The sequence below is a fragment of the Thermothelomyces thermophilus genome, chromosome 6, assembly GCF_000226095.1.
Source record: "Thermothelomyces thermophilus ATCC 42464 chromosome 6, complete sequence".
In the NCBI taxonomy this organism is placed as follows: Eukaryota; Fungi; Ascomycota; class Sordariomycetes; order Sordariales; family Chaetomiaceae; genus Thermothelomyces; species Thermothelomyces thermophilus.
The window spans coordinates 1,855,795-1,987,044 of record NC_016477.1 but is presented as its reverse complement, the minus strand read 5'-3'; the positions used below and the strand labels follow the sequence as shown (position 1 = coordinate 1,987,044).

Here is a 131,250-nt window from a genome sequence, read left to right as displayed (position 1 = left end):
CAAAGATATAATATTAAAGTTATTATAATATAAAGATTATAACCTAGACATTAGCTAGAAGAATGGTAGCTACCTATAACCCCGAATGGAGTTATATTTGACTAGTAAGATAGGGAGCGTATAAGGATCGCGAGCGGACAATGCTTAGGGGAAGGCATGTCCTACGGATCCACCGTAAGAGACGGATAGTAGTAGACAGACCACTACAGACTCTAGAAGAGGTAGTATAACGACATTAATATCGTAATAGGAAGAACAAGCCGAACCGCCGATAGCTGTTTCCTCCGTTAACGAATGCGGAGTACTATAATTAGAGTAGTAGGTTAAGATAGGATAAATCGTTAGCATCGCTATAGACAGAACCAAGTTTGTATACTATTAGAAAACCGAGAGACGAGATAAGACTAGAGAAGTACCGAAGGAATACGAAGGATACCTAGCATTTAAACCGAAATATCTAGAAGGACTACTAGAATATAGCCTATAGGATTATAAGATCAAGCTTAAGGAAGGAGTATAACTAAAGTTCTTTAAGATCTACTATATAAGCTAGATATAGAACGAAGAACTTAAGCGATATTTAGAGGAGAACCTTCAAAGAGGATATATCTGCCTGTCGACATTGCTAGCAGGCTACCTAATCCTGTTTATGCCTAAGAAAGACAGAAAGCTATAGTTATATATTAACTATTAGTAACTTAACAAACAGACCGTAAAAAACCGATACCTATTACCACTAATCTTATAGCTTCGAGATCAGTTAGCAAGAGCCTAATATTTCACGCGTCTTGACTTGCCATCAGCCTATAACTATATACGGATCAAAGAAGGCAACAAGTAGAAAATAGCCTTTAGGATACCCTATAGCCACTACAAGTACCTTGTCATGCCATTCGGACTTACGAACACGCTAGCAACGTTCCAAGCCCTAATTGATTAAGCTATCCAACCCTTTCTCGACAAATTCGTAGTATATTATCTCGACGATATACTTATCTTCTCTAAGACAATAGATAAACACTAGAAGTATATAAAAGTAGTGCTAGACGCACTATATACGTATAAACTATTAGTTAATAAGGAAAAGAGCGAATTCTACGTTAGGAAGATAGTATTTTTAGGATACGAAGTATCCCTAGGACAAATCCAGATAAAACCCTTAAAGGTTAAAGCTATTAAGGAGTAGTTACAACTAACGTTAGTCACGGAAATACGAAGCTTCATCGGATTTATAAACTTCTATTAGATGTTTATTAGGAATTTCGGAGCGATTATACGACCTTTGTACGAACTTACCAAGAAGAACGCTAAATTCTAATAGGAAGAATAGTATAAGTAAGCATTTATATAGATCCGTGACACTATTACTAAAGATCTAGTACTAGTACTACTAGACCCTAAGAAGCCATTCGAGGTAGAAATAGATGCTTTAGATTATACCATTAGGGGATAATTAGGATAACGAGATAAACAAGGGAAGCTATATCCTATAGCCTTCGTTTTAAAGAAGCTCGATAGATTACATCTTAATTATCCAATCTATAATAAGGAACTACTTATAATTGTTAAAGCTTTTAAGGAATAGTAACTATACCTTAGCAGTATAACCGAACTAGTATAGGTATATATAGATTACAAAAACCTACGATACTTTATAACGATAAAAGAACTTAACGGACGACAAATACGATAGGCAGAATTCCTCGTAGAATTTAACTTTAAGATCTGCTATAAGAAGGGTAAAGAGAACGTACAAGCGGACATCTTAAGCCGACAAACGGATCATATAGAAGGACAAATAGAAATAATACTACCGTTATTTAAGGAACAAACAGACGGAACACTACATCACGAAATGTAGATACCTATAGAAGATGATCTACTTAACTCGTTCCTAGAATGTTATATAATCTTTCGAGAAGAAAGGATTAACGAGATATAGTATTAAGTAGTACCTAGACTAGTAGTACCTAACGGAGTAAAAGAAAGGGATAGGAAACTCTAGTACCGAGGCAAAGCATATATCTACGACGGGAATTAGTAGCTACGAATGATTCGAGAACTTTATAAGTCGAAACTCGGAGGATATAAAGGAGTTATAAAGACTATCGTATAAGTCAAGAAACACTATGACTTTCTATAATTAATGGCACGAGTTAAAGAAGTTATATAAAACTACGACATTTACAATCGAAGCAAAACGGTACGATATAAGCCGTATAGGCTACTTTAGCTACTGCTAATAGCTAATAAACTATAGAGTTTAGTTATAATAGACTTTATTATAAAGCTACTAGAATCTAAGGATATAGCTATAGGAGTAACCTACGATAGTATTCTTACTATAGTAGATTACCTAACTAAATAGGTATACTTCTTTCCCTATAAGGAGTCCTAGATAGCTAAATAGCTAGCAGACATAATTTACTAGCAAGTTATATTAATATATACTTGGCCATAAGAATAGATTACTAATAGAGATACTAAGTTTATATTAAAGTTCTAGCAAGTGTTAATATAATAATTAAGCGTTAATAGCAAGCTATTAACAGTATATTACCTATAGACTAACGGACAAACGGAGCGACTAAACTAAGTTATTAAGTAATACCTCTACTCTTATATTAACTACTAGTAAGACGACTAGGTTATACTATTGCTAATAGTATAACTTGCTTATAATATAACGCTAATGGAAACAACCAAAGTTATACCGTTCTTTATAAACTATAGATATAAAGTAGACCTTAGGCAAGGACTAGAGGTTATAGTGCCAAGAGTAGCGGTTGAAGTAGAACAAATATATACACTATATGAAAAGCTCAAAAAGGAACTCGAGTTTGTCAAGACTAGAATGAAAAATTACTACGATAAACATAGGCTCGAAGGACCTTGCCTAGAGAAGGGAGACAAAGTCTACCTAATCGTACGAAACTTACAAACCAAACGACTAAGTATAAAGCTAGACTTTAAGAAGGTCGGACCCTTCGTTATTAAAGAACGAATTTCGACATCTAACTACTAACTATCGTTACCGTCATCTATATAACTATAGATAGATGTTTTTCATATTTCACTTCTCAAACTAGTACCAAAGAACGCTAAGGTTGCCATGTATATCAAAGCAGAGGACAAAGAAGAAGAATAGAATGTCAAAGAAATTCTAGATTTATATATTATTAATGGAGAACTGTAATACCTAGTCAAATGGCTTGATTTCGGACTAGAAGACAACTTATAGAAACCTGTCAAGAACCTAAATTGCCCTAAGAAACTGGAATAGTTCTATTAGTAGAACCCGGATCGGCTAAAGGCAAACCTAGGACAGAACCAAAAATAGCGCCCTAGTTAATAATGTTAACGCTACTATTAAGTTATATAACGGCCCCCGATTCCTATTGTTCTACTGCCTCTGATTTGTCTAGATTCGACAAACCCTATATAACTATATCTGCCCCCTTCTCCACTAGGAACTCTCGTTATTTATAAACCTAAGTTAGATAGGCTAATACCTTAAAAGCTTTATATTAATATTCTCGTAGCAAGGCTTCGGCCTCTTTCTCTTTAGCCTTTAAACGACGTTGCTCACGTATAATACGATCTACTACGTCACGATTAGAGACATACCCTCGCAAGGAAATGGGAACTTATAAGAAGAAACTAGAACGCTAGAAAACTAAGCTAAACGCTTACGGCAAATAGACGCTAGGGATCTACACGCGTCAGATAGCATAATTGATAGTACGAAGGGTAACAAGGGGCCAAGGAGAAAAATATATACAAGGAACGCAAGGGATGTTAGCGCTATTTAAAACGGCCTAAAAGAGGGCCTTCGGGTCGAAAGCCTTGAAAGGAAGGTATCGTATCATAGAAATATATATATAGATACTACCTAGACTACTAGCATAAACGGGCTAATCAAGCCAAAGGAACAAAAGGACTAATTATAACATAGGAAGCATAGTAATCACTACGCTCACTAGCAATTAGGGTGATTACCACTATGCAATTACTTACGATCACCGTGATCAGGAGTAATCACTAGGATTATATATATATATAGATAGTCACTCGTTAGGTAGACTCTAAGAGTTTACTAGTAATAGCAACCTACAATTATAGTACTTATACCAAGCATTGCTAATTACTATAAGAGACAACTCTAGTGTTGTTATAAACCTTTTGGCTTTACCAAATCCCTTAGACGACCTGCCTACTTGTCCCGCTTAATCTACCTTTGTCTGAACCCTTTTAGAAGAAGTCTAAGTTAGGTTCGTTACAATACTATCGATACCCTAAGCAATAGCCCTTATTATCTTCTTAAACTATATTTACTTCTATTTCTAGAGACAAAGGACCTGCTCCTTAGTAGCTATAAGCTTATCCTTAAGTTTTTAATGCTAAGCTATAATAGATCGAAGCTAAGTAGGAGAAACGCTAAGAACGTTACAATTCGAACGCTTATTACGAACGTACTCTATACATTAAGAGGAATCACTTTTCGAAACCTTATACAAACTAAGGCCTTTAGACTCATATAGCGTATAAGGACGTATCGTTAAAAGATTATCTAAGGAAAGAATTGCGGCTAGGAGATAGTTAGCACGAAGAGTCGACATAGCAAGCTTAGACTTCGACTTCTTTCTTATACGATTAGTCATCTTAATAATACTATAAAAGAAAGAGAAGAGGGAGACTAAGGAACACAACTATATATAAGCAAAGAGGGGAGTATTAGCGTTATTTGAAACAGACCTAAGTCTTTTAAGGACAAAAGACCTAGGGGAGGGGCATCGTATTACAATTTGGCTATATAAGGCGACCTGACAAAGCATATAGAACTAATCAGAAACCGCAAGATCTAAGGACCAGTTAGGAAGTGATCGCAGTGATCGTACTTTGATCAAGGCGAGCACCCGAACAATGATCGAAGGAACGTAGTAGCGATCACACGATCAGAACCTAAGGGGGAACACTCAGGAATGAGGGAACTAGACAAGTATATTAGATAGTTAGTCACTCGTTCTGGTAGACTCTAGGAGTTTACTAGTGATAGTAATCTTATAATTATAGTATTTATACTAAGTATCGTTATTGACTACTGTGAGAGACAACCCTAGTGTTGTTGTGAACCCTTTGGCTTTACCGAATCCTTTAGACGACCTGCCTACTTGTCCCGCTTAATCTACCTTTATCTGAACCCTTTTAGAAGAAGTCTAAGTTGGGTTCGTCATAACTAGCTAGTAAAGGGGATATCTATTAGGAAGTAGGAGGGTTTAAATTAGGGCCTTCCTAGTTACTAGCTAGCTAATTAGACGCTAGGGAGAGTAAGGGAGCCGTTAGATCTAGCGGAGAAATGCCTTCTATAGAAGAGTTAAACGCGTGTAGTATACTAATAGAAGAGCTAGAAGCTAGGGACGGGTTACTAATATATTATACCTTACTATAGAATAGGAGGAATAGAGCGTTAAGCAAAGTCCGGATTAGCTAACGTATTCTTTAGAAGATAGAAGTAAAGGAAAAGCTATTTAGCAACCTCCTATAAAGAGAGGCAGAGGTAGGAAGAAGGCTTACATATCCAAGGACTCTATATAGTCAAGCGAATAGCTATAAAACAAAGAGAAGGTTAATTACCATTACTCCTTTATCTATATAACTAAGGAACTCTAGTAATAGTTCTATAAGACTTACCTACCTGATTAATAGGAAGCTTACCTAGAAGACTAAAGTATAAGAATAATATATATAGTATTCACTGCCATTATATAATAGAAGGATACTATATGCCTTAGAGTAGCCCTCAATAAGCCGTACTAGCATATTAACGATCTTACTCGCGTTCTTACTAACTAGCGAGACCTATATAACTACCTGTTAGGATAACAGTTTAAAGATACGGCTTGTAAGAAGATATATAACTTGGAGAGCAAGAGAATATGGAAGATTATACTATATAAGTAGGCGAAAGTATAACCTATCCTATTAAAATAGGTCTTTATATATAAGTTTGACAAGGACAGTTTCTTAAAGAAGTACAAGATAAGGATCCATATACAAGGAGATCTATAAGATATTAGCTTAGTAGAAAGTATATATATAGTTACTCTAGTAGTATAGTCGTTCTATATAATGATAGACGCTATATACTTTGACTTAGAAGTCAAGTAGTTCGATATGGTATAAGCGTTCCTTAACGCCGAACGACTAGAAGACGATCCTATCGTCTACAAATTGCTAGAAGGATTTAAGTAGCTAGGAAAATATATAAAGTTGCGAAGAGCTCTATACGGCTTAAGAGACTTGCTACTCTTATAATATAAGGAGTTCTATAAAACGCTATTAGATCCAGGTATAGAACTATTAGGTAAAGAGAAGTACCTCTTCCTAAGCTATAATAAACGCGTTATCCTGATCTTCTATATTAACGACTTCTTGGTCTTTTTCTATAAAGGTAACGCTATAGCGGCCGAGCAGGTAATAGAAGGAATTATAGCTCGATATAATATCTATAAGTAAGGTAATATCGGTTGGTTCCTTGGTATTAGGGTGATTCGAGATCGACCTATATATAAGATATAGTTAGTCTACGACTAATATATTAGAAAGGTAGTAAGAAGATATAGGCTAGATATACCTAGTATGTATAAGCTAACTCCCTTAAGCTATAAAAAACTTGAAAAGTTCGAAGGGAGTGCTACTAGTATATAGATTAAAAAGTATTAGGAGCTTATTAGATCAATCCTATATTATATAGTTATACTATATCTAGACGTTATATATACCTATTTAATACTCTCTTAATACCTAACTAACCTAGGACTAGACTACTTATTAGAGGTATAACAAGTAGTAAGATATCTATTTAGGAGCTCTTGCCTATTAATCTAGTATAAAGGTAAGTAAGCGCTGGAAAGTATAACGCTTATAATTACTAGGGACGCTTTATATATAGATAATCTAAATATATAATATTTGTTATAAGGATATATCTTCTTTCCATTTAGAGGCCTTATTATATAGAAGGCGTTATACTAGAATACTATTATAATGTTAAGCATTAAAGTAAAACTTCTAATGCTTTCCTTTATAGTAAGAGAGGCTATAGCACTTAAAAGGCTATTTACAAATATTAATCTTAAGCTTAGGGAACCCTAGAACATCTATTATAATAATTAGTAAACTATTTGACTAATAATAGCTAAGAACGAACGTATTAATACTTACCTATAGTATATAGATATCTATAATATATAGTTATACTAAGAAGTAGTAAAAGGAACATTTAAAGCTATATATCCATTAACTAGTTAGATACTAGTAGATAGGCTTATTAAATGACTTAGCTAATAAGCCTTTAAGCACTAGAAGGCTCTCCTTAATCTTTAAGATATTAGTTATAGACTTATATAACTAGGAGGTAGAAAATAAGTTAAATTTACCAGATAAAATACCGCCTAATACTCCCTATCTACTACTATTAAACATTACTAAGATTAATGGCCTTACCCTTGCCTTTATCCTAGCTAAGTAACAATATAGCACCTAATATATTATTAGATATACTAACACGATGTCATAGATAAGCATATAGATAGCCTAGCAAGCTATAGCCAAGACATAGGACATTCCAATAGCTAATCACTTGACAGACTGATTAGAAGATTATTACTACCAAGACTAAGGTCTTTACTAATGATAATGATATATCACTATCAATAACACGGAATTACAAAGTAAAAGGAGAAATAGTACTAGTAATAACTATTAAAGAAAGATAGACAATTATATATATATAACTAGCTAGTTACTTATTATAGTAGACTCTAAGAGTTTGCTAGTAATAATAACTATAATTATAGTACTTATACTAAGCATTGCTAACTACTATAAGAGATAACTCTAGTGTTATTATAAATCCTTTAGCTTTACCAAATCCCTTAGACGACCTATACGCTTGTCTTACTTAACCTACCCTTATCTAAACCCTTTTAGAAGAAGTCTAAGTTAGGTTTGTTATACGTTGCTATCACTCCCTTTGTTCTATTATAGTTTAGAACGAAGGTAACTTCGACCTCGATATTAATATAGCTACTAACATTATAGCTAAATAGCTGCTTACCTAGCTTAGGTAACTCTAGTAGCAGATCTAGGAGTTAGACTAGAGAGACAAGGTTACTTAAGCTCGAATTAAGGAACTCGAGAATAGCGAAAAGTACTTATAGAAAGTAGTTAACAAGGCCTATACTAAAATCAAGGCACTCGAGACTACTAAAGCGAGCTATATTAAGATCGAACTACCTAGCAAATATAGAGGAACTAAGGAAGATCTCGTAGGATTCCTAACGAACCTCTAATCCTACTTCTGGCTTAATAATGACAAGTTTCTAGACGATAAAGCTAAAGTCCTTTATATAGCTATAAGACTAGAGGGTAAGGCACTTGGATAGTTCGAGCCTATATAGAATACCTATCTTATTCAGGAAGATAAAGATAACTAAGACGCGTTTATATAGGTAGTCTTTCGATCTTACGACCGTTTTAAAGAAGAGCTTCGGAAGGTCTTTAGTAACAAAGATAAGAAGATTTATATATAAGAAAGACTTATTAGTCTCCAATAAACTAAGTTAGTAGCCTCTCATACTATATAGTTTAGATAGGATATACTTAAGTCTTAGCTTAATAATGAGGTATTAATATAACTATTCTATAATAGCTTAAAGGAAAAGGTTGAAGACAAGTTATATAAATACGATCGGCCTAAGACTCTGGATAAATATATCATATAGGCTATTAGAATCGACGATTGGCTCTATATATAGGAGTAGTAAAAACAAGGTCAAATAAATGGAACTATAGTTAAGGCTAATAACAAAAAAAACGGGTATATATTAGTACCTTATATAAGATATATTGTAAAGCTATAGATATAGATATAGTATAGGAATAGGACTAGAAGAAGACGACTAAAGATAAGTCTAATATTACCTATTATAACTACGGAAAGAAAGGACATTATAAACGAGAATGTCAAAGCCCGAAGAAAGAGTAGAAACTAGTCCCTAGAAAGGAAATTACGGTTATTAACAAAACTACTAAGGATGTTATTAAAGTAATAACTATAAGCTATAAAGATAAGAATAGCGATATAGATAGTCTCGGATATGATAGTAATAGTAAAGATAAATAAATACCGTACTCCGAGCTAATTACTATAGATCTAGAAATAGGTATTACTAAATAGGATATAGTAGGAGAGTATATATTACTAATTTCGATTCTAGTAGCCTTAGGGTAATAAGGTTTTATAGTTATATAGAGGTAGGATAGATTATAGATAACTAATATCTAAGGAATTAAAAGACCTAGACCTAATGTTTTATTCCTCTAGAAACAAATCGAATAGTACTATAATGAAGTTTTCCGGCTTAATATGGAACTATATAAACGGGATGGATACTTAACTCGACTTGCTTAGTAAAGTAATAAGATAAGGGGCGAGATAAGGGAACTCCGACGTATTGTAGAAACTATTAAAGGAAAATAGCCTATGATATATAATAGGCCCGATAGCTACACCAAGTATTTTAACGACTAGTAACTTAGCTATAATATATAGAACCTAGAGCACTAATTTATATATATAAACTATGGAAAAGACGAACGTATATAGGACAACTACTAGAAAAAACATTCCTACCTTAGCATTAAGGTACCTATAGTCTATATATAATAGGAAGGATTTAGGAAGGAGTTCTAATACTTTCTAGGCAACATTATATGACTATACCCTCGATATAAGGTATATATATAAGTGCCTTGGTTTTAATATATAGTATATAAATGCCGATACTACTTTTACAACAAATTCGAAAATAATTACTAGCCGACCTAACAAGGAAATAAGGACAGAAGCCTCTGCCCTATGGAATGGGTCTATAATATGGGAAATAGAGTAGCCGAATTACTCTAGAAGATCGAAGCCTATAATCTAGAAGGTATTATGGTAGTTCTAAAACGAGCCTAGCCTAGGTATTATAGAATAGGACAAGATATATAAGACTTGTATTAGAGTAACGATTACCTCTACCATATAGACGAAAAGAAATCGTAGATTTAGGAGCTTTAGATAAAGCTATAGTATATATAACAAAAAGTAGAACGGACCTAATACTAGGAAGCTATAAGCACTTAATGGCTTATAGAAATAAGTATAATTAACAAAGCTACTATTAGCTAAATAATCGAAGAGGTTAGTACTAACCTAGGAAACGGGTCAGGGCCTTTCGAGGGGCTTGAAAACTATTAACGCCTATATAGTAGCAAGTGGTAGTATAGTATAGAAGGAACTAGCGTAGGAGACTATTATATTAAGACCTCCTAGTAGAGATATAGGAAATCGCCGTAGTTTTTAGGTAACGGTAGCGAGATAAGCGACTATGGATAATAGTATAATAGAAATAGCACGAAATACTTATACTAGTAGATAGTAAAATAGAGATAAACCTGATTTTACTAATGCTTATAAATTAGCTATAGATACCTTAGAGAATAAAGTAGAAGTATAGTATAGTCAAGGGGCCATTTCTAATATAATAGGTATATAGAGAGACTAAACCAATCAATATTACTATGGTAAGGAAGATTATAATAGTCGTATTTAGTATTATAGATATAGGTAACGATAAAGATATAATATTAGGGTTACTATAGTATAAAGATTATAACCTAGACATTAGCTAGAAGAATAGTAGCTACCTATAACCCCGAATAGAGTCGTATTTAACTAGCAAGATAGAGAGTATATAAAGATTATAAGAGGATAATACTTAGGGGAAGGCATATCCTATAGATCTACTATAAGAGATAGATAATAGTAGGCAGACTACTATAGACCCTGGAAGAAGTAATATAACAATACTAACGTTATAATAGGAGGAACGAGCTAAACTACTAATAGCTATTCTCTCTATTAACGAATATAGAGCACTATAACTAGAGTAGTGGGTTAAGATAGGAAAAATCGCTAGTATTACTATAGATAGAACTAAGTTCGTATACTATTAGAAAACTATAACAAACCTAACTCAGACTTCTTCTAAAAGGGTTCAGACGAAGGTAGATTAAGCGGGATAAGCGTACAGGTCGTCTAAGGGATTCGGTAAAGCCAAAGGGTTCATAATAACACTAGAGTTATCTCGCACAATATTTAACAATGCTTAGTATAAGTACTGTAGTTATAATTGCTATCACTAGTAAACTCCTAGAGTCTACCGTAACGAGTGACTATCTATATATATATATAATCCTAGGATTACTAATAGTCGTAGTGATTCTCCGTACTAGCTTACCTAGCTTATATCGTAAGCTAGTGATCCTCTACTAGGATCATTTCTTACTAAGTGTAATCCTATCCTAATTAGCCTATTATTCCCATTATCTTATTGGTCTATTAGGGAGGTAGCTTAGGTAGCGTCTTATATATATATTTCTATAATATAATACCCTTCCTTTAAGGCTTTCGATCTAAAAGTCTATCTTAGGCCATTTCAAATAGTACTAATATTCTTTTTATATATACCTTTTTATTTTTTTTCCTTTTTTTTTCTGTACTACTAGTGACTGACAAGATGGCAGATCGTATCTCTAAGCGCTAATCTTCAAAATCCCAATAGTACGTTACGCTTGCTTCTTTTATTAATTCTTCTAGCATAGACATTATACTATGTTCGTGGTATTTTAAGCGGAACTTAGCTTATTATATAGCGTTAGGCTCTTCTTGCTATAGCAAGTATATATATTAAGGTCGTTCTTACAATAGTTCTAATATAACGTCTACTTGTTTATAGCCTTGTTTATCGCCTTAATATTTGTAGCTAATTGTTTATAGTGATAAAGATTATATCTAAGTAAAAGCGTATAGAATAAGAAGAAGCCGATACTAAAGAGGCCCTTTTCGTTCTTTAGACTTAACTTTAGATAACTATTAATCGATTGGCTCGTCTTTATCGTTAGAAACGTTTTTTAAAGGAGTAAGATTCTAAGCTATTTTATTAAGGTATATAGTCTCTAGAGGAAATAGAGGTAGAAGAACAGAGGGTATAGGATTCCGAAGTATATATTATTAATAATATACAGTCCTAGGATGCTAACGTCCCGTTTGATTAGTCCTCCTTAGGCCTAGATTTATCGGAGGCTAATTTGGCTATTTTGTCTAAACTAGTGCCTACGGTCGATCCGGATTCTAGTAGTAGAACTGTTCTAGTTTCTTAGGGCAGTTCAAGTTCTTGACTAGTTCCTATAAGTTATCTTCTAGTCCGAAATTAAGCTATTTCACTAGATATTATAATTCCCCATTAATAATATACGAATCTAGAATTTCTTTAATATCCTATTCTTCCTCCTTATTCTTTGCTTCGATATATATAGTAACCTTAGTGTTTTTTAATACTAGTTCGAGAAGTGAAATATAAAAAACGTCTATTTATAGTTGTATAGATAATGGTAATAATAGTCGATGATTAGATGTCAAGATTCGTTCTTTGATAATAAAGGGTCTGACCTTCTTAAAGTCTAGCTTCGTACTTAGTCGTTTAGTTTATAGGTTTTATACAATTAGATAGACTTTGTCTCCCCTCTCTAGGCAAGGTCCCTTAAGCCTATATTTGTTATAGTAGTTCTTTATTCTAGTTCTAATAAACTCGAGTTCCCTTTTAAGCTTCTTATATAGTATATACATTTGTTCCGCTTTGATTACTGCTCTCGGCACTATGACCTCTAGTCCTTACCTAAGGTCTGCTTTATATCTATAGTTTACAAAGAACGGTATGACTTTAGTCGTTTCCATTAGTATTATATTATAAGCAAGTTATACTATTAGTAATAGTATGACCTAGTTATCTTACTAGTAGTTGATATAAGAATAGAGGTACTGCTTAATAACTTAGTTTAGTCGCTCTATTTGTCTATTAGTCTATAGGTAATATGCTATTAATAGCTTACTATTAACGTCTAATCGTTATATTAATACTTGCTAGAACTTCGATACGAACTTGGTATCTCTATTAGTAATCTATTCTTATAGCTAAGTATATACCAATATAACTTATCAATAGATTATATCTATTAACTATTCTACTATCTAGGACTCTTTATAGGGAAAGAAGTATACCTATTTAGTTAGGCAGTCTATTATAATAAGAATACTATTATAGATTACTCTTATAGCTATATCCTTAGATTCCAGTAGCTTTATAATAAAGTCTATTATAACTAAACTTTATAGTTTATTAGCTATTAGTACTAGCTAAAGTAGCCTATACGGCTTATATTATACCGTTTTGCCTTAATTATAGATATTATAGCTTTATACGACTTCCTTAACTTATACTATTAACTATAGAAAGTCGTAGTGTTTTTTGACTTATATAATAGTCTTTATAACTCCTTTATATCTTCTGAGTTTTGACTTATAAAGTTCTCGAATCATTTATAGCTATTAGTCTTTATTATAAATATACACTTTACCTTGGTACTAGAGTTTCCTATCTTTTTCCTTTACTCTATTAGGTACTACTAGTCCGATTACTACTTGATACTATACCTTGTAGATCCTTTCTTCTTAAAAGATTACGTAATATTCTAGGAACGAGTCAAGTAAATTATCTTTCACAGGTGTCTACGTTTCGTAATATAGCGTTCTATCTATTTGTTCCTTAAATAATAGTGGCGTTATTTCCGTTCGTCCTTTCGTATAATCCGTTCGTTAGCTTAAGGCATCCGCTTGTACGTTCTCTTTACCCTTCTTATAGCAGATCTTAAAATTAAATTCCGTGAGGAATTCTGCCTATTATATTTATCGTCCGTTAAGCTCCTTTGTTATCGTAAAGTATTATAAATTCTTATAATCTATATATACTTATATTAGTTTGATCGTATTATTAAGATATAGTCACTATTCCTTAAACGCTTTAATAATCGTAAGTAGTTCCTTATTATAGATCAGATAATTAAGACGTAGTCTATCGAGCTTTTTTAAAAAGAAGGCTATAGGATATAGCTTCCCTTGTTTATCCTATTACCCTAATTGTCCTCTAATAGCGTAATCCAAAGCGTCCGTTTCTACCTTAAATAGCTTCCTAAGGTCTGGTAGCACTAGTATTAGATCTTTAATAATAGCGTTATGGATCTATATAAATGTTTATTTATATTATTTTTTCCATTAGAATTTAGCGTTCTTTTTAATAAGTTTATATAAAGGTTATATAATTGCTCCGAAATATCTAATAAATATTTGGTAGAAGTTTGCAAATCCGATGAAGCTTTGTACTTCTATAACTAACATTAGTTATAACTAATCCTTGATAGCTTTAATCTTTGAAGGTTCTATCTAGATTTGTCCTAGGGATATTTCGCATTCTAAAAACACCATTTTCCTAATATGGAATTCGCTCTTTTCCTTATTAACTAATAGCTTATATATATATAATACGTCTAGTACTATTCTTACGTACTTCTAGTGTTTGTCTATCGTTTTAGAGAAGATAAGTATATCGTCAGGATAATATACTATAAATTTGTCGAGAAAGGATTAGATAGCTTGATTAATTAGGGCTTAGAACATTACTAGCATGTTTGTAAGTCCGAATGGCATAATAAGGTACTTATAGTAGCTATAAGGCGTCCTAAAGGCCGTTTTCTACTTATCGCCTTCTTTGATCTGTATATAGTTATAGGCCGATGGCAAGTTAAGATATATAAAATATTAGGCTCCCACTAACTAATCTTGGAGCCGTAAGATTAGCGGTAATAGGTATTGGTTTTTCACGGTCTATTCGTTAAGTTACTAATAGTCGATATATAACTGTAGCTTTCTATCTTTCTTAGGTATAAATAGAATTAGATAGCCTACTAGTAATATTAATAGGTAGATATATTCTCTTTGAAGGTTCTCCTCTAAATATCGCTTAAGTTCTCTATTCTAAGTCTGGCTTATATAATAGATCTTAAAGAACTTTAGTCGTACTCCTTCCTTAAGCTTAATCTTATAATCTTATAGGCCGTATTCTAGTAATCCTTCTAGATGTTTCGGTTCAAATGCTAGGTGTCCTTTATATTCCTTTAGTACTTCCCTAGTCTTATCTTGTCTCTCGGTTTTCTAATAGTATACGAACTTGGTCCTATCTATAGTGATACTAGTGATTTCTCCTATCTTAACCTACTATTCTAGTTATAATACTCTACATTCGTTAATAGAGAGAATAGCTATTGGCGGTTTAGCTTGTTCCTCCTATTGTAACGTTAGTATCGTTATATTGCTTCTTCTAGAGTCTATAATGGTCTACCTACTACTATCTGTCTCTTATAGTAGATCTATAGGATATACCTTCTTCTAAGTATTGTCTGCTTATAATCCTTATATACTCCCTATCTTGCTAGTCGAATATAACTCTATTCAGGGTCGTAGGTAGCTACTATTCTTTTAGCTAATATCTAGGTTATAATTCTTATACTATAATAACCTTAATATTATATCTTTGTCGTTACCTATATCTATAATACTAAATATAACTACTATAGTCTTCCTTACTATAGTAATGTCGATTGGTTTGGTTTCCCTATATACCTATTATGTCGGAAATGGCCTTTTGACTATACTATACTTTTACTTTATTTCCTAGGGTATCTATAGCTAATTTACAAGTATCGGCGAAATCAGGTTTATCTCTGCTCTACTATCTACTAGTATAAGTATTTCGTACTATTTCCATTATACTATTATCTATAGTCGCTTGTCTTACTACTATTGTCTAAAGATTATAGTGATTTCCTATATTTCTACTAAGAGGTCTTAATATAGTAGTCTCTTATACTAGTTCCTCCTATACTATACTACCACTTACCGCTATATAAGCGTTAATAGTTTTCAAGCCCCTTAAAGGGCTCTAACCTGTTTCCTAGGTTAGTACTAATCTCTTCGGTTATTCGGCTAATAGCAGCTTCGTTAATCGTGCTTATTTCTATAAGCCATTAAGTGCTTATAGCTTCCTACTATTAAGTTCGTTCTACTTTTCGTCGTATATACTATAGCTTTACCTAAAGCTCCTAGATTCGTAATTTCTTTTCGTCTACGTGGTAGAGGTAATCGTTACTCTAGTACGAGTCCTATATATCTTGTCCTATTCTATAGTACCTAGGCTAGGCTCGTTTTAGAACTACCGTGATGCCTTCTAGATCGTAGGCTTCGATCTTCTAGAGCAGTTCGGCCGCTCTATTTCCTATATTATAGACCTATTCTATAGGATAGAGGCTTCTGTCCTCGTTTCCTTGTCAGGTTAGCTAGTGATTGTTTTCGAATTTGTTACAAAAGTTGTATCGGTATTCGTATAATATATACTAGAACTAGGGCACTTATATATATACCTCATATTAAGGGTATAGTTATATAGCGTTACCTAGAAGGTATTAGAACTCTTTCCTAAATTCTTCTTATTATATATGGACTATAGATACCCTAATACTAAGGTAGGAATGTTTCTTTTAATAGTTTTCCTACGTATGTTTGTCCTTTCTATAGTTCGTATATATAAACTAATACTCTAGGTTCTATACGTCATAGCTAAGTTATTAGTCGTTAAAATACTTAGTATAGCTATTAGGCCTATTATATATTATAGGTTATTCCCCTTTAATAGTTTCTACGATATATTAGAGTTCCCTTATCTTATCCCTTATCTTATTATTCTACTAGGCAAGTCAAGTCAAGCGTCCATTCCGTTCGCGTAGTTCTATATTAAGCTAGAAAACTTCGTTACGGTACTATTTAATTTATTCCTAGAGGAATAAAACATTAGGTCTAGGTCTTTTAATTCCTTAGGTATCGGTTATCTACGATCTATCCTACCTTTATATAACCATAAAACCCTACTACCTTAAGGCTAGGAGAATCGAAATTAATAGTATATACTCTCCTACTATATCCTATTTGGTAAGACCTATCTCTAGGTCTATAGTGACCAGTTTAGAGTATAGTGCTTATTTATCTTTACTATTACTATTATATCTAAGACTATCTACATTACTATCCCTATTTTTATAGCTTATAGCTGCTACTTTGATAATATCTTTAGTAGTTTCGTTAATAACCGTAATTTCCTTTCTAGGGACTGTTTTCCACTCTTTCTTTAGGCTTCGGCATTCTCGTTTATAATGTCCTTTCTTTCTATAGTTATAGTAGATAATATTGGACTTATCTTTAATTATCTTCTTCTAGTCCTGCTTTTATACTATATCTATATTTATAGCTCTAGAATATATTTTATATAAGGTACTAATATATACTTATTTTTTTCCTATTATTAGCCTTAACTATAGTTTTATTTATTTGACCTTATTTCCACTACTCTTATATATAGAGTCGATCATTGATTTTGATAGCCTATATAATATATTCATCCAGGGTCTTAGGCCGGTTATACTTATATAGTTTATCTTTAACCTTTTCCTTTAAGCTATTATAGAATAATTATATTAATACCTTATCGTTAAGCTAAGACTTAAGTATATTCTATCTAAACTATATAACATAAGAGGCTACTAACTTAGTCTATCAGAGATTAGCAAGTCTTTCTTATATATAAATCTTCTTATCTTTATCGCTAAAAACCTTCTAAAGCTTTTCTTTAAAACGGTCGTAGGATTAAAAGACTAACTATATAAATATATCCTAGTTATCTTTATCTTCCTTAGTAAGATAGTCATTCTATATAGGCTTAAACTATCTAAGTGTCTTACCCTCTGGTCTTATAGCTATATAGAAGACTTTAGCCTTATCGTCTAGAAACTTGTCGTCATTAAGCCAGAAGTAGGATCAGAGGTTTATTAGGAATCCTACGAGATCTTCCTTACTTCCTCTATATTTGCTAGGTAGTTTAATCTTGATATGGCTCGCTTTAGTGCCCTTAAGTGCCTTGATTTTAGCGTAGGCCTCGTTAACTAGCTTCTACAAGTGCTTTTCGCCGTTCTTAAGTTCCTTAATCCGAGCTTAAGTAGCCTTATCTCTCTAATCTAGCTCCTAGATCCACTACTAGAGTTAACTAAGCTAGGTAAATAGCTATTCGGCTGTAACGTTAGTAGCTATATCAATATCAAGGTCGAAATCACCTCCGTTCTAAACTATAATAGAACAAAGGGAGTAATAGTAACGTGTGACGAACCTAACTTAGACTTCTTCTAAAAGGGTTTAGACAAAGGTAGATTAAGTAGGATGAGTGTATAGGTTATCTAAGGGATTTGGTAAAGCTAAAGGGTTTATAATAATACTAGAGTCATCTTATATAGTATTTAACGATACTTAAACTAGTAAACTCTTAGAGTCTACTATAATAAGTGACTATCTATATATATATATAATCCTAGGATTACTAATAGTCGTAGTGATCCTCTGTACTAGCTTACCTAGCTTATATCGTAAGCTAGTAATCCTCTGCTAGGATCATTTCTTACTAAGTGTGATCCTGTCCTAATTGGTCTATCATTCCTGCTGTCCTATTGGTCTGTTAGGGAGGCGGCTTAGGCGGTGTCCTATATATATATTTCTATAATAAAAACCAAGAAACGAGACAAGACTAGGGAAGTACTAAAGAAATATAGAAGATACCTAGCATTTAAACTAAAGTATCTAGAAGGATTATTGGAATATAGCCCATAGAATTACGAGATTAGGCTTAAGGAAGGAGTATGACTAAAGTTCTTTAACATTTACTATATAAGCTAGATATAGAATAAAGAACTTAAACGATATTTAGAAGAGAACCTTCGAAAAGGATATATCTACCTATTAATATTACTAGTAGAATACTTAATCCTATTTATACCTAAGAAAGATAGAAAGCTATAGTTATACGTTAACTATTAGTAACTTAACAAATAGACTATAAAAAATCGATACCTATTACTACTAATCTTATAGCTCTAAGATTAGTTAGTAAGAGCCTAATATTTTACATGTCTTAACTTACTATCAGCCTATAATTATATATAGATTAAAGAAGGCAATGAGTGGAAAATAGCTTTTAGGATACCTTATAGCTATTATAAGTACCTTATTATACTATTTAGACTTATAAACGCGCTAGTAACGTTCTAAGCCCTAATTAATCAAGCTATCTAACCCTTTCTTAACAAATTTACAATATATTATCTCGACGATATACTTATCTTCTTAAAGATAATAGACAAACACTAGAAGTATATAAGAGTAGTATTAGACGTATTATATATATATAAGCTATTAGTTAATAAGGAAAAGAGTAAATTCTACATTAGGAAGACGGTATTTTCAGGATACGAGATATCCCTGGGATAAATTTAAATAGAACCCTTAAAGGTTAAAGCTATTAAGAACTAGCTATAACTAATATTAGTTATAGAAGTACAAAGTTTCATTAGGTTTATAAACTTCTACCAAATGTTTATTAGGAATTTCGGAGCGATTGTATAACCTTTATATAAACTTACTAAGAAGAACGCTAAATTCTAATAGGAAGAATAGTATAAGTAAGCATTTATATAAATCTATAACACTATTACTAAAGATCTAGTACTAGTACTATTAGACCTTAAGAAGCTATTTAAGATGGAAACAGACGCTTTAGACTATACCATCGGAGGATAGTTAGGATAACGAGATAAATAAGGGAAGCTATATCCTATAGCCTTTTTTTTAAAGAAGCTCGATAGACTACGTCTTAATTATCTAATCTATAATAAAGAACTACTTACAATTATTAAAGCTTTTAAGGAATGGTAACCATATCTTAGTAGTATAATCAAACTAGTACAAATATATATAGATTATAAGAACTTACGGTACTTTATAATGACAAAGGAGCTTAATAGACGATAAATACGATAGGTAGAATTCCTTATAGAATTTAATTTTAAGATCTACTATAAGAAGGGCAAAGAGAACGTATAAGTAGACGTTTTAAGCCGACGAACGGATCATATAGGAGGACGAACAGGAATAATGCCACCGTTATTTAAGGAACGAATAGATAGAACGCTATATTATAAAACGTGGATACCTATAGAAGATAATCTACTTGACCTGTTCCTAGAATGTTATATAGTCTTTCGAGAAGAAAGGATTAACGAAGTATAGTATTAAGTAGCACCTAGACTAGTAGTACCTAATGGAGTAAAAGAAAGAAATAGGAAACTCCAATATTAAGGTAAAATATATATCTATAATAGGAATCAATAGTTATAAATAATTTAAGAACTTTATAAGTTGAAACTCGGAGGATATAAAGGAATTATAAAGACTATTATATAAGTTAAGAAATACTATAACTTTCTATAGTTAACGATATAAGTTAAGGAAGTTATATAGAGCTATAATATCTATAATTAAAGTAAAACGATATAATATAAGCTATATAGGCTACTTTAGCCATTACTAATAGCTAATAAACTATAGAGTTTAGTTATAATAAACTTTATTATAAAGCTACTAGAATTTAAGGATATAGCTATAAGAGTAATCTACGATAGTATTCTTACTATAATAGATTATCTAACTAAGTAGGTATACTTCTTTCCCTATAAGGAGTCCTAGATAGCTAAATAGCTAGTAGATATAATCTATTAGCAAGTTATATTAATATATATTTAGCTATAGGAATAGATTACTAATAAAGATACCAAGTTTGTATTAAAGTTCTAGTAAGTATTAATATAACGATTAGGCATTAATAGTAAGCTATTAATAGCATATTACCTATAAACCGACAGACAAACAGAGTAACTAAACTAAGTTTTTGAATAGTACCTCCGTTCTTATGTTAACTACTAGTAAGATAACTAGGTTATACTATTACTAATAGTATAACTTGCCTATAATATAATACTAATAGAAATAACTAAAGTTATACCATTCTTTACAAACTATAGATATAAAGCAAACCTTAGGTAAGGACTAGAGGTCATAGTACTAAGAGTAGTAGTTAAAGTAGAATGAATATATATACTATATAAGAAGCTTAAAAAGAAACTCGAGTTTATTAGAACTAGAATAAAGAGCTACTATAACAAATATAGGCTCGAGGGACCTTGCCTAGAGAGGGGAGACAAAGTCTACCTAATTATATAAAACTTATAAACTAAATGACTAAGTATAAAGCTAGACTTTAAGAAGGTTAGACCCTTCGTTATTAAAGAACGAATTTCGACATCTAACTACTAACTATCATTACTATTATCTATACGACTATAGATAGATGTTTTTTATATTTTACTTCTTAAACTAGCACCAAAAAACGCTAAGGTTGCTATATATATCGAAGTAAAAGACAAGGAGGAAGAATAGGACGTTGAAGAAATTCTAGATTTACATATTATTAACAGGGAACTATAGTATCTAATTAAATAGCTTGATTTTAGACTAGAGGATAACTTATAGGAACTAGTTAAGAATTTGAACTGCTCTAAGAAACTAGAACAGTTCTACCGGCAGAACCTGGATTAATTAAAGGAAAACCTAGGATAGAACCAAAGACGGCGCCCTAGTTAATAGCATTAATAGTATTATTAATCTATAACAAGGGTATAGTAGACATCTCTTACCGCTTAACCTCCTCTAACTTATCTAAGGTCGATAGACTATATATTACTATATCAGTACCTTTCTCTACCAAAACCTCTTTCTACTAACGAAGATACTAGAGCTATATAAGCTTTTTAGATAACTTATATTAGGCTTCTTCTGGATAATATTAGAATTTATCTAGCTTAAGTTCGGTATAACATTTAGTATCCTTGATATGACATTACTCCTAGAGAATATAATCTATTAGAACGAACATTAGGAATTATATTTAAAAAAAAAAGGGAGATATGCTTATAAGAAGAAAGTGGTATACTAGAGCTATTATAAGAATGACCTTGACAAATGTAGGCTTTATAACGCTTTATATATATAATTATTTTATAGATAAGGCCTTATAATATATACTAAGAGCAAGGTATAATAATAAAACTATTCTTAGTAATATTCTAAGCAAGGGAAGTATAATAATATATAGAATATAACTTCTATTTCTCTATTAGTATTTTATTAATATAGCGACTATAATATAGTAATAGGAAGAATGTAATACTTATAAGTAAAGGGTTATTAGCACTATTTAAAATAGCCTAAGAGGGCTTTCAGGTCAAAAGCCTTAAAGGAGGGGTATTATATCACAGATAAGTATATAGATAGCCTAGTAGGCTATAACCAAGACATAGGACATTCTAACAGCCAATCACTTAACGGACTAATTAGAAGATTATTACCGCCAAGACTAAGGTCTTCACTAGTGATAATAACATATTACTGTCGATAATACGGAATTACGAAGTAAAAGGAGAAGTGGTACTACTAATAACTATTAAAGAGGGACAGACAATTATATATATATAGCTAGCTAGTCACTTATTATAGTAGACTCTGGGAGTTTGCCAGTAATAGTAACTACAATTATAGTACTTATACTAAGTATTGCTGACTACTATAAGAGACAACTCTAGTATTATTATAAACCCTTTGGCTTTACTAAATCCCTTAGATGACCTATACGCTTGTCCTGCTTAACCTACCTTTGTCTAAACCCTTTTAGAAGAAGTCTAAGTTAGGTTTGTTATACGCGAGTATTATAAGCCTCCTTAATCTTACCTAACTAGTAGAAGATGTTATATATAGAGTAGGCGATCTTTATAAAACGCGTGAGTTTAGCTTTATCGAGCTTGTACTCCTTTATATTGTCTATACTAGCGTGTTTTAGGTTACTCCGAAGAACTATATATAACTTCTTGAGATCCTATATATATCTATTAGCGATTTGCCTATACGTTAGGGGTAGAGGTCAAGGATCTAGGGACTTATAGAAGCCTTAGCTCTATCTAGTAAAGCTTTCGTCAAATCCTTTGCTAACCTAACATGAGAAATAGGACTACTATTATAGTTAGTATAAGCATTATAAGAGCTATTAGACATATAGGCAATTAGTGTATATCTCCTTATACTTATAGGAACTATAAGTATAATGGTAGTAGTAAGAGCTAGCGCCGGAATGATCACGACATTCGCCAAAAGAACGTCCTACTAGAGCCAACTATATATATATTCCATAAGGCATCTTACAAAGCTCGCTAGCTTTAATATTACTATATTTAGTTAGCTCGAATAATCTTAATATAACTAGAACACTTACAATATAGAAGCTTTAACATGCTTACACTTTTAAGGCATTATAGGAGCAAGAGTTAACCTACTAGTAGTTATAATATTTACAGTAAGTATACCTAACAAGTTATCTATTAATTCAAGTATAAAAGGCATTATCCTATTATTACTATAATTAAAACTAGTAATACTATTACTACTATAGTTACAATAGCTATATTTAATCTATAGCTTTAAAGGAATCGCTCTACTATACTCGACTCTTTTAGACTTCCAAATACAGAAGGCAGGCTCCTAAAGGAGCTATCAAGGTAAGAGCAACAAAGGATATAATATCAAGAACAATATTACTACAAAGCGTAGTTAAACGACTATCGCCTTTAACTAAGGGGTGTGTCAGAAGCTATAGAGCTTCTAAGAGTATTAGCTATATATATGCCATAGCTATATAAGGCTGTTTAACGCTTTGGCCAGCTCCTTTGTCTATAAATATGAGTCGTTTTGTCTCCTTTGTAGATAGTTCAACAAGGCACTCTTTCCTTCGTATAGCTACCTACTATAAACACTGCTTTCAACGCTCCCGGAAGCTCACTACTGCGTTCGGCACAAATATTAGGATTGTCCTCTGAAATTGAATCGGTGAACAACAACAGCGCCTTAATTACCTAACCTGACCTTGTCATGCTGCCAAACTAATTATGAGCAACCGTGGACAACTAGTGCCAACCAACGGTGGTATTCTAGATTCCTAATTATAAACTAATTATCGAACAACTACTCTGTTGTCTCTTAGTAATTTTTTTTTCCCACCGACCTTTGTCACTTGAACGGTGCAAGCTGATCCCGAACTGCCTACGAATCGGCCTTCGACGTCCTGTTTATTTAATTAAGCCTGGGAACTGCCCACTCGCCATGAAGCAAAGAGAGCTCTCAACCCTCTCCCTCTTTTCCCCCTTTATCCAACACTACCCTTGTAATCCTGCCTCGAGCTTGCCGGTGCTCGCCGCCCGCACCAGGATAAGGCCGCAGCCATGTCGCCAACAAGCAGCCTAGTCTACAGCCTCCTAGTGCCCAAGCCCCAGCCACCGCCCTACAACAGGCTGGCCAAGCTGACCATGACGGTCGAGGTCGAGACGGTCGCGCTGCAGCCGGACAAGGCAACCCCGGCACCGCCCAGTGTCGGGGCGGGCGAGGGCGGCCGTGTGAAAAGGGGGTGAGCAGCGGGCGAAGAGATGAGATTCCGGGAGGTATGTTGGTTGGTTGGCGAGCAACCTATTAATTAGCAACCTAACCCCCGTCGAGGCTTACTGAGGCACGTAGGGTGGGTATAAAGAGGAGGAAGAAAAAATGAATTTGGGGGGGGGGGGGGTTAGGCTGCGGATGGTAGGGACTTTGTCGAGTACCCTCCCGCTCCCTCTCATGCATTAATTACGGGCCCGCGCCTGGGGCCTCCGTATTACTCCGGTTTTCGGTTGATCAATGCCGAACGTAGTGATGAGCTTCCGGGAGCGTTGAAAGCAGTCTGCAGTGGGTGGCCGTACGAAGGAAAGAGTGCCTTGTTGAACTATCTACAAAGGAGACAAACGACTGATATTTATAGACAAAGGAACTGGCCAATGCGTTGAACAGCCTCATACAGCTGTGGCATGTATGTGGCTAATACTCTTAGAAGCTCCACAGCTTCTGACAATCAATTAGCTCGCCGCTGGATTCGGTTCTCCTTCCCTCTCCTTTTCTTTCTTAGATTAGGATCCTTGGAACAGAGCTAGCGCCAATTGACACAGCATTGCCGCGAAGCCCATTACACTCAGAGTTATGATTCGACACAAGAAAACTAAAGAACTATTAACGCTATAAAGAGTGGCGTATAAAGCGTTTACCTTTTTTGTTGAAGAAGTCACTCCATTGGAATTAAACACCCAAAACTGTTACTAGAGTATTAGTCGCACGTTTCACTCATATTAGTAGCAGCTTTGCTATTTGCAGGCATCTCCCCTAATTTAACATGAGAGCTACCTCTGTGATTATGTGTCGCTCTCATCAGTCCAAGCTCACTCAATGAACAAACCAGCCCATCCTAACCCAAACGGAGTCTGAGATACCTTGGTGACCTTGAGCGCCGCCTTTGCGGTGATATCCTCAAAGGATTCCAGCTTCCTCTCCTTGCCACAGAACCTTGTTAAGCTGGGCATGCTCGACATCAACGAGGACGAAATGCTCGCCATGTTGGAGATAGCCATGATGGGCCCCGGGTCCGAGTCCGAGTCCGAGTCCGATTCATCCGTGTCAGTTCCTAATGGACATCTTGTGACGGGCGTGCACTCGGCCAGGTCGCAGGGTGAGGCCGAGATGAGCGTATTGGATGCGCTGATCGCTGGTGATGCAAACCGAGGACGTTGATGTTAAAAGGCCGACGGGTGCGTACGGAATCGACTCGTTGGTGGCAGTCGAGCTGAGAAACTGGTTCTCGCGCGACGCAAGGGTCGAGGTGCCCGTCTTTGAGATCCTGCAAGCATCGTCGCTGGCGGGAGTGGCCAAGGCTGTCGCCAGAAAGTCGCCGCTCTTGAAAATTTCTTGAAGTACGGAGTTACCCCAAATGTCCCCGAGAATTGGCACATGGGAGTCGTAGTGTAAAAAGTAAAGGTGTCGATTAATATTGGAAAATACTGGAAGATTTGATTGTTGTATGTACATAGTAATTACGTAGATAGGAGTTGCACCTGCTGAAGATGCCGAACTTTCACCCAGTCTCAGTGGGGCTGGCGCCATGTAATAGCCTCAGACATCGAAACTTCGCGGAACGATGTGTAATTACCTATACTATGTATAAACCGAAACACGCGATGCACAGAAAGGCCGCCAGAGTAGTCATATCAAATTACATTGCCGTTGCCAGAGTGAAAAAGGAAAACAACGAATCAGGTTCAAGAGGCAAAAACATACAACACAGGGGCTTCCCCAGTCGTCACCGACCTGAGTACTAATCCTGCGATCAGTAGCTTGACGATGGGAGAGCGGACGGGATCCCGTATTTTCTACTGTCTATGGTCGTATGTGATTGTGCGTAGCATAGGTTCTGCCTTTTAAACGAGCAGACGTCAGCCGAGAGAGGATCTTACTTGGTCCATGTTGATCGAGGTGTCGTCGCCGAACCCATTTATCTGCGAGATCAGCTCGGGTACGACCAAGGCCATGCCTTGCGCATTGTTGGAAATGAAATGATGGAGACGCTGTCTGTGTCGCCCGCCAGCGCGCTAGCTCAAGCTGTAGAGATAACCGTTGCTGTGCAGCCCGGTAAACATCCCCCTAGATGATCATGACCTGCCTAAAACGGCAACCGTTCTTGGTGGTCCGACTTACTCAACCTTTTCCCAGGTCGCTTCTCGTTGCCTGTGATCGGCTCATACCAGGTGGAGTGTTATGAGCCTTCGATGACAGGGCTGACGTGGCCAAGGTGTTGCAAAGTTTCACGTGAGGATATGAAATACTTCTGTTCCAGGCAATCGAGCTTGAACGACGGTTCAATATTCGCAAGCTTATCGAAAAGGAGGCTTCACCGAGCTTTGTCGGGACTCATGGCTGGACGCTGATCGAATTGTCTTGGAAAAACGCCGATGAAGAACTTGTCAAGATGCTAAGGGGGGGAGGGGGGGCATTGATCCATGAACGCTGGTAGTGTCGCGTATCAAAATTGCTTTCCGCTTGTACTATCTGCTGCGAGCTTTCCACCTCAACAGTGAGTTGAAGGTCGATGCGCTGGCAGATCGGTTTCCTGCTATTGAGAGCTCTCATGCAGGCCGTATAAGTTTAGCATTCTCCTCTGACTCCTCTTCGCTCTCATCTTCCTCTTCATCCGAGCTTTCTTCGTCGGATTCCTCTTCCTCGTTCTCATCGTCATCATCATCCTCTTCCTCTTCTTCCTCCTCCTCCTCTCCTTCCACGCTCCCGCTATCTTCTTCGTCGCTTTCCTCCTCAGCCAACCAATCATCCAAACTCTTTTCCCCAATCCCATTGGCCGCCTTCACAGCCTTGGACTCCGCACCAACTGAAGAAGGCGACGCTCTTGAGGCAGCAGCTGCATCCAAAACCTCGGCCGCGGGGACAACCCTTTTCTCGCCGTAGCGGTCTGCTCCCTCTGCATCCCTCAACCTGGGATCCGGCTCTTTGCCTTCTTCCACCCACTCAGGCAGGTCCTCATATCCCCTTAGCCCATGCACCCCGCCGCCGCCTGCCAGCACCAGCGCGGCCGAACCCAGGGTATAACCACGCCTAGTCTCCGATGGGCTGGGTGCTTGCGGAGCTGGCTTCGGCGCAAGGAGCATCAGCGTCGCGAGCTGCGGGACCGAGAGGAGGGATTTATACAGCCGCGTGCGGTCGCGTAGGTCATATGACGTGTCGTATCGCACAAGCAGAAGGAGGTAGCGCCAGAGCTTAGCGATAGGGTGATCGTCCTCTTCTAAAATTTTCGGTCTGTTGCTGCCAGTAGCCGGTGGCGAGGGTTGAAATGGTTCCTGGCCTTGGTCGAATTCCGCCTGGGGTTGCGGGAACTGCGGCCGGCCGGCTTGAGATTCTTCAATCTGCCGGTTGACATAGTGCAAGTAAACCTTTGCGCCGAGAAGCACAATCTGGCGTTTAGCGATTTCGGGCTCGGAAGCGAAGTCTTTGAGGAGGATGCGCAGCACATCGGCGGCGATGTTGTCCGCGCCGCCAAGACCGGAAAACTCGCCTACGAGCCAGATGATGGTTGCGCGAGCTTGCGGATCGGTGGCCGAGTCCAGGTTCTTGGCGAGACGGATCACGGTAGCGACGTGAGCGGTTGGGTCTTGCTGGATAAGGTGACGAATGACGGTCAAGCTTTCCGCAGCCAGTATGCCATCCAAGCTAGTGATTTGGCTCAGCAGCAGGCGCAAACATCGGGGAGCGGTAGCGCTATCTGCTTGCGCGCACCGCCCGATGGCCCTGACGGCTTCGCGGACCAGAAGCTTGTCGGAACCACGGCTGAAGTGCTCCAGCTCATTGAGGATGAGGCTTTTGATGTGCCGCGGGGCGTGAGGAAAGATAAGTGTGAGCACCTCCAACTTGAGCTCCCACACTGGCTGTGTATCGGTTGCGCGGACGAGGAAATGGGTGGCGTATTTAACAAAATCGGCAGGACAGCTCAGACAAATGGAAACAATGTTGTAGAGGGCGACTTGCTGAATGTCTTGAGCGCCACGGAGCAGCGCTACCAGGGGCCCGATGGCCGCTTTAGTGTAGGAGGGAGTTCCAATGGCAGAGTAGCACCTTGCGACGGCAACCACGACACCGGAGTTGCGGGACTGCAAGAGGGGCTTGATGCTCTTCAGAAGCAACTCGAGGTCGGGATCGAGAACCGTCACCTGCTCACGCTCCGGGCCGGCCTCTGATGCTTCGCCATAGAAGTCCTGCAATTCGGCGGGCCGCTCCTTATTCTTGACAGTCCTTGTCCTCCTCGGGAAGCACTTTCTCGCGTAGACCGTCATCAACCGCAGTGTCGATAGTTGGCTCCACTCGTCCATATCGACGAGCATTCTGACCAGGTTCCGGTAATGCTTGTGTATTAGATCTATCCGATCTGGACATACGGTCATGAAAGCCGTCACGGCCGCGCCAGCCACGTAGTATTGCTTGTCGCCGAGTAAGGTCGAGAGGTATTCTAGCAGCTGGGGTAGCTGTGAGGGATCGAGCCGGTAGCACTTGGGAATCGCCAGAGCCGCAGCGCGTCGGACGTACGGGCTCATGTCCCCGGCACCCTTCCTGATGGCAAGGGAGACGATCTGACTGATAACCGGTACCCGAATTCCCGACATGGTTCGCAGCGCCAGCGCCCGCACCTGCGGGTTCGTGTCCGACAGCGACTTCTGAATGGTGTTGATGGATAGAAGGGCAAGGTCAGGCTCTTGTTCGGCATGGTGGATGAGGTAAATGTAGACAAGCTTTTTAATCTCGATATTAGGCGAGGCGACGTTTTTGACAACAGACGAGAACAGGGGCAGCGTCTTTTGGCCGCGGTACATCATCTGGAGGCGGATGTTAGCGCGGAGGAAACGTAGACTGTCGGCGGTCGGCAATGACGGCGTACCGAGATGACACGCCTGAGCCCGTCGAGCACTTCGCGCTCATTGCGGCTGTCCAGTAGCCTCTTGACCTGGGAGCGATCGAGGGGCCGGGACGAGCTCCGCGAACTTCGGGCGGCCGCGGCAGCGTCGAGGGTAAGATCTCGGGCTGCAAGGGACAGTCAGTCCTGTTGGATGTCGTCAAAATATCGGTCAGGAACATACCATTCTCTAGCAATGTCGAGATCCTCGCTATTGACTCCATATTGGGCGACTGCCGTTGCTCCGTCAGGAGCTTCACGCAGTATTGCTCGCAGTCGCTCCCTGGCAGAGCACCGGGCAGTTGGGGATTGACTGTGGCTTGGAGCAGTGACGTGATGTGCAGGGCTCTCGAGCGCTGAGCGGCAGCTCGGCGGGGTGGGTAGGTCATGCACTTACACCACTTAAGCGGCAAAGCGGGGTAGGTTGAAAGAGATTCAGAACTGCAAGTAACTGATGCGCACTTACACGTAACTACTACATTAACCAAAAAAAACCTTATCCAAGGACTTATTCTACCAATTCATGCCTAAGGTAAACTACTGTACATCGTATCTAACCCAACGAACTGGGTTTACCTCAGCTGCCGTACCTTGACGGTTGATGTGGCTCGGCCAGGGCCGACACGCCAGCGCGGTGCGGTCCGCATCCCAAGCCAGATTCGATCGACCTTGATTGCCCAGGTCGAGCCTCGGATGCACGCGATAGACAGGGGCCCCAAACAGCAGCCACTGGTACTTTCCACTCGCTCCTTGCACTACTCTCAGGAAAACATCATTTCGCGTGTTACAAATTTCCCAACGGCCCTCAACTTTTCACAGCATCGGGAACCCGATGGATGACAATTACGTTCACTCACACTCAACCCCTCTATTCCTTTCGCCGGTGCTACCGTCCGACCTTATACAGTTCATTATCAACCGATGCAGATACCCAACGACTCTCATTATTTGCGGAAACAGAGGCGAGTTTCTGTCCGCCCTTACACATAACATCTTCCAGGAGCAGCAGCAGCAGCAGCAGCAGCGACATGGCGGAGGAACTCTGCCCCTAGGCGAACCACATGATGCCACGGCGCAACAAGCAACCACCGCGGGTCCGCCGCCCAACCTCGACCCCGCCCCGACAGGACGACCTCACGCCGTGCCACCACAGCCAGCAGCCGACCGCCCGGCAACCCCTCCGTCACACGCTCACGCCAACCCTACTACTACCGCCCCGAGGAAGCCGCACCCGCTCCTGACCCCGCACCTCGCACAGCTCTCCACCGCTCGCCACATCCGCACCGTCTTCGTCCCGACCGTGTCCCACCTCCGCGCCTTCCTCTCCGTTTTCACCGTGGACTCCTCCCTCACGTCAGGCAAGGCGCCTGTAGCGCCGCCGCCGCCGCCGCCGCAGCCATCGCCAGCAGCCCGCAGGGCCCTGCTCGTGGTCTACAACCTCCTCGGGATCCACCGCAACACGAGCGAGTGGAGCGTCCAGGGTCTGGGGACGAGCTGCGCAGCGCTGGTAGAAGCTGGGGTGAGAGAGGGGCTGGCGGTCGTTGTTGTGGAGGGACCGATAGGCTTTGGAGAAGGCGCAGGGGTAGCCGACGGGAGGGATGGAGATGAGGAAGTCGACCACGGTGATGCAGGCCCACGGAAAGGGGTATCGTTGGGGCTGGACGGTGTGTTGCGGGAGAGCGTGCCCGTGTTAGGCGGACGGGGGAAGAGGGTTGGTGGAGAATTGGAACGTCGAGGCGGGTGGGCTGGTAAGACGGTTGATGTGGCCAGAGTATTGGGGAGGTGGTTTCAGTTTCGGGAGGGCGAGTGGATGGCCAGAGGATAATAGGTTGCCGGCAGATGAATGGGTCACGAACGCCGTGAGGGCGAGACCTGCTCCTGCGGTGACATCCGTGTCAGTTGCCCATGTATGTAGTATGTGCTCTGTACATAATGAAACGTCTTGTAATACAACCCAACGCCAGCGCCGTCAATCTTTCCCAGGGTATCCTATTCCGAGAACGCAACAAAGCCGCCACCATACCCAAACCTCCCTCATAACAGCATTTCCCAGACATGAAAAAGAAACAAGATCCATCAGATGGCTTGCTCCATTTCGGTGATGTACAGCTTGATGTGCGCCTCCAGCTTGAGGTACTCATCATGCGCCGCATGCACCTCGTTCTCAATGTTCTCCTTGAGGTCCAGCATCTGGGACGAGTTAGCAGCCCCTTCATTATCAGACAGCCCAATGTAATAACATACCTTCTTCTCGATCTGCTCGATCCTCACCCTTCGCCGCTCAATATCTTTGCCCTTCTCGGACCGCTCCTCGGTCAAAGTTTTATGCACCGCTCGCAGCTCCTCCATCTTCTCCTTGGCTCGCTGCGCTTTTTCCTGGCTCTGGGCCCGTAGCGTCTCGGTCCGCTCTGTCCATTTGGCAAGCTGCCGTTGGAGCAACGCCTCGGTCCGCTCCACCTCTCGCACGCTTGCCCCGCGTTCCGTAAGCGCGTCGCGCTGCTTCGCATTCTTCGCATTATCCTCTTCCTCCTTGGCAAGTTCTACCGCGATTTCTTCAAGCAACTTGATGCACGAGGCGACGTCACTGGACACTACCGCAAAGGAGTCACTTGATGTTTGTAGAGCCCGTGCCCGGCGGTCGAGTGAGTCGATGTGTGCTTTGTCGTTGTTCAATGTGTTGCTCAGTTCGGTAAGACTCGCCTGCAGCGCCGACGGGCTTTGTAGCGTGTATGGCCGAAGCTTGGCGCTCTCTTGCTTGAGCGCCAACTTGGCAGCCGTCTTTTCCTCCAGCTCCGCGGCGAGCTCTCCCTTCTTTGTCTTGGCCTCCTCAAGTCTCGCTGCCACCTTTTCCTGGGTCCGCCGCAGCTCCAACAACTTCTTCTTGAGCTCCTCGTTGCGCCGCGTCTTCTCGGCCACTAGGGCCTCCATCTGCCTCCTGTTGGCGCGCATCTCGTCTAGCTGTGCCTCCAAATTCTGGTTCTCTGCGTACAGCTGCTCGATGCGCGCCTTTGTGCTCTCAGCGCGGTTGCAGTGCTCGTCGATGACGCTAGTCTGGCTCTCGCGGAAGCGAACAAAGTTGATGACGTAACTGAAGATTTTGACGAGGCGGTGGTGGGTTGGCTTGTAAAGGTCCATGAAGTTGAAGTCGTGTACGCCGCAGTCGAGCATCAGTTGCCGCAGTGAAATGAAGAAACCCATCAAGTTACGCGTGTCCGGCGGCATCAATGAGTCGCCAAAGTCGCCGCAGATGTCCTCCGCCGCAGCACGCATGGCAGGGTCTACCGTCTGCCGTGTTTTGTTCATTAGGAGTTCGCCAAACCACTCGAAAATCATCTGCACTTGTATCGGATTCGGCTTCTGGAGGTCGGCGACCGTAAACGGGATTCCAAGCTCGTTGATGCAGCCGACAATTTCACGGTCGGGCAGCCGCATGTTGGCATACGCCGCTTCCTCTTCCTTTTTGCGCGACCGCGACTGCTGCTGCGCGGCCGGCATTATGGACATTCGCTGATTGTAAGCCATATTTGTTTGCCGTTCTGGGTAGATGTCGCAGCTCGTGTTTGGTGGACGCCGGTCGCGTCGTGGCTTGCCGTCTTCCAAAAATGTTGACAATCGAGGGGTGGGTTGCTCGAGAAACAGCAGATCCGCCTGTTGTGGGAAGAGAAGTGATTGGATAGGTGCATGATGGCCGCGGGATTGAATACGCAGTAAGTGCATAATTCTGTACTCCCTACACTAATTAATCCGTACACTAAGCCAAACTTGATCCGTACACCCGATAACTATGGCCAAGGAAGGATATGCCTTTGCAACTTCGGAATTGAGAATGCCTGGTTAATAATAGGCCTCAACCATCCCTCTTTTCGCTTATTGGTATCGCTCCATCCCCACTCGGTTTTTATTGTCTAGTGATGAGAGAACTTCGACTCGAGCTCACTACCTACACTACCTAGGTCATGGTGTAATTACAAGCACAGCCCCTCCACTCGATGGGTAGGCAGGAGAGAACAATATGCCACCACCGCAAACATGTTACACTCGACTTCAAACGGTCGTGCTTCAAGGTGATGAGGTTTGGTGTAATCGCGTTGGTACGACCTATTTGCGTAACTAGCAGTGACCTAGCGGAGTTGAGATTGAGCTGGTGGTAAGCCATGAATGTCGTACTAGGTTATATTCTATTTATACATGCATGCAATATTATTGTCAGGCTCACCGTGGATTGGCGTCTTTGTTTACTGAGATCCACCGCATAGGCAGTACTCCGTAACCCCTAATTTGCACAGCTCACGTTTCATGCTGTGGACCCGTTGAGAAAACAGTTACAAGCAGACGATGGGAAAATGCAGGGTCTGCTCAAGTGCATCCTCTGGCAATCCTCACTCCCTACCCGTTGTGCGAACGCGGAGCCTGTCTCAGTTCCACTTGGTGGACGTTATCCGGTTGACGGCTGCGCTCGCCCGGTCTGTTGTATATCGGATGATGCCTGCCACTCAAACTCCCTTCCGGCATCTGCTTCGTCGGGATCACCTATGTCAAATCTACGCAGTACCTGGTCTGTCAATGCCAACAATTGACAACAGCACCAGATGTTCCATGAGTTTCCGCGAGCCATGGATTGTTCTCAGTACTCGAATGTTGCGCGAGCCAATCCGTGCGGATATGTCCCATCATCGCTGCTTCGCCCATAAGACAAAAGAGATATTAAGCCAATCGGACATGTCGGAAATAATGGCTATGCTAAGACGCCGAGGAGCCGGAACCACGCTCATCGAGCGTCTGCCCGAGCATTGAAACAGAAATTCGAATCGATGATGATGTGACAATGGCCAGCAATTGGAGCTCTGGCATGTAAACAGGTGTTGCTAGACTCTGATCTCGAAACACCAGGCTGTGGCCACGTCGGGCTGCGTAGTGTGGATATGATTCTGTTGGATGAGGTTGCCTTTTTTTTTTTTTTTTTTTTTTTTAGATTCAGGAGCGGATAGATATCTCTACCGTACCTGTCGAGGTGATTGATGTGTGTACAATACAACAATACAATAAGTACATACTCTCGTACATACATAGGTGCATACGAATCACATGCCCCACCAGTTCTGCAAACTCTGGTTTGCCCTTGCGCGGTGACCTTTCAAAGGACCACCGAGTCGCTTGCGAGAGCGAGACTGGCCTTCACTTGATGCCTGAGGACGGACAACACTGGGAGCAGATGTCTAGCATGCACCCCGCGTGAGAATTGTGTACAGCAGCCCCCACAGACCAGAGGTTCCTTCCCGTGCCGGAGCATAATCGTCCCATGTATCGGTATTCCGTACTCCGTACATTCTGTTGTAATGCGGTGCGGAAACACGTGTCTGTTGAGCAGGCGCTGGAAATGTGGCCTCGGATCCCTTACGCTGCATTTCCGGGCACTTGCAGCCAATGCCTCTTTGCGCAGCAGAAGCCCTGCATAGTTGGAGAGGGCAGTCGGTCCAGCTGCTGCATGTATGCCTTGCGGCATGAGTGATTTCTTGATCAGTGGTGTAGTGTATGTACAAGTACGGAGTAGTTTAGTACAGTACATACAAAATTTGACCAGCACATTCCACTGTGCGGGAATCGAAGGCTTGTGCCAGGCCTGCAAACCTTGCCAGACCCCGGCTCAACCCTGGAGGTCGCGGCCGGGCCCGCCTGCAACCCCCCGTCGGTTCTCTTGCAGCTTGTCGGCCAAGCGAGCATCAGACGGATACGAGCATTGAAAAACCGCCCATGTTGAAGAGTGCTTCTCAAAGCGCAGCTACCAGAAAGAAACCGATATCTCATTCGAGATCAGGTCATCTTCCGCGTGACGCAGCTTGGAACGCCATCAAGAATCGACGAGAATGTTTTAGGTTTTGAAATTAACTGTTCCCATGACTCGCAGCGACCATGGCTAGGCTGAGCGGCAGATCGAAAGCCGTTAGGTGGGGCGACTGCCAAGCCAGCGGGTTGCTGCATTTGACCCACTTGTGGACACCTGTACCGACCGATGGTACACGAGAAAGAAAAACGGTCGGCGAAACGGAGAGCCGGTAGCAGTAGCCACCCACGGAGCGACACCTGGTAGAAACCGGCACGGCCGAATCCAGTGCTAAGTTCTGCGTAGTGTACGGTATACGTAAAAGCCAGCGCAAGGGACAGGTACTCCTCTCGAGTGGGGAGATAGCAATGGTTCTGTTCTTGCAGAATCAGACCTGTTTGTGGTCCTGTTGGGTGTTTCATTGGGTGTTTGAGTGGCCAAAGATTACTCGTTCCGTTATTAAACTTGGCGTTCCGGTCTCGACCAGGTTCAGCCCGGTACCTTGCCCTCATTTGCGAACCGATTCGCAATTTCTCCCCAAGGGTCTGCTCTTCCCCTGCGCAGACCCGACATTTGCTTGAGAGAGACCCTTCTCAGACACTTCCCCACACTACGAATGTCCGCGGGTATCGGGGCTTTTAACAAGTCCAACTAGCGCACTCACAAACCCTCCCCGCCACCTTGACACCGACTTCGATATCCCTCCATTCCAGCGTTGCAAAGTTCGCTCGAGCTTCAACAGTCGACACCTTAACTGGAAGATCCGCTTGGGCCAGGGACGCATGAAACGGAGGGACCCGTCGATACCGCCACCATCCTTCTCCATTCCCGCTCTCCACACAGCACCCGCCAACTTTCACAAAAATCCGGCCAAGCTCAAGCATGCTGTAGAGCCATCAACTCTCCTCAGCCGATTCGCCTGTCGCCATCGCACAATCATCTCTCCAAAACGCGTCGCCTTTCGTGATCACTGTCAGAATGAATCTCCGCCGATATCTGCCGATCAGACAACAGCACCATACGACACCTGATTGCAGGAAATCGCGACTCTGACGTTCGGTTCTTAATCAGTATCTACTCCGACTCTAAACCACAATGCCCTTGTGGCTATTCCGGCGAAAGAGTCACCGGCGGCGCGGTCGTGTCAGCTCGATAGAGGATGATGGATATGGAGGCAAAACCCCTGCGGCTGGTCTTCCCCCTCGGAGCCAAACGGTGCCGGAAATGGCCATGACCTATGACCCTTCGCCACCAGAGCGGCAAGCGAACAAGCGACAACGAACGGAATCAAACAAATTACACCGCAGGGCGCGATCGTACAGTTTCTCTCCGGGTCGTGAAGACGCTGTAGGCCTTGAGAAACAGAAGAGTACGCGGGCCCGACGGGACGGAGATACGCCCATGCGCGATGCCCCTACCGCGATGGATATTATGCCGTGGCGCGCGCCAACACTTCACGGCAAGAGGGACGGCGACCACCTTCCGCGGAAGTTGTCCAGCAAGAAGCGCCGGAAGGAAGACCGTCAGCGTGAAGCTGAGATCAAGGCCATGAGTAGCTTCGCTCCTCACCGACCTGCCGCAGAAGACTGGATGGCAGGTCGGCCGATGAGGAAAGAGAGCAAGAAATTCCGCTCAGGCTTTGGTGTCAGCATCAAGGGTCCGGATGTTGAAAGATACAGCCGATCGTCTGACATTTCGTTGCCTCTGCCCGAGTCTATTGACTCGGCGCTTTCTTCCGACTCAGACTACATCTCTTACGAGGTCTCAGCCTTCGAGTCACTTGCACCTCGACCGACTCTACGATACAGTACGCATGCGCGATCTGGAAATTATACACAAGATGGTGCAGGAGTGGTCCGGCGCCCTTCCCCGCAACGGACAAGGTTGACCGAGTCGATTCCCGAGGAGATGCTCAAAGCACACAAGCGTGTCGATAGCCTCGCCGACGAACTCAGCGCCGGCGATCTACGAGAGCTAATGGAACGGGATCAGCGAAGACGGGCGAGGAAGAGACAGCTGGAGCAAAAGAAGCTGGAGTTGAAGATTGCCAGGCAAGCCGAGAAGCAAAGGGCTGCAGAGGCCGAGGCTGAAAAACATGGACGAGAATCGCCTCCGAATCTCTCGAGAGGCATTCTCGGCCGGGAGGATATTGGACTTGGCATCAACCCCCCTTCGGCCACCATCACGTCATCCAGACTACGGAATTCGGATGGCCTTGCAGACAATCGCAACGAAGCTGGTGATGTGGGCAACATTCTACCTACTCGTGAAAACGACCGACCAGAACCGTTGGCGGCGTTCCACCGAGTGGACAGTCACTCCTTGCAACCCCTGGAGTCTCTCTCCGAGATCAAGGAAGATGCACCAGTATTGGCAAGCACCGTGTCCAAGGCGTCACTCCGCAACACAATTTCGCGATCTAAGTCCCCGCAGGAGTCTGAAGCGAGGACTGAACAATCAGAACAACCATCAAGAGGATCAAGTGGAAACACCGCCAAGGGCCCGCGATCCTGGACTTCCTTTTTCAGGTGGACGAATAGGACCAAAAGGAATTCGGGAGGTCCATCTTCATTTTCCAACACATCTCGGGACTCGATGCCAACACCTCCAGCTCCAGCTCCTCCTATCAATCCACTACCGCGCCGCCTGACTTCTGGAGTGCCGAAGCGGACCACGTCCCGATTCCGCGAAGACCTGCCCGAGCTACCGATGTCGCCTCCGGCGTCCCGATTGCAATCCCCAGAGGCCGCAGCCGTTCCTTCCCCAATCAAAGTCTCGACAAACGTTCCTCCTCCCAATGGGGAATCATGTCCGTCGCCGCCGGCATCCCGGCCGAGACATGACACGCCCGTTTCCACACGGCCATCTGTAGAGGAAATGCGGGAGACGCCATCAACCTTTAGCCGTCCAGATGAGCCAGGAGTCTCCCCAGAACCGCAAAGCATGTCGTTGGCCTCTATCGACTCGGAAGGGTCGTGGTTCGCTGGAGGACTTGCCAAGAAACGAAAATCGTCCGGAATTCCGGAGCATGGGTCAGGACTTCGACGTTCCCGATATGCTCCCCAGGAGTTGAACGGCGAGCAACGGCCAGAGATTGAGAATCCCAACGATGACATGGATATTACTGATGACGATTACCTCTCGCGGCTTACACCTTCACACGGCGATCGATCCGCGTGGAATCGCAAGTCGACTGGCGAAGCACGGCCATCGAGCGATTGGGGCGAAGAGGATGCCCATTGGGGCAGTGTAGAGGGTCACCTGCCCACGGTCGTGCGCTCGCAAGCTGCTTCCCGAGTCAAGAGTCGCGAGGGTTTACTCAGATCATTCGGCGAGGAGGGTGAAGCCACTTCTCAGCAGATGGACGCAGAAGAGCATCGCGATAGCAGCGACGACGTCACCCTCCAGCGAGCAACAAGCATTGGCCACGAAGAGGAGCATGCGTCGCATTAGCGTCCGAACTGCACACTATTCTTTTGGTCTCGCTGCTGTCGTTGGTTGATGCGAAACACAGAGGGCTGCACCCGGCCCAGAACCTTCTTCAGTCTCAATGCTGTGGCATCAAGGGAGAAGCAACACATAATTATCGGGGAACTGGCTGATCCCGACACATCACACATCACGCTCCTTTGCCATTTCCTTATCTCTCATACCGTTCACCGACCATCATTCGCTCATTTTACATTTCCTACTGTCTCACAACTTAAAAGGAACAAAAAACACCAAAACAGAACAAAAAAAATAACATATCAGCAATCAGCAGCATTCCGCATCGGGATCAGCCACCCAACCTCACCAATTCATCCTCACTTCTCCAGCCCGAAGAAGGATTCACCAAGCTCGCACCAACTCGCACCAGCTCACCCATTTCGCCATTCACCCGCTGTATTTTTGAGGTCAAAACCTTCCACCACAGATCATCCCATTAGGAGCGGTCCAGCTCAGGAATTGGGGCGGCAGTTTGTTTTGTTCTGTTTTTTTTTTTTTTCTTTTTTTGTTTTTTTTTTTTTTTTTGTTTTTTTCCCGCACATTGTTATGCGGTGATACCACGGGAGGCACGGAACTTGCAACGGGAAAGGGGGCTTGGTCAGGGATCAGGTCAAATCAGGTCAACCATACAATACATGACTGGCAGGTGGGGTAATCAGACTTTGAGAAGACATGATAGATTAGTTGTCAAATGGTAATGTGCCTTAATGATGCGAAAGCTCTGCTCTCCTGCTGTGTTGGTAATCTGGTCGCTCTTACGTTGGCGCGACCTCTGAGGTGGGCCCGTTGATCCTGTCTGTGTTTGTTGCGCGTTCCCCTTGAATAATTACCTATCATGTGTATCTGAGAGATCAAAACTTCTAGAAAGCCCGAAGACAACCTGCTAATCCCTAATTACAGACAGAGCCAGAGATAACAGCCGTAGCGGCATATCTCTCTCCAGGGACACGATCGGGACAAGGAACAAACCTGGCTGAGGAGTCGTTTGCGCTAGGAGAGGGTTAGTCGACATGCTGTTTGAAACAAAAGGGTCACAGTCCAAGAGGAGTATGTGACCTTGCTGTCCTTCGCAAGGGAGCCACTAGCGTTGCGGAACTGCGGTGCAATCCGTCATGAACAGATCGGGCAGGAGAGCCATTGCGAAGCGGCCAGTCGAAGCAACACAATTCCAGCCCGTAATAACGCTGTGGTCGCCGATGGACTGTGGTTGGCCCAGAAGCTGATGAGGAACGATTGATTGAGGAACGACTTACTGTCTCTACGGAGTACTGCTCTAGGACATGGGCAGCAGGGCCTTGTACTCAGAGGGTGCGTCGCGAATCGTGGTAGCTTGAATGGTTGCTGGCTATCATTGCAACTATATATATGCTCGGGAAAGGACGAATGCGATCCATGAACTATGTATGGTAATCCATTCCTAGGCCGATCACCTGTTCAGGTGTCGAGGAAAGTAACCCGGGCTTGCCGTGTGGCTGCTCGCTGGGTTCGAAATGGCAATTGTCCGAAGAATGACGCAGATTTGAATGCAGTGGGTACCCAGTGCAGGAACCAAACTTGAACTTACTTATCTTCTTGTCATATCAGTCAGCGAAAAACCGGGCAGTAATAGTCAGACAACGAATTGCCAGCACACGACACAGATCAAAAACTCTCGCCCTAGAATGCCTGCTTAATATTCAGCGCAAGAGGTCAAGTTGTTAAAGCCGCCGCCAGTGTCACTTTGACTTTCCAGAAAGGTTCGAGGCAGCCAATCACCAAGTGACTGCCAGCTGGGGACGGTCCCTGCCCCGAATCACTTCACTTGTCTGACCATCCTCATCTGACGAGCGAAGGAAACGATCAATGAAACTTGCCAACAAAAGGGTCCAGCAACCACCAGTCCTTAGTTGATTGTCGAGTTTCACTATTAAAATCAAGATTGTATTTATGACCTGGTTTCTCTGATGGCTGAACGAGCCGAAGACGCAGACGATATCCCTCAACCCGAGTCTGCCCCGCCAACCACGGACCAACAACAACAGCAACAACATGACTCTCCCCCACCCAAAGCGCCCGCCAAGCGCAATGCGTTTGAGGAACTCATGGCGCCAAAACCCAAAGCTCCCATCTCGCAAGCCCCGCAATTCCTCGCCCACAAAGCGTCCCAGGTCATCCGCGGCGTCTGGCGAGGCGCCCTGATCGAGTACATCGAGCACCCGGAGCGCTTCCCGGACAAGGTCCTGCGCGTGACGGCGGACACGGTGCTCATCAAGGACGCCTTCCCCAAGGCCACCGTCCACCTGCTCCTGCTCCCGCGCTCCCCGGCACACTACCTCGTGCACCCGCACGATGCCTTCGCCGACCCGGCCTTCCTCGCCATGATGCGCGGCGAGGCCGCGGTGGCCGCCGAGCTCGCCGCCGCCGAGCTGGCGCGGAGGCTGGGGTCCTTTTCGGCCAGCAACCGCGCCCGCGACGAGGCCATGAGCCGCGGCGTGGGCCCCGACCAGCTGCCGCCCGGCCGGGACTACAGCCGCGACATCCGCGTCGGCACGCACGCGCACCCGTCCATGGCGCACCTGCACGTGCACGTCATCTCGAGGGACATGCGCTCGGAGAAGCTGAAGCACCGGAAGCACTACAACAGCTTCAATACGCCCTTCTTTGTGCCGCTGGAGGACCATCCGCTCGCCCAAGACGACGTGCGGAGGCAGACGGGGTATCAGAACGGGAACCTGGCCAAGGATTTAGTATGCTGGAGGTGCGGGAAGGGGTTTGGTAACCGGTTCGCCGAGTTAAAGAGGCATTTGGAGGACGAGTTTGAAAAGTGGAGGGCAGAGTAGAAATTTGGGAAAAAAAAAGGGAAGGGCGGTTGGTTTGTTTACGGATTACACTAGTTTGATCAAAGGCTGATCTTGATTTCCTGAAACTCGACCAGAGAGTGTTTCAACTTCCATTTTAAGAAGAACATAGGATTCATGGCATATAAGCTAAGTGTTGACCCCCAAGTTCTTCAATTTCAATCATAATTTTTTCATCCATTCCTTGACTTGCCTCAAATGTCAGAACGCTGGGATGCCTTTCTCTGTCCGGAGCCTTGGCATGCCTACAAAAATGCCTAAGATCTATTGGTAATTAATTATACATACAGTTACTGAGCCCGTGTATTGCTGAGCTATCTCTCTAGAAAGAGGCACAGGTTTGTTAACAAGAAACGGGGGATAAACAGCACTAATAGGTAATACGAGACTAAGTCGGTCCTAGTAAAACTGCTAACTAATTAAGTCCAGGGTTGCCGGAGGCAACATCAGCTCTGTTTCATAAATACTAATAGGTAGGTAGCCACCGGCCCAAGGTTGACGAGGCATTATTATTATTCTTCGCATTTGGCGACCACACCGCGTCGGGGCGCACCTCCAAGAATTGCATGCCACGTTCCCTCGACCTTCGCGAATACGAGGGCAATATCTGCGGCTTGCTCGCGAATGCCCGCATAAGCTGCATGCCTGCTACTGCACCGCAATTTCTGGTGCGTCGAAAAGAAGCAGGTGCCGCGTGCTATTAATTCTGCGCTGCCGTTGCTCAGCTTCGAAGCAAGCTGCAAAAAAAGGTGTTTGCAAACCCGCAATCGATGCCCCTGGCGCCGGGCCAGACTGAGTTGGTTTCCGAATCTCGTTAGGCAGGTGGGAGCCAAGGTTTTGGGTTGCATGACTGACGACCATTCAGAGCGTGGATTACCATCGGGCTGCCGCTCTCAGCTGAGCTCTGCGAGGGCCGAGACGCCAGGGCGAGCCACAGCCGGTAGGAAATATTGGAGAGGGCTGCATTGTAGGATGCCGCACCTGCGGCCCTGCAGGGTGCTCTGGGTACCCTGCGAATGATATGTTCTTCTTAGAGGGGGGTGGCGGAGGAGGGCGGTTTAAAAAGAGGTTAATTAGAAGTGTTGCCCGATAACTGGTGCTAGCAGGCTTCACTCTCCAGGGGGGTATTACAGTCTTGTCGACCCTTCTTCAACAGATAATGGCCCCGAGTACGATCGCGGCCCTGCTCGTCGGAGCCGCGGTAAGCTCGGCATGCACAATCCCGACCGAACCGCTCGGGAACAACATCACCTATCCCTTTCGCGCCCAGGTTCAGAACGCGAGCCGGCCTGAAGTACACAACAAGTACATGAACCTGTTCGAGGCGGGCGGCGGTGACCGGCATCTCTTCATTGGCCCCGTTGGTGTGCCCACCTACGACTTGACTCTTGTCGCGGGTGTCATCAACCATGTCCCGAACGGCGTCCGGGCCGTGATCGGGGGCGAAGTAGGTTGTCTTGAGCTCGCCGGCGCACATACAATAATTAATATGGGGAGCCAGTGAAGCTAACGCCTTCACAGTACTCGGAAATCGACCACACTACCAAGATGTTCATGACGGGCCGGGACGACCCCAGAGCCATATTCCAGCCGACCTACGCGTGCAATCCAGTCACGGATGGGCTCCAGATCGAGTTGCGCTTTGTGACATGGCAGGGCCAGCCCGAAGGCGGCCACATCTGCGTCCGCTCGTCCTTTGATGGCAGCCACGAGTTCCGGTACTCGCCTCCAGGCAACAGACGTAAGCCCACCCACCCTGCCGTCTCTCGCGACACAGACTCGGATCATGAAAAAAAAAAAAAAAAAATATAAGGGGACTTTCTAAACATGGAAAACAACCCACCAGTGATCGACGTCAACCGCGAATGCATCAAGGTGACCCTCGTGGTGATGCCCACCACCGACCTGCCACCCCCCGGTACGAGCACGACCTTGTCGACCAGCACCACCTCAGCCAGGCCGACCTCGACCTCCTCCTCGACCGCCACGTCCACGTCCACGCCCACGGGGTTGCCGACGCCGGCGCCCTTCACGGACCTCACGGACCTCGGGTTCCGCTTCGTGGGCTGCGCGCCCGAGGAGCGGTGGACCGACGACGGCGCGTTCCGCACGCTCCCGGACGCGACCGAGTCGTCCGACGACATGACCAACCAGCGGTGCGTCGCCTTCTGCGCCGAGCGCGGGTTCCGGTACGCCGGCACCGAGTGGCGGCGCGAGTGCTGGTGCGGCGACGAGGTGGCGCCCACGCGCCGGCCCGCGACCACGCTCGAGAGCCTGGCCCGCTGCGACGACGGGTACCTGTGCACGGGCGACCCGGCGCAGAACTGCGGGGGCGACGCGTGGCTGAGCCTGTACGAGCGGTGCGAGGAAGGCGAGGCGTGCGAGAATGAGGTTTTTACCTGAGCTGAGGCTGCGCCGAACGGGCTTGTGGATGTTTTGTGAGAGAGAGGGAAAGGGGGGGATTGGCTGCCGAAGGCGCCCCCGCGCCACGAGAGGGCCCAATCTACCTACCTTCGGCGGTAAGGTAGTAGTTTTCTGTTGCGGTATTAGTCAATGAAAGGTAAAAATTACTCAAAAATACAAGAATACAGCCAAGAATCCGCTCCTCCGGGGCAGGAGGCACCTGCCGTTGCAGGCAGCAGTGAGAGGCCAGCACCAGTTCAAATAACTAACCGCCACATCTCATCATTGGCGTACTCTGTACGCAGTATTGAAAAGGTGTAATGTAAGTTGCGGCGGGTACCATGCCACAAAGGAGCATTCAAGCTTGGCTGAAGAGGGTGTGTGATGAGAAATCATTAGCTTTTGGAGAGGTGTGACATGAGAAAAAATGTTTCTGCCCCTCGCGTTAAACGGACCCCGAGTTGGTTAAAGCATGACCAGTCTCGCCAGAACGTGCTGTCAACCTCCCGAAGCCCATAACCTAAGCATGTACATATGTATAGTACGCTAGTCGACACGCGTTTCCCCTGGCCGTATACAGTACTGAAATTGTACCTGCCGGGTAGCGATCTGAACTTTTTACTAATCCTCTTTTCCTCTTGAATAACACGAGCTGGGTCCTGAAGGTGGGTGTGGGGCAGGTTGCCGTCATCCGCGCACTGACAAATCCCGAGGGGCCTGGATTACATCATTCGTCAGATTACTTGCAGTAATCCACACCTCCCGCGATCTCTGCGAAAGCCCATAATAGCCTCAACTTCCGCCAGCTTGCATGTCCCCCACTTCCTTCCCTATGAACTCCAGATTCCTAGTCAACTCCGCCCTCAGGACCCTTCGAGGAACTCCATTGACTGCTACGCCAGTCGCTACGAGACGTTTCACCACCAGCTCGCCCAAAATGACCGTCCACAACATCGAGACGTGAGTTTCACACACTCGTTCCTTTGCCGGGGAGGGGCTTTGTGCCCCGCGGCGATGGCCACCCTCGGCGCAAATTAGCGGGTGGCCGTCTGCTAACACATTCTCGTTCCAGCGTCGACCAGTTCAAGGAGACGATCGCTAAGCACCCGGTCGTCCTCCTCGACGCCTTCGCCACATGGTGCGGTCCTTGCAAGGCGATTGCGCCCCAAATTGCCAAGTGCGTCTACCCTTTTCCCGCCCCAGCTGTTGTCGAACCTTCAAATCTCGTTTCTCTCTGCTTCTTTCCTGGGAACCCTCTTCCGACTAACCGCTGCCACGCTTCTTCTCACCGACAGGTGGTCGGAGGACCCCGAGTTCAGCGACAGCATCTACTTCGCCAAGTTCGACGTCGATCAACTCCCCGACCTCGCCCAGGAGCTCGGCATTCGGGCCATGCCCACCTTTCTCGTCTTCAAGGACGGCGAAAAGGCAGATAGCTTCACGGGCGCCGTTCCCCCGCAATTGCTCAACCTGATCAAGAAGCACAACCCGAAGTCCTCTGAGGCTGCCGACAAGACCGAGCCCCCGAAGGCCGAGTAGGCCATTAGGCAGAAGAAGCTTGAAGGATTGTAGGACACTCGGCGGGCGCTTTTCCGTGAGGTAACAGCTGGGTTGTGTCGCGCGCGGTCTCCAGTCACGGACGCTCTCTCGTGATCACGGTACTCATAAAACGAAGAGGATGGCGTGTCAGTTTTTTTTGTGGGGAATATCGGACCTCGTTGTTGATATACCAGGGACGAAGGTAGCTGTTAATCCCATCCATCTTCAGCCGTACATAGGCATGCTGAGCCACGGCATTGAGAGCGTGCTTTGAGAACTTGTCGCAACGAAACGGAAGTGGTGTGCACTGGCGTGTTCGGAGAGCCAGGTTCCATACGCAGTCCACTTTGAGCAAGAGGGAGGAAAATTGTCTATGCTGCCGAGTCTCTCTCCTAACGCCGTGTCAAAAGAGAGGAGACGATGCGAATTACAAGTTTCCCAAGGGAAATGGGGCAAAAATGGGGGCCACCCGGGGATCGAACCCGGGACCTCTCGCAACATGAGCTGTAGGGTCTTCCCTAAGCGAGAATCATACCACTAGACCAGCGGCCCTTGAAACTGAGACGATGATGGTGGAAGGAATGTCAAACTAAGTCATGATTGCACGGCTCGTTATCGACGGGGCAAGATAAGCTAGGGGCAATGAATGGCACACAGCCGAGGAGCCGCACCATCGTGTGTCGTCTCATGCGCTAGGAACAAAAGTCCAATTATGACAAGGGTTGCGAATGTCATTCGAAGAGCGCTTCAGTTAGTTAAAGGTTAGTAGAACTGGGATAAAAACTGCAAAGATTCGCGCAGTTCGTTCGCGACAAGCCCATGCAAGCCCATTTGAATACCTTAGGTAATTAGGTACCTTAGACAGACGGGCATTGGACATCGTGCGGGGCAGAGTGGTAAGACTTTGTAGACAACCAGGCCGGAAGAAATCGCACGAAGGTATCATGTGACAACAGTACTGATTGGGAGGAACAAGCGGTGATGTTGGCAGGAGGGCGGGACGGTTCATCAACAATCTTGGAGCATCGAGATAAGGCATAACGTCTGAGACGCGGGTGCACTTGAGATTATCCTACTAGTAATACTAGTAAGGTACCTAATTTGTAGGTATTTCTCCATGCTCGATTGCTTAGACTAGGCATGGGAAGGGTTGCCGCCCAGGGCCTAGGTTATCTACTAAACGTAGATCTGGCGGATTCCTGGGAGGAACCGCCACGGTAACTGTAATTAGTGGGAAATAGGTCTACGCTGACGTTCCTGAGTAGACTTACCAGAGTACCAGTAAGGAAGGAATACATCTGAGTACTTAGGTACCGTACACAACAAGGCTTCTATTGGTTCAGACGCACTGAATGCCCACCTTCGCGCCATGGGAAGCGCATGTTGACAAAATTTGCCCCTTCTGCCGCGGAGGCCTCTCCCCTTGCTTCCCCTTTAATTTTGGTCCAGGTGAGCTGTGGTAAACGTCAGGGGATTAGCCGCTGCAGTTGTACGGACTAGTATGAACATACATCATTCTTCGCCTTGGCCATATTAGAAACTGCAACTGTAGTGCTGAAGGATCCATGAACGTGATTACGTTCATGATGCGTCTCCTTCGATTTCAGGCCTTTCTGACGAACCTTGCCACTTGTTGAGCATTGCATATCAGTACTCTATTGATGGAACCAGAGGAGGACCAAGACGCCAAGAGCGTTGGGCAAAGGTGTGACAAAACCAGAGGCACTAATTAGGAATCATAAGATGGGATGACTCAATGTCAACATGAGAAGGAGGGTGCGGTGGCATTGGTTCCATAATAATCTTCGTATTGGTGAAGGGCGCTTGAGTTAACTACCCTGCTGTTGTATGTGGCAGACGGGGCTTTGATATGGCATCACAGAGCCTCCAAACCAAGGAGTCCTGATCTCAGGCGGTCGCATCTTCCTTCGGGCTCAACACCTGGGTCTTTCGGAACGAAGATTTGCCTGCTGATTACTCACCAAAGTTCGTGGCCAGAACCAGATGGGAGGTCCAAGAAACAGGGGTAATTATCAGGTGTCATTTTGGCTTTTGGTCGAACTCTGGGCGTAGTCTTGTTTGTTTTTGTTGACAGAAAATACACAGCTCGGCAAAGTTCCCAGGAGAACCAGGTCCCACAAGGGGACTCGATTTGTGAACCAGCCGATTTTCTTGTCCTTCTTGTCGGGGGTCGACGTGTCTCGACATCCGGTCTAGTGTAGGTCATTCGTCGCCATCTCCACATGTTTCTAGGGCCTGAGAACGTTACTGCTTCTTGGCTGAACAATTCAAGTTAATTCGCCCGGATCAAACACCGCAACACCAACAAGGCTCGCTGCCTTGGACAACTGCCACGGCGAGTCATGATGAGGGAGGCATTCCGGTTTCCAAACATCAGATGCATAGCCGTTGAGTATGGTCGCTTAACGCTTGTTAGCCCATCAAACCCTGCCGCCCTGCGGCTTTGCGGATCTCAGGGGCGGCTATGGTATGCTTGGCACCCCCGAGTTGCCGTTTTGGGCACAATCCTCACGCACAGGCGCCCTCGCGAGGAGACTGATCCCTGACGCGGTACGTTGCGATGAAACTGACAACGTCCCAAATCTCGGAACCCTCCCTAGGCAGGGTTCAGCAATCCGTCGGAACATTCTGCTGAGCCATCGCCCATCCTCCATCATGCCTTGCCGATCAGACCGCCGAAAGATATTCAAGTCTTTTGGACGGTCCCTCGGGGCCTTGACCGTTTCCAGTCTCCTTTCTTCCTCCCCCATAGCAAGGACAAAATGTCTTTCGCTTGACTGCATTTTGCACCTCGCCAACCGTACTTTTTCTTTTCTTTTCTTTTCTTTTATTTTTTTCAATTTCTTTCTTCTATTCTTCTCTGTTTCTTTTAGTCCGCAGCGATGCTGGTCATCCGCTTTTTTTGGCTGCAAGCCGTCCTGGCGACGGCCCAGCTCGTGGATTCGGACGGAGTCCTTGGGGGAGGAGGTGACTCGGCTCCCTCGTCGGTAGAAGAGCAAAGTCCGGTAGGGACGAACTCCCCAGGCGGTATACTGGACGGGGTGGTGGACAAGGTGGGGGGAGCGGCGGACAAACTGCTCTCGCCCATCTTGGACCCCATTGTCGGCCCGACGGGGCTGTTTGGCGACGATGACGATGCTGCAACAAGCACGACTCCCGCCGAGACTCAAGATTTGCCGCCGGTCACCTCTGTCGAGTCGTCCGCCGCCGACCCAGAGCCGACTTCCGAGCTGGCCACCGAACCTACTTCGGAAGCAACTAATGAGACCACAACACAGCCTACGACACGGGAACCCGCTCCGACAAGCCAGCAACAGCCCCCTGCCTCGAGCGAACGTCCGTCTCCCCTTCCGGGGACGGAAGAGCAGCAACAACCCACCGCTGACCCTGCCCCGGTTCCCAAGCCCGACATCTCCACCGTGTCTGAAGCGCCACCTTCGCCAACAACTTCCGCTGCCGAAGCGCCGGCGCCTTCCTCCTCGGTCGCAGGAGTTATCCGGATTTCCCAGCCGGTAGACTCTCCGGCGGGGACCTCCTCCGCGCCGGTGGGACAATCACCGACCCGCGCACCCGCTCCGGGACCGACAAGTTCCAGGGCTGCCTCTCAACCTGCAGCATCATCGCCTCCTCCGGGTGACAGAGAACCAGTTTCCACCCTCGTGACCACCTCCGGCACGACCTTCCTGTCCGTCTTCGTACCCCCGACCCCGACCGGCCGCCTCGCCGTTATCGGCGACACTGGCGAGCCCCTCCCTACCCTCGACCTCTCCGGTCAATCCCCATCATCCCCAGAGGGTGACGGCAGCAGCGACGACAAGAGCCCGGCCACCGCCGAAGACGAGACCGCGGCCGGCTCGGGAGGCTCCCCGACCGAGTCAGGAACGACGGGCGGGACGGGCGGCAAGGGAATCGAGTCGTCGTCGTCGTCGTCGTCGTCGTCGTCCGACGGCTTGCCGCTCAAGACCAAGATCGGCATCGGCGTGGGCGCCGGCGCGGGCAGCATCGCGATCGCGGTGACGGCCACGCTGATCCTGTGGAAGATCCGGATGGGGCGGCGCCCCGCTTCGTCATCGTCGTCCGAGGACAGGGAGCGGGGCGCGAGCCCTACGCCGCAGGAGAAGGCCAAGATGGACTTTGAGAGCGAGCACGACGTGGCCTTCGACTTTGGCTTCCTCCGCGACAGGGCGGCGGCGACCGCCCCCCCGGTCAACGCGACCGGGGGCGGAGTCGCCACGGGCGCGCCTGGGGTCGGGAGGAAACTGACGGTCGTGAACAAGGGCGAGGACGAGTGGCTGTCTACGATCGATACCCCGCGACAGCAGCAGCAGCAACAATTCGTGGCGGAACTCGACGGTGGGGAAGTGCCGGGATATTATAATAGGGGGGCTATTGGTGTTGGGCGGTGAGCGTGTGTCAGGGTCCAAGCCCTATAAGATGAAAAGAGCCAAAGATCCGGGCGACAGTACCCTATTAATTAGGCTGGAGTTAAGGGGGAACGGGGATGTGGTAGATTGAAGGCGGAATAGCGGCGAAAATAGGGAGAGGTAGGTAACGGAAGAACAAAATCTGATGCAAAGGCTCGGGAACCTTCCTCGGTCCAGACGGTGGTGTATCATGTATGATTGTTTCCTTTGTCAAGTCTATCATTCTTCGAACATAATGAAAAGGGATATAAGTTTAGAAGGCCTAGGCCGTTACCTTTAACATGTATTACGCACTAGGTAATCTGTGTCGAAATAGATACTTTCAGAGCTTTGTCGTGGCATTTCGGCGCATTACCCTACCCTGCCTTGAGGAGTGGAATATTACTCGAGCATGCTCATGACTTCTATCAAAAGATTGAAGAGATTAATAGAAGACACCTGCTTACATTATTTACCTTAGCCAGCTTTTAACCTTCCTTGTAATTATTACAAGACAGCACACAGTTTGGTAATTAGCAGATCAACGAAAACAGGAGGGAATTTCCAATTTCTTTGAAAGCAGGATATCCAATCAGAAGGTATCAGAGCCGATTTAATTGCCATGCTGTTGGCCACCTATTCAAGTGGAAGCTCGATTGCTTGGGCACATCCATTTATTAGGGCCGTACTTACAGGTTAGAAGAAGCAAGTCTGGGCACCTCTGTGCCAGGTTCATCCAGCTGTTGGCTTCTAACGACAGCTGGGCTAGCGCTGTTTATCGGCAGCGATAAGTGCCGATAGCAGTACACCACGTGCTTAACGCCTGAAGCGCCGCGTCAAATTATCTAACTTCACTTCATCTCACCATCATCAGTGACACCGATTCACAACAACATTAGACGGGCATTCAGGGGCCCGAGACCAGAGGATCAAGATGGCACAGCAGGGACAGCACCATGTGCAAATGCAGCAGATGCAGTACACCATGCACCAACTGGCTCCTGCTCAGCACCCGGTACCGGGCCATGTGCAGCAACCCCCGATGCAGCAACCACCACAGCAGCAAATTCAGGCCCCGATGACCAGCCAGCCGCCACAGCAACAGCCCCAACAGCCCCAACAGCCTCAACAACCACAACAGCCTCAACAACCACAACAGCTCCAACCCCCCCAGCAGCCGCAGGGGCAACAACAGCAGGGGCAGCAGCAGCAGCAGCAGCAGCAACAACAACAACAACAACAACAGCCACAGCGCCCCAGTTTTCAAATGGCACTTCTGCCGCCACCCCAGGACCGGCTGTATAACACCTGGGAGGACCTGCGCGAGGACGTCAAGGCGTTCGCCAAGTCGCAGGGCTACGCTGTGGTCATTGTGTCGTCGCTCAACCGCGACGCCGACGGCCAGTACCGGCGCTACAACCTGTGCTGCGCCAAGGGCGGCAAGAACTACACCTCGCACAGCAAGGGCCTGCGCAACACGCGCTCGGCCAAGACGGGCTGCCCGATGCGCATGAAGGCCATCCAGGAGAAGGCGTACCCGTACAACGACAAGTGGCACGTCATCGTGCAGTGCGCCGAGCACAACCACGAGCCCTTCACGGGCGGGCCGGGGGCCAACGCGCCCTCGCAGTTCCGCAAGATCGAGGCCGACGGCATGCGCTGGCTCATGATCATGCACCGCGAGGCCCAGTGCAACCTGCGCCAGCTGACCATCGGCATCCGCATCTCCTTTGGCGACAAGTACCAGTACGTCAAGAAGAGCGACGTGCGCAACATGCTCGCCAAGATCAAGCGCGAGGAGGAGAAGAAGGCCGCCGCCGCCGCCGCCGCCCAGGGCTTGCCCACCAACGCGCCCTACACCCTGATCCCCCCCTCACATCTTCCCCCGCCGCCGGCCCCGCCCGCCCAGCCGGTCGAGAGGATGCCCCAGTTGCCGCCGGAAATGCAGGTGCCCGATCCGGATATGGAGTCGGACGACGATGGGGACGAGCTGTGATCGGGTGACAGCCTAGGGCTTGAATTATCGTCTTTTTTGTTTTGTCTGACGTCCATGTCTTGGGGGAGGCACACACACGCCTTGGCAGACACGGGTGTCGCGGATGCCTGTCAAGGGTAATTACTACTAGTAGCTTAGATTTTTTGTAATGACCGGGTTTTAGCTGCCTTTTCGTCAGGTGATAATTAACCAGACATTTCCGTGGGGTGATGGATGGCGTAGAAGAACGCTGGTGCTGGAAATAATTAATTAACCTGCGTCATTATTAAACTCCCCAGGATTGAAATGACCTTTGGGCGTTGCGGTGGGGTGGAATGCACTTCCATGCCACCTGGACTAAACACACAGTGTGGTAACTGATCTAGGAAAGTGTTGTTGTCGGTCATACCAGGATCCAGGAAGAGCGCAGTCAACATCCAGCACCGAGCTAGTTAATTATGGCCTAAGAGCCACAACAAGTTCAAGATGGCCAGGGATTGAATCAATGAGCGCGTTAAGAGAGACAGTGTGCCAAAACTGCGCGAATAGGAGAGCAAGGGACAAAAACTAACAAGGGACGTTAGCAAAAAGACAGAAAGAGACAGAGGGAAGAAAGAAAGAGAGTCCTTTGCCAGAAAGACCCGAACTCGACCAGAACATAGACGCCTCCGTCGCTAATGATAACCGCAAGCTTCAACCAGCCTCGACTTCGCAAACCATGTGTGCTTTCCCATGCAGCCAGACCTCTTCTGAAAACAAGCCTTGATACCTGGGCCCAGGCCGAAAATGAAAATACGTAATAAGAGAGAAAATCAGTAACAGGTCTGTGATGCCACCAACAGCTCTGGCCCGCACCTGGTGCTACTAAGTTTGTTCATACCGCATGCCCTTGCACGTCTTGAGGTGCCTTTTTCGGTTGTCTGCGCGCATCCTCCTACCGCAGCCCTCGCAGAGCACCTCCTCCTTCCATACTTTCGGGTTGGCGCGCACGTCGGCCAGGTCCGAGTGGTGGCTGCGCAGGTGGCGTTCCAGGGCCTTGTGGAAGGCGTTGATTGAATCGTGGCAATAGGGGCAAGTCTGGCGGCCGTGCTTCTTCATGTGTCTCCTATCGTTGTGTGGTGTTGTGGGAATTGCCGGCCGTTGTTAGTTGACGACCATGAACCTGATTACCGGACGGAGGAGAAAAAAGTAGAATCCCCAGCAGGCGGGGTGGAGAGGAAGGACGGGAGGGGGGAGACAGGGGAACGTACCTGAGGTCGCACGGACGGCCAAACACCTTCTCACCCTTACAGTTCTCCTCCGTACACGGATAACTTTTCTTGGTCTGGCTGTTGCGGCTGCTGAGTGTCGAGGCAGAAGAGTCTGTGTCCTGATCGGAGCCAGGGGTCTGTGGCATGGACGATACTCCTGCTATGGGAGTCGTTGGTTCGAAATGAGCGTTGTCTGCTGCTGCCGAATCGGGTCCTGTGGCGCGGGGGCTTGAAACGAATGACGAAGGTGCGGAAGTGTTGCATGCATCAGTGCGCGTTCCCTCAAGGGCTAGGTTCGAAAAATCGGTGCTAAGAGAAAAGCCATGAACAGAAACTGTATCGATATCATTTCCAAGGTCGCCGATCTCCGTTGTTATACTGCGATCCATGATGCCGGTTGTGCTGGGTGGAACCTAAATGTCCAAGGCGTGGCTGACCGTGGGGAGAGCCACTGAAAGCATGTTGGCATCAGGGAGAGAGTTTTCCGCCGGAGACCAAGTGGCGATCTCGGGATTAGTATTCAGGGGAGAGCCCTGAGCTTCGAAACCGAACATGGGGGGTTCGGAGACTCCTTGATAGGAATACTCCTGAACCCCGCCAGAGAAAGGTGTGGGAACCCCTACAGCCAAGTCGTTCGGAGGGAAACTCAGTTCAAGTCCGCTGGATCCGGGGAGCACCAGCAGGTGCTGCGGATCCACCGTTTCCTCTATTACAGGCAGCACGAGACTGGCTAAACACTGTCCATCCTGACGGCTGATCAAGGGCCACGAGGAAAGACTGGTCTCCTGCCCTAACGGGAAGGGAAGGCCAATCTCAGCGCTCCCCCAGTCGCCATCGTCGGGAGGCAGCCGTGGTGAGGCCCAGGAGTCACTGCATTATTCTGGCGTTAGTGCCCCAGTCGGCGCCGGATCCATCAGGTTCCCACACTTAATTACCTCGAAACCTTCTGGGTCATCTCTGGGCTGGCCCGGAGCCCGCAGAGCCAGCCGCGAAGCGAACTACACTAGTCACACACCAGTTGACCAGGGTAACGGCGCAGGGAGCGACGTAAGTGATTATGTCTCCACCCCAGCAAGGAGCGAAATAGTGCTTAGACGGATCCGGATCCGGATCACTGTCGGTATATGACTGTGGTTGTCGTGGGACTCAGCACTGGGGGGATACAAAGAGCACGAGATGGCTCAAAGCGGCGTGTGTCGTCGGTGTGGAGTGTGGCAGGGGTCGGGACGGGAGTTTGGAGGTCCCACGCACTGGCCACAGTGGCAGCACTCGCTCTCAAATATCCTACCGTGTAAGCCCTCCTCTGAGACTTTGTCAGTGTGTTCTCTGGCCGCAAGCGGGAGATCGGGGGCTTACCCGGGCCCTCTCAGAAGCTGCCTTGCCCGGGGCGCGGCCGTCCTCACCAACGAGGCAGGTTTCAAACGCACAGCAAGAAGACCGTGGAAGTCTCGCCAAGAACACGACGCAGTGAGGCCCTCCATTCCCACACCACCTTACCTAACAACCAACGCTATTACTTTCCCCCGAGTGAGGCCCTCCATTTGAGACCTACCACATGAGGGCCGGTGCCGATAATACGCAACCGAGGACAAGGGTTCTCGATTGGTCGATAAAGGGCTTCCCCCCCTCTGCCGCGGCCAACCAAGGGCCCGGACACAGAAGAGCCCAGAGCTGTTGGAACACGTAGGTAATGCAAGAAAACGTTGGGCTGCCTTCTGTCGGTTCTTCGAAGTTGCTCGACGGCAGACTGAGACCTCAGCTCGAATAGCGTAATTGTCCTCAAAACCTTGGCCGCGCTTGTATGTACGCCTCCCGGTCGGGCCACTGTTTCTGTAATTAACCCGTCCTGCCTGGATCGAGTGCCTCATAGCGCAGCAGCTTCGAGGATGGGAAACTTCTTTTTGCTTCCGTGGGAAGTTAGGTTCTGGCGAAAACAGGCGGCACTGGAGTCTCTGGGATGGATTGGCTTTGTATAATTATTTAAAGGAGCGGATCTTGGAAAACTGCGATCAAGTTTCCTGACATTCCAGGCTGCCCAGGTACGTTACATGCCAGACTATCAACTTGGTTAACTTAATTACTTGCCTTGCACTGCTATTACGCCGCTTTCAGTCTTCTGCCCCACTTCCTTCCTGGCGTTCCTCAGCAACATCTGTCTGCCATTTGGTTTTGCGACTCGTTGTTCCCTTTCGCGCTCTCATCTCCTGCCCCGGGATAATAACATTTTCAATTTCAACATGGCTGATTATGTGCCCCTGCCTCCGGGTCTGCGGAAGCGGTTCTACGAGCCTGTCGTCTTGTTGCATGCTCTCCGGGAAGTTTATCGCAAATGCAACAGACTCACGGAGCCGGACCTGGAAGGAACCAGGGACAAGTCCGTAAAAGGGATCTATTTCTGCTTCCTGAACAAACTCAGCCAGATCTGTGACAGTTGTCCAAAGCAGCATCTCGGCAGGACTGTCAGTGCCGTCGCCGTCCTCGACTCAGGCACCATTGAGTACCGTTTGGCGTCCAATCAACGGGACGACGGCGAATTAAGGACGGTTAAGGAGTACCTGACAGATATCCTTCGCATTCTCGGCCGCGTCTCCGACAAGGAGGTCAATGACAAGGCGTTCATGAAAACCGTCTCCTCAGAGATCCTGCGCAAGGTTCTGGCCTTCAATCGCCCCCGGGTTGAGCACTATATCGATGCTTTGATTTCGGAAGACCGGCTCGACTTTTGCATCCAATATGCTGCTGGCGATCAGGCGAATGAGGGTCAGCAATCGTTCTCGGTTTTTCTCGGGCCGCCAGCTTTGCTCGGGCGCTGACAATAGCAATGGGTGCTGAGAAACTAGGAAGGTCTGCTGCCGCAGCATTGCGCAGTCTGCGGCCACACGTCGAGGCGGCAAGCAATGCGCCGCGCCGCAACCACCATGAGTGTGAGTCTTGTAACATTGTAACGACTCGTAACCTCTTCCCCCCCCACCCCCCCCCCCCCCCCTCTTCCCCTGGCGGGTCTCCTCTCTTTCCTTGTTGAATTCTCATGGTCCCCAATCCCTTGGGGCAGTCACTAACGGACCCCAACGACAGTTGCCCTTCACGCTGAAACGCTCCTTCAGAGCATCCACTCGCACTACGAACGCGCACTCGAGGACTACATGAAGCAGAAGACGCCCGACCCGATGACCAACCCAGACAGCCGCTGGGTGGAGGTTCGCCACGCCTTAGGCCGCCTCCTTTCCTACTTTATCGCCATCAAGGTGTTCATCGCGGCCCGCAGACTATGGCCGCGTCTTTTCGTCGATTTTGAGGTGACCTGGATCCCGTCCAGCGAACCGCTGGACGACCCTCCCAACATCCGGCGCAACGCAGAGGGCATCATCAAGCGCATGACGTGCGACAAGTCCCTCTTGGAGGCCTACCATGGCTACGCTGCCCACCTACAATCGCACAAGCTCGACGAACGCATTCGCAAGCACGTCCAATCGGGCAAATTTACCCCGATTGTGCACGCCGAGGTCAACCTGCTCGAGTCAGTCCTGGCTTCGCGAGCGGACGCCGAGCGCAGCGGTGAAGGCCCCCTCCGCTTCTTCCACGAGGCCGAGTTCGGCGCCTACATCGGCACCAGCAAGCCCACCTGCCTGCTGTGCCGCCTCTACTTTGATGCCCACCCGGCCGGCGTGCTCTGCCGCGAGTCCCACGGGAACCTTTACCATAACTGGCGGGCCCCGGACGTGCGCAAGGCCGACGGGAGCGAGCCCGAGCGCCTGCGCCGTGAGATCCTCGAGGCCATGGTTAAGAAGGTTCGTAAGGAGACCGAGCATGCCATCTGTCAGAGGTCCTCTTTCCGCAAAAACCACGACTCGAGGAACACGCCCACAAATCCGCTGTGGGGCACCACGGACATCGAGAGCCAGGGCAGGGCGGAGAACGGCATCGACCGGGCAAGCCGGGCGGGGCAAATCGTCCGGGAATCTGCATCGGTCACTTCGAGGAGAGCTATCAGAGCCTCGGCTTCTGAAAGTTGGTCCACGGCCGTAGGAGTCGAAGAGCTGACATCCACGGTGGGACAGATCAGCCTGGACGGCAGGTCGACGAGGGTTCGGAATAACGATGATTCGCGGGAGACCACCCCTGAGAGACCCGAACTCTCAACTCCGACTGGCCAAGAGAAGGATGACTCGCGAGAGACGACTCCTGTGGCACCCGAACCCTCAACTCGGACCGGGCAAAACAAGGATGACGACGACGACGACGACGACGACGACGACAACGATGGTGGTGCACGGTTGTGAACCTTGTCTTCGCAAAGGGTTCATCCTATCTGATTCATTATTTTCTCTCTCTTTTCTTCTCCATCTGTTTCTACTTCTCTCTGTCTAGCTTTCTGTGTGTTGCTGCATCATCTCAGCGAGAAAAATCAAACAGAGACTTGGGCTCAAAACAGAACGTACGGCAAACCGTCAAAAGAGCCGCCACCAACGCCTGCGTGGTGTCGAACCCCCGCCATGCTACCTGATATCAATCCGTCATCAGCTCCTGACTCTATTTCAGGTCCTGTGCCGACCACCTCTCAAACGCCGTCGGCAACAACAGGCAAACTCCCGTGCCTCGTGGCATCCACCACCTGCCTCAACCACCACACGTGTATCCTCACATCGTCCGTCAGCTCGGGGTGGAAGCTCGTCCCAAAAACATTGCCCTGCCGCACGGCCACGATATCCCCCTCCTCGCCCGCCTCCTCCTGCTTCCCCTGGCCCCGGTAGACGCCCAGGACCTCGACGGGCGCCCCCTTCCCCTGTCCTTTGCCCTGCGATGCTACAGAGCCCGCCTCGCCCTCCTCTTCCTGCTCCTGCTCCTTCTCCTCGGAGGCAATCACCCGTTCGACCACCGGCGCCCTGATGAAGACGGCCTTGAACGGCGCAGCCCCTTCCCCGAGAAAGGCCAGGTCCAGCTCGGCCACGAAGCTCTGCAGCTGCGTGCCGTACCGGTTCCGCAGCACCCTCACGTCCAGACCACCCACCAGCTCCTGCCCGCCCTGCTTCGTGGCCGCCGCCTGCTCGGAGAGCATGATGAGCCCCGCACAGGTGCCCCAGACCGGCTTGTGCTGCACCCTGTAGTGTAGTGTTCCAGTCAGTATGGGCATCGTTCTTTTATTTTTTTTCTCGTTTTCTACAGCAAAAGAAAAGGGACAGATAAGGGTGGGGGATGACGAACTTGACGAACTCCCGCAGGGGATCAAGCAGCCCGAGCCGGCGGGCGACGATGGCCATGGTGGTGGACTCGCCGCCGGGGATGATGAGGGCGTCGCATTGGCTGAGCTCGGCGCTGGTGCGGACCTGAAGGAAGTTGAATTGAAGAGCGTCGGGGGATTGGATGTGGGAGGAAGCCTTGCGGAGCAGGTTGATGTGCTCGACCACGCCGCCTTGGAGGGCAAGGACGCCGACGGTAATGGTCGAGCTTTTGGCCATGATTCGATATGAATGATGAGGTGGTGGCCTTGGGCGGTGATGATTTATTGTTTGACGTTTAGCTCTGGAAAGATAAAATTATGGACAGTAAAAGTCGAGGATGAATTGGCCAAGCGTAAAACTTGTAAAGTGCAAGCAATGTATGGAACGCCCGTTTGAACTTGGTTGACCGTCTTGAGGTGTATCTCTCCCAAGACCGTTTTTTCCTTATTGAGTCACAACTCAGATTCAATCGGGTCTAATCAGAGTCATCAAGTCACAACGTAAGCAAGGAGCTCGGAATGTGCCGGTTAAGAGCGGCAAGATGGCCAATTGAATTAAAATGCCTCGCCACCCTCCAGTCAAAGATTTGGCGACATCGGCACTCCCGGAGGGGCAGGCGATTGAAAAAAAGCACGCGGCTCTCTCCTCCGTTAGAATCACACTGTGCTTAGACTCTGAAGTTGCAGCGGCAGTGGAAATAAAGTTAGCAAAAAGAACTTCCCAGGGGGCTGATTCACAGATCGCCCCACAGCGGACCCCCACTTCACTGTTACTGAATTACTTGGTAGGAGGCTGGTAAATGTTTTTGGGAGGATGTCAGGTTGATTGCACAGTAACAGGAGAGAGTATACTTAAGTATGCAAGTGTGATGCTGCTACTGAGGACTCCATGGATGCTTGAGTTTTCATACACGAGCATATTACATGAGCGGCGCTGATGAGAGAGTTCGATCCTATCACATCGGATTTTGGTCTCAACAGTCCAAAGGGTCCGGCGCAAGAGCAAAACCTGGGAACCCCGCTAGCCCCGCCATGGGCTCCGGGGGGGTAAAGACGTGGAATCGCGGCCTTCTACGGGCACGTTGTGGGAATGTCCGATTCGGAGGCGGGGCACGTGCAAGGGATCCAGGGATCCAGATCTCCACAGTATGTGTCGGTACTGTGTTTTTCGCCCTCATCCCATCGACCCTCATCGAGGGGTAAACCACTGACTCACGCATCAACTTCTTCAAAAGTGCGAATTGCAAGTCCAACTTAAACCTGGAGCGGTCACCCCTTCTTCGTACCTGATACCCCCCTTTTCGTTCTTTCCCTCTCGAACGGTGGATACCTTTTACCATTTCTAGGTCTAAACCTCTGAGAACTCAAAAGTACATCACCTTTCCTAGTTCCCGCACCAAATCACCGCAAAGACTTGACCTCGGTTCCAGTCCAGAATAGGAAAGGGAAAAAAAAATGGCAGTCAACCTCCACCCCGGCACCAATGGCACCAATGGTACCGCCAACGACGATTTCACCGTCAAGGCCGGCCTGGCCCAGATGCTCAAGGGCGGCGTGATCATGGACGTGACGAGCGCTGCCGAGGCTCGCATCGCCGAGGAAGCCGGCGCCGTCGCTGTCATGGCCCTGGAGCGCATCCCGTCCGACATCCGCAAGATGGGCGGCGTGGCGCGCATGTCGAACCCCAAGATGATCCAGGAGATCCAGGCGGCCGTCACGATCCCCGTCATGGCCAAGGCCCGCATCGGGCACGTGGTCGAGTGCCAGATCCTCGAGGAGCTCGGGGTCGATTACATCGACGAGAGCGAGGTGCTCACGCCCGCCGACGACAAGTACCACGTGCAAAAGTCCGAGTTCAAGATCCCCTTCGTCTGCGGCTGCCGCAACCTGGGCGAGGCCCTCCGCCGCATCAAGGAGGGCGCCGCCATGATCCGCACCAAGGGCGAGGCCGGCACCGGCGACATCGTCGAGGCCGTCAAGCACATCCGCACCGTCAACGCCGAGATCGCCCGGGCCAAGGCCGCCCTCGCCGCCGAGGGCGACCTGGGCATCGCGGCGATGGCCCGCGAGATCGGCTGCGACGCGGCGCTGCTGAAGCAGACCGCCGAGCTGGGCCGGCTCCCCGTCGTCAACTTCGCCGCCGGCGGCGTCGCCACCCCGGCCGACGCCGCCCTCATGATGCACCTGGGCTGCGACGGCGTCTTCGTCGGCAGCGGCATCTTCAAGGACGCCGAGACGCCCGAGCACGCCGCCAGGCGCGCCCGCGCCATCGTCAAGGCCACGGCGCAGTACAAGGACAAGAAGGCCCTGATCGAGGCTAGCATCGAGCACGGGGAGGCCATGAAGGGCATTAGCAATGCCGGTCTGAAGCCCGAGGAGAAGATGGCCGGCCGCGGTTGGTAATAAAAACTCTGCGGCGGTCGGAAGTGGGGAGGCCGGGGAATGTGAATTCGACGTCTGAGGACATGGATTCGGACTATTAACGTATTAATGGATAGCCCGTCAAACCATCCGTGGGCTTGGCTCTCTCCAAAACGCGCAGGGATGATGATGTTAGACGGATCTGAGGCAGGTTATATTTGAGGACTTTTTCAAAATAGCATTGTTAGTGAAGCTTTCCGGCTGATTTTTCTCAACAATTATGAGGCACAGAATAAAAAGGGACCAAGCAGCATCTGTAACAGCGGGAAAAAAAAGATGATGGGCCATTGTTAGATCAAGATACGTTACCTCTATGAAACAAAGGCGGTGTGAGCAGGCTCATTAATTTAAAACTCAACTGTGCATTGCAGAAGGCTGAAACAGTCTCGAACACGGCCCAGCCCGGAGTCCCAGTTAAGCAATACAACCGTTCTATGTCAAGGTTAATCATACTTCACGGGTCTAAGTACCTACGTTGTGTACATTCGGGTGTTATCCGCTGAATCGGGAAAGTGTAGCAGCGACATTACCGCAAGAGAACGAGGAACTTCTCTAATAATTCAGGGCTATTAATATTGCGCTGCTTGTTCGAGGAGTTTCGCTAATAATTATGGCACGAGAATTGACGAGCCTCGGCCGCCATCTTCAGGAACAATTTGATTTTTGACGGCACTTCAGACAGACAAGAAAATGAAGCAGACTCTCCACTTTTATCTTTGACTTCTCTTTGAAATGTCTGACAGGCTTAGAATAGTCCAAGGATGCAAGACATTAAGCGAGACTATGGGCGTTGTGATAATGAACCAGCCGGCAACAGTAGACCTGAACCCGTGTGAATACCTAAGTAGATCAGTATAATAATACTCATGAGGCAAAAAGCAAGACTACTGTAAAGCATACGTTTTCAGGTAGGATGACCAACCGGTCAGTCTTAGAATCTCAAACTAGGCTGCTACTCAAGTCGAAACAGGGTACTTCGTGGCGAATCGGGTTTCAAAAGCAGCCCGTCCTATGACTACGAGATAAACACATGAACCACGGGATGGCGCACCCCTCTCACCTCGTTGTTCACAAATGCCTACTCCATCAGTGGCGACTTTGTCTCGCTTCCCCATCAACTGTACCGGCCGAAGAGAGAGTTTGGTGGAAATGCTGAGCGGATCCCCCCCCAAAAAAAAAGGGGGGGAGGGAGAGAAGAGAGAAGAGAGAGAGAGAGAGAGAGAGAGAGATTATATTTACACGTATTATAGCTGTGATTAATGTAAAGTTCAGTTGTACATCAGTCATTGCGCTGCCCAATGCAGACAAATTGCCTTATCTGGCCCGGCGATCTCTCCCGCACTCAGATCCCCTTCCCCTGTAAGTTGTCCCATCAACCTAATGGCCCAACCATGCTTGGGATATCCAAGCCGGAGCCAGTATCAATGCCCGATCCCCTAATTATTCCTTCCAATTCCCAGCTTCCAGTCTAATTCACCATGCTTCCAGGCTTTCCGTTAACACAACGATTTTCCACATCCCAAACGCCAACAGGGAGGCGGGAATTCCAAAGCAGCGAAAAAGGAAAAAAAAAAAAAAAGCCACAGAAGCACAATTCGAAACATCGTCACCGCGGCTTTCAGTTCAGCGACCTGGCCTTCGCCTCCACCCCCATATCCTCGGTCCTCTCCGACGACGCGTCGCTTTTGAGCCACGGGCTGGCGGACGCTTCGTGGGGGGCCAACGTCGTCTCTCCGCCAGGTAGTTGAGCCATGCCGTTTTCGAGATCCCGATCCTCGCTACCACGCTGACCACCACGCTGACCACCACCCTCGGCAGTTCCTTCGTTGCCGCCCGCCGCGTCCTCCAACACCACCACCGCCGCCGCCGCCGCCTCGTCCTCGTGCGCCGTCCCAGTCCACGACCGCAGCGGGTTCCGTCTCGAGGGGCGCGACCCGACCGTCAGGGGCGGCTGCTGGTGCCGGCCGCCGCCGCGCATGCTGACGCCGCCGGCAGTGCTGCTCTGGCCGGAGCCGGCGCCGCCGCCGCCGCCGATACCGCCGGCGGGGGCGAGCAAGCCGGGGAAGAAGCGGTCGACGAGGGGCCGGAGGGTCATGGCGCAGGAGACGACGATGGCGGTGTGCACCTCGAGCGCGGTCAGGTAGCTCAGCGCGGCGGGCGTGTAGGTGAAGTCCGGGTCGGTCGAGCCCTTGGCCTGGATCAGGATGACGAGGCGGACGAGGGAGACGATGCACACGCTGTGTGTGTGTGTGTGTGTGTGAACGAAAGTTAGAAGCCGTTGTTCCCTATTCTTTCTCTTCCCCTCCCCTTTGGTTGGTCAAAGGAAAGAAGAGTAAGGGAGTAAAGGGGGAAAAAAGGGGGGAAGGGGGTTTCCGTACAAAAAGCCAATTGTAAAGACACCGACGACGACGAGTTTCTGGCGGCGGGGGAGATTGAGTGGGGCGACGATTGGAATGGGCAAGATGAAGATGATTAAATCGGTCGCAATCACGATGCTGCACCCACCCGCGGGATTAAGAGGTTTGCAACGTTAGGTTGACTCGGTCATCATCAAGGGACTTTTTAAAAAGGGGAGGGGAGGGAAAGGGGGAGCAAACCCTGTGTTAGCCCACCAGGCGGACTGGGGCTGGCAGAAGGAGGCGACGACGGTGGGATCCCAGGTCGCCTGCAGGGGGATGCAGTACGTGAGGGTGATGGCGACAGCCCAGAGGCTTGTTATGACGACAATAAACAGCACAAGCCAGGAGGCTCGCCTGGCCGACTCAAAGGTGAAGATTTTGAGGTAGAGCAGGCAGATGGATATCTTGGTCAGAGACAAGGTAATAATGTAGAGGAGCAGAGAGAACCACCATGCCTGTGACGGTTGAGGGCTGTAAGTTGTCACTGCCGGTCACAGTAGGTAGGCCCAGGTATGGTATGTACGTACGGGAGTGACAAACTCACCTGCATCATCGGGACGTAATCGGTCCGCAAGTCTACGTCCCAGACATGCTTGCCCAGGGCGAGGTTGACTTCTAGAACTCGGACGTGAGCAAGCTCGGCTCAGAGAATCCCAACCATGTCCGCTCCGGCGAGTGCTTGACTTACGCACTACATAACTGGCGCACAAGCCGGCGGCCACTACCTGTTGCGCGTATGTAGGTCAGAATATCACTAATCGAGCCAGAGGCATCTTCTCGGACATGGAACAGGAGCCGTACTAAGGACGAGGCGATGCACCAGTCGGCCGGGCCGAGGAGGCGCACGATCTTGGTGCGGGTCCAGAAGCGCAGCAGCACGAAGATGAGGGCGATGGTCCACGTCACGAAGCATGCCGCGAGGATGTTGGGGCCGTGGCTATTGTGAGGCAGGTCGGCCGTGGAAGGGCCAGGAGGACCTCCCGGCCCTCCTGAGGTTCCTGAACTCATGGAGACCGGGCTCGCATCGGCCACAATTCTCGAGTTCGAGGCCCGCACTTCCACTCCTCTCAATCGCCTCTCAATCGCCCCTCAATCGCCTCAGAGATTGCCGTGTGAGATGGCGATTCTCCGGCAGCGTAATCGAGGGCCTGAGGTTGTGAGGGTAAGAAACAAAGGGACGGTTTTTGTTCTCGGCGCAGAGCGTGTTGTTTCTTCGTCTGGTTCGTCTGGTGGGCCACGCCGATCCCTCAGGGGAGAGGTAAAAACTTGGCTCCCGTCGATGGTCGTGGAGCTTGCTGTTTCAGGAATGAGACAGCAACATGTGAACTGGGGGTATGTGAACTGGGAGCGCTAGTGTAGGCTCGTCGGGGGGTTTGGACCAGCCAGGGCCTCGCAAAGTTCCATGCGATCACAATGCTTCCCCCCGGACACAGGATGGCGGGAAGAAAGCACAGGAGCACAAGGGGATTAGCTCAGCGGTTGTCCAGCCTGACGATGCTCTGGTCTCTGTTTATGGAAGATTGTGAATGCCCCCCCCCCCCCCCCGGCTCCAAATATACCCAAATCGGCTTCGCTGCTCCCTTGCTCAAGATCGAAACTGCGACGTCCCAAACCCTGCCTTGTCTGGGTCGCACCGATCGATAGAGCGAGTTCATAGCGTACAGTACATATATACATGCATGGTGGTAGTTAATTTAGCGTAGCACTTGCAAACTCGGGTATGCACTGCTACTACATACATACATACATACATACGCAGTATTCGCGTACTGTGGAGGTAGATACAGCACTAGTGGACGTATTGGGGTGGCTGTAAATGGGGAAGCAGTGCCGGATTTTTTGCGCGTGGTGGCCTAGATGGCAGGCATTCTTGACCACTCGTTTTCCCCAGCCAACCAACCAACGTAGTATCTTTGTTCTTGAGGATGGCATGACGTGCACCCTGGAACTGTCAAAGCTCCTGCAGCGCTTTTTTACCAGGCACCCACACCTAAAATCATGCTGGAATCACGAGCACATGTCAGATTAGTTACTGCAAGCCCGAACTTGAACATTGGGCATAAACTGCCTAATCGTGCCTGGTTTGCCGGTGGCCGCAGTTCCGGTGTCTTACCTAATTGAAAGAGTGGAGTTGTCAGGATTGGTGCTTAGTGTACAGGTTTGTTCATGCCGGTCTGCTCCGTCTAAAAGTTCGACGAAAGCTCGACACTGGAATTATTCTTTTCTTCCCTGCTTTCAAACTCGATTGCAGCTTAGAGTTACCCAGAGACACACCTCCCGCCTTATCCAATATGGCGTGCTGCACCCCGGCTCTTCATCCGCGGCTCAATATCCTTGCTGATCTGATTGCGAAGTGGTCCGCAAAAACACATTATCGGTGCTAATGACCAGTGTGTCGGAACCCGTGCCAATCGTACTGTACTGTATGTACATACATACATACGTATATACTATGTAGGGAGGCCAGTACTTCGTATGGAGTACGCAGCAACATTGGCTTCTCTGGCTTGACAGCGCGTTTGGCCCCCAGTGCACCGATTCGGCTTATGGTGGTGGCTGTCTTGGTACGGAGTACAAAAAGTACATCCGTACTCGGTACCTCCTTTGAAATGCGGACGGAAAACGCGCACACAAACTGCCATTGCCCTCTTCAAGCTACTTGAAAACCCGGCGAGTAGGCGCAAATGCCAGGCATTTCAGAATCGAGCTCGATATGTCGCCGCATGCATTCCTGGCCTTCTTAAATGGTGAAAACAACCGGCCCCCTCAACAATAAGGTCCGATGGTGTAGTTGGTTATCACGTCAGTCTAACACACTGAAGGTCTCCAGTTCGAACCTGGATCGGATCAGGTACTAATAAGTTGTCCGTGGGTTCAATTCACACAACGCGATTTTTTTGCCTCTGGGTTCACATTGAGTGGAGATCCCCCAAAGCGACCGTTCCGTTGTGGGACCGGGGGCGCTGAGTGTGCGCTGCCCCACTAAAATTTCCAGATCGCGGGGCATCGCGCACGCTGCCAGCGACTCTCTGCATGGGCAGCGCGTTGGAATCGAAACCACATTTGCTGCTCCTCTCCTCCAGTTTTACTTCTTCTTCTTCTTCTTATTCTCCCCCCCTTAACCTTTACCGGCCTGCTAGACCTGGCGCCCAACAGAATGTCATCGAATCGCCCGCCCCGCGCGGTAGCCTCCGACGACGACGATCCCATCATCGCAAATTACTCCGTCTTCATCAAGCCGCCCCTTCCAGAAAACCGCAACCTCGTCGTCCTTCAATATGTGAACAAGACCGCCCAGGATCCAGCGCAGATCCGCGTCCCACGCATATCCGAGCTACGCGTTAAGCCCAAGACCGGCATGTACGAGGTCGACGTACCCATCGACACCACCGAGGCATACGACAGGAACAAGGGTATCGCGTGGGGTACCGCGCTCCAGAAGTCCATGGAGGCCAAGAAGGGCGGCAGCTTGGGTCTCGCGGGAGGCTTCAACATCGTCGCCACCTCCACCTCGGCGCGCGGGCGGCGGGGCGCCGGCGCCGGCGCCGACGACGAGACCCCGCTGACCTGGGCCGAAGCAGCGCGGCAAGACAAAGTCCTGCGCACCCAGACCTTTGGCGGCGGCCGGAGCGCCGAAGAGGCAAACACCCGCCACATGATTGGTGTCTTTCAAGGAAGTGAGTACTTATAAAGATAAGCTACCTCTACCCTGTCCCCTGTCCCTCCCTCGCTAATGAAGACCACCAACGCGATGCTAATAATGGGTCCTCCAGAAAACCTTCACCTAACCCCCGTCTCTTCCGTCGTCCATCTCCGCCCAGTCCCCCACCACATCGACGCGGCGACCGAACAGGAGCGCCTGGCGCGCGGCGGCGCCAACAGCGCGGGCGGCAGCGGCGGACCCGGCGACAAGTCCGGCACCGGCGCCGGCGCCGCGGGCGCCTCGGCCGGCCGCGCGATCCACATGACCATCAAGTCGGCCATGGACGCCGACGGCGGCGCGGCCACCGAGACCATGGCGGACCGCCTGCGCAACGTCCAGACCGAGACCTGGCAGCGCATGGAATGGGTGCACGACGAGGCCGAGATGGCCTGGGAGGCCTACAACGAGTGCCTGCTCCTCCGGCCGGGGAACGGCGGCGGCGGCGCCGCGGCCGCGGCCGCAGCGGAAGGGGAAGCGGCCGAGGATAAGGGGAAAGGGAAGGAGGTCGCCGGCGCTGCTGAGGCGGCGGCAGCAGCAGCAGCAGCAACCAGTGCCGACGAGAGTGGCGCAGCGGACCTGGTCGACAAGGTGCCCTGGCTGAAGACGGATTGGGAAGAGCAGGAGCTGTTGCGGGCAGTCAGCGGGATAGAGGGCCGACAGGCAGATCCAAATGGCAACAGTGAAAAAAAGCAGGGAAAGGAGACTGCGGTCAAGATGGAGGAGCCGGCGGCGGCGGAAAGCCGAAGGCAGGTCGGGCGGACGGGTGGAAGCGCGAATGCCGCGTCAACCGCGTCAACCGTTGCTGCTGCGTCCGGCGCAAGGAAGACTACAAGAAAGGGAGCGTCGAGGGGAACTGCGATGGAGATAGACTAGCCACACATATCGAGCTGAATAGATTGCAAGGGGTATTGTCAGTAATTCATTCGCATTGATGAAGAGTTCAGACGCCCAGCGTGGTACACCCTGGGACAGATCTGTCAGGGAGGGAACGGGAAAGGGAGATAAAAGGAAAGAAAGAAAGAAGGGAAATTGGTCACAATGGCATGGCTTCAAGCCAATAGCCACGCTCTGCTGTGCGCATATGTCCCCGCAGAAAGAACAGAATGGTTCCCATTCATCTTCGTGTGGGTGACCGTTGGTGGCTCTGCAAACCAGAACCCGTGCTAGATACAGCTGCCCAAAATGTATCTTTCGACGTGCTTCTAGCCGCAACGATGATGCCTCGAATCAGTCGTTTTCTTGGCTATAAAAAGGCACATGCTCCATTCCTCCAACCATGATTGAGCCACTCAAACTTTTATAGATCCAGAGTGCAGCTGCTCATCGCGGGCACTGCTACCCGTGGGCATGCTGCGCGTGCCTTCCCTTCGAAACGCTTACTGAAGCAGCTCAACATCCAGGCCGATTGAGCGCATGAACAAATTAACGTTCTGTAGACGCTGTGCCGCAAGATCCTGAGGAAGAGTCTTGGAGAGCGCAACCGTATCCATGACACGGTCCTTGACAGCCAACACGAGTCTCTGTTGTTGTTCAGGGGAAGCCCCAATTCCGAGGGCGGCTAACAGCTGCCAGACGTAGATGTCGTCGCTGGCTGTGACTGGGCCGGGGAACATGTGGGGGAGCGTGGGCTCGATGAGGTCGAAGAACTGTGTGTGGGTGACATCCCTGCACATTGTCAGCGAACAGTAGGCCACAGAGATGGAAGAGGAAGCATACCATGAGCGCCAGGCCTGCTCGCTACCGCCTCCACCGTGCTTAATGATTTCGGCGCGGCTTAGGATCATGGTGAGCATGGACGCGCCGATTCTGCTCTTGGCGATCACGTCAACATTGCGAGTGCAGACAAGGCCAAGCATGCCGGCAACGAGGTCCAGATCGAGCTCATTCAAGATGTTGAACAAGGTCGACATGACGGCAAGAGAGAAAAGCTCCACGTTTTCGCGCATGGCAGCGTTCAGCTGCATCGACTCCGAGGTCACCTGGGCGTTGCGAACGACCTCGAGGCTGTCGAGGTTCACGAGAATGAGGGTAAGGATCGTCGTGCGTTGCTCATGGGTGAGATGACGGGAGATGCGCTGCATCGCCTTCATGCCTTTGCTATAAGATAAGAGGGCAATAAATGGGTGCACGCGGCCGTTATCGGGATGGTCGTGGATCCGGAGGCTCTCCCAGAGATGCTTGTTGAGGATTTGAGCCTCGCTGTTCCAGGTGACGAACTTCTGGATGGCCTCCGTATCGGCATCATTCGCCGGAGGTGGGGGCATGTTCCTGTCATGATCCTCCATCTGCATGAGCGTAGTGTAGACGCGTTCGATGGTGCGCAACTCGCTCTTCCTGTCACCGGTTGGGGCCGCATGCTTGTGGGCGCTGGCAGGGCGATGAGCATCCCCGGTGCTCTCAGTGCGCTTGATGTTGAGGAGCGGCTTGGGTGTCTTGGCATTGCTGAATGAGATCTTTCCCAAACTCCCTTCGATCACCAGCTGCTTGTTCTTTGGTTTATTCTTGGCGGCTTCAACAGCCCGCTGGACCTGCTGCTCCATGCGCTGCATGTGGTTCTCAGGTCCGCGGTGCTGACGACGCATGCCACCCTGGCGGCTCCCGGTCTGGAAGAGATAGGTCTGCGCGAAGTTGTTAAGCGGCTGGTTGGGATTCTGGCGCTGCCCTCCTTGGATTTGGCTGTGGACCTGGTAGTAAAAATCCTCGGCGAGAGACTCATCAGTGCCGTGCTCATTAGGATTGCCAGTGGCGGCAACAAGTTGTTGGAGTTGGATCCGAGTAACGAAGCTCTTATCCTGCGGTGTCATGATGCCGTTGTCGCGGGACATGAGGAAGATTTTGTGGTTGCGCTTAGCCCGCTTCGCTTCCTGTTCCAAGTAGGCCGCCTTCTCCTCCTCGCTGAGCTGCGCAAGCTGAGAAGGATGGGTGATGAGCTGTGGCTGTCGAGAGAATGAACCTTGATGGCGATGGGCTGGGTGAGACGGGTAGCCCGGTATTGTCGGGGCGGGATGCTGGCGCATTCCCAGTCTCGCCGCATCCCCCGAAAGGCGGTTAGGATTCTGCAAGATCTGTGTTGGCTGCACGGGAGCCGGTGGTTGCTGGCGAAGGTGAGCCGGGGGTTGGGCTGCGGGCTGTGGCGAGGCCCCTTGTTTAGAGCTGGGCCTCTGCAGAATCGTGACAGGATGTCCATGACCGTGAGATAACGTCTGATCACTGCGATTGTGATCAGGTTGTGGCGGCAGCTGAGGTGGCGCGTGGTGGGAGTATTGGTAAGCTTGATCATAGTGCATCGGTGGAGGAGCTTGCGCGTGAGGGCCGGACGGAATGGCGGCCGGCGGAGGCGCCGGAGACGGAGTAGCTTGCTGGGCGGCCTTCTTGGCTTGAGCGCGCATCTGCGCTTCAACTTCCTCCAAACTGAGCACTTTCCGGCCGGGCACTGTTGAGGCGGACGTGGCGGCCGGTGAGGCAGTGGAAGCTGGTTGAGACTGTTTCTTGGGCGCAACACCCCAAAGAGCCGCATCAACCTGTAACTCAGCGACTGGCTCGCTGCTGTACTTTTCGTAGCCGGTACGAGCAGGCTTGCGTGCCGCCGGCTGGGAGTATTGGCTATACGAGGATAGTCCAGAGGAACTCTGTAAAGCAGCATGGGGGGGAGCTTGAGACGCCGGCTGAGAGGATTTTGCGGCAGGTTGCTGACGGCTGAAACGGGCGTGCTCTTCCTCGATGGCATTGGCGACCTTGGCGGTAGAACCGAAGAAGTCGAAATCCTTGCCTGCCGGTCCGCTGCTCAAGTCCGCAGCGTCCCCGAAGGTATCATCATTGAAAGCGTCACCCGTCTCCTCCAGTTGGTCGCCCAACCCATCGTAGGTATCTTCGAATTCCAGAGCATCGCCCTCCTCTTCGCGATTGGAAAGACCGGCAAAGGGGTTATGGGCCTGCGAAAAGCCTGCCGCCGCCGTGTTGTGGCGGCTTGTGTCGAAGCCGGAAAATGACATGGTTACGGCGCGGGTTTAGCAACTACGCCAAATGTTACTGTCAAAAATCGTTAACATACGTAAACTTTGAAGTTGCCCTGGATGATAAGCAGTCATGATCGCGGGGTTAAAATGGGGCGGGGAGGGATCGGACGTCTGCACGGCAGGCAAGGGCGCCGCCGAGGCAAACCTCATGCACAATTCAAGCCAGGGCTAATAAACGTACAGCAGGAAATGTAACAATACTGTGCCGACTGTATCGGTCAACTGACATGTTGATTCGATCAGCGCGATGCGAACCCGGAGGCCGTCGATCGATCCGAGGGCGGGTAACACCCACACGGTAGGCACCGTCGCGCAAGATACTGCCGAAGTGGCGGGGAAGAAATACTCAAAAAAAATTTGAGATAGCGCGCTGTGCGCCGAGAGAAGGAAAGAAAACAGGGAATCACGCAAATTGGTGTCGTAACTTGAGCGAGGGCACCTTGGAGATGATGGATATCGCCCTGTGGATCGAGCTTGCAGATATTCGCCAACTTGGGAGCATCAGCCTAACAGCTCAGGGTTGAGTGGGATATGAGTGGGATACAGGAATTATCCGACAGGCCAATCGGCATAAGCATTTCGGAACGCAACCTGACGTGCCAGGCCCGCCACCTGATCAAACCAGCCCCGAGATATGGGTGCCTCAGCACATAAATATTGGTTAAATAGGTAAGGTAGTTATCTATTGTACACATACCTGACTTTTTGACTCGCGTACTTGCATGCAAATGAGGAGTTGGGATGGAAATTACAAATGGGTGCCAGGCTAGACGTTGTACGGATTACAGATTGCTTTGTACGGAGCACTGCATACCTTAGGTACCAAATATTCGCGTCCCCGTAATGAGAATTTCAAGATCAGTTAAGTGCATGCAAGTGTAGTCCATACTTGGTAAGGACTGCAAAGGTGAGGACGGTGAGGACGGTAAGGGTCACCTTGTGTAGCTGTCACGAAAACAAGTCATGTTACCCAAGATTCAGGCGTGGGCAGGGGGGTTCTGAAGCCCTGTTTACACAACAGGATTCTGACCTCAAAAAGACGAACCCCAGCCTCACTGGTCTTGGCGGCTGTATGTTTCACCTTTGGGCCTTCGTAGCCTCTCGAACCGACACCTGTTCTCATTGCACTCACAGTCAATTAGCTATCTTTCCCTGCACGTTGTTCGGCCGGCATCTTATTTATTTAGTGCCAGCCCGCCGATCTCGCAGTGTACGTTTCTGACACAGCTTGTCGGTCCTGATAGTCCGATGTGGCATATTTGCCGCGCTTTCCTGTCCCGGCGTACTGGGCCAGAGCATTTGACGAGGATCTGCGAGGATAGCTGCACAAGACAACAGGCGCAGCTCGTTGCGTCAACGTCTAGGTACTCGGCTGTGTCACTTGAGACAATGAACAGAAACCACAAGGTTCTTTGCATGACTTGCACTCACATTCAGAGAACGCTAGTGTCGAGAAGTCTTCCATCTGATCTAGATCGTCAGCATTACTTGTGGTACGTATACCCGTGCCTTAGTACTGCGTAAGCAAGCATTAAGGGGTAGACTAAGGACTGCAAGGATACCCAAATACGAGACAGCCCACTACTAGATGACGTAGACAGGGAGGTTGCATCTTAACTTGAAAAGTCCTGTCCTACTGCATTAAATGATAGTAAGGCACCTTATAAACACGCCAAGCCGTCGGAAGGCCAGGTCGCCACACTGTGCCGAGCTGGTTAGCGATCAACTGCGTAGCACGTACTGATTACGGAGTACTCTGGCCTTGAAAGGCATTCATCAGAAAGTGCATCGAGCGCAAATCGTTGCGGATGGCTGTTCAGCTTCCAACGCTCTCCTCCAACAACAGCCGATAAGAACCAGACACTCCGTTTTTCCGCCCGGAAATTTGAGCGTTCGACTGAGGGCGACTTGATTGTTGGAGAACGATCATGACCGAGCACTAAACCTGACGCTCTGTCTCCTGGACTCGACGTCCCCTCCCATCACCTTCGCGCTTCGGCTTCGCCAGCGTGTGGGACTCAATTCGCCCTTTCAGCTGGGACGCCTGAATATCAAAGTACCGGAATACGCACTTTTATCCCTTGAGGTTCCCTTAATTCACAGTTCCCCCGGTTCCCCGATTGAACGATTGACCGTATTTTTTCACCATGGCCGCCGGAGGCGTGCGCTATGTGCGCTACATCATCGTCGCTTTCTTTGTAGGTACCCGCTCATTGGGCCTGGGTTGGTCCACAGAGCGATATGTACTGAGATATACTGACAGCTCCCCAGATTCTAACAGTGATCTACTTCGTCTCGAACTCGGCAGACGTCACGAATTTAAGAACGCACATTCCCGACTCGAAGTCCCCAAGCGAGGGTGGCACCAACTCGGGCACGCAGGATGCCTCACCGAACGATGCCAAGGTTAAGACTACCTACGACCCTGCGCAGTTTCTCATGGCGATGACACCGAACGATCCCGGCTGGGACGATCTCACAAGTATCAATAAGGGGCCGCGAATGAATGCCACGTTCGTGACGCTGGCTCGTAACTCGGACGTCTGGGAGATTGCCAAATCGATCCGACAGGTTGAAGACCGCTTCAACCGGCGGTACAACTACGACTGGGTATTCCTCAACGATCAGCCTTTCGACGACACCTTCAAGAAGGTGACAACTTCACTGGTGTCTGGTAAGACGTACTACGGCCTGATTCCGGAAGAACACTGGTCGTTCCCCGACTGGATCGACCAGGACAAAGCGGCGAGAGTGCGTAAGGAGATGAAGGAGAAGGAGATCATTTACGGAGATAGCATCAGCTACCGCCACATGTGCCGCTTCGAGTCGGGCTTCTTTTTCCGGCAGGAGCTTATGATGAATTACGACTACTACTGGCGCGTTGAGCCGAGCGTTGAACTCTTCTGCGATATCCACTACGATCCTTTCCGTTTCATGCATGAGAACAACAAGAAGTACAGCTTCACCATCAGTCTGTACGAGTACCCCGAGACCATCCCGACCCTGTGGGACAGTGTCAAGAAGTTCATGAAGAACCACCCCGAGCACATTGCTTCTGGCAACTCAATGGGCTTCCTGAGCGACGACGGCGGTGAGACCTACAACAGATGCCATTTCGTAAGTGCCTCTCCAAAGCCCCCTTCCCCCGCCGCCGGTAATGGTCTCAAGACTGACACCCTCGTTTAGTGGTCTAACTTTGAGATCGGCAACCTAAATTGGCTCCGGTCTAAAGCATACCTTGACTACTTTGAAAGCTTGGACAAGGACGGAGGCTTCTTCTATGAGCGATGGGGAGATGCGCCCGTGCACTCAATTGCTGCCGCCCTGATGTTGCCGAAGGAGGAGATACACTTCTTCAATGACATTGCCTATTACCACGTCCCATTCACGCACTGCCCTACGGGCGAAAATCTGCGGACCGCGCTCAAGTGCCACTGCAAACCAAGCGATAACTTTGACTGGAAGGGCTATTCATGTGAGTCGCAACTGTATCCCCAAATCGAGTGGATCTCGCTAATTCCTGACTTCTTTAGGCACTTCCAGATTCTTCGAGATAAACAACATGGAAAAACCTGAGGGCTGGGACAAGGAAGGGAATTGATCAGTTGGCAGATTGGGTTGTTTAGGGGCTCTTTTTTGATATTTCACGAGCTGCTGTGGGCATGTCATCTCATTGCATGTGGTTGATCGTCTTGGGTTATACAATTTGAAGAAGCGGGCCAGAAGCCAACGGTTTGAAGGGTAAAAAGGGCGTCACCGATGAAGCTGACGGCTGTCGGGGGACCAGGTTGTTGCAAATGCGCTCGTGTCCTCGCCTGCTTTCATCGCCCATGCATTGTCATATACTGAAGCAACTGATGGCAAAACGAGCACGCCGTTTTCGAGTAGACTGCGCCCCAATTCGGGATTGGACATGCGCAAGACGTACGAATCTCTATCTTCTCTTGACAGTATCTTGATCAAGGAAAATGCCACTGTGAGTTTTTTGATACAATGATATGGTACAAGATGACATTAAAAAAATGGGATCTATGCATCTCTATCCGTCACCAACGCCATTCACTCTTTGACCATCGGACTCCAGCATGCTGGCAGTCCTTAACCAACCGACGCCTTCTTCGGCTTCTTCGTCCCGTATTTACTCCTGCTACTCATCCTGTTGCCAACACCGCCCTGTGTTTCATCTAGTCAGCCATCATCACCTGGAACATGGCACTCCCCGCCCATCATAGCCCGGGCCCTACACCAAACAGAAAGGATACCACGGTAGGAAAGAAGTAACAACATACCAAATCCAGAGCCCCTCTCACCAAGTGATACCGCACGCCGGGACAATCCTGGCTACGCCCGCCGCGCACGAGCACCACGCTGTGCTGCTGGATGTTGTGGCCCTCTCCCGGAATGTACGCCGTGATGACCTTGCCAGTAGACAGCCGCACACGTGCCGTCTTGCGTTCGCCAGAGTTGGGCTTCTTGGGCTTGGTGATGCCCACCTTGACGCACACGCCCTTGAGCGCGGGCGCGTGGATGGCCGAGAGCGCCGGGGAGACGGCGTGGCGGGCGCGTTGCGGTTTGCGGCAACCCTGAAAGAAACGAAAACAAGGAGTTAGATGGAGCGCGTGAACAGATGGGACAGGGTAAGGCAGATCGGTGCGGTTAGCGTACGCGGAGGACTTGATTGAGGGTCGCGCTTTGGGACGGAGTGCTCGAAAAGGCGCGGGTAATCAGAGGAGAGGCGGGAGCAGCTGTCACTGGCCGCAACGCTGGCCGCAGCACCAGGTTTCGAAGGAAGGTCGCCGCCATGGCGGTAGTTGTGTTGCTGGCGCGACGAAGAGCCGGGTCCAGCACGTCGTCGTCGTCGTCGTCCTCGTCCTCGACCAAGCTTTCGAATCTGTTTAGCAACGGGAAATTGAGTGGAGCTCTGGAATCATTGAAGTCACGAGTGTAGGCACGTGATACAAGCGGCAATTGTCGGTTTAGTGGAGCAGCCGTGGTGCTAGTCACATGGCGCTCTTTGCATCCCTGCACCCCCAGGCGGCGGGGGACAGGCCGCCGCTTTGTGGGGAACCCGGTTGCATTACAGGAAAGTAACCTCGGCTTCCTTACCACTGAGACGGTCGCCGGGGACCTGGAATTGACGGAACCGTTGTCCTTCGGCCGTGTAAAACCGCGGGCATCGCACTGATTCCTTTTCCCTGCTCTCGCTTATTCATTTTCTGGAGACCAGGCGTTTCCCCTGACACATTGGAGGTCCATATACAACACTTCCACACACTAGCCGTGTTCCCCTCTCTATTCCGGACTGTCCTCGTATTGCCGTGCTCTTACACAGCGTTTTACCCCTCTGCATCGGCCAGTTCTCAAGATGAGGTCCTTCGTGCGAGCGTTGCGCCCTGCGGTGCGGAGAAGTCAAGCCGTTTGTGCGCCTAGGATACGGCAGCCGTTCGCTGCTCAATGGTGAGCTCGGTACCGGCTAGTGGGTGATGGTCGCTGGTTGAACGACGTGCTAATTACGACCTTGTGCCCTCGACAGCGCACGCCCACTTTCCACAACCGCCGTCCGTCGCGATGCCAGCCTTGCCGATGTTGCCCCGACACCCATCACCCACTTCTCCGAGGTCGAGACTGCTATGGCCGAGACGGTACAGAAGTTCGCCAACGATGTTATCCTGCCCAAGGTGCGCGAAATGGACGAGGCAGAGCAGATGGACCCCGCCATTGTGGAACAGTTGTTCGAGCAGGGCCTCATGGGCGTTGAGATTCCGGAGGAATACGGCGGCGCGGGTATGAACTTCACAGCTGCCATTGTCGGAATCGAAGAGCTTGCCCGCGTCGACCCCTCGGTATCGGTGATGGTGGATGTGCACAACACCCTCGTCAACACGGCAGTGCTCAAATGGGGCAGCGAGTACCTCAAGAAGAAGTATCTTCCGCGCCTCGCAACCAACACTGTGGGCTCATTCTGTTTGTCGGAGCCCGTGAGCGGGTCTGATGCCTTTGCCTTGGCTACCAAGGCCACCGAGACAGAGAATGGGTTCAAGATCAATGGCAGCAAGATGTGGATCACCAACAGCATGGAAGCTGAGTTCTTCATCGTCTTCGCCAACTTGGACCCCAGCAAGGGCTACCGTGGCATCACCGCCTTTATCGTCGACAAGGGCATGAAGGGCTTCAGCATCGCCAAGAAAGAAAAGAAGCTGGGCATCAAGGCAAGCAGCACCTGCGTGCTCAACTTTGACGACGTCGAGGTGCCCAAGGAAAACCTGCTTGGCGAAAGGGGACAAGGCTACAAATATGCCATCTCGCTGCTGAACGAGGGTCGCATCGGCATTGGCGCGCAGATGACCGGCCTTGCGCTCGGCGCGTGGGAGAATGCGGTCAAGTATGTGTGGAACGACCGCAAACAGTTTGGTCAGCTGGTCGGTGAGTTCCAGGGAATGCAGCACCAGATCGCCCAAGCCTACACAGAGATTTCCGCGGCTCGTGCTCTGGTGTACAACGCCGCCCGGAAGAAGGAGGCCGGGGAGAACTTCGTCATGGACGCGGCGATGGCCAAATTGTATGCGTCACAGGTTGCGGGCCGTGTGAGCAGTCTCGCAGTGGAATGGATGGGCGGCATGGGCTTCGTCCGTGAGGGCCTGGCCGAAAAATTCTTCCGTGATAGCAAGATTGGTGCCATTTATGAGGGCACAAGCAACATCCAGTAAGTCTTTGCCTCGATCTGATGGAGACACACGCTAACAGTTCTAAGGCTCAACACCATCGCCAAGACGCTCCAGAAGCAGTATACTGCTTGATTTACATCAACGTTACAAAATACTTGGACACTATGATTGGACTCTGGCCTAGACGATGAGAGTTAAAGAGAATTGTACAAAACGATTTTGATTGAATCACCAATGCATCATCGCGGTTCCTGACATGCTGCGCCGTGTTGACTGACGGACGCGGTTCAAACGGCAACCATATAGTTGACTGACCCGTGCTCTCATTTGGCTATTATCCAGTATTCCCATTGATACAACGCCCGGTCCTCGAAAAGTTTGGTCCGAGGGACAGACTTTACAAGAATGTTGTATTCATTCCTATCGAGCAGGTTCTGGGATAAAATGCGATCGCCAAACACTGCCGGAACTTCGCCCAGTTTTACGTTAGTCTGGACGGCGGTGTCCAGGTTTCTTGAAACTCTGTGCTGATAGGTCTCGTCACCGGGATGATCCAAAGTCCTACGGGTAGTCCTAGGACAAACACAATTCGTAGAGCGAGCGGGTAGGAACGGAAGTGCCGAATGCTCGAAATCGCGAACTACAAACCAGGAGCTATAAGACGGAATTCAACCTATTTAATGCAGGCGAAATAGCAAAATCGACACCGAAAATTTAAGGAAAGGACATTTGGTTGAATTAGGTTGAATTAGGTACCGAGATATGCAGTAAAACACACAGCTGGTGGGTGGTGCAGCCAAGGTCGCAGCGGATCAGACGCGTTCCCTATCAGTGGTTTCGATCTTGGCTGAAACCCCGCTCTGAGGTAGAATGCACGTCTTTGGGATTGCGTTAGGTAGTACTCCGTACCTTCGTAGTATTCTGTGACTTGCTTGGGAAAAGAAACCTGGCGAGCTTGGATCCAGATGCGTTCTGAGGAATTCTCAATCATGGATGGAAGATGATACTTTGCGCCACCGGGCCTGGAACTCAATCAAAAACCACGGCTTGTCCTCCCCCCCCTTCCTATATCGAGAAGCTCTTGTTTTTTTTTGCCCGAAGGTACCCCGCAGCCCCGTATCTGGAAGTTCAAGTACAGTACGAAACGAGCTGTTCGCCGTAACCACCTGCCGCCGGGCTGAGCCAGCAGCAAAAAGGGGAAAGAGCGGCAGCTCGCAAATACTGCTTCTGGGTTTAGGCGACAAGTTTAGCTCGTTCCCACCAGTCAAGGCCTTCATCGCGCGGGAGAGGTTGCGAGGTTCCATTTTCGGCCTCCTCTCGGATGTTTGTTTCTTTCACTGCAGCTTGTTCCCGGTCCTGCTCCATTTCCCCAAGCAAGGCAACATCCCCACCGACCTTACCCGACCCAAGCAGTTGACCAGCATAACCCGGGCCTGCTGGGCAAAGCGCTCAAGAACGTCCTGGTCGAACCACCCTGGCCAGCTAACTGCGACTCCCAACCGGACCTGCCAACGAAAGCAAGGCAGTGTGCTCCGTACAGAGCACCGCGCCCCCGACTGCATCGACAAGGGCTGTTAGCATTTGCGAAACACAAAACCCCTCCATAATCTTTCGCTGACGACATCCCGCAACCACTCCCAACACCCATCAACGCGCAGCAGTGTTGACGCTTGGCTCTGGCACGCGGGGCAGCTTACTCCTTGTCGTTCCGGGAGGATAAGAAAGGGAAAAGCAGCATCGCACATTTCTCACCTAAACCTTCCAGCATCACGATAACCCCGCCTCTCCCCCTTGCGCGCCCCGCCGCGCAACCCAATCAGGCACAATGAACGACGACGACAAAATCTTGGATATCACCAAGAAGATCGAGCGCGAAAAAGCTCTCATCAATGCCGCGAATCTTATGCGCCAGCAGACCAACAATGAAGCCGTCCGCTCCAAGCTCGACACACAAATGCGCGAGGGGCGCCGTAACCTCGAGTTCTTCGAGGAGAGGCTCCGCGAGCTTCAGATGCGTCGTCTGGGGCAATCGGTTGACAACATGTCAATAGGTGGATCGACCCTTGGGTCTCTCAGGAGTACGGAACAGGGAACGGAAGAAGGCGGACCACCGGCGCCTCCTCCAAAGGACGGCTCGAGTTATGCACAGTACGGCCAGGGCGACCTGATGCCTCCCCGCGGACCGTTTCCTGGTCAGCCTCCGCATTCTGGGATCCCCAAAGCCCGCCCGAACTTTACGAAACTCGGTACGCCAGATTAGTGAACCTATCGAACCTCAAGGATGAGAGACGTCTGACGCTGACCTCGCCCGGAAACCAGATCTCATCAAATTTGACACACCATACTTGGGTCCGCGGATTCAGCTCATGCTTTCCCAGATCCAGTTCAAGCTCAATGTCGAAGATCAGTACCTCAAGGGTATTGAGAAAATGGTGCAGCTCTACCAGATGGAGGGAGACAAGAAGAGCAAGGCAGACGCTGCAGCCCGGCGAATTGAAAGCAGCCAAAAAATCGTACTTCTGAAGCAAGCGTTGAAGAGATATGAGGAGTTACATATCGATATGGACGCAGATTCCGCAGATGGTACGTCATTCCATTCAGCCATCTATTGTCGCTCGAATGCTAAAAGGGGGCTGGGGGATTCAGATGACAGCATCAATGTGCCAAATCTGAGGAAGCCCTTGACTGGCCAGCTTTCTATCCGTATCCTGGCCGTCAAAGATGTCGACCACCTCCCCCTGGGCCGATTTTCGCGCGCCCCTGAGACTTTCATTACTATCAAGGTCGAAGACAACGTCGTGGCGAAAACGAGAGCTTCACGGAACGATAAATGGGAAGCGGAGTTTCACAACATCTTCGTCGACAAAGCAAACGAAGTGGAGCTGACCGTATACGATAAACCCGGCGAGCACGCGCTACCCATTGGCTTGCTATGGGTGAGAATATCAGACATTGTGGAGGAGCTTCGTCGGAAGAGGATCGAGGCCGAGACAAGCTCCACGGGCTGGGTTTCCGCCGACCGTCTCGGCTCTGCTCCTAGGATCCCGCCGCCACAGTTTCCGATGGGCGCCCAGAGCCCGCAGTTTGCCGGGCCACCAACATCCCCCGGGCAGCAACCGCCTTCATTCACGCCGCAGCCGCCCCCGGTTGCTCCCGTTGTGTCGCAGCCCATTGATGCGTGGTTTAATTTGGAGCCGACGGGTCAGATCCAGCTCAGTCTCAACTTCGTCAAGGAGAACAAGGCTCCGCGCCCAATGGATGCTGGACTCAACCGCAAGGGCGCCGTTCGTCAGCGCAAGGAGGAGGTGCACGAGATGTACGGTCACAAGTTTGTCCAGCGCCAGTTCTACAACATCATGCGCTGCGCGCTCTGTGGGGACTTCCTCAAGTACTCGGCCGGCATGCAGTGCGATGACTGCAAGTACACATGCCATACCAAGTGCTACACGAGCGTCGTCACCAAGTGTATCAGCAAGAGCAACGCCGAGACCGATCCCGACGAGGAGAAGATCAACCACCGGATTCCTCATCGTTTCCAGCCGTTCTCGAATATCACCGCCAATTGGTGTTGCCACTGCGGTTACATGCTGCCAATTGGCAAGAAAAACTCCAGAAAATGCATCGGTATGTATAGCTGTTTTGCTAGTTGATGCCCCCCCAGCAACCAAGGAAACTGACCGATACACGCAGAATGCAACCTCACCGCTCACGCGCAGTGCGTGCATCTTGTTCCCGACTTCTGCGGCATGTCAATGGCAGTGGCGAACCAAATCCTAGAGGGCATCAGGTCGACAAAGAAGACCCGCCAGGAGAAGGCATCCTCAATGAGCGAAAGAAATCTGAGGGCAGGGAGCAAGGGCACGACAGGCAGCTCTCAATCTGGGGCCTCCTACGCGCCATCTTCCCTGAGTGGCCAAACTGTATCCCCCGAAGCCACCGAAGCAGCCAAGATCATGTACAATCAGACTTCCTCCCCACAGCGCGCCGGTGCGGAGCGGCCTTCAACCTCCTCGACTACCGCATCCGCGGCAGCCGCCGCGGCCATGTCCCCCAAACAGACCCCAACGCCTCAGCAACAGGCCGGGCAGATTCCTGATTTCGGGCCAGGACATTATGGCGCGCCGGGAGGTTATGGCCGCCCAACGCAACAGGAGGAAAGCCAATACGGCGCTGTTCCACAGCAGCAACAGACGTATGCTCAGCCGCAACAGCGCAAGTACAACCCGGCCGACTATGCGAACATCGGCGTGCACCCGGGCCAGCCGCCCGCGCAAGCCCGTCCGACGCAACAACCAGTGGTTCAGCAACAATATATGCAGCAGCAGATGTACCAGCCGCAACAGCCGCAGCAAACTGCCATGGTGCCCAAGCCGCACCCCGCGCCAGCCCAAGCAGAGCAGCAGGTACCATCTGCCTCTGGAGTTCCCACACCGGCCAGGAAGCCCCTCCCGTCCGCCACGGATCCCGGGACTGGTCAGCGAATTGGTCTGGACCACTTCAACTTCCTTGCTGTGCTTGGTAAGGGTAATTTCGGGAAGGTGATGCTGGCTGAAACGAAGCGCACACGCAAGTTGTACGCCATCAAGGTTCTCAAGAAGGAATTCATTATCGAGAACGACGAAGTGGAGAGCATCAAGTCCGAGAAGCGCGTCTTCTTGATTGCCAACCGCGAGCGGCACCCGTTCCTGACGAATCTCCACGCGTGCTTCCAGACCGAGACGAGAGTATACTTCGTCATGGAGTACATCAGCGGTGGCGATTTGATGTTGCACATCCAGCGCGGCCAATTTGGCACGAAGCGGGCTCAGTTCTACGCTGCCGAGGTGTGCCTGGCGCTCAAGTATTTCCACGAGAACGGCGTCATTTACCGTGATCTGAAGCTGGACAACATTCTCTTGACTCTCGACGGCCATATCAAGATTGCCGATTACGGTCTTTGCAAGGAAGACATGTGGTATGGCTCAACGACCAGCACCTTCTGTGGTACGCCCGAGTTCATGGCCCCTGAGGTAAGTTCACCCCACCGTTGTCTCAGACGGCAGCTTGCTCTAACCGGGATACGCAGATTCTGCTCGACAAGAAGTACGGCCGTGCCGTGGACTGGTGGGCCTTCGGCGTGCTCATCTATCAGATGCTACTGCAACAGTCGCCCTTCCGTGGCGAGGATGAGGACGAGATCTACGACGCCATTCTCGCCGATGAGCCCCTCTACCCGATCCACATGCCGCGTGACAGCGTGTCCATCCTGCAGAAGCTGCTCACGCGTGAACCAGAGCTGCGCCTCGGCAGCGGGCCCACGGATGCGCAGGAGGTCATGTCTCAACCTTTCTTCCGCAACATCAACTGGGACGACATCTTCCATAAGCGGGTCGCGCCGCCTTTCCTGCCGCAAATCAAGAGCGCCACCGACACGAGCAACTTTGACAGCGAATTTACGAGCGTCACGCCGGTGCTGACGCCGGTTCAGTCTGGTACGTTTGCGGTGAATCAGGGCGGTGGGAAGCAAACGCTGATATATGAACTAACCCTCTACAGTGCTCTCGCAAGCCATGCAGGAAGAGTTCCGTGGCTTCTCGTACACGGCAAATTTCGAGTAGGGTGCGTCAAGACGAAAACGCGTCGTGATCGCCGAGTGTGATCGAGAAGAAACGTTCAACTGGCCCTCGTAAAGGTGTCTTCGGTCGTTGGAGGGATAATTCTGATGCACAGGTCGCGCGGCGTCACTACTTTACACCAACCGTCTCTGTTCTACGGCCGGTCGCGATGGCCTCCCGAATGTGACCGTTCATTCACTCCAGATGCTGAAACGCTCTATTATTACCCCCCGCTCGCTCCTGCGCAGTCTGGTGAGCAAAGTACTTAATGGTGGGTAGCTTACCGGTGTCGGATCGAGTCAAGCGCTAGGGATGGATGATCGGAATGGACTTGCCGCGAATTATGTGCTCATGTAGCCGGAGCTTAGCGCGGTGTTTGAGGCTAATAGACACAGGAGGCAACACAACAAGCAGGGGTCCAGTGGCCGTTAAGCGTTAGGGGGAGGATGATGTGAGGTGTGGACTGGGCGGGGGGGATGAAGGTGGTGGCGTCGCTATTCCTTATTCCTTGTCTTGCGGGACGCCGCCGGGAGGCGGTACATACACACAATGCCATCCAGGTCTCATTTGAATCCTTGTTTATCTAACCGTTGACCGAAAACTGCGAGAGGCACACTTTTGACACGAGGAGTGGACGACTTTGGACCGCCCGCTTCTGTCTCTACTTTTAACACACCATGACGGACATGTTGATAATAGACTTGTACCTCATGCGAAATCTATCTATCGTCTTGGATGTTAGCACATTAGAAAGGTTCTATATTTACAGGTCAGTGGTACGAGTACAACATGGTGAGCGGAGGGAGAATCATGTGCTGCGCAGTATGGAAACAGCAAGCACCACTGCTAGCGTCGCCCCAGCTGCCGCTCCCTGCAGCGCGATAAGCGACGCGTCGCGCATCCGCAAGTCTATCCTGCGGTCGCTGGTCAGATCCAGCACAGCCTCCCTGAGCAGTTCAGGGTCCTCCCAAAAGTCCATAAGCACCTCCTTCCACGGTTTCCTCGGGAGACGCCAGTCTTCCCGCTCCACGGGCACGGCCACGTCCGGGCCATCCCGGGCTGCACTTCCAACTCCCTGCGCACCAGATGCGTGGGCAGCAGCAGCACCCTCGCCGGACCCCGCAGCGGGCGCCGTAAGAGCAGCAGCAGCAGCAGCAGCATCCGTCGCCGCCGCGGCGGCGGTTTGGGACGCGGCCTTGAGCTCCACCAACTCCCTCCTGACCTCGTCCATGAAGCCCTTCTCGCGCTCGGCGATGCCGTTGACCAACCTCCTGCGGCGCCAGGGCTCGGCGACGAACTGCAGGACCAAGAACAGGACGACGTTGACGCCCATGAGGCCCCAGGTACCCCAGGTGGACTGGCGGCGGATGCGGTCGCTCCAGATCTGCTCCTCGTGGTAGCGCTTGAGGATGCCGGCGTTGAGCTCGCCGCTGAGGCGGGCCTCGTCGGCCTCGGCCTCGGTCAGCTCGGCGGCGGCGGCGCCGACCTGGGCCTCGAGCTCGTGGTCGGACCGGTACAGGGTCGTGAAGCGCTCGAGGTCGGCCGGGGTCCACGTGTCCTTGCGGGCGAGCAGCGCGGTGACCTCGCGCTGGGTGGCGGCGCGGTGGGTCGTGAGCGACTTGTAGTTGTGCCGCGCGGCGCGCAGGCGCTGCTGCGCGGCCGCGTGCTCCCTCTCGAGCTCGCCGTTGCGCTTCTTGATCGCCTCGATGGCCGAGTAGCCCGTCAGGTCGTTGATCGTCTGGGTCGCGGTCAGGACGCGGCCCTGCAGGTTGTCCATGAAGGTGCTGAAGCGGGCCGAGAGCGGGTGGCGGTGAGTCTCGGTGAAGGAAGGGAGGGACGAGTCCTGAGAGCGGGATTCGGGCTCGGGCTCCGGGGGGGCCGAGTCACCTGGGGGCTCCTTCGATTCGGGTCTGGAGGGCTGCACTGAAGCGGTTGGTTCCGAGGAAGAGGAGGAAGAGGAGGAAGAGGAGGAAGAGGAGGAAGAGGAGGAAGAGGAGGAAGAGGAGGAAGAGGGTGCGGAGTGTTCCGAATCGGGCTGCAGCGGCTGATCTGATGGTTCGGATGGTGGTGATGAGGATGAAGAAGCTGCGGGGGACGCATCTTTGGCGGCGGTCGATTCCGGCTCTGGCTTGCGGCTAACGATACTTTCAAGACTCGGAGGCAGGTTGCGCGGCGGGGGAGGGGCGGTCGAGAAGAAGCGAGTCCGAGCGGGATTGGACTCGGGGCCGACGGCGATGCTGCAACACAGGCATAATAATAGTTGCGAGCGCGGCCGCTGCCGGAGGGGCTTTTGCGCTGCAGTGGTGGCGATTTGATCTAACAGCGTCGCTCGCTTCAATGGGCGCACGGCCAACCGCAGAGCTGTGTGGGCGGACATGGGACTCGCATCGCGCCCCGGCGGGCGTTACAAGACCTCGATGTCGGGAGCGGAATCGGTCGGATTGTCTGCGAGAAGGCTCGGGAAACTGGAACTCAAATGCACGCCCACTTTCATTCTGCCACCGGGTACCTACCCCCTCACCGCCTGCACTGGGTGACGTCGCATCACCCCTAACCCTTGGACTAAGGTTAATTAAATAAGACCGAGTCGAGCTTCTGTGTGCAGTTCTCATCTGCCCCATCAATCTGCCTCGGAATGGCTGTCATTTCTCAGCACACTTGCACCCAATTTGAATCTTTATACACGAGCCATTGCTGTTGGGACCGTGGAATCACAGGGACCGTGGAATCACAGGAAAACCTCTTTTTTACAAAGTAATTAATTATATCCGAGCATAACGGTACAATACTAATTGAGATGGAGAATCTTCAAATCAAACATCCGAAAATGCTCCCATTAATTATTCTTTCTCACGGGGAGAAGCTCATTCTCACCGAAACCCGACCACCTGCTTGATTTCTGTTATTTCTACTATGTACGCTGATCTTACCCAGTGGACAGCATTTGTATTTCGTGACAATAAGATATCAAAGCAGCAATTCCGCTGTCACCGATTGGGATGAGTCAAGACACCCCCAGCGGGTTTCGGTGTCCCCACTGACGGAATTACTTCTTTGGGTAATTAACCGCCCTGTCGCCGACTTTGTGACACTCTCTATACAACCAGACAATAGGACGCAATGAAGGCTGCAATGGACAAGGCGAATACGATAACTAGTCACGCGCAGCCTGATTTTCCTTGGCCTCACGAATACCTCGAGGTCGCGCCTGGATTCTTGATGTCATGTTGTCTACTCAAAGCCCTCAACTTTTCCAACTTTAAAGCTCCGTGGAGCGAAGCGGTAACTTTTGAAAGTGCTCCTCAAGATTCCATCCCTTATACTTCTTGCACAAGTGGTTTGTTTAAACCACCAGCAAGGTTAGAGATAAGCTTAGCCTCGATGGGATTCTCTCCGGTGGCGATCATGGCTGGTCCCAAATCAAAACCGACGTTTCCCGAGAACAAATCTCCGCCTCAAAGGAGGCAAAACCACCAGCAAGAAGCCAAGTTCCGGGAACCCGTTCAGCCCAGCCGTCTTTTCTTACTCTGTCTACTTGGGCTCCTCGCCGGCCTGAACGATATCACCCATCTTTCACTCGCCAAAGCCCAATCCCCGGTGAAGTACTTCCCCCCTCCCCCCCCTTCTCCTGCCGTCACCTCGTGAATATCAGGAGACACACTTCCCCAGAGAACTAACCAGCCATAGCTCCCTCCTGCTCCACGCCTGCACGGCGATCCCGTTCGCCCTAGGTGCCGTCCTCGCGGCCGCCTTCCTCGAGCCGCTCGTCCCCTCCTCCCACCACCACCTCCTCCCGCACCCGTACTCCCTCCTCGCGGCAGTCAGCTTGCTGATCGCCTGCTCGCACGCCTCGGTGGTGGTCGCGTCCGCGTTCCGCCCGCTGCTGCTCCGGAGCCCGCAGCTGCAGGGGCCCCTGACCGCGGTGGCACACCTGTGCCTCGGCATCGGCAGCACCTCGATCCTGTCCCTCGCCACCACCGCCCTTGCCGCAGCACGCAGCGGCGAAACAGTGGGCGGGCTGGGAGCGCTGTACGGGGCGGTCGCGCTGGGTGTCGCACTACGGATGGCTGTGACAAGCGTGCCAGGCGCTTATGGCGGCGGCGGCGGCGGCGGTGATGGCGGGTTTGCCATCGTCGTCGTTGAGGGAAAGGAGCAGCAGCGTCATCTACTCGTGCTAGGCCTGGGACTCGTAACGGCGGCTGTGTGTTTGGTTCTAGCCTCCTCCTCCTCCTCCTCCTCCGCCGACCCACTGGGATACCAGAAGGGCGCGGCAGAAGTCGGTATTAGTGCGACACCGATAGAGGTTCCGGCTCCCTTCCGGCAGGGCAACATGCACCCGCGGATGCCAGGTGCGCTGGACGACACGGGACGTTCCGGCTACCCACCACCAGCAAGCCGCACCACCGTTTTCGGCGCCCTATTCGCGTTGACCTACCACGCTGCTGTGGTAGCCATCCCCCCGGTGTTTGCCTCGCTAACCGCCCGAGGTCAGGAGAACGACAGCACCGGTCAGCAGAGTGCCGCTCCTCGAGTGCTGGTCGCGTTCTGGATGGCCAGCGCGATGGGCCGATTTATGCTGGGCACATGCAGCCGGCATATCCAGCCGCAGCGAGGCATTCCTCTTGCAGTGATGGCGGCTGCTGGTATCGTAGTAGCGTCCAAGCTCTCGCCGGTGGTGGGGTTGGGTAGAGACAGCCCCACGGTAGCGGCCGGTTTGGTCGGTTTCGCGCTTGGCCCTGTGTATCCCTGGGCAAAGAGTGTGCTACTGGATGAAATGGACGAAGAGGAGACGCCGGGAGGGATGGGCATTGTTGTTGCGTTCGCATGCTCTGGGGCGACAGTTTCCCTATCGGCAACCACGTTCGCGGCACAGCTGGAACAGGGATCGCCGGTGTTCTCCTTGATAATTGCCGGACTGCTCGCGAGCATGCTGGTGTCTTGGAGAGCCTTAGCGTGCCCTGAAGAGCGAGGAACTGGGTTTCACTCGCGAGCCTGATGTTTGAAGTTCTTTGCGTTGTTCAGCTGGACCGGTATTTCGTGTTTCTAGAAATCTTCTAAGTCTCATAAATGCGTCTATCGTCTATCGCTCTATCTTGGATGTGAAACTAGTTGTCTTGCCCGTGAGCCCGCACGGGTGATGTAGCTCACTTCCTGCCAACGGCAGCCTCCGCAACGGTCAGCTTCCCTTCGACGATGTCCTTGACGGTCTTGTGGATGTCGGAAAAGTCGTGGAACGTTCTGAAGGGGACCTTCTCGTTCTCACAGTAAGTGACGAGATCTGCTTTGGCGGTCAGCACGACACTAATACACAAACGAAAACAGGAGCAACGCACCACGCCCCGCCTTGGCAAACAGCAGGTCCGTCTCCTTAGCGGCCGACAAGTCGGACACACCGTCGCCGGCGTAGAAGAGGACCGGCCTCTCTTCTGCCGGAAGCCGGGCATAGGGGCGGATCTCGAGGGACTTGTCATGGCCGAACCCGCTGTCAAGAGCTCGTTAGTGCCCCTGGCTCACACGTAATTACCAGACATCAAGTCTTGCGCCAAAAAAAAAAAAAAAAAAAAAAAAAAAACTCACCTGTCGTCATGGAAGACAATCTTCCACCCTCCTTCCTCGTTGATGCTCTTTCCCTCTCTCGGCGCAACGTCGTTGCTCACAATCTGAATGGAATCCACGGCCTCCTCGCCGATCAAGTGCGCGAGCAGCGCGCGGATGATGGGCTTCATGCCGCCGCTCAAGACCACGATGGGCACGTTGTTCTCGCGCGCCCACTCGAAGAAGGACTTGAAGCCCGGGTCGAGGGTGATGTTCTTGCGCAGGATGTCGACGCACTCGTTGAAGGGCGTCTTGACGCTGTCGAGCATTTCCTGGAACGAGTCGCGGAAGTCGCGGCGCCCGTACAGCACGTCCTGGTTGCCCTTCTTGCGCAGCTCGGTGCCGAAGCCGAGGTTGTCCGTCATGTAGTCATTGCTGTCTTGGTTGGTGATGGTACCGTCAAAGTCGGTGAAGAAGATGAACTTGGGGTTCGTCTTGAGCGCGGGGAGCGCGATGGGCAATGTCGACCCCATAGTGACGGCTGTGCGAGACGGTGACGAGGAGTAGAGTATGAGGTTTGACCGGGCGCTAGACGGAGAGTTCGAACTTGCGAGAACTTATCAGGGGAACTGGGGAGAGACGACGGGAGTCGTGCCTCGCTGCAGGGCTTAAATACCGATAGACCAAGTTAGACAACCTCGACCACGGGTTGGGGCAGAGAACAACTTTTGGACCCCTTTGGTTCACAAGAGAAGGAGACGAGGACGAAGGCGACATTCGGCCCCGCTAACTGGTCTTGGCCCGCGCTGTCGATCATCCTCCCTGGCCGCACCCTTCGGCAGCCATTGTGCCGTTTTAAAATGGGCCCTTGCAGAGAGGGGGGTCCGGGAGTGAGGTGCCGGTGTCGGCCCCGAGCTGCCGGAGAGTCGGATAATCTCGCACCGGCGCTGACAACGGGGGTTCGAGCGGCCTTCCGAGGAGCCACCGATGAAGGACCTATCATTCATTGGATCCTGCATGATGCTGCAAGGGAAAGGGGAGTGATGGAAGGAATGTAGGGGGTTATCACATGGCAGGAGGGCCGGTAATGGCACCAACGTGGGGCGTTGCGCGGGCTTTTCGCGTTGAGGGGCAGAAAAGGGGCCCCACCAAAGTCTAAAATTCCATGGCGGGGGTCATTGCGTGCCGTCTGATGACGGAAGCTCTCCGCTCACCCAAAGCGAACCGAAACTCGCGACAAACATGGGAAAACCGAAGCGTGCTGTCCTCGCTGCAGCGCAGGAGTCAGCGACCCCTCCCGACGAGCTTACCGAGACCCAATTCGTTGCGCGCGTCCAAAAGGCCGAAGGCAACAGCCTTTACACATGCGAGCTTCCCAACGGAAAGCCTGTCCTCGTCGAGCTCGAGCCAAAGTTTCGGAACACCATCTTCATCAGGCGCGGCGGGTATGTGCTGGTAGATCTGGCGTCCGCGGCCGAGCGGTCGAAGGCTAGCAAGGTGGTGGGCGAAATCATCAACATCGTGCGCGAAGAGAAGGAGTGGCGAAAGCAGCCTTACTGGCATGTCCTCCATGCTTGTCGTATGCTTCCGAGTCGCCTCTAACATCGCTGCACAGGCCCAAGGAGTTTGTCAAGAACACGTTCGGCGAGGACGAGGACGAGGACTCAACTGTCGGCAAGCTGCCACCCAGTGACTCGGAGGAGGAAGGATCATGATGGCCCCTATTCTGTTCCGATACACAGTCGCCCTATTACCGCTTTGCCGCCTCACCCTTTAGAAGGACCCTCCTCGGTTCCCAATCTTCTCGAGCGCCCAACCAAACCAGCGCCGCCGTCAAGGCTAGGACACCAACAACGACGCCTGAGCTGATGGGCGTGCTAGGGTACACGTTCCATGCCCATTCCTGAGCAGTCCATATGGCGTATTGAAGGATTGGATGGACGCCGCTGCGCCAGAGAAGGTACGGGGTCATCCAGGCAAGGTACGAATAGAACTGGTAGTGAAGGGACCGCGCAAAGAGGAGGCCCACGACATTGGCTGATAGGATAGAGGTCAATATAAACCGCGGCGTGACGTCACGAGAGACCGCGCGTTGTTCCTCTTCCGTGAATGGCGACTTTCCGAGCAGGATTGGGACGATCAGCTGGGACACTGGCTTCCGTGCGGGTTTGAGCCACCGTGTGGTGACGAATATGGCCAGCACGGCGACATGGAGGCCCAACAATGCAAGTGAAAATTCCTTGCTGAGGAACACCTCTTCCCCTACAAACCGCCAGTTGACAGTCCATTTGAAGAAGAACTGTCTCGACAGCTCGAATGCACGGCCTAGGTACCCCCAGGGATTGTTAGAGAGGAAAGGCACGGCGATCAAAACCTGCACAAGCCCAATGACGGCGGCGAGCCGCAGGCTCGTCGCAAAGCCAGCGCCGAGGAGCAACACAACGCCCACGGCTGGCAAGACAAGCAGCAGCGACATCTTGACGCCCAATCCGAGCGTGTACATCAGCGCTCCGGTCCGCCAGGCGCGTCGTTGCAGGGCGAAGATGGCAAGCCACAGGAACAGCGTCGCGAAGCAGTCGTTGAAGCACCGCAGGACGAATATGCTGTGTAGTCGTTTGGAGAGGATCAACAACGGGAACACGTACGGTGGGACCTATTGATTTCCCAAAGTCAGCCGGCCACCAGAGAGGCCTTATTAAACGAACCACCCGCACTCTGTCCGATTGCAAGTATCGGTACCTTTGCTTGCCAATAACACGCCATTACTACCGCTAGCGTGACCATGTACAAGAACCCAAACAGTTTCTGCGCCGTCAGGATATTCCTCCCTTCATCGGTGAGATGGTAAAGGCCGGTGTAGATGTAGACATGGGCCGCGGGGTAGACCAGGGGTCCGGTGTTGCCGCGGATTTTTGTGTAGTCGCGTTCGCCAGAGAGGATCTGGGCGACTTGTTCCATGTAGGCGTTCCAGTCGATCTCGGTATCTTTTTCTGCGCGGTCAACATGCGTTCCGGATCGCCAAGGCTGGTGGTGATAAACGGGGCCCCGACTTACAAGGTACTTTCCAGATGATCAGGGCGCAGAGCAGCGCGTCGGCGAGGAATACGAGTGGGGGAATGAGCTTGGAGAGCACATGGCGGCCGTTGAGGATATCGAAGACGAGCCGGGTCGCGCGGATGTGAATTGGTCGATTTTGGTCCGCCATGGTCGCCGTCGGCGTCTTGGGCGACGAACGCATTCGGGTCATGCCGTTGTGGACGCGTTGCGCTGGAGCTTGACACGAAGCTTAATGCAAGTAATTATGAATTACAGGGACCTGGGCGAGAAAGCGTCGGCTCTTGGCAGGTGGCAGCAGGTGCTGGGTTCTGGCCTTCCACTGTGTTGGTAACATATGCTTTGTCTAACCACTCCTTCCTTGAATCAAGTTGACAACTAAACACAAATTTCGAGGTGGTTTTTTTGGGGTTCGGTTATACCAATATTTTTCTTTATAGTATACCATTGGCATGCCATTTGAGTTCACAACTTTGACTCGCACTTCGTCCTCCCTACGATCTCGTCCACTAGCTCCACCACTCTCTCGGCACAACCATAACTTCCCTGATAGCCCCAACCGGCGTGGCCGTAATTGTGCACAACCCACGTCCCGTCGATCAGTTCCTTCTCGAGCCTGACCCCGCCCTCCCTCCACGGCCTCAACCCGACCCCGTGCCGGATGATGTCCAAGGCCTCGATGCCCTTGCCGCCCGTCAGCTCCGGGTGCGTCTCGACCGCGCGCTTCATGATGCGCACGGCGACGTTGGGGTCCGGGTTGGCCTCCCAGTTGCCCTTCTGGTACGTGCCGCCCAGGATGGTGCCGCCGCCGTGGGCGCGCTGCATCACGTAGACGACCTCGTCGTCCCCGTCGTCGCAGCCGCTCGTCGTGGGCATGACGCCGGCCGCCTCGTTGCGCACCAGCACGATCTGGCCGCGCGCCGGCTGCACCTTGGCGTCCATGACGCCGCCCAGGCGGCACGCCAGCAGGCCGGACGCGTTCACCACCACGTCGGCCCTCCGCCCCGTGTGGCTCATGCGGGCCGCCTCCGAGATGTGCTTGAGCACGGCGCGCCTGAAGACGACGCCGTGGCGGGCGCACTGGCCGACCAGCCAGGGCAGGTAGATGGCCGTGTTGATGCAGACGGACGTGAACTCGGCGCCCGAGTGCATCCCCGGCGGCAGCTCCGACGCCGGCAGCTCGCGGAAGTTGTCCATCACCTCCCTGTACCAGGGCGACAGCTGGAACAGCCCGTCCGCCAGGGCGCTCTTGAGACCCGCTTCCACGTCGACCTTGCGGCGGAGCACGCGGGCGGCTGTTCGGTTTTTTGTGCATTGCAGCATTGCAGAGGTCAGCTTAAGCGCCCGAAGAGAAGACAGGCGTTGAACAATGGGGTTCCATTGGAGCAAACGCACTTTGGAAATGCAGCCCGGCTTCGGGGACCTCGGCCGCCAGACGGCGCATTTCGGGCCAGGTGCGGCGTTCCCAGCGGCTGTCTTTCTCGAGGTTCATTCTATGGCATTGCCCGTTAGTAGAGAGGGTCGGTTGTCCCGCTGGGGGTGGGGGGATGGGGGGGGGTGGTTCGGTAACGTACGGTAGGACATTGGCACCAGCCCATGGCGAGGTGTACTCGATGTCATAGTCGCCGGGCATGTGCTTTGCGACGACCGTCACGGTGTTGCCCTTCTGCTTCGCCAGCAGCAGCGCGCACGTAAGGCCGCTGACGCCGGCGCTGTCGTCTGTCAATTAGTGAGTCTGCGCCCGTTCTCCGGTGTCGGCGACTTACCCGAGGACGACGATGGTGGGCATATTGGTGGCTGGCTATGGAAACCCCTTTCAAAGACACCTGATGAGAAGATGAGTAGAGGCGGCCGTTGGTGGTGTGACACGTTCCAGGAGAACGCGCTTTCTTATAATTCCCCTGTGTACTTCTAGCAGAGTAATCAATATGTACAGCAGTGTACATACATCCACGACATCCGGGGATATCCGTCCGTTTATCGGTGGAGGCCGCCCCGCACCCCGTGGCCCGATGACACCCGCAATAACCAAATTGAGAACAGCGCCGGGTCCGACTCGGCTTGCTCCGTCCGAACCCAGAGCATATCGGCCTCCGTTCAACTGTCAGGCCGAAAAGGACGACGCTCAAGTCGGCAGAAGCCGTCTTTTGGGCAACAGAGTAACTCAAACCTTAACCCAGAATTATTCTTCTTGCTTTGTTTTGTTTTGTCTCCATTGTGGCTGGGGAATCCGTTTAGATGACTGTTCCGACTCGGTAGGATTCGGCGAATAAACTCGTGTCAGTTTCGGTAGCGCTGGTGGCCGCAGGAGTCCAGACCACGATGGGCGTCGTCCGATCTGTCTTGTTCGTCCATCGAATCGAGCCACGCGACCTCTCCTCCCTGCATTTCTGTTTGCGCCCCGCCTGACCGCTCGCAGAGCTGCATATCCGCTCAACTATCTGCTCGGCTCTCATCCCAGCAGCCGCAGCCAGACCAACCGCTTGCGCTCACGTGCTAAGCTAACAGCAGTGTTAAAGAAAGAAAGAGATAACCATCTAGACCAAAGTCTCGAATGAGGGGCATGCCGTCCAACTATTTCGAGTTGAAAGAGATCAAGAAGCGACTTGGACGTTGGAGAAGCCGCCGTTGGATGTAGGTATGTATGCACTGGACATACGTGGCTGCAGACACATTCCAGGTTCATACGGACTCGACAGACGGCTGGGCTGTGATTAGATGGCAGGCAAGGCGTGACATACTTAAGGCTTGGTGTATGGCTTTGATGATTTCCAGCTGAGCTTTCCCATCAGCTCAGCCATCTATGACTTTTGTTCTATATAACGCTCCTCCGCAACCAGCCCCCCCCGAGAAAAACAATCCAGGTGCTACTCATGCTCCGGCCGACTCCTCTTGGTATCCGAACCCAGATAGTCAATCCCGTTCCGACACAACGGGCAAGTATTCCTGCCGCTGTTCTGGAACCACTTATACAGGCACACCTTGTGGAAGAAGTGGTTGCATGTACCGCATTTCTTGTCCGGGATCGTCTTATCCTGGGCGATAATCGAGTAACAAATGGCACACTCCTCCTGGCCCTTGAGCGCGAGCGAGATGTTGCGACGGAAAGCCATCAGGCCGTCAACGAGGCTGCAGTTCTGTAGGGTACGGTTAGCATCATAGGAATGTCCCTCTTGGACGAAAAAGAAGGAAAGAAGAAAAGGAGGGAGAGGAAAAGAAAAAAAAAAAACTTACGCCAAACATGATCACGGCCTTCGTAGCCTTCAGCCATGACTGCCACTTGTCCTCCTTGACGGCAACCCTCTTCACGCTAACCACGTCAACGGGATCTAGCGGGTACGATGTCGGCACGCGTAGGGAGATAGTGGCTGCATCGTCGTCCACCGGGTATCCCGCGGTAATCTCTCGCGATGTCTTGCTGACCTTGACAATGATCTCCTCAGTGTCCCCATCTCCGGCCTCCTGCGAGGATGACCATTCGACCACCTCGTCTAGGGCGTCCGAAATGATGAGGGGCGAGAAGAACCGCTCCATCCACGACTGGATCGCGTTCTTGGTCTGCTTTGAAGCGCAATCCAGATACCACATCTTGAACAACCCGGGGATGTACTTGAGGATCAGGTAAAAGAGGTGGATCAGAAGCCAGTTCATGTCCCGCTCTGCCGGCTCTGAGTCGGCGAGGTCGATGCTGTAAGAGCGGATATGCTCCGCCGTGAACCCTTCCTTGTCAAGATCAAGCGCCCGACCAAGAGCGTGGCCGAGCACATCGGCCAGGAAGCGGAGCAAGGGGTCGAGATGCTTGCCGCTCTTGAGGTTTTCCGTGTAGTCATTGCGGACCCTAAAGGAGGCCTTGCTGTAGGCGTCGAACACGAGGTGCCAGGCGAGGAGGTACGAGCGTATCGCGACAGGGAACTGAGCCAAGTCCTCGTCGGTGTAGTCTTCGGGGTTCGGGGCGTTGAGAAGCAGGGACAGCAACTCATCCGGAAGATTAGCGGCTATAGAGGTCAGAATGGTTCGCTTTTCCTTCGCGAGAATAACGGGACAAAAAAAATACCTTTCTTGTCCAGCACGACTGCAAGATTGATGTCCTCTTGGGCTGCAGGCAGGGCCTTGTGCAGCAACCCAAATGCGGCTCTCTGGATCTCGCGGGATCCGGATGCGACGGCCTCGTACATGTCGCCGAGATCCGCAAGGGGCACATTTGGAATCTTGGCCACGGCCCGTGCGATGAGCGCGTCTACGAGTTGACTTGGCAGGCTCGAGGTCGCTTCCTGTGGGGTGCCCAGGAGAGCAATGAGCGCTGAAGTCTCAGCATCCCGGTGGCTCGCCAGGGCTTCCTCGAGGTCGTCATTCGGCTCATCGACAGCGTGGAGTGCCTGCATCAACTTCAAAGACGCGTGTATATATGACAGCCGCTCCTCATGCTTGTCCTTGGCGGCTTTGTTCCACAGCCAGAGGCAGTACTCGATCGCCTGCTCCCAGTATTGCCCGTACGTATCCTTAGTTCCCGGAAGAAGACGAGAAATGGCCTTGCAGGTTTCGGCGGCCGCCTGGTAACCAAGTTCCTCTGGAGCACCCGTCCACCGTGTCAGCTGCTGGAGGGCGAGAACTTGTTTGCGCGTTTCGATTGGAACCGCCCCGGTCTCGTAGACGTCCATGCAGAGATTGAGCAAAGCCAAGGATGGTAGGGCCCGGGGAAATCGGTCAGAGACGCCATCAAATCCCGGTAGCTCGCTGATGAGACGAGCACAGAAATTTGCGGTGACTTTGGAAGAAGCAAGCGCTTCTCCAAAGCCTGTAAGGAAGGCAGCCGTGGCCAAGCTCGTATTAGGGGCCGCTTTCATGATTCCCAACTTGAGCAACCAGCTCTCGAGATTTGCAGGCGGCCCACCGTGGGTCTGTACCAGGAGCTGGAAGAGGGAACTCAGAGATTTCGCGGCGTAGAACGCAGCAGCGCTCAGGCCGACAGCCTCGTGGAGCATGAAGTTGATCAGACGCTCTACGAGCGAGTTTCCTGACATGTCCCAGTCTTTCCAATCCCCACAAACTTGAAGGACAGCTCGAACAGCTGCAGAGTTCAGATCCAGAAACTCTCGGGCGTCCGGCTCGCTCTCAGAGCCTTGAGCCCACAAGCCTTCAGTCTGAGCTGCGGACAGTTGATCTTCGTAAATGGCTTCCGTGAGACAGAGCAGGAAAACAAGTTCCAGCTGGAACTCGGGCGGTAACGAGGACAAGGCGACGCCAGACGAGAGGAGCTTGGCTGTGAACAGAGCCATCCTGGCGGGAACCGAACGCCCGCTGCTATCCCGGCGCGGTCTCGGAGGTTTTGCGTTTGGATCTCCCTGGACCAGAAAGTATGCACCACCCATGCTGCTTGTCAATGACAATGATGGAGGCGGAGGCCGCCTGAGAAAGGGAGAGAGCTCTTTCATCCAGACAGTCGAGCTGGGAAAGATGTCGTCGGCGGGCACAGAGCCTGAGTTCAGGGCTGACAACGCCTGTTGGACCAAAGTATCAACTTCGAGAGAGGACGGGTTAGCATCGCTAAGGTGCTGCTCCAAGATTCTGGTGACGGGGTTCTGCCCAGATGGTGGCGCTCCGAGGAGTTGTCTTAATGTTTTTGCCTTCTCGGACAATCGGGGCTCGGAGAGCTCAGTAAGAGCGAGAAGAATGGTAACAAGCCGCACGTGGAGATCGTCCTTGGATGACAAGAGCTCCGGCTTCTTCTTCAGGACCAACTCGAGGGCAACAAGAGCGGGACCTGCCGTCTCTGGGGCTTCAAGACTGGATATGACGCCGGCTACCACGGCGTCCAGTGACTCCTCCGCCAGGGTGTCGTAAGATAATGTGGCCTCGCATAGATCCTGCAATCCCGCTTGGCTTCCGCCATCTGCATACTCTTTCCAAGCCGAGACGGAGAAACTCTGAAGGCCAGTAAGGCTCTGGGAATATGTGGCAACAGACGGAATCCCAATCAACACCCTAATAGCTGATATTGTGGATGGGCGATCGGGAAGGCGAAGGGCTGCCTCGACAAGTGAAACCCAAACCTTCTCAAATTGGCCGTGTGACCCCTCTGAAAGCGTGTTCAGGCCCGAGACTAAGTAGGGCAGCGACGGGGACGCAACGACGGTGCCGTAAATTTCGGCTTGGTCGGCTGGGTAGAGAGACGCTAGGAGGTTGCTTTCGGCGCAGAGACGAGGGCAGTGTCTGAATGCCGACTGGATGACAGCGGCAGCCCCGAAGGGCTTGAAGTTTCGCCTGGTCAAGAGGTCCAGAGCCCCACGCAAAACATTAGTCGACGTTTCCGCGATGACACTGAAGAGCGACGTGTGCTCGCCACCCTCCCGAGAAAGTACGTTGGCTGCGAGTGCAAACCACCGCTCTCCCTCCGAAGCAATGGATGTTTGGGAGTTCTGGTACCCCGCGGAAACCTCGGGCAGCGAGTTGGACATGCGAGAGAGGAACGCAGTTCCCAACTTGTGCCACTCCTCCTTCACCGCTCCACACGTTTCGTCATCCGAGTGCCTTGATACAATCATCCAAGCATCGGCGAGAGGCTCGGGTCGTGGCGGTGACGGCAGCGACGATTCGGATGTGGGGTGGAGGTATTGTCGACTGACGCTGGAGAGGTTCTCTTCGAGGAGACTTGTGGTGAGAGGCAAGTCGTGAAGAAAGACCTCGAACACGCGCGCATAAGTCTGAAAGGCCCTGTACCGACTCGTACGGGTTTCGAGCCTCTCCGCAATCCCTTTGCGCATGAAGCCGAGGAAGGTCGATACCACCTCGGGAGAGGGCGTTTTCTTGGGGAGGACCTGGAGGAGCTGATCCAAGGATTGCCAGTACTCTTCTGCTCCGCCCTGAGAACCCTGAGCGACGAACTGCTGCAGTCGCTGCAGCGGGTGCTTCTGAGTGCCCCAGACCTGCGGGAAGCGCTTTGTCAAGGAGATCAGGACCTTCAGGAGGTCGGTTGCTGAACCTGGCTGACCTTTTTTCATGCTGTCTGCAACGAGCGCCTTGCCAACCTGCTGTAGCCGCGGCTCCAAGATGTCAGGCCTGATGGTCAGAAGTGTGTCCAGGAACTGATAAAAAGCTCTCCGCACAAATGCATCGTCGGCTGTTGACATTGTCCACAGTGCGTCCACCTCCAAATAGCCAGCCAATCCGTCTTTGAGTACACCAACATCACCTTTCCGCATCAAGTTCAGGGCCAGGTTTAGGCTGGCACCGACAACGCGGTAGTATTTCGCGTCCGAGTCCTGTTTCGTGGTTGCCCTCTCATCGCTCAGAGTATCTGGAGTTTCTTTGATCGCCTCCGTCGCAAACTCGAGGGCTCGGCCCTGAACCGCCTTCCAGAATGCTTCCTCCTTCTCTTTTGTTTGTAGAAACGCGGCAAGCGCATCGGCAGCGGCTTTCAGCACGCGCTTGTCTCGGTCAAAGGCTCCGGCTAGCCATGGTCCGACAAAGGCGGGCAGCTTCTTCGCCATGCGTTTCTTTGCCAAGTTGAGAAGATGGAAGAGCAGCTGGTGCGAGAGCTCTCGGACGCGGGCGGAGTCGTCGACGGATAGTCGAGGGTATAGCTCGATCTACGCACCGGTTAGGGCGGCGTTCAAGACGGGAATGGCTCGGAAGAAACAACGAACATATACGTCTATCACTGGCTCGTCCGGAACCCGACCCTCAGCGCCAAGGGTTTGTACGTAGCCAAGTATGTCCTGTAATGCCTTCTCTTTTGTTGTACTGTCCTTTTTGGTGAGGTTCTTGTAGGCAACCACGACCTCATGGGGGATCCCAGTGAAATCAGGAGGCGGGGCGAGGTAGGAAAGTGATGTCGACGAGCTGCGGAAGCCGCCAAATCCGCCCCCATGGGCCACCTTGCTTCCCGTGAACATTGTCTTGGATCGAGGTGGGCGCGGTCTAGCCTCGGAAGGGTATGAGATCGGGGGTTTCCGGGGCGAATAAAGAGAAAGAGGACTCCTTGGTAACTGAAGGATACTCGTCAGCTCCTCGCAAGTCATGTTTAGGGGTAATTATATTCCCATACCCTAGAACAAAAGGAGACGGCTCGCCTCCATCAGAAACAACAGTACCCCTCCGATCCGCTCTGCTGCGACTACTGGAAGCTTAGCCCGCCGTCTTTTTTCAGTGTCGCAATTGATGCGCACAGCATACATGAACTCTCGAGGAGGGCTCTTTGTGAGCTATTTGTGAAGACGCCCCCATGGACCTGATAACGACAGCCTACAGCAAGTCCCAATTCAGCGCGGTTGCAGTTCCTGCGACAGCTCCTGTCCTGCTACAGCGTAAGAGTTCGGCGTGACTGATTCGGCGGCAACACGATGGCGGGGCAATGAAAGCGTCCAAGCTCTTTCCAGGATACAAGAGCCACGTGATGCGGGGCACGATTGATGACCCATTTGGCCGAGTGAATGATTACGCAGCTGTAACAATACGCTCCGTAACAATACTTACGCAGTTCAACCAAAGACTGAAGTAATCCGGTACGTGTTTCGCATCATCCTCTCGAGCCACATTATGTAAAAGATACCAAGTAGACCCTGTGTACCAAGTTGTTGGCAAATTTCCCTTCCGTGTGCCTGGATCCCAGTGCTTGCAGCAAAAGCCGCGAGAAAGTCTAGAACTCCAAGGACTTCGCCCTATCAACCTTTACATACAGTTCATTCAACCACTGTTATCTGCTCTCATCCGTTCTTTCCCCTACCGCCAAAAGAGTGCCAAGCCGATACTGTCGGTGTTATTTACACTCCCACGATGCGTCTACGGCCCCAGTTGCCCATTCTCAATAGCCAGTTCCCACGTCGTCACAGCGCAATGACCGACCAACTATTCCCATCGACAACGCCCGCCGCAAGCATCCATATATACAGCACAATGGTTGCCAGGTCTCGAAAGAACTCGACATGACACGCTTGAGGCCAGTCCGCGGAGATCACCCTTTAAAACCTACTCTGTGGAGGTATTGTGATGCCCGGAAAACGCTTACGCGGTCATCGATACGCCAGCTCTCCTCTTTCGACTACCAGGGTGTTGGCGCCGTCACCAGTCAGAGTACAAGGACTGAGCAGCGCTGAATCCTCGTCGGAAACCTCACCAGGGACATAAGACAACAGGAACTTGCCGTTAGGCCTGTAGCGACGATAAACTTGGGTTACTCGCCAGGTGGATTTACAAATGAGCGGCACATGTGGGATCCTTGTCGAACGAAGATCTTTGTGTAAGCATAAGGTAAAGTTAGTTTTGCGAGTGGCTCCTAGTGAAAGCAGTCGGACATGCTTTCCAGCAGCAACCATCCTGATCCGCTACGCACAGATAGATGCACGTTGCCTCCATATGTGTGGTAACGAGGCCACAAGTTGCTTAGTTGATGCTCGGCAGACCATGCTACTCACCCCAGGAGACGAGGATCCTGCAGGTGAAGGTGCGGCCCATTCCTTGAGCGTGACCGCCCGGGTGGAATAGACACGCTCCAAATCCGTAATTGTGAAACGGGAGACTCTCTTGATAATTGGCGGTGTCGGCGGCGATGCTGTGAAACTGGCAGGGAGGCCGTGGGTGAAAATCGCATGATTGCGGATGCCGCAATTGTGAGTCGCCCAAAGCGGTTAGGGTGGCGCCTGCAAGATGACATCATAAAGGTGGGACCTACCTTCAACCCCTGAACAGTCAGCATGACCACGAAGACCACGAGAGACGTTTCGAAACTAGTGTAATGCAACACGCATCCTGGCGGTTTGAAGTATGGATAGTTTCTGTGGGGTTTTAAAAATGGTTACACCGTTGTGAAAGGGGTCCTGTGAGTTGGTGGTGTACTCTGTAATTATGTACGAGGTGGAAGGAGCACGCCTGCCTGTTAAGGAGCTTTAGGGTTCGGGTTGGCTGCTCCGCGTTCTTGTGTCCCGCGGGCGGGAGCAACCGATGACGAGTTTGAACGACAGGAACAAAAGTCAATCAGGTTCAAAAACCCATCATTCTTGAGTGGCACCCGCGACTTCCTCCGTGTTCTTTCCTCGATGGACACGTTGTGGCTGACCCCTCCTCTGAATGGCTATCATCGTGAGCCGCTCGCGTGAGGCCCCGCCGGCAGTGTCAGGCTGCTGCGCTACCCCGCAGACTTCCCGGCAGCCTTCCGCGACGTCAGTGGCTGGTGGCCAAAAAGGGTCCACTAGTTTTCAGGGTCTTCCAAGCCGTGATAACCGCAGCCGTCAAATCAGGGACGGCGACCGGCACAAGCGGCCCTGCTGGTTGGCTCTCTCGGGCGACCCACTGCATTCAGGCGGGGCGATCATCGCCCGGGCAAGGCAAACCAACCTTAGGAAGTCCACGATCCCTCATGTTTGAGGCACCAAAGTCAGCACCAGAAAACGCGCAGTTAATTACTCGAGCATCTCCTTCCCCGTCCTCCTCTCATTTACCACAAGCTCCATTTTCACTTTCTCGTGAACATCCGCGTCACCATCTTCTTTTTTTCTCTTCGAGCGCACGCTCTCCCATGACATCAGTCTTGGCCAATCGTGGCCTTCGTCATGTAAGTCGTTAGCAGGGTTCCACGGTTTCCCACGTGTCGCCGCCATGGCTGATGCCATCATTGCATAACCGCGTTCCGTTGCCCAATGCTCTCCTACCTCGACAGCCTTTCTCGCATTTACTGACGAGTATGTAGAACGCCAGGTAGCCTCAGCTCTCGCCAGTAGCATGTTACTGGTGCTTTGAATGTGCCCCTCACCATGTCTTTGAGTATCGCTTCTACCGTCGCCCGTCGCGGTCGGCAGCCCAAGTCCATCCGGCCCGTCGCTCTCGGCTCGCTTGGGAGCGCCACCGTCTCCCATGGCAATCGGCAGCAAACACGAGGTTATAAGTTCGGCCGCCTGTCGTCCTACCTAGAACCTTACATCCGCCACCATTCCCACAGGTATCGCGAGGATTTCTACCGCCGGCGAGCGTGGGACAACCAATCTCTGGCCGAATATGCCAAGTCGACGATACAACGAGTTGTACACAATTACTGGTCGCCCGAATGCCGGGGTCGCTTCGGCGCAGGGCGTTATCTTAACACGGATGCCGCTCCCAAGAAGACCCCGGATAACCCCACCGGTGTCCGGCCGGGGCAGAATATCGAGGACGCCGAGAGGGGCCCTCTAGAACATTTACTCTTCGGTGATGCGAAGAGCCAGTCGGCCAAGAATACCGGCCGGTCCGGCCAGGAGGACGCGAACTCCGACTATGTCATCGATCCGATCACAAACCGAAAGGTTCCCCGGAAGACAGTGGACACGAGCTACTCCACCGCGGACCGAGGAGCGGAGATTCCTGTCAGGACCACCATGCCGTATCGTTCTCAGTTTGGGTCGCTCAGACCGCCCGAAGTCGACAAGACCCGGACTCCCGTCTTCTCTGACAGCCCCACGTCCGGAACACAGAAGCTTCCTTTTGTCAATCACTACGGCACGCCTCATGGTACCCTCCTGGACACGCTTAACTTGGAGCACAAGGAAGTTCGGTGGCACCGGGACGATACCATTGCGTCGGCCACGTCCATGGCCGCCTCGTGGAGCCGTTCGTCGGATGTTCCCGAGTATCCGGACTTGCATCGCTACACAGCCGTCAGATACCAAGAACCCGACGGCAAGCCGGCGGATAAGCAGTCAGCACAAAAGCCGGCAGATCTGGCCAAGTACGGCCCCGTCAGAGCTCACGAGCCCGACGGAAAGTACAAAGCCGAGTCAGCAGCACCGGCGAAACCAGAAGACTTGGACAAGTATGGCCCCGTCAGAGCTCACGAGCCAGACGGAAAGTACAAGATCGAGTCGAAGGCGGCTGTCGAGCCACAAGAGCTGGACAATCACGGCGTCATCGAGTCCCACCAGGCAGAGGCCGAGGCGAACGACCGGGCCGAGTCCTCCGTGAGTTCCGAGGAACTGGGGAAGTACGGCGCTGTACGCAGCCATGAGCCGGATGGCAAGTACAAGCTCGACTCGGAATCTCCAGTGAATCCGGAAGAGTTGGCCAAGTACAAGGCCGTGCGCAGCCATGAGCCGGACGGCAAATACAAGCTCGAATCAGAGAGTTCCGTGGATCCGGCAGAATTGAAGCAGTACGGGGCTGTGCGCAGCCACGAGCCGGACGGCAAGTACAAACTTCAATCGGAGTCGTCTGTGGATCCCGAGGAGTTGAGGAAGTACGGAGCTGTGCGGAGCCATGAACCTGATGGCAAGTACAAACTCGAAGCTGAGGGTACCTCCTCCGTGGATCCTGAAGAATTGGCAAAGTACGGGGCTGTGCGCAGCCATGAGCCGGACGGCAAGTACAAGGATGCGGCCGAGTATATTGAGACCCCGGACGAGGCGGAGCTGGCAGCGTACCGGAAGCCCGTTCTCGCCCACGAGCCTGACGGTTTGTACGCCGCGAACCACGTTCAGCCTGAGTACGACGCCGAAGAGCTGGCCAAGTACCAACAACCTTTCTTTTCCCACGAGCCCGACGGCAAGTATGCAGCTTCTTACGTTGAGCCGCCTAGGGACGAGGCCGAACTCTTCAAGTACGGTGCCTTCCGCAGCCATGAACCCGATGGCAAGTATGCCGCCAACTACAATGAGGAAAAGCCTGATCCCGGCGAGCTGGCCACGTACGGACCCTATCGAAGCCACGAGCCGGATGGGATGTACGCTCTGAGAAATAATGTTTCAGTCTCTCCAGCCGAAACCCAACGATATCGGGCTTTCCGCAGCCACGAACCTGATGGCAAATATGCTCCCGAGGCACAGGCGGCTAGAGAGGCTCAGGACCTCGCCAACCATGAGGCTTTTACCTACGAGGACGCCGAAACGCGGCCGTTGCCTCGATCTGAACCAAGTAAGAATCCCCCGGACATCGAGGGATACGGGACCCTTCGTCACCACCAAACGAGTGCACCGACCGAGGCTAACTCAGCCTACGAGGACTATGATCCAGAAGAGCTGCGCAAATACCAGGCCGTGCTGTGGAGTGAACCCGACGGGAAGCCTGTCGAGACGGATGGCACTGGCCAGACCCTCGTGGAGGACAGCCCCATCGGCGACACCGCCAAGCAGGAGCAGAAACCTTTCCGCAGAAAGGTACAGGAACTGATGGCCCAGGCCGCAGCCGAATCTGATGCCTTGGAAGCGGACAAGCAAGCCACCCAAGAGGCCAACATCAAGAACAATCGTGACCAGAAGCGGAGACATTTGACGGGAAACTACGTCCGAGACTTTCCAGAGGAGTTCTCCAAGTCCTGGGCAACCGAGATTCCCCAGGCTTCCTCTTCGCCTCTGTCACTAGAGCAAAAGTCCTCCGAAAGCACCATTCAACCCGCGCTGGATCGCTACAATAGCAAGGACTCGGGGGATGGGCGCTTATCCTCCTCCAGGAAATCCGACCCCACCTCGCCGGTCCTCTACAAAGTTCTCGTCTACGACCCCACCACGGAGTGCATTAGGACTGCCGAAACGGCGTCCACCGTCCGCGAGAGCACCGCCCCGCTGACGCCAGCCGAGATTCTCCTCCGCATCTCCAACCCGGCCAAGTTCTTCCCGCACTTCGGGCCTCTTCAGGCCCAGGGCTTTGAGATGGTCTCGGGGAGCGGGGACGTGCTCATTTTTCGCAAGGTGCGCGATGCCGTCCCGGCTGCTGCGGAAGCCACCAGCAGCACTCCACACGCGTCCGCGGCCGCCGCAGCACCCATCGGCGAAGAGAGGACCCCCCCTCCCGCCGGGATCGTGGGCAGGAAGGGGAAGCGGAGTCTGCCCAAAAAGGTTGCCATGGGCGCGGCGTGCCTGGCCGGGAGCGCGTACTCCGTTGGGGTGGTGAGCGAGTACTTTAGGAATGGCGGCATCGATGGAACGGGGCCGAAGGGTTTCTGAGTCGCTTGCTTGGGAGTTTCTGGGATGTTGGTTTTCCACGGTCGACTTGGCAGCGCGATTGCTCTTTTTTCTTTTTTCTGATCTGTGTTGGTTGCATATCGGTTGGTCGGTAAGGAGTTGCTTCGTTTTTTTTTTGTGGGCACACACGAGGCACCATGGAGCATGCGGTTATGCGTTTCGGTCATTGTTCTTTTGTGTGGTTGAGACGGAAGGAAGGATAGGCATTCTGGCGTCATACTCTCGCTTATACACTAGGGGCCGGATCAGACTGCTAAATACCACGGGAAAGGGACAGGTCTGGAATTGGGAGGGTGTTCTTACGGGTTTCACGATAGCTTCTCAAGGGGCTAATCCAACAAGCTTGGGCTTTTTTTTCCTCAAAACGTCGGGCTGTTGTTACTTTATGATATGACAAGTGACTTGACTGCGTTCAATCCTTTGCACCAAGCTAGACGCGTGCTCCCAAGTTATAACTTGTGACAAATGAAACATTGTCTCGTCGTGTCGTCAACAGCGTTGAAACGCGGTGTGAAAAGGGTGGCGAGTGGGCAGAGTGAGACCACCCAAATACGATCCACAAGAAACAAGTTGTAGTCCCCCAGTCTCAGTGTACATACATGATGTCAAAATGGCGAGATCAAATTCATGAAAGAGTAATACAGCATGATGGAGAAAGAAGAAAGTAAAAGTAAGAAGGAAAAAAATGACAAGTAAAAAATGGACAAAAAAAAAAGAGCACATCAGCCAGAACAGAGTGGCAGCCCCCTTTGCCTCTTCCCCCCCCCCCCCCCCCCCCCCACAAAACAACCCGGTTAATATTAGGATGCAGTCAGCTAAGCTTCGCTGAACCCGCCCATACTGCCCGGCGCCGTTCCCTCTCCGTCCATGTACTGGCGCTTGAGCAGGTCGTGCTTGTACTCCTGGGCGTCCCAGCTCTGGCGACGGTCGAGAACGGGCTCCCAGGAGCCGGTGTGGGACATGCCGCGGGCCAAGGCGGCGCTTCTGCTGCTGCTGCTGCTGTCGCCGCTGCTCTCTCCGGCGGCGCCGTCGGCGGTGGTACCGTGGCGGGAGGGCTGCTTCATCAGGGAGGAGGCGAGGTCCGCGACGGTGTCGCCTGGTTGGGAAGAAGTGGTGGTATTTGTCGACATTGTGTTGTAGGAGTAATTATAGAGAAACGCGAGTTATGAGGTAGGTACCGAGGTAGCGCGCCGAACGAGAGCGGGTTGGGTGCCTCTCTGAGTTGACCTATGAAAGGGTGGAATGGTTGTACAAATGAGGAATAATGAGATTGGCGAGCAGTGCTGGCAAATAAGGGTCCTTCCTTCCTTTTCTGACGAAAAAAGTGATGAGGTATGCGAGGTATGTACCTATCGAGGAAGGAGGAAAGCTGCCTGATTTCTCCAGCTCTCCATCCAGGGCGAGGAAGAAACCGTGCTATAGAGAGGAAGGAATGCGAACTAATATAGGTCGGTAAGTAGGTTGGTATGTACTTCACATTCCCCCCCCTCCCCCCCGGCGAGCCCGTCGTCGACGATATGGTGCATGAGCGAGCTGTGATGTCGTCGGCGGGGTTCACGGGGTTCGGATGGAGGGGCAACGCCTTATCGGGGCTTATCTTTCCGGCGCCAAGACTTCTTGCAGTGGTTCCTTCGGTGCGAAGAAGCACTTTGATCGTCGTCGCCTCTTCCGGCCATTTCATTCCCACCACATCCATCATCTTCAAACGTGGTTGTGTCACAATGTTGCATCGCTCTGAGTGCTGCTAGGCCCGTCCTCCCGCCATCCCGGTTTTCCTCGGCCCGGCGTGCTGGCTCTCGACGCCCTGACGCTGACGCTGTGGGCCGACCTTGGTGATGGCTTGGGCAATTGAGCACTCCGTCTCGCCGCTGCAGTCGTTCCCGCTGGCGGGGTGGTGGTGGTGGTGGTGGTTGTTGTTTTCAGGCTGCGCGGCATCCTCCAGAAGCTGCGGGTGCTCGGGCTTGCCGAGGTCGGCGACGACCGCCCGATGGCGAGCGGGTTTGGTATCTTGAGCCTCCCCAATGCTGCGGCTGGGTCGTTGACCTTCTCGCCAAACGACTCTCGAATTGTCCGACGCGTCGACCGGGTGGACAGCAGAGACCGCGGCGAGGATTGCGGCGGCTGCAGCAGCGCTGGGCTCTTGAGCCACAGCCTCTGGTGCACCCACGTCGTTCTTTCGGGAGGCTGGATGAGCAGGTCGCCTTCGAGCTCGGCCGGGTTCGGTGTGCTGCCGATCGCCGGCGTCCCAGTAGCATCCAGCTCGGACACAGGACTCCCTATTGACTTTGTCGCCCCCGAAGGCTTCCTCGCGTGTTTCGCGCTTCCCGCAGGTCCCGCTGGTCTCGCGGGTCCCCTTTGTCGACGCCCGTTCTCCAGGCAGGTCTCATCATCTCCTCCCTCCCTGGTCGAGCGCGAACCTTTGCGCCGAGCAGCCTTTTTTCTCTGCTGCCGAACCAGAAGGAATGCACCTATCCAGAGAGCAATGCCTGCGATAACCGTGACCAGGACAATGACGACGATGCTCGTTGGCCGGTCCAACGACCCGAGTCCTCCTCCGCCCGAGCCGCTCGCAGCACTGCTTGCTGGTCCGAGGCTGCTCGTCGGCTCCGGGTCGTCATATATTAGTGTGAGAGACACCGGGCTGCTCGGGTTCGCATCCGTGTACAGGACCGTGTCGGTGTCTCCCTGGTCCGGTGCCGGTTGCCTACCTGGTTCGCCGGTCGTCAAGGTGGCTGGGTCTATGGTAATAGTAGGCCCCATCACGGGGCCTCGTGTCGTCTCCTGGGAACCGGTTGTTGCAAGTCGTAGGCCCGGCGTGAGTGGATGTGTCTCGAGTTTGGTCAGGTCTGCCGCCACCCATCGAATCTGTATGGCTGCTCCAAAGGTGAAGAGCGCTCCGAGTGCAGTGGCGTCACGCGCAAATCCCCGGACACCACCACGATAATCGGTAAGCTCGGTGGTGCAGGTCAAACCGCTGGGCACGCAGTACACGGCTGTCTCTCCCGTCGCGATGGCGGGGAAGCCTTCGTCTGTCCGCTCTTTGGTGATGATGCCACAGCTGGGACCAACAACAAAGCCTCGGGGACAGATGGCGGGCGAGTAGTAATGGAAGCCAGCGTTTGCGATGTTGGTCCTCCACGGAGGCGGGTCGCACCATGCCGAGCCCGTTGTTGGAAAGGGCGGATACTGAGAAAACGACCAGGTGGTCGTCAGGAGCCAGGAAGTGGGACAGGGGGGGCGTAAATACGGCTGTCAGCGCAGCGAGCGGCGTGGTGCCGCCGTGAACTGCTGTTGGAGCTGACATCGAGTTCAAGGTGGCGTCAACCGACACCCCTCCCCTCCCCCCCCCCCCCCCCCCCGGTCAGCCAGTTGAGGGACCGGTAAGAAAGAGGGAGAAACTATCAAGATGCCGCATGGTTCCACGGAGCAGAAGGGGCCCCAGGAGGGGCTCTTTTAAGGTCTTCACACTTGGAAGACTACACAGCCGTGGGATCTCAAAAGTCTATGCTGCCTCGAATTACACTGCAGTAGAGATTGCGCTGCCTCCTTTCGTGGGAGGGGAGGCAAAACATCACGTGGAACCTGAGGATGACAGCCGGAAAGATTCCTGCCGTTCGGGGGCGGATGCAAGGCGGATCTCTGCATTGCGTCCTGCCAAGCTGCGTAGGATCGCACGGGCCGACTAAACCAGAAGATAAGAAACACGGCCCCGGGACTGCCTGTTCGTCTTGTTGGTGCCTGCAAACTCGGGAAGCCTTGGCAGGAAGAGAGGTCTGTGGCACAGCGTATCATGGCTTCCCACACACCAAAATCAGCACAACCCACTCGTCCAAATCACCCATTCTTTCCTCCTCCGGGATTCACGGAGCCCCACCGTCAACGCCTGGCCCTCCCCCGCACCTGGAATGGACCTAATCCCCGGAAGCCGATGAGAGTTGCGTTTCCCACAGCCAACAGCCCGACGATTGTACCATGATACGGATACGTTTCGAGCGCACATCAGTAGATCATATCAGCAATCACGTTCTCACGTTCCACAACGTCAAACTGCCGAGATCTCGAGATCAGGCAATGCGGCTGCCTTGGCCCATATTATAATACCTCCTGAACCTCTTCCTTGTAGGATGGCCTGGCCCCGGTGACCCCCTATCTTAGCTGCCTGCTGTAAATCCTCGAGCACCATCGGCTTGTATGTACATACCTACGACTATCACTACCCACCTTTGCTAAAGATTATTCACCCCACCTCGCAATTGAAGCCATCCTGCGTAAGAACCCCTCATCGCCGCCACAGGAACTGCTGAGTGCGGAGAATATTGTTCGCTGTTTCAGGTCGCCCCAACAACCAACAATATTTCACAGTAAACAAGTATGTACCTTACATACACATGCAGTCCGTCACCTGCATACAAGGCGAGAGGGGTACCCGTCTTGGCATCGGTCAGCGTGCGGCTGTGATGCCAGGAACGTGGTCCAGGCGTTTTGGTTGGGCTGAGCGCATCCTATAGTTATTCTTGGCGGTTAATTAGTCCAGACTCGGGCCGGAGAACTCACCATGGTGCGGCGCGAGCGGCGGCGTTCGTGTGGAAGATTCGAATTCCGGGCTGCGAAAGAGGCCCAGCCTGACTGCAACCAGCGGCACGCTTCTGACATTGTTCCGTATAATTACACTGAAAATCGCTCATAATGCTGGACGTGTGTGTTTTGAAGGGTTTTTTTTTGTGCAACCACTGATCAAGCAGGCATGCCAGAATGACTGCATGACTTTACACATTAGTGTAAGTCGAGAAAGCGCTGTTCTGCCCGCCGAATTTGGCAGGGCAGAGTCACCGTTTTCGACGGCCTCGACAGTGAGGGGCGCCGCGGGCGCAGGGTCCCCATGAAGTACCCTGTACATACCTGCCGCCCGGCCTGCACTCCCAACAGGGGCCCCACAACCCCACCTGTTCCTACATGCGCTGCAGGCATGCAGGCAGACAAGTTGCTGAGGTGAGAAACTCGCAACTCTGTTTCCAACACCCTGAATCCAGGATTCTTAGCCCTCGAGGGCCGTTTTTGGTTCCTATAGCCGGCAGCTTAAATATAGCTCCCTCCCCCTCGTAGGGTTTCTCGAGTCACCGACTCTTGCTTTCGAAATCACACATCCGACTCACCACCCCCTCCATCTCGCTCCTCGGAACCCTGTCCATCTCTCTTCAGCCCCCCCCCCCCCCCCCCAAGTCAACAGCATGGCACCCGTCCGCCCTAGCGGAGGAGCTCGCCATCATGCTGATTTTATCAAACACTTCACCGAGCAAGAGGTTCGGCGGCGAGAGGCCAAGCAGCGGAAGGTCCCGCTCACGGCTGCGTAGCGCGCCGCGCGCCGCGAGAGATTGCGAAAGATTGGCTTTATCAACCCCGCGGATGCCGACTGTACGAAATCCAACATTGCTGGCGTGCTACGGAAGTGGAAGAGGTAGGTCTCCTTCTCTACTATCGCTAGATAGGTCGCTAACTAAGAGCGAGGTATTATAACTTCGCTAGGTTAGGGCTATAGCTCGACGTAATTAAAAAAGTAGACCAAGCGACTACGATAGACTTTTTCGACCATTTGTACAAGAGATATAATATTACTTTGTAGGGTACATCCTAGTAGTATTTTCGTAAGTATAAGCAACTATACGCTCGGATAGTCAGCTAGTATAGGATATTAATAATAGTAAGGAGGTGAAAAATATTAGAGCAAACTTACCTATATCGCTATGGCTACCGTACTAATACTTTATAGTTTTATAATACTGAACTTATACGTAAATGTAGCCTCTAACCACCTAATATGCTTGGCAAGGAAGTAGCTGATTGGAACGATCTACTAGTTCTCTTCACGTATAATATCGTGTATAATACGAGGATTTTCCCCTTGGGAGTAGCATTGTGATGGAAAGCGGACCTAGGACCAGGGGACAACCTCTGGCTTAGGATCCTATTCTGATTGGATGGACAAAGCAACAGCGTACCCCTATTCTCATGCGACAGACGCGTATCCTGTATCTTCCCTCTTTCCTTTCCTCAGCTTTCGATTAGTAGAATTGAGTCAGGATTCGCAGTGCCCCTGTGCCTCGCCTAGATCTTACTCGTCCCTTACAATTGCTAGAAGATTCGGTGTGCTATGGGGGCGAGTGCGAATAGCTTTAACAGGGGTTGAACCTGAAGAACTTAGAGCATTTCAGGGCTCCCGTGATGAACGTCCACGGTATCGAGCTTCGGCCGAGTGACCGAGCTAAGTTATTCCCAAAGTCCTCTCGTCGAGTAGTGCCAGTCTTTGCCTGACAGTCTTGCAGTTAGTTTTGTAGCGTTTGTGACGGCGCGTGCGCCGGAGCCACCATGCCATTGCACTAACTTCCTCAAATGGCGTTATTGGCGAAGATGTCATTGCCTGGATCTTGATTCATGGACGCTGCTGGTTGAGGATAGGAACTCAAGGGCGGCCAGTAAGCATCCGAGGCCAGGACAACGAGCAGGAGATCCGGTGAAGAAGATTGTTAAGGCGTGTCGCGACGACTACTTCTTCTACCACCGTCCGACCTGGGATACCGAGAGGTAGGGGCGCGGTGAGGAGGAAGAGGAGTATGTTGGACCAGCTATCGATCTTCAACTTCCCGAGCGTGCGTAGCTGGCCGAGATGCTCCACAAGTAGCCGGAGGAATTTAAGCCCCAAATGGTTCCACGAACTCCATATCCGGGCTGTCGAGCTTATAGTCGCGTTGTGTGACAAGAGGGAAACCCAGAAGCGATACGCCGTTTAGCGAAGACCGCTGGCCGAGGCCATCGTGCATACGAATCAACCTTCCCAGGAAACCCTCCTCGTCTCAAATCCCCAAAGATAACCGGACCTTGAAGGCCAATGACTAGGAAAGTGCAGCCCTCAGTGCAATGACAACCATGTTATTGACACAGCGGGTTCTCATGACCTCCGTGTACTCCCGAACTTCAAACACAATTTCGTCCTCCGAGCCACCGCTCCCCTCCACCACATCAAACCGGAGCACCCTGGGATTCATCTCTTCCAGCGTCACCGGCTCCCAGGGCCCACGAACAAGGTAATACTTGAAGTCGTTCCCGTAATCCAGGAAACCGTTTTCTTCAACCTGGCATCCATTTTTGGCTCCCCGGCAAGGCGGCGTAGCGGCGCAACAAGACATAAAATGGCGCCCCTCGCGCTCTTCGTCGTCCCCGGCTCATTGACCGTTGTCATCAGATTTGGTAGCCCTCGACGCTCAACGCACCGCCACGCCAGCACGTCGCCCGCCGCAATCGCTCGCTAAAGACCGCCACTACAATACGGATTTCATCCGGCGCTTTACGTAGTGAGGAGCCACGAAGCGGACTACGAAACGGCCAGAGGCCCTCACGGCCGAGTAGCGCGTAGCTCTCCGTAAGCAGCTCGAGGACACTTAGTTCCTTAAGTACACCCAATTATACGGACAAGACTAAGATTAATATCGCTAGTATGCTACGGAAATGGAAGAGGTAAACAGGTCGCCTCCCTCCCGTTGTATCTATATTTTAGCTAACAGACCTGGAGATACTGTAAATTCGCTAAGTTAAGAGGAGCCTGGCGAGACGTGATCTAGAACGCAAACCGAGCGATGGCGATAGATTTCCTCGAATATCTGTGTCAAACCTACCGGATCAAATCGTAGGGCTCGTCATAGGAGTATTTCCGCTAGTACAAGCAGCAATACGCTAGCGTCACAGGCCGCTATATAGACCTAAATGACAGTAAAGAAGTCAAAAAGGTACATCCCTAAGCTCCCGTACACCGATATAGTAACTAATACGTCCTTGCAAGTGGCACGATGCAATTTTGGTCGACAGGTACGGCCTACAAGCGCCATATACCCGCGGAAAGGACGTCACGAACGCAGACACTTTGCTAGTCCTCCTGACCTTTAATGTCAAGTTCGACACAGGCATCTTCTCTTGGGAGAGGCACCGGGTCCAGCTGTCGGGGTGCTACCTCGGCCTTGCCTGCACGGGGGCGCGGCGGGCCGAGTTCGTGGACGGCGAGAGAAAGAGCGGCAAGGACGGGTATCTAGAGGAGCTCTTTCCCCGGCACGCTACTGGGAGTGCCTCTAGCGACGAAGACAAGGCGCCTGATGAGCATTCCAGGATGCTGGAAGAGATCATCTCGCAGGAGTACGAGAATCGTGGACGCCCTAAGGCGCTCTGTTACGAGGACATACTATTAATGGTCGTACGTCACCCGGAAACTGGTGAGGATGGCCTGGCCATGTCTATCAAGTTAGTGTACTACAAAGGGGCAGATAACAAGCCGAAGCCGTAAGTGATCGCCTACTTCTCTTTAGCGTCTTAGACCTGATGATCTTTCCTCTAGGACCATCTTCTTCTTCACCGTTACTAGGAGGTTGATCTTCTGTTTTATCACCGTCATCGTCAGCCTAGCCGTGCACTACCGCGCTTTTGCCGTATCGAAGTTCACCAGTGTCAGAGAAGTCTTTCAGGCAAAGAACCGGGAAAGAAGACCGAAGCGCGTGTTGAGTCTGTCCCGCCGGTTGCGCGAATTACTTCGTCTTTGCCCAACAGCGCTCCCAGTCTCCTCGCAGGCAGCAGCTGGCTCACACCAACGGGTGCAGGCAGGCAGCAACGCCCGGCTGCGTAGTGTCTCAGCCCTCCTCCCTTGCAGGCATGTTGCACGTGACAGTCACGAGGACCACTACAATGCTTTTCTTCTTTTGCTGACGGAAGCCTCAATCAAGCCTGACCCGATCCAACTCCATACCCAAACATCACACTAACCAGTCTTGCACAATGGAGGCCACAGACGACATTCGCGTCGACCATGTTCCGCGCGCGCCCTCACCGGCTCGCAATTCCGAGATTCAGCTCCCCAGGTACCGGCGTCATGGGGAGCCAGAGCGCTACCGTCTTTCAGCCGCTCGACTAGCCATGGCTCCACGCGAGCCGCCGACAAAACTCGTTGTAGGTGTCGCATCGCGGGATTCTCTCGTCGGGCCGGTGTTAATATGACACGGCGGGGACAAGCACTTCTGGTTCCGCACCCGTTACGTCTCGGCGCATGCTTCTCAGATTTCCGACCTGCATCCCCACGTCCTGGGACTCCGGATCTGCCCGTCGACGGTAGCTAGCTTCTTCACATCCGCTACCCGGCTGCTCCCCGCTTTTGCTCAGCCTTGGATCCGGGCTGTCTTTCCGGAGTGGTTCCTTCCCGACCGTGCTGTGCTGAAGACACAGAAACCCGGAGAAGACCAAGAAATCATGAAGGAATATTTTGACACCGAAGTCGAGGCGTATGGACGGCTCAGCCCCCTGCAGGACGCCATCATCCCCAAGTTTTACGGCCTTCTGCGCTACAACGGAACAAGGGCTATGCTTCTCGAGTATTTGGGGGGCATCTCGCTGTCCGCCCCCGAGGGCGCAACCATGACCTTGGAGGAGTTGTCAAGTTTGCTGCAGCCATGCTACCGGGCACTCCACGCCTTTGGCGTGCATCAAGATGACGCCAACTTGTCAAACTTTCGACTGGTGGATGGCAAATTAAAGGTACTGGATCTTGAGAGCGCCGTGTTCCATTACTCGGCGGCTCAAAAGGCAACTTTTCTGGCGTCGAGTGTTCGCCACCTAGCCAAGCACTATCTGTCTATGCAGGCGTATTATCGGCATGAGGGTTCTCTGGAAGCAGCTTAATCCCCTAACGGTGCAGGTCTGTAGAGATACCAGTAAAAATTTTTACTTAAAGAAAGAAGGCGTGGCTGTATGATTAGACCCTGCCATCCAATACACACTTTTCCTTACCTCTGCGGCGTAAGCCTTGCCTGCAATATGCGATGACATTAAGCCTGCAAAGCCCGAGACTACAAGAAGCTCTTTGCGGTTCCTCCAGGCTTCCTTTGGCGGGCCGCGGAGCGGCACGGTCCCCCTTAAGCAGCGCTATACCCGGTTCGGAGGGCCGCTAGACCCGGCGGGTACGACAGCGAGTTCCGCATTACTAGCAAAATAATAATACCGGTGGTTAGTTGCTGACTAATTAGTTCAGGACTACCACCTGTCTCCCGACAGGTAGGGCCAAAACCCCCGGACATGCCAATATAGCCGGACATATCGCTACCAAATTTCCTATACATTCGCGTCTTTACAAAAGGTACTATCAAGTTTAATTTAAGTTCAATTACCCTTATAATAATAGCCTTAAATAGCTATAAATAGTTTAATTATAAACTAGGCTCTAAAAAGCTTAAAAACGTAGTAAAATTTAATTTTATCTAGTTATAACTAGTCAAATAATAGGTTATATAACTTGCCTTTATCTCTTTCTCCCTTTATATTATACCCCCTATCCCTATTACTCTTAACGCTCCTAATTATAGTAGTACCTTCTCTTTTAGCCTCCTAGTAATAGCTATTATCTTCTATCCCTAGCATTACTACTATAGACTTATAGGTACGTTACTTCTTAAACCTCCTAATGTCCTTAATAATGGCTATATATAGAGATTCCTTTTTACCCCTAGATAGAGATAATAACTCGATATCCTCTTCCTATATATCTTTACTATCTATAAAGTTAAATCTATTATCATCGCTATCGTTAATTAACATTATAGTTATACCGCTAATCTATATCTTAGGACGTTTAAGGGATAGGAGTTTAACTTCTAATAATAGCTTCTTAGCTAACTAGGGGATTAAGACTTCTTTTCCATCTCTAAAGTTGAAAAATACTAGTAGCTAACGCTCCTTTGGTAGAACCTAGAGAAGGTCCTTGTCGTTAAGAGGAAGATAGTCGTTCTTATTAGTCTTTTCTAAGAATTTGGTAAAGGTTACTATACGAAGGCGACACCTATTAGTACTAGGAATCTTATTTTCTAGGTGCCTTTTTTAGACTTTATATTCCTCCCTATACTTTTATTTAATCTATTTAATGGTAATATAGGTAGCTTTTTAGCTAGTATCTCAAATTACCTTAGTGCTCTTCTAAGCTTAGATCTCCTAAAACCGTTAAATCTACTAGATAGTTATATTTATTATAACCTTTCCTATTAGCTTGATAAGTTAGCTTTATATTTTCTTAGTAGATAGTATAGTTAGATAGGCTCTCTTATCCTTAGTAAAGTTATTTAGATATTTATATACTAGCTAACCCTTATTAACTATTAATATAATATTCTAAAAGTATTCTTATATTAGTAAACTAAAAAGCTTAAGATATTACTCTTAAATATAGTTAATACCTTTTTTTATATATATCTATCGCTTATTATTAAGAATTATTATAAGATATCCAATACTTATACTGGATAATACTTTCTTCCTAATCTAGTCTATTATAATATATTAGTTTAGTAGAAAAAGACTAGTCTTTTCGAATCTTACTATAATATTTTAGCGTTTGAAACTAGTATCCTAGATTTCCTAGAATCCTCTAACAAAGTCTACCTAGGTAAATATGAGATTACTATTTTAAACTACCTACTAGAGATATTATTAATATACTTTCTTAAGATAGCAAAAGACTCTTATATCTATTAGCTAGATAAAGTATATTAAATAGGGAGGGAGGAAGATAATAATAATATCGAACGAGAGGTAGTATTTATAAAGCTTAAGGTTATAATATCCCATAAAGTTATCTAGGATAAGTAATTAATATATATATTCTTCTAATAGCGTAGATATATAGACTAAATCTTTAGGGGTAACATCGTCTAGGTTAATAAAATATATACTAAGAGTAGGACTAAAGTTATAATAATTATAATTAAACTATTCCTTAAAGCTTATACTATATCGCTAGAACTTAGTACAGATAATAAAGGAATATTTATTAAAATGTTATATTTAATCTATTGTAATCTTAGCATTATTAAATGCTATCTCTAACTTATAGAATCGAATCTCCTTATTAAGACTATTAATATTCTAATCTTTTAATAGTTACTATTTAAAGATATAAAATACTAGGATAATATTACTAATAACGTTTCTAGTACTAATTATATTTATTAACTCTTAATTATAAAGGTCTAAAATCTCTAGCTAATAAAATACTATAGTAAGTATTCTATATTAGTATCTAAAGGAGGGAACTAACCTTCTTCTTCTTATCTATTTTAACTATTAAGATCTTAAACCGCCTATTTAATATTACAAGTATATATCTAGTTTTATCTACGTTCTAATAGCTAGATATAGTAATCCTAAAGCTTTTAATAGTATCCTTAAGCTTGTTAAAGAATATCTCTAGTTCTTCTACCCACTACTTAGCCAAAAGTCAGTTTACTTTGACTAGTTCAAAGAATATCGGCTAAAACTATAGATAATCCTATTTCTAATACGACTACTAGTACTTATTAATAGGAGGGTAGAGAGGATCGCGATATACCTATAAACGGTTAGTAGCATCTTAGAGAAGATCTTTAGTAACGAGAGAATTAGATTTGATAAGCTAGTACATATATCCTTCGAGGGCCAAATCTTCGTCGTTTCGAAGCGACCAAGGTCTTCTAACCACGTTACTACTAGTGGCTAGAAGTCTAGTATCCTTTAAAGACTTTAAGTGCCGGCTAACCTAGGTCTTTCTAGTCTTGAACAGCTAAGCCATATGCCGAATACTAGGTTGCTTTCTATAGGGTAAACGGCTAGTTCGGTAGCGAGCTTAAGTAGTAAGGAGCCATTTGGCGGCCTATATACTAGCCGGTTCCTAGATTTGGTCAGTTAGAGGCATTATATATAGGAGAGTAGGTTTAACTAGGCTTGTGGCAGTGGTTATGTCTTCGAATATAGGGAGTTGGCTAGTAAAATTAGACGCGGATTTAGACGTATACCTGTCCGGCTATATTGGTATGTCCGGGGGTTTTGGCCCTACCTGTTAGGGGACAGGTAGTAGTCCTGAACTAATTAGTTAGCAACTAACCACCGGGTAATTATTATAAGAATAATATAACTACTTACCTAGGTAGGTAACCGATTACTTGATCTCTGTTAAACATGCTCGATTGCTTTATGCTCTTGTTTAGTCAACTTGAGATAACTATTCAAAGTAATTATAGTTCTAAATACGGGAGCAAAGTTAACACTTGTTTCGTTAATTATGCGATCGATCCGGATGACCATCATTAGCCGGAGCCTTGTTCTCGTGTTCTACGGTTGGTTTAGGACCAATGGGCATCGACGACAAAAGCCTTGATTCCCGTCACTCTAGGGCAGCAAGATAACATCTAAAAAGCTAATTTAGGGCTTTATTTATAGTGGATTTGTTTTGTCCTTTGCTGGCACCAAATCCGGTAATAGTTCTCCGGAGCTTGCGCTCCGACGCCGCATTGTTTGCTCACTTGCTTGTGAAAACGTCCCTGCTTCAGAAGCTTAATTAATTGTATATATAGGATGCTATACGGGATACGGCGGGAGGAAGAATTCTGTGTTGAAACATTTCTAGGATCGCATACCTTGAGGCGAGACACTTCCTGAACGGGCGCTAGCCTGGACTCGGCGAAGAGATCTTCAACACGATGCTTTCGGTCTGATTTATTACCTCTCGATCGGACACCGCGCCTAGGTAAGGGTTTGCTAAAGAGGAGCAGGACACCCGGATAATGGTGCTTGTTGGCCAGACAACTAGGTTGGACCTGATTTATCACTTGTTAAGGGTCAATAGATATTCCGAGTCTGCTGTCAACCCCGTAGATGTCACGGAACGGTAGCGACCTTAGCAACGAACTATATATATATCGACACTAGCCTAAGGGGTTGACAAAGGGTGTGGTTCTCTTGGTGCCAAACGCAGTAGGAGCTCTGGGAGCGTTAAAAGCAGTCTATAGTAGGTGGCTGTACGAAGGAGACAATGCCTTGTTAAAGCTATCTACAAAGGAGACAAAACGAGTGGTATTTATAGACAAAGGGTCTAGCCAATGCGTTAAACAGCCTTATACAGCTATGGCAAACGTGTGGCTAATATGCTTAGAAGCTCTATAGCTTCTGACATACCCCCTAGTTAAAGGTGATAGTCGTTTAACTATGCTTTGTGGTAATACTGTTCTTAGTGTTATATCCTTTGTTGCTCTTACCTCGATAGCTCCTTTAGGGGCCTGCCTTCTATATTTAGAAGTCTAAAAGAGTTAAGTATAATAGAGCGATTCCTTTAAAGCTATAGATTAAATATAGCTATTATAATTATAATAGTAATAGTATTACTAGTTTTAATTGTAATAATAATAATAGGATAATGCCTCCTATGCTTAAATTAACAGATGACTTGTTAGGTACGCCTGTTATAAATACTATTACTACTAGTAGGTTAACTCTTGCTCCTATAATACCTTAAAAGTATAAGCGTGCTAAAGCTTCTAGATTATAAGTGTTCCTATTGTCTCTGTTCGATTGATTTCATTGCTAGTTTTATAGTTTTCTAGCGATTCTAGCGATTTAATGTCACGGATAAGCACATGGACGGCCCGGCAGGCTGCAGCCAGGACGCGGGACATTCCGACAGCCAATCACTTGACGGACCAATCAGAAGATTATCACTGCCAAGACTAAGGTCTTCACTGGTGATAATAACATGTCACCGTCGATAACGCGGAATCACAGAGTAAAAGGAGAAATGGTACTAGTAATAACTATTAAAGAAGGATAGATAATTATATATATATAGCTAGCTAGTCACTTGTTATAGTAGACTCTAAGAGTTTACTAGTAATAGCAACCTAACCTATAATTACTAGTATTTATACTAAGTATTACTAACCATTGTAAGAGATAACTCTAGTGTTATTATAAACCTTTTAGCTTCACCAAATCCCTTAGACGACCTATATACTTATCCCACTTAATTTACCTCTGTCTAAACCCTTTTAAAAGAAGTCTGAGCTAGGTTCGTTACACGTTGCTATCACTCCCTTTGTTCTATTATAGCTTAGAACGGAGGTAATTTCGACCTTGACATCGACATAGCTACTAACGTTACAGCCGAACAGCTGCTTGCCTAGCTTAGTCAACTCTAGTAGTGGATTTAGGAGTTGGACTAGAGAGATAAGGTTGTATAAGCTCGGATTAAGGAACTCGAAAACGGCGAAAAGCACTTATAGAAGCTAGTTAACGAGGCCTACGCTAAAATCAAGGCACTCGAGGGCGCCAAAGTAAGCCGTATTAAGATCGAACTACCTAGTAAATACGGAGGAACCAAGGAGGATCTCGTAGGATTCCTGACGAACCTCTGATTCTACTTCTGGCTTAATGATGACAAGTTTCCGGATGACAAAGCCAAAGTCCTCTACGTAACTATGAGACTAGAGGGCAAGGCACTTAGATGGTTTAAGCCTATGTGGAACGACTATCTTATTAAGGAAGACAAAGACGACCGAGACACGTTTATATAGGTAGTCTTTTAATCCTATGACCAGTTTAAAGAAGAGCTTTAGAAGGTTTTTGGTGATAAAGATAAGAAGATTTATATATAAGAAAGACTTGCTAATCTCTAATAGACTAAGTTAGTAGCCTCTTATACTATATAGTTTAGATAGGATATACCTAAGTCTTAGCTTAACGATAAGGCGTTAATATAACTGTTCTATAACGGCTTAAAGGAAAAGGTCAAAGACAAGCTATATAAGTATAACCGGCCTAAGACCCTAGATAAATATATTATATAGGCTATTAGAATCGATAATCGACTCTATATACAAGAGTAGCAGAAACGAGGTCAGATAAATGGAACTATGGTCAAGGCTAATGATAAGAAAAAACAAGCATACGTTAGTATATCGCATAGGACGCATCCTAGAGCTATAGATATAGATATAGCATAGAAGCAGGATAAGAAGAAGACGGCCAAAGACAAGTCTAATGTTACCTACTATAATTACGGAAAGAAAGGACACTATAAACGAGAATGTCGAAGCCCAAAGAAAGACTAGAAACCAGTCCCTAGAAAGGAAATTGCGGCTATTAACGAAACCGCTAAGGATGTTATCAAAGTAGCGGCCATAAGCTATAAGAATAGGGATAGCGATATAGATAGTCCCAGATATAATGGTAATAGTAAAGACAAACAAGCACTATATTTCGAACTGGTTACTATAGACCTAGAGACAGGTCTTGCCGAATGGGATATAGCAGGAGAGTATATACTACTAATTTCGATTCTCCTAGCCCTAAGGCAGTAGGATTTCATAGTCACGTAGAGGTAGGATAGATCGTAGACGACCAATACCTAAGGAATCGAAAGACCTAGACCTAATATTCTATTCTTCTAGGAATAAATCGAATAGTACTGTAACGAAGTTTTCCGGCTTAATACAGAACTACGTAAATAGGATGAACGCTTGATTTGACTTGCCTAGTAGAGCGATAAGATGAGGGACGAGATAAGGGAACTCCGACGTATCGTAGAAACCATTAGAGGGGAACAGCCTATGATATACGATAGGCCTAATAGCTACGCTAAGTATTTTGACGATTAGTAACTTAGCTACGATGTACGGAACCCCGAGTACCAATTTATATGTGCGAACTGTGGAAAAGATGAGCGTACGTGGGAAAACTACTGGAAGAAACACTCCTACCTTAGCATTAGAGTACCTACGGCCTACGTACAGTAGGAAGGATTTGGAAAAGAGTTCTAATACCTTCCAGGCGATGCTACGCGACTATACCCGTGACACGAGGCATATATATAAGTGCCCTGGTTCTAGTGTATGTCACATGAATGCCGATACCACTTTTACGATAAATTCGAAAATAATCACTAGCCGACCCGACAAGGAAATGAGGACGGAAGCCTCTGCCCTGTAGAATAGGTCTATGATGTAGGAAACAGAGCGGCCGAATTGCTTTGGAAGATCGAAGCCCGTAATCTAGAAGGCATCACGGTAGTACTAAAATGAGCCTGGCCTAGGTACTACGGAATAGGACGAGATATATAGGACTCGTGCCGAAGTAACAACTACCTCTACTATACAGATAAAAAGAAATCGCGGATCTAGGAGCTTTAGATAAAGCTATAGTACGTACGACGGAAAGCAGAATAGACCTAATGGTAGGAAGTTATTAGTACTTAATAGCTTACAGAAATGAGCACGATCGATGAAGCTGCTATTAGCCGAACAACCGAAGAGGTTAGCACTGACCTAGGAAACGGGTCAGGGCCCTTCAAGGGGCCCGAAAACCATTAACGCCTATATAGCGGCAAGTGGTAGCATAGTATAGGAGGAACTAGTGTAAGAGACCACTATATCGAGACCTCCTAGTAGAAATATAGGAAATCGCTATAATCTTTAGACGATAGCGGCAAGACAAGCGATTATAGATAATAGTATAATGGAAATAGTATAAAATGCTTGTATTAGTAGATAGTAAAGTAAAGATAAACCTAATTTCGCCGATACTTGTGAATTAGCTATAGATACCCTAGAGAATGAAGCGGAAGTATAGTATAGTCAAAGGGCTATTTCCGATATAATGGGTATATAGGGAGACTAAACCGATCAATATTACTATAGCAGGGAAAACCATAGTAGTCGTATTTAATATCATAGACATAGGCAATGATAAAGATATGATATTAGGATTACCATAGTATAAAGATTACGACCCGGATATTAGCTAGAAGAATGGTAGCCACCTATAACCCTAAACGGAGTTATATTTGACTAGTAAGATGGGGAGCGTGTAAGGATCGCGAGCAGACGATGCTTAGGGGAAGGCATATCCTATAGATCTATCGCAAGAGACAGACAGTAGTAGGTAGACCACTACGGACTCTAGAAGAAGTGGTATAACGATACTAACGTTACGATAGGAGGAACGAGCTAAATCGCCGATAGCTGTTCTCTCCGTTAACGAATGCGGAGTACTATAACTAGAGTAGTAGGTTAAGATAGGAGAAATTGCTAGCATCGCTATAAATAGAACCAAGTTTATATACTATTAGAAAGCCGAGGAATAAGATAAGACTAGGGAAGTACCGGAGGAATACGAAGGATACCTAGCATTCGAACCGAAGTATCTAGAAGGATTACTAGAATACGGCCTATAAGATCATGAGATCAAGCTTAAGGAAGGAGTATAACTAAAGTTCTTTAAGATTTACTATACGAGCTAGATATAGAACAAAGAACTTAAGCGATATTTGGAGGAAAACCTTCGAAGAGGATATATCCGCCTGTCGATATCGCTAACAGGCTACCTAATCCTATTTGTACCTAAGAAAGACAAAAAGCTACAGTTATATGTCGACTATTAGTAACTTAACAAACAGACCGTGAAAAACCGATACCCGTTACCACTAATCTTACGGCTCCGAGATCAGTTAGCAGGAGCCTAATATTTTACGTATCTTGACTTGCTATCGGCCTATAACTATATACAGATCAAAGAAAGCGACGAGTAGAAAACGGCCTTTAGGATACCCTATGGCTACTACAAGTACCTCGTCATACCATTTAGACTTACGAACGCACTAGCAATATTCTAAGCCCTAATTAATCAAGCTATCTAACCCTTTCTCGACAAATTTATAATATATTATTTCGACGATATACTTATCTTCTCTAAGACAATAGACAAACATCGGAAGTATATAAGAGTAGTGCTAGACGTGTTACACGTATATAAGCTATTAGTTAATAAGGAAAAGAGCAAATTCCACGTTAGGAAGACGGTGTTTTTAGGATACGAAATATCCCTAGGATAAATCCGGATAGAACCTTTAAAGGTCGAAGCTATTAAGGATTGGCTATAACCGATGTTAGTTACGGAAGTACGAAGTTTCATCGGGTTTACGAACTTCTACCGGATGTTCATTAGGAACTTTAGAGCGATCGTAAGACCTTTATACGAACTTACCAAGAAGAACGCTAAATTCCAATAGGAAGGATAGCACGAGCAAGCATTTATATAGATCTGTGACACCATTACTAAAGATCTAGTACTAGTGCTACTAGACCCTAAGAAGCTATTTAAGGTAGAAACGGATGCTTTAGACTACGCTATTAGAGGACAATTGGGATAACGAGACAAATAAGGGAAGCTACATCCTATAGCCTTCTTTTTAAAAAAGCTTAATAGACTATGTCTTAATTATCCGATCTATAACAAGGAATTACTTACGATTGTCAAAGCTTTCAAGGAATAGCGACTATACCTTAGTAGTATAATCGAACTGGTATAAGTATATACAGATTATAAGAACTTGCAATACTTTACGATGATAAAGGAGCTTAATAAATAACAAATATAATAGGCAGAATTCCTTATAGAATTTAATTTTAAGATCCGCTATAAGAAAGGCAAAGAGAACGTATAAGCAGACGCCCTAAGCCGACGAACGGATCATATAGAAGGACGAATAGAAATAACGCTACTATTATTTAAGGAACGGATAGACAGAACGCTATATTACGAAATGTAGACGCCTATAGAAGACGATCTACTCGACTCGTTCCTAGAATATTATATAATCTTTCGAGAAGAAAGGATCGACAAGGTATAGTATTAAGTAACACCCGGACTAGTGGTACCTGACGGAGTAGAAGAAAAAGATGGGAAACTCTGGTACCGAGGCAAAGCGTATATCCATGACAAAGATTAATAGCTGCAAATGATTCGAGAACTCTATAAGTCAAAACTCGGAGGATATAAAGGAGTTACGAAGACTATCGTATAAGTCAAGAAACACTACGACTTTCCATAGCTAACGATATAAGTTAAGGAAGTCGTATAGAGCTACGACATCTGCAATCGAAGTAAAACGGCATAATATAAGCTATATAGGCTACTTTAGCCACTACTAATAGCCGACAAACTATAGAGTTTAATTACGATAGACTTTATCATGAAACTGCTAGAATCTAAAGATATAGCCACAGGGGTAATCTACGATAGTATTCTCACTATAGTAGATCGCCTAACTAAATAGGTATACTTCTTTCCCTACAAGGAGTCCTAGATAGCAGAACAGTTAGCAGATGTAATCTATCGGCAAGTCGCATTAATATACGCTTAGCCATAGGAATAGATTACCGACAGAGATACCAAGTTCATATTAAAGTTCTAGCAAGCGTTAATATAACGATTAGGCGTTAATAGCAAGCTGTTAACGGCATATTACCTATAAACCGACGGACAAACGGAGCGACTAAACCAAGTTGTCGAATAGTACCTCTGTTTTTATGTTAACTACTAGCAAGATGACTAGGTCATGCTATTACCAATAGTATAACTCGCTTATAATATAATACTAATGGAAACGACTAAAGTCATACCGTTCTTCGCGAACTATAGATATAAAGTAGACCTTAGGCAAGGATTAGAGGTTATAGTGCCGAGAGTAGTAGTCAAAGTGGAACAAATGTACATATTACACGAGAAGCTTAAAAACGAACTTAAGTTTATTAGAACCAGAATGAAGAACTATTACGACAAACATAGGCTCGAGGGACCTCGCCTAGAGAGGGGAGATAAAGTCTACCTAATCATACGAAACTTATAAACTAAACGACTAAGCACGAAGCTAGACTTTAAAAAGGTCAGACCCTTTATTATCAAGGAACGAATCTCGACATCTAACTACTAACTATCGTTACTATCATCTATATAATTATAGATAGATGTTTTTTATATTTCACTTCTCAAACTAGCACTAAAGAACGCTAAGGTTGCTATAAACATCGAAGCAGAGGACGAAGAGGAAGAATAGGACATCAAAGAAATTCTAGATTCATATATCATCAACAGGGAACTGTAGTATCTAGTCAAATAGCTCGATTTTAGACTAGAGGATAACTTATAGGAACTAGTCAAGAATTTGAACTGCCCTAAGAAACTAGAATAGTTCTACCAGCAGAACCTAGATTAACCAAAGGAAAACCTAGGACAGAACCAGAGATAGCACCCTAGTTGATAATATCAACGGCATCATTAATCTGTGACGAGGGTATAGTAGGCGCCTCCTACCGCTCTTGCCGCTTAACCTCCTCTAACTCGTCTAAGGTCGACAGACTACACGCTACTATATCGGCACCTTTCTCTACTAAAAACTCCTTCTACTGACGAAGACGCCGGAGCCATGTAAGCTTTTCGGATAACTTATGCTAGGCTTCTTCCAGACGGCGTTAAGATTTATCTAGCTTAAGCTTGGTACGACGTTTAGTATCCTTGATACGATGCTGCTCCTAGAGAATACGATCTATTAGAACGAACATTAGGAATCATATTTAAAAAAAAAAAAAAAAAAACAAAGGAGACGTGCTTATAAGAAGAAAGCGGTATACTAGAGCTATTATAAGAACGACCTTGACGAACGCAGGCTTTGTAACGCTTCGTACGTGCGATCATTTTACAGACAAGGCCTTATAATATATACCAAGAGCAAGGCATAACGATAAAACCATTCTTAGTGATGTTCTAAGCAAGGGAAGCACGGTAACGTGCAGAACGTGACTTCCGTTTCTCTATCGGCATTTTGTCAATATAGTAACTACAATATAGAGACAGGAAGAATGCAGTACTTACAAGCAAAGGGCTATTAGCGCTATTTAAAACGGCCTAAGAGGGCTTTCGGGTCGAAAGCCTTAAAGGAGGGGCATCGTATTACGGATAAGCATATAGACGGCCCGGCAGGCTGTAGCCAGGACACGGGACATTCCGATAGCTAATCACTTGATAGACCAATTAGAAGATTATCACTACTAAGACTAAGGTCTTCACTAGTAATAATAACATGTCACCGTCGATAACGCGGAATCACGGAGTAAAAGGAGAAATGGTACTGGTGATAACTATTAAAGAAGGACAGATAATTATATATATATAGCTAGCTAGTCACTTGTTATAGTGGACTCTAGGAGTTTACTAGTGATAGCAACCTAACCTACAATCACCGGTATTTATACCAAGCATCACTGACCATTGTGGGAGACAACTCTAGTGTTGTTATAAACCTTTTGGCTTTACCGAATCCCTTAGACGACCTGTACGCTTGTCCCGCTTAATTTACCTCCGTCTAAACCCTTTTAGAAGAAGTCTAAGCTAGGTTCGTCACATTTAAGCGAGTTCGTATGGTTCGGCTTCTTCTATCTGATTTGATAGTAACTCTATTATAGTTTCTAGCGCTTTACTAGTTATATCTAGATCGTTTAAGCTGACTAAATATAGCGATATTGAAGCTAGTAAGCTTTATAAGGTACCTTATAGAATATATATATAGTCGGCTCTAGTAGGACGTTCTTTTGGCAAATGTTATAATCATTCTAGCGCTAGCTCTTGCTACTACTATTATACCTATAGTTACTACAAGTGTAAGGATATATACGCTAATTACCTATATGTCTAATAGCTCTTACAATGCTTATATATAATATCTTCTACTAGTTAGGCAAGATCAAGGAGGCTTATAATGCTCGCGTTAGCGTGTCCGATGACGTGTTAGGCGTTATATTGTTACCTAGCTAGGATAAAGGTAAGGGCAAGGCTATTAATTCCGGTAACGGCTAATAGTAATAAATAAGGAGTATTAGATAGTATTTTGTTTAACGAATTTGACTTATCTTTTACCCCCTAGTTATATAAGCCTATAACTAATATCTTAAAGATTAAGGAGAGCCTTCTAGCGCTTAAAGGCTTATCGGCTAAGTTATTTAGTAAGCCTATTTACTAGTATCTAACTAGTTAGTAGATATATAGCTTTAAACGTTCCTTTCGCTACTTCCTAGTATAACTATATATTATAGATATCTATATACTATAGGCAAGTATTAATGTGTTTGTTCTTAGCCATTATTAGTCTTATCGTTTGCTAATTGTCGTAGTAGATGTTCTAGGGTTCCCTAAGCTTAAGATCAATATCTATAAATAGCCTTTTAAGTGCTATAGCCTCTCTTACTATAAGGGAGAGCGTTAGAAGTTCTACTTTAGTGCTCGACGTTATAATAGTATCCTAGTACAACGCCTTCTATATAATAGGACCTCTAAATAAAAAGAAGATATATCCCTATAACAAATACTATATATCTAAATTATCTATATACGACGCGTCCCTAGCGATTATAAGCGTTAGACTATCTAACGCTCATTCTCCTCTATACTAGATTAATAGGCAAGAGCTCCTAAATAGATATCTTACTACTCTCTATACCTCTAATAAGTAGTCTAGTTCTAGGTTAGTCAGGTATCAAGAGAGTACTAAATAGGTATATACGACGTCTAGACGTAGTATAATTATATAGTATAGGATTAATCTAACGAGCTCCTAATACTCTTTGATCTACATACTAGTAGCGCTCCCTTCGAACTTCTTAAGTTCTTTATAGCTTAAGGGACTTAGCTCGTATACGCTAAGTATATCTAGCCTATATCTTCTTGCTACCTTTCTAATATATTAGTTATAGACTAACTATATCTTGTATGTAGGTTAGTCTCGGATCACCCTAATACCGAGGAACTAACTAATATTACCCTACTTATAGACGTCGTATCGAGCTTTGATTCCTTCTATTACCTACTCGGCCGCTATAGCGTTACTTTTATAGAAGAGGACTAAGAAGTCGTCAATATAGAAGATTAAGATAATACGTTTATCATAGCTTAGGAAGAGGCACTTCTCTTTACCTAATGGTTCTATACCTAGATCTGATAGCGTTTTATAGAACTCCTTATACTATAAGAGTAGCAAGTCTCTTAAGCCGTATAGAGCTCTTTATGACTCTATATATTTCCCTAGCTACTTAAATCCTTCTAGTAATTTATAGACGATAGGATCGTCTTCTAGCTATTCGGCGTTAAGGAACGCTTACACTATATCGAACTACTTGACTTCTAAGTCGAAGTATATAGCGATCGCTATTATTATATAGAGTAATTACACCGCTAGAGTAGCTATATACGTACTTTCTACCAAGCTAATATCTTATAGATCTCCTTGTATATAGATCCTTACCTTATACTTCTCTAAGAAACCATCCTTGTCAAACTTATATACGAAGACCTATTTTAACAGGATAGGTCGTACTTTTGCCTACTTGCGCGGTACGATCTTCTATATTCCCCTGCTCTCTAAGTTACATATCTCCTTACAAGCCGTGTCTTTGAACTGTTGTCCTAACGGGTGGTTATATAGATCTTGCTAGTTAGTAGGAACGTAAGTAAGATCGTCAATATACTAACGTAGCTTATTTAGGGCTGCTCTAAGGTATATAGTATCCTTCTATTATATAGCGGTAGCAAACACTATATATATCGTTTAAAAGCTCTAGTCTCCTAGGTAAGCTTCCTATTGATTAGGTAGGTAAGTCTTATAGAACTATCGCTAGAGTTCCTTTATTATATAGATAAAAGAGTAGTAGTAGTTAACCCTCTCTTTATTTCATAGCTATTTGCTTAACTATATAGGGTCCCTAGGTATATAAGCCGTCCTCCTACCTTTGCCTCTCCTTATAGGAGGTTACTAAATAGCTTCTCCTTTGCTTCTACCTTCTAGAGGATATATTAGCTAATCCGGATTTCGCTTAATGCTCTACTCCTCTAGCCTAGCTAGGTATAATATATTAGTAGTACTATCCCTAGCTTCTAGCTCTTCTATCTACTTGTTATATATACTAGATTCTTCTATAAAAGGCATTCCTCCGTCAGATTCGATAGGTCCCCTACTCTCTCTAGCGTCTAGTTAGCTAGCTAGCGACTAGGAAGGCCCTCATTTAAACCCTCCTACTTCCTAATGGACATTCCCTTTACTAGCCGGTACAGGGTAAGTTACTAAGGGCTTAGGCGTATATTTAGGGGTTAAGAGTCCTTTAAAGCTTTCTATCTATTTAGTAAGTTTATCTATTACTTATATCTCTACTATAAGAGTCTCTAGAACTAATTACTCTCTTATGGGCTATATATTAGAGAGCTCCCTTACCCCTAAGTCTTGACCCTATTAGAGAGGTTAATCTACTACCAGACTCTCTTATAATAGGGGCGGCTAAGCCATTATAATAGAGTCTTCTACTAGTTATTAGGTCTATTATAATGCTTCCTAGAGAAAATTGGTATCCTAGGAATCTTCGCTAAGATCGAATTAATTGACTTCTTAGCTTGCTACCGCTAGCGACGACTCTATTAGCTACTCTTCGCCTAGATAGTAGAAAGTCTTCTTATTAAAGCGAACGTTATAAGTTATAATGACCTTGTCAAGCTTAGGTATCTAAATGCGATAGATATTAGATGTATAATATCTTATAAGATACCTTGTTAGCCTATATAGTAGCACCTTAAAGTCCTTTATATACCGCTTAGCTTCCCTATCCTTATAGAGAATATACGCCTAGTATCTATATATAAAGATACTACTCTAGTCTAGGTATAAGTCGCTAGTTAACGTAATTATCAAGCTAGGTTTATACTAGCGAAAATACTATTTAAATTAGCTATAAAGCACTTTATTAGAAGTCCTAAACAAGTAAGTATAGCTTAGGCTTATCGCGTATAAGTATACTACTACTTATATACTTTCTAATTAGAGCTTTGTAGGCGGATTTATACTATTAAGTATCTTAATTAAGTATAAGATTAGCTCTTGCCTTACTCGCTCTACTAGTCCGTTAGGCTCGTAGGTATACAAAGGTAAGAGTTTAAGATCAATACCGCTTTCTATAGCC

General features: G+C 49.4%; 35 protein-coding genes and 2 non-coding genes across 37 annotated transcripts; 20 read left to right on the top strand and 17 right to left on the bottom strand.

Annotated features, from left to right (window-relative positions):
* Positions 1-23,909: 23,909 nt before the first annotated feature.
* Positions 23,910-24,581, top strand: MYCTH_2310474 (uncharacterized protein). The gene has a single exon (XM_003666029.1). It carries the CDS (start codon positions 24,256-24,258, stop codon positions 24,439-24,441), a length of 186 nt encoding a protein of 61 aa, XP_003666077.1. The 5' UTR covers positions 23,910-24,255; the 3' UTR covers positions 24,442-24,581.
* A 694-nt stretch (positions 24,582-25,275) lies between these two features.
* On the bottom strand, positions 25,276-25,464 carry MYCTH_98083 (uncharacterized protein; the record flags this gene model as incomplete). The annotated part of the gene is made up of 1 exon (XM_003666028.1): positions 25,276-25,464. One exon carries the CDS (start codon positions 25,462-25,464, stop codon positions 25,276-25,278), a length of 189 nt encoding a protein of 62 aa, XP_003666076.1.
* A 137-nt stretch (positions 25,465-25,601) lies between these two features.
* MYCTH_38980 (uncharacterized protein) lies at positions 25,602-25,802 on the top strand (the record flags this gene model as incomplete). The annotated part of the gene is made up of 1 exon (XM_003666027.1): positions 25,602-25,802. A coding segment is annotated over one exon (201 nt), but the record flags the coding sequence as incomplete, so codon positions are not given.
* Positions 25,803-26,158: 356 nt separating this feature from the next.
* On the top strand, positions 26,159-26,311 carry MYCTH_2068390 (uncharacterized protein; the record flags this gene model as incomplete). Its single annotated transcript, XM_003666026.1, has 1 exon — positions 26,159-26,311. A coding segment is annotated over one exon (153 nt), but the record flags the coding sequence as incomplete, so codon positions are not given.
* A 440-nt stretch (positions 26,312-26,751) lies between these two features.
* Positions 26,752-29,658, bottom strand: MYCTH_2310471 (uncharacterized protein). Its single transcript, XM_003666025.1, has 2 exons — positions 29,325-29,658; positions 26,752-29,262 (listed from the first exon to the last, which is right to left on the bottom strand). Exon 2 carries the CDS (start codon positions 29,257-29,259, stop codon positions 27,013-27,015), a length of 2,247 nt encoding a protein of 748 aa, XP_003666073.1. The 5' UTR covers positions 29,260-29,262; positions 29,325-29,658; the 3' UTR covers positions 26,752-27,012.
* A 187-nt stretch (positions 29,659-29,845) lies between these two features.
* MYCTH_2310470 (uncharacterized protein) lies at positions 29,846-31,289 on the top strand. Its single transcript, XM_003666024.1, has one exon. The coding sequence runs from the start codon at positions 30,172-30,174 to the stop codon at positions 31,162-31,164; it is 993 nt and encodes a 330-aa protein (XP_003666072.1). The 5' UTR covers positions 29,846-30,171; the 3' UTR covers positions 31,165-31,289.
* MYCTH_2310469 (uncharacterized protein) lies at positions 31,290-32,990 on the bottom strand. Its single transcript, XM_003666023.1, has 2 exons — positions 31,584-32,990; positions 31,290-31,529 (listed from the first exon to the last, which is right to left on the bottom strand). Exons 1-2 carry the CDS (start codon positions 32,832-32,834, stop codon positions 31,416-31,418), a joined length of 1,365 nt encoding a protein of 454 aa, XP_003666071.1. The 5' UTR covers positions 32,835-32,990; the 3' UTR covers positions 31,290-31,415.
* A 3,160-nt stretch (positions 32,991-36,150) lies between these two features.
* On the top strand, positions 36,151-38,835 carry MYCTH_2310467 (uncharacterized protein). Its single transcript, XM_003666022.1, has one exon. The coding sequence runs from the start codon at positions 36,256-36,258 to the stop codon at positions 38,611-38,613; it is 2,358 nt and encodes a 785-aa protein (XP_003666070.1). The 5' UTR covers positions 36,151-36,255; the 3' UTR covers positions 38,614-38,835.
* Positions 38,836-40,237: 1,402 nt separating this feature from the next.
* Positions 40,238-41,660, top strand: MYCTH_2310466 (uncharacterized protein). Its single transcript, XM_003666021.1, has one exon. The coding sequence runs from the start codon at positions 40,593-40,595 to the stop codon at positions 41,466-41,468; it is 876 nt and encodes a 291-aa protein (XP_003666069.1). The 5' UTR covers positions 40,238-40,592; the 3' UTR covers positions 41,469-41,660.
* A 767-nt stretch (positions 41,661-42,427) lies between these two features.
* On the top strand, positions 42,428-44,280 carry MYCTH_2310464 (carbohydrate-binding WSC domain protein). The gene is made up of 3 exons (XM_003666020.1): positions 42,428-42,933; positions 43,008-43,227; positions 43,333-44,280. The coding sequence occupies exons 1-3, from the start codon at positions 42,646-42,648 to the stop codon at positions 43,887-43,889; spliced, it is 1,065 nt and encodes a 354-aa protein (XP_003666068.1). The 5' UTR covers positions 42,428-42,645; the 3' UTR covers positions 43,890-44,280.
* Positions 44,281-44,536: 256 nt separating this feature from the next.
* On the top strand, positions 44,537-45,541 carry MYCTH_2310462 (uncharacterized protein). Its single transcript, XM_003666019.1, has 3 exons — positions 44,537-44,849; positions 44,962-45,066; positions 45,185-45,541. Exons 1-3 carry the CDS (start codon positions 44,827-44,829, stop codon positions 45,426-45,428), a joined length of 372 nt encoding a protein of 123 aa, XP_003666067.1. The 5' UTR covers positions 44,537-44,826; the 3' UTR covers positions 45,429-45,541.
* A 348-nt stretch (positions 45,542-45,889) lies between these two features.
* Positions 45,890-45,980, bottom strand: MYCTH_t169. Its single transcript has one exon. It is a non-coding gene; the product is annotated as a tRNA-Pro (tRNA).
* A 2,147-nt stretch (positions 45,981-48,127) lies between these two features.
* Positions 48,128-49,866, top strand: MYCTH_2310461 (uncharacterized protein). The gene has a single exon (XM_003666018.1). The coding sequence runs from the start codon at positions 48,332-48,334 to the stop codon at positions 49,853-49,855; it is 1,524 nt and encodes a 507-aa protein (XP_003666066.1). The 5' UTR covers positions 48,128-48,331; the 3' UTR covers positions 49,856-49,866.
* An 845-nt stretch (positions 49,867-50,711) lies between these two features.
* Positions 50,712-51,971, top strand: MYCTH_2310460 (uncharacterized protein). The gene has a single exon (XM_003666017.1). The coding sequence runs from the start codon at positions 50,787-50,789 to the stop codon at positions 51,846-51,848; it is 1,062 nt and encodes a 353-aa protein (XP_003666065.1). The 5' UTR covers positions 50,712-50,786; the 3' UTR covers positions 51,849-51,971.
* A 343-nt stretch (positions 51,972-52,314) lies between these two features.
* MYCTH_2310459 (uncharacterized protein) lies at positions 52,315-52,974 on the bottom strand. The gene has a single exon (XM_003666016.1). The coding sequence runs from the start codon at positions 52,923-52,925 to the stop codon at positions 52,692-52,694; it is 234 nt and encodes a 77-aa protein (XP_003666064.1). The 5' UTR covers positions 52,926-52,974; the 3' UTR covers positions 52,315-52,691.
* A 426-nt stretch (positions 52,975-53,400) lies between these two features.
* On the bottom strand, positions 53,401-54,141 carry MYCTH_2310457 (uncharacterized protein). The gene is made up of 2 exons (XM_003666015.1): positions 54,013-54,141; positions 53,401-53,947 (listed from the first exon to the last, which is right to left on the bottom strand). The coding sequence occupies exons 1-2, from the start codon at positions 54,030-54,032 to the stop codon at positions 53,491-53,493; spliced, it is 477 nt and encodes a 158-aa protein (XP_003666063.1). The 5' UTR covers positions 54,033-54,141; the 3' UTR covers positions 53,401-53,490.
* A 1,614-nt stretch (positions 54,142-55,755) lies between these two features.
* Positions 55,756-57,496, top strand: MYCTH_2310455 (uncharacterized protein). The gene is made up of 3 exons (XM_003666014.1): positions 55,756-55,837; positions 55,922-56,001; positions 56,153-57,496. Exon 3 carries the CDS (start codon positions 56,221-56,223, stop codon positions 57,355-57,357), a length of 1,137 nt encoding a protein of 378 aa, XP_003666062.1. The 5' UTR covers positions 55,756-55,837; positions 55,922-56,001; positions 56,153-56,220; the 3' UTR covers positions 57,358-57,496.
* MYCTH_2310453 (uncharacterized protein) lies at positions 57,497-58,755 on the bottom strand. Its single transcript, XM_003666013.1, has 2 exons — positions 58,280-58,755; positions 57,497-58,176 (listed from the first exon to the last, which is right to left on the bottom strand). Exons 1-2 carry the CDS (start codon positions 58,531-58,533, stop codon positions 57,636-57,638), a joined length of 795 nt encoding a protein of 264 aa, XP_003666061.1. The 5' UTR covers positions 58,534-58,755; the 3' UTR covers positions 57,497-57,635.
* An 828-nt stretch (positions 58,756-59,583) lies between these two features.
* On the top strand, positions 59,584-60,983 carry MYCTH_2316262 (uncharacterized protein). The gene has a single exon (XM_003666012.1). The coding sequence runs from the start codon at positions 59,751-59,753 to the stop codon at positions 60,696-60,698; it is 948 nt and encodes a 315-aa protein (XP_003666060.1). The 5' UTR covers positions 59,584-59,750; the 3' UTR covers positions 60,699-60,983.
* Positions 60,984-61,953: 970 nt separating this feature from the next.
* MYCTH_74573 (uncharacterized protein) lies at positions 61,954-64,202 on the bottom strand. Its single transcript, XM_003666011.1, has 6 exons — positions 63,917-64,202; positions 63,804-63,840; positions 63,660-63,730; positions 63,314-63,570; positions 63,095-63,211; positions 61,954-62,953 (listed from the first exon to the last, which is right to left on the bottom strand). The coding sequence occupies exons 1-6, from the start codon at positions 64,121-64,123 to the stop codon at positions 62,335-62,337; spliced, it is 1,308 nt and encodes a 435-aa protein (XP_003666059.1). The 5' UTR covers positions 64,124-64,202; the 3' UTR covers positions 61,954-62,334.
* Positions 64,203-65,891: 1,689 nt separating this feature from the next.
* On the top strand, positions 65,892-65,965 carry MYCTH_t177. The gene has a single exon. It is a non-coding gene; the product is annotated as a tRNA-Val (tRNA).
* A 307-nt stretch (positions 65,966-66,272) lies between these two features.
* MYCTH_2120781 (uncharacterized protein) lies at positions 66,273-67,691 on the top strand (the record flags this gene model as incomplete). The annotated part of the gene is made up of 3 exons (XM_003666010.1): positions 66,273-66,777; positions 66,889-67,454; positions 67,512-67,691. The coding sequence occupies 3 exons, from the start codon at positions 66,273-66,275 to the stop codon at positions 67,689-67,691; spliced, it is 1,251 nt and encodes a 416-aa protein (XP_003666058.1).
* Positions 67,692-68,146: 455 nt separating this feature from the next.
* Positions 68,147-71,117, bottom strand: MYCTH_2310439 (uncharacterized protein). Its single transcript, XM_003666009.1, has 3 exons — positions 71,036-71,117; positions 68,535-70,847; positions 68,147-68,483 (listed from the first exon to the last, which is right to left on the bottom strand). The coding sequence occupies exons 2-3, from the start codon at positions 70,808-70,810 to the stop codon at positions 68,195-68,197; spliced, it is 2,565 nt and encodes an 854-aa protein (XP_003666057.1). The 5' UTR covers positions 70,811-70,847; positions 71,036-71,117; the 3' UTR covers positions 68,147-68,194.
* A 1,663-nt stretch (positions 71,118-72,780) lies between these two features.
* MYCTH_2310437 (glycosyltransferase family 15 protein) lies at positions 72,781-74,631 on the top strand. The gene is made up of 4 exons (XM_003666008.1): positions 72,781-73,032; positions 73,106-73,951; positions 74,021-74,309; positions 74,368-74,631. The coding sequence occupies exons 1-4, from the start codon at positions 72,982-72,984 to the stop codon at positions 74,433-74,435; spliced, it is 1,254 nt and encodes a 417-aa protein (XP_003666056.1). The 5' UTR covers positions 72,781-72,981; the 3' UTR covers positions 74,436-74,631.
* A 160-nt stretch (positions 74,632-74,791) lies between these two features.
* On the bottom strand, positions 74,792-75,696 carry MYCTH_2096341 (uncharacterized protein). Its single transcript, XM_003666007.1, has 3 exons — positions 75,500-75,696; positions 75,124-75,417; positions 74,792-75,007 (listed from the first exon to the last, which is right to left on the bottom strand). Exons 1-3 carry the CDS (start codon positions 75,635-75,637, stop codon positions 74,933-74,935), a joined length of 507 nt encoding a protein of 168 aa, XP_003666055.1. The 5' UTR covers positions 75,638-75,696; the 3' UTR covers positions 74,792-74,932.
* A 207-nt stretch (positions 75,697-75,903) lies between these two features.
* On the top strand, positions 75,904-78,162 carry MYCTH_2310435 (uncharacterized protein). The gene is made up of 3 exons (XM_003666006.1): positions 75,904-76,291; positions 76,368-77,537; positions 77,586-78,162. The coding sequence occupies exons 1-3, from the start codon at positions 76,200-76,202 to the stop codon at positions 77,629-77,631; spliced, it is 1,308 nt and encodes a 435-aa protein (XP_003666054.1). The 5' UTR covers positions 75,904-76,199; the 3' UTR covers positions 77,632-78,162.
* Positions 78,163-79,324: 1,162 nt separating this feature from the next.
* MYCTH_98099 (Serine/threonine protein kinase C-like protein) lies at positions 79,325-83,096 on the top strand (the record flags this gene model as incomplete). The annotated part of the gene is made up of 6 exons (XM_003666453.1): positions 79,325-79,745; positions 79,819-80,082; positions 80,146-81,123; positions 81,190-82,508; positions 82,565-82,970; positions 83,035-83,096. 6 exons carry the CDS (start codon positions 79,325-79,327, stop codon positions 83,094-83,096), a joined length of 3,450 nt encoding a protein of 1,149 aa, XP_003666501.1.
* A 679-nt stretch (positions 83,097-83,775) lies between these two features.
* On the bottom strand, positions 83,776-85,609 carry MYCTH_2310428 (uncharacterized protein). The gene has a single exon (XM_003666005.1). The coding sequence runs from the start codon at positions 85,468-85,470 to the stop codon at positions 83,902-83,904; it is 1,569 nt and encodes a 522-aa protein (XP_003666053.1). The 5' UTR covers positions 85,471-85,609; the 3' UTR covers positions 83,776-83,901.
* A 2,554-nt stretch (positions 85,610-88,163) lies between these two features.
* MYCTH_2310422 (uncharacterized protein) lies at positions 88,164-89,763 on the bottom strand. Its single transcript, XM_003666004.1, has 4 exons — positions 89,305-89,763; positions 88,671-89,234; positions 88,427-88,575; positions 88,164-88,371 (listed from the first exon to the last, which is right to left on the bottom strand). The coding sequence occupies exons 2-4, from the start codon at positions 89,159-89,161 to the stop codon at positions 88,238-88,240; spliced, it is 774 nt and encodes a 257-aa protein (XP_003666052.1). The 5' UTR covers positions 89,162-89,234; positions 89,305-89,763; the 3' UTR covers positions 88,164-88,237.
* A 16-nt stretch (positions 89,764-89,779) lies between these two features.
* On the top strand, positions 89,780-90,242 carry MYCTH_2310421 (uncharacterized protein). The gene has a single exon (XM_003666003.1). It carries the CDS (start codon positions 89,871-89,873, stop codon positions 90,228-90,230), a length of 360 nt encoding a protein of 119 aa, XP_003666051.1. The 5' UTR covers positions 89,780-89,870; the 3' UTR covers positions 90,231-90,242.
* A 1-nt stretch (position 90,243) lies between these two features.
* On the bottom strand, positions 90,244-91,882 carry MYCTH_2310419 (glycosyltransferase family 58 protein). The gene is made up of 3 exons (XM_003666002.1): positions 91,683-91,882; positions 91,368-91,612; positions 90,244-91,281 (listed from the first exon to the last, which is right to left on the bottom strand). Exons 1-3 carry the CDS (start codon positions 91,873-91,875, stop codon positions 90,379-90,381), a joined length of 1,341 nt encoding a protein of 446 aa, XP_003666050.1. The 5' UTR covers positions 91,876-91,882; the 3' UTR covers positions 90,244-90,378.
* Positions 91,883-92,095: 213 nt separating this feature from the next.
* Positions 92,096-93,471, bottom strand: MYCTH_60632 (D-amino acid oxidase-like protein; the record flags this gene model as incomplete). Its single annotated transcript, XM_003666001.1, has 4 exons — positions 92,096-92,977; positions 93,078-93,175; positions 93,257-93,394; positions 93,449-93,471. The coding sequence occupies 4 exons, from the start codon at positions 93,469-93,471 to the stop codon at positions 92,148-92,150; spliced, it is 1,089 nt and encodes a 362-aa protein (XP_003666049.1). The 3' UTR covers positions 92,096-92,147.
* Positions 93,472-94,549: 1,078 nt separating this feature from the next.
* Positions 94,550-99,574, bottom strand: MYCTH_98107 (uncharacterized protein; the record flags this gene model as incomplete). Its single annotated transcript, XM_003666000.1, has 5 exons — positions 94,550-94,819; positions 94,977-95,677; positions 95,965-98,660; positions 98,709-99,268; positions 99,356-99,574. 5 exons carry the CDS (start codon positions 99,572-99,574, stop codon positions 94,550-94,552), a joined length of 4,446 nt encoding a protein of 1,481 aa, XP_003666048.1.
* A 2,422-nt stretch (positions 99,575-101,996) lies between these two features.
* Positions 101,997-105,834, top strand: MYCTH_2310410 (uncharacterized protein). Its single transcript, XM_003665999.1, has 3 exons — positions 101,997-102,228; positions 102,364-104,552; positions 104,652-105,834. Exons 2-3 carry the CDS (start codon positions 102,428-102,430, stop codon positions 105,578-105,580), a joined length of 3,054 nt encoding a protein of 1,017 aa, XP_003666047.1. The 5' UTR covers positions 101,997-102,228; positions 102,364-102,427; the 3' UTR covers positions 105,581-105,834.
* A 553-nt stretch (positions 105,835-106,387) lies between these two features.
* MYCTH_2310408 (uncharacterized protein) lies at positions 106,388-106,832 on the bottom strand. The gene has a single exon (XM_003665998.1). It carries the CDS (start codon positions 106,726-106,728, stop codon positions 106,414-106,416), a length of 315 nt encoding a protein of 104 aa, XP_003666046.1. The 5' UTR covers positions 106,729-106,832; the 3' UTR covers positions 106,388-106,413.
* A 482-nt stretch (positions 106,833-107,314) lies between these two features.
* Positions 107,315-109,440, bottom strand: MYCTH_2120773 (uncharacterized protein; the record flags this gene model as incomplete). The annotated part of the gene is made up of 2 exons (XM_003665997.1): positions 107,315-108,847; positions 109,405-109,440. The coding sequence occupies 2 exons, from the start codon at positions 109,438-109,440 to the stop codon at positions 107,315-107,317; spliced, it is 1,569 nt and encodes a 522-aa protein (XP_003666045.1).
* A 4,922-nt stretch (positions 109,441-114,362) lies between these two features.
* MYCTH_2310406 (uncharacterized protein) lies at positions 114,363-115,421 on the top strand. The gene is made up of 2 exons (XM_003665996.1): positions 114,363-114,580; positions 114,644-115,421. Exons 1-2 carry the CDS (start codon positions 114,410-114,412, stop codon positions 115,304-115,306), a joined length of 834 nt encoding a protein of 277 aa, XP_003666044.1. The 5' UTR covers positions 114,363-114,409; the 3' UTR covers positions 115,307-115,421.
* Positions 115,422-131,250: the final 15,829 nt, after the last annotated feature.

What these genes read in the sequence shown, in the direction of transcription:
- MYCTH_2310422 (XM_003666004.1), bottom strand. Translation starts at nt 89,161, where the DNA reads ATGGGGTCGACATTGCCCATCGCGCTCCCCGCGCTCAAGACGAACCCC. An exon ending in ATTGTCTTCCATGACGACAG is followed by an intron (nt 88,576 to 88,670) that starts GTGAGTTTTTTT and finishes AGCTCTTGACAG; the next exon opens with CGGGTTCGGCCATGACAAGT. An exon ending in GTTTGCCAAGGCGGGGCGTG is followed by an intron (nt 88,372 to 88,426) that starts GTGCGTTGCTCC and finishes CCGCCAAAGCAG; the next exon opens with ATCTCGTCACTTACTGTGAG.
- MYCTH_2310419 (XM_003666002.1), bottom strand. Translation starts at nt 91,875, where the DNA reads ATGACCCGAATGCGTTCGTCGCCCAAGACGCCGACGGCGACCATGGCG. An exon ending in GATCATCTGGAAAGTACCTT is followed by an intron (nt 91,613 to 91,682) that starts GTAAGTCGGGGC and finishes GCGCAGAAAAAG; the next exon opens with ATACCGAGATCGACTGGAAC. An exon ending in CGTGTTATTGGCAAGCAAAG is followed by an intron (nt 91,282 to 91,367) that starts GTACCGATACTT and finishes GGAAATCAATAG; the next exon opens with GTCCCACCGTACGTGTTCCC.
- MYCTH_2310439 (XM_003666009.1), bottom strand. Translation starts at nt 70,810, where the DNA reads ATGTCATTTTCCGGCTTCGACACAAGCCGCCACAACACGGCGGCGGCA. An exon ending in GAGCAGGCCTGGCGCTCATG is followed by an intron (nt 68,484 to 68,534) that starts GTATGCTTCCTC and finishes GACAATGTGCAG; the next exon opens with GGATGTCACCCACACACAGT.
- MYCTH_2310467 (XM_003666022.1), top strand. Translation starts at nt 36,256, where the DNA reads ATGCCCTTGTGGCTATTCCGGCGAAAGAGTCACCGGCGGCGCGGTCGT.
- MYCTH_2310453 (XM_003666013.1), bottom strand. Translation starts at nt 58,533, where the DNA reads ATGGCCAAAAGCTCGACCATTACCGTCGGCGTCCTTGCCCTCCAAGGC. An exon ending in CCCCTGCGGGAGTTCGTCAA is followed by an intron (nt 58,177 to 58,279) that starts GTTCGTCATCCC and finishes ACTACACTACAG; the next exon opens with GGTGCAGCACAAGCCGGTCT.
- MYCTH_2310460 (XM_003666017.1), top strand. Translation starts at nt 50,787, where the DNA reads ATGGCACAGCAGGGACAGCACCATGTGCAAATGCAGCAGATGCAGTAC.
- MYCTH_2310406 (XM_003665996.1), top strand. Translation starts at nt 114,410, where the DNA reads ATGGAGGCCACAGACGACATTCGCGTCGACCATGTTCCGCGCGCGCCC. An exon ending in AGCCGCCGACAAAACTCGTT is followed by an intron (nt 114,581 to 114,643) that starts GTAGGTGTCGCA and finishes GGCGGGGACAAG; the next exon opens with CACTTCTGGTTCCGCACCCG.
- MYCTH_2310469 (XM_003666023.1), bottom strand. Translation starts at nt 32,834, where the DNA reads ATGCCGGCCGCGCAGCAGCAGTCGCGGTCGCGCAAAAAGGAAGAGGAA. An exon ending in TCGAGCAGATCGAGAAGAAG is followed by an intron (nt 31,530 to 31,583) that starts GTATGTTATTAC and finishes AACTCGTCCCAG; the next exon opens with ATGCTGGACCTCAAGGAGAA.
- MYCTH_2310455 (XM_003666014.1), top strand. Translation starts at nt 56,221, where the DNA reads ATGAAGCAGAAGACGCCCGACCCGATGACCAACCCAGACAGCCGCTGG.
- MYCTH_2310408 (XM_003665998.1), bottom strand. Translation starts at nt 106,728, where the DNA reads ATGTCGACAAATACCACCACTTCTTCCCAACCAGGCGACACCGTCGCG.
- MYCTH_2310428 (XM_003666005.1), bottom strand. Translation starts at nt 85,470, where the DNA reads ATGTCCGCCCACACAGCTCTGCGGTTGGCCGTGCGCCCATTGAAGCGA.
- MYCTH_2310471 (XM_003666025.1), bottom strand. Translation starts at nt 29,259, where the DNA reads ATGTACCGCGGCCAAAAGACGCTGCCCCTGTTCTCGTCTGTTGTCAAA.
- MYCTH_74573 (XM_003666011.1), bottom strand. Translation starts at nt 64,123, where the DNA reads ATGAGTTCAGGAACCTCAGGAGGGCCGGGAGGTCCTCCTGGCCCTTCC. An exon ending in ATTACGTCCCGATGATGCAG is followed by an intron (nt 63,571 to 63,659) that starts GTGAGTTTGTCA and finishes CAACCGTCACAG; the next exon opens with GCATGGTGGTTCTCTCTGCT. An exon ending in GCCTGGTGGGCTAACACAGG is followed by an intron (nt 63,212 to 63,313) that starts GTTTGCTCCCCC and finishes GGGTGGGTGCAG; the next exon opens with CATCGTGATTGCGACCGATT.
- MYCTH_2310437 (XM_003666008.1), top strand. Translation starts at nt 72,982, where the DNA reads ATGGCCGCCGGAGGCGTGCGCTATGTGCGCTACATCATCGTCGCTTTC. An exon ending in ACATCATCGTCGCTTTCTTT is followed by an intron (nt 73,033 to 73,105) that starts GTAGGTACCCGC and finishes ACAGCTCCCCAG; the next exon opens with ATTCTAACAGTGATCTACTT. An exon ending in CCTACAACAGATGCCATTTC is followed by an intron (nt 73,952 to 74,020) that starts GTAAGTGCCTCT and finishes ACCCTCGTTTAG; the next exon opens with TGGTCTAACTTTGAGATCGG.
- MYCTH_2310410 (XM_003665999.1), top strand. Translation starts at nt 102,428, where the DNA reads ATGTCTTTGAGTATCGCTTCTACCGTCGCCCGTCGCGGTCGGCAGCCC. An exon ending in GTTGCCTCGATCTGAACCAA is followed by an intron (nt 104,553 to 104,651) that starts GTAAGAATCCCC and finishes ACTATGATCCAG; the next exon opens with AAGAGCTGCGCAAATACCAG.
- MYCTH_2310474 (XM_003666029.1), top strand. Translation starts at nt 24,256, where the DNA reads ATGTCGCCAACAAGCAGCCTAGTCTACAGCCTCCTAGTGCCCAAGCCC.
- MYCTH_2310457 (XM_003666015.1), bottom strand. Translation starts at nt 54,032, where the DNA reads ATGACCCAGAAGGTTTCGAG. An exon ending in ATGACCCAGAAGGTTTCGAG is followed by an intron (nt 53,948 to 54,012) that starts GTAATTAAGTGT and finishes AGAATAATGCAG; the next exon opens with TGACTCCTGGGCCTCACCAC.
- MYCTH_2310462 (XM_003666019.1), top strand. Translation starts at nt 44,827, where the DNA reads ATGACCGTCCACAACATCGAGAC. An exon ending in ACCGTCCACAACATCGAGAC is followed by an intron (nt 44,850 to 44,961) that starts GTGAGTTTCACA and finishes TTCTCGTTCCAG; the next exon opens with CGTCGACCAGTTCAAGGAGA. An exon ending in ATTGCGCCCCAAATTGCCAA is followed by an intron (nt 45,067 to 45,184) that starts GTGCGTCTACCC and finishes TCTCACCGACAG; the next exon opens with GTGGTCGGAGGACCCCGAGT.
- MYCTH_2310464 (XM_003666020.1), top strand. Translation starts at nt 42,646, where the DNA reads ATGGCCCCGAGTACGATCGCGGCCCTGCTCGTCGGAGCCGCGGTAAGC. An exon ending in GGGCCGTGATCGGGGGCGAA is followed by an intron (nt 42,934 to 43,007) that starts GTAGGTTGTCTT and finishes ACGCCTTCACAG; the next exon opens with TACTCGGAAATCGACCACAC. An exon ending in CTCGCCTCCAGGCAACAGAC is followed by an intron (nt 43,228 to 43,332) that starts GTAAGCCCACCC and finishes ACAACCCACCAG; the next exon opens with TGATCGACGTCAACCGCGAA.
- MYCTH_2310461 (XM_003666018.1), top strand. Translation starts at nt 48,332, where the DNA reads ATGCTGGTCATCCGCTTTTTTTGGCTGCAAGCCGTCCTGGCGACGGCC.
- MYCTH_2096341 (XM_003666007.1), bottom strand. Translation starts at nt 75,637, where the DNA reads ATGGCGGCGACCTTCCTTCGAAACCTGGTGCTGCGGCCAGCGTTGCGG. An exon ending in CCCTCAATCAAGTCCTCCGC is followed by an intron (nt 75,418 to 75,499) that starts GTACGCTAACCG and finishes CGTTTCTTTCAG; the next exon opens with GGTTGCCGCAAACCGCAACG. An exon ending in TGAGAGGGGCTCTGGATTTG is followed by an intron (nt 75,008 to 75,123) that starts GTATGTTGTTAC and finishes GATGAAACACAG; the next exon opens with GGCGGTGTTGGCAACAGGAT.
- MYCTH_2310435 (XM_003666006.1), top strand. Translation starts at nt 76,200, where the DNA reads ATGAGGTCCTTCGTGCGAGCGTTGCGCCCTGCGGTGCGGAGAAGTCAA. An exon ending in CAGCCGTTCGCTGCTCAATG is followed by an intron (nt 76,292 to 76,367) that starts GTGAGCTCGGTA and finishes TGCCCTCGACAG; the next exon opens with CGCACGCCCACTTTCCACAA. An exon ending in GAGGGCACAAGCAACATCCA is followed by an intron (nt 77,538 to 77,585) that starts GTAAGTCTTTGC and finishes AACAGTTCTAAG; the next exon opens with GCTCAACACCATCGCCAAGA.
- MYCTH_2310459 (XM_003666016.1), bottom strand. Translation starts at nt 52,925, where the DNA reads ATGAAGAAGCACGGCCGCCAGACTTGCCCCTATTGCCACGATTCAATC.
- MYCTH_2310470 (XM_003666024.1), top strand. Translation starts at nt 30,172, where the DNA reads ATGGATGACAATTACGTTCACTCACACTCAACCCCTCTATTCCTTTCG.
- MYCTH_2310421 (XM_003666003.1), top strand. Translation starts at nt 89,871, where the DNA reads ATGGGAAAACCGAAGCGTGCTGTCCTCGCTGCAGCGCAGGAGTCAGCG.
- MYCTH_2316262 (XM_003666012.1), top strand. Translation starts at nt 59,751, where the DNA reads ATGGCAGTCAACCTCCACCCCGGCACCAATGGCACCAATGGTACCGCC.
- MYCTH_2310466 (XM_003666021.1), top strand. Translation starts at nt 40,593, where the DNA reads ATGGCTGAACGAGCCGAAGACGCAGACGATATCCCTCAACCCGAGTCT.